Source organism: Cynocephalus volans, chromosome 16 (assembly GCF_027409185.1).
Source record: "Cynocephalus volans isolate mCynVol1 chromosome 16, mCynVol1.pri, whole genome shotgun sequence".
Classification (NCBI taxonomy): domain Eukaryota; kingdom Metazoa; phylum Chordata; class Mammalia; order Dermoptera; family Cynocephalidae; genus Cynocephalus; species Cynocephalus volans.
The window spans coordinates 47,284,257-47,428,435 of NC_084475.1; the positions used below are offsets into that span (position 1 = coordinate 47,284,257).

Sequence of the window (144,179 nt, forward strand, 5' to 3'; positions counted from 1 at the left end):
ATGAATAATTAATAAGTTAATTGACCTGTAAACTTATATTAATTTCACAGATTATATATTTTCTGTTTTAGTCCATTTTGTGTTGCTATAACAGAATTACCTGAGACTGGGTAATCTATAAAGAAGAGAGGTTTATTTGGCTCACGATTCTGGAACAGCTGTATCTGGCATGGGCCTCAGACTTCTACTCATGGCAGAAAGTGGCAGGCTGCTGGCAGGTATAAGCAGATCACATGGCAAGAGGAAGCAAGAGAGAGGAAGAAGGTGCCAGGATCTTTTTAAGCAACAAGCTCTCACGGAAACTGATAGAGTGAGAACTCACTCATTAATCTCCCCTCCCCCAGGGAGAGCATTAATCCATTCATGCGGGATCCGCCCCCATGACTCAATCAGTTTCCAACACTGTCACACTGAAGATCAAATTTCCACATGAGTTTTGGAGGGGACAACACATCCCAACTCCATCATTCCACCCCTGGCTCCCCAAAACTCATGTCCCTCTCACATACAAAATACAATCATTCAATCCCAACAGTCCCAAAAGTCTTAGCTTGCTCCAGCATCAACTTAAAAGTGCAAAGTCCAAAGTCTCATCTGAGACAGAAAGCAAAAGTCCTTCCAGCTGTGAACCTGAAAAACAAAACCAAATTTATCTACTGCCAAGATACAATGGTGGAACAGACATTGGGTACACGTTCCCAATGTCTATTAGACCCATGTTCTGGTCTCTTCCAAAAGAGAGGAATAGACCAGAAGAAAGGAGAAACAGGCCCCAGACAAGTCCAAAACCCAGCAAGGCAGATGTTATGTCTTAAAGCTCCAAAATAATCTTCTTTGTCTCCAAGTCCTACATCCTGGGCACAATTGGGCATCTGGACCCCCAAAGCATCAGGAAGCCTCACTCCCACAGCTCTGCCAGGCACAGCCCATTGGGCTTTGCTGGTGCCTGCAACTTTTCCAGGCCTGCGTTGCACATTGTCAGTGGCCCTGAGGTTCTGGGGTCCTGGCAGCAGCTCCGCTGCCTTGACTCTACTAGACATTTCCCTGGTGGGGGCTTTCTGTGGGGGCACCAAACCCATTTTTCTGCTCAGCATTGCTCTAGTAGATGGCCTCTGCAGTGGCTCCGCTTCTGTGGCAGGTCTCTGCCTGGGCCCCCAGGCTTTTCCATACATCCTCTGGAATCTGGGTGGAGGCTGCCATGCCTCCACTGCTCTCATGTCCTGCTGGCCTGCAGACATAACACAACTTGGACGCCATTGAGGTTTCGGGCCTCTACTCTCCAGGGCTGCTGCAGGAACCACACTTAGGGCCTCTCTAGCTGGAGCAGCTGGGGCACAGGGAGCAGGTTCCTGAGGGCAGCTGCACCCCAGGTCTGTCCTCCAAGATAACTCAGTCCTTCAATGCCTCAGGGTCTGTGATGGGTGGGGCACCCTTCCAGACTTCTGAAACACCTGCAGGGCTTTCCTCTCATTTTCTCTGCTATTAGCATCTGGCTACCCCACCACCAAGATAATGTCTTTAGCAACCAGTTTATCTGCTTCACCCTTGCATTGTTCACCGGCTCTCCGTTTCTTTACAGCATAGCCAGGCTGCAAATTTTCCAAATCTGTATGCTCTGCTTCCCTTTTAAATTCTGGCTCTATGTCATGCCTTTGCTGCCATAACTCAGAGTAGGCTGTTAGAAGTAGCCATGCAGTGTCCTTAATGCTTTGCTGCTTAGAAATTTCTTCTGCCGAATGTTCTGGATCACAACTCTTAAGTCCCACCTTCCACAAAGTCCAAGGGCATGGACACAATGCAGCCAAATTCCTTGCTATCATGTAGGAAGGGTGATCTTTTGTCCAATTCGCAATAAGTTCCTCATTCCTATCTGAGACCTCATCATCCACCTGGCCTTTCCTGTCCACATTTCTATCAGCATTCTGCTCACCACCGCATAAGTCTCTAAGACATTCCAAACTTTCCCTCATCTTTTTCTCTTCTTCTAAGTCCTCCAAAATCCTCCACCTTTTGCCCATTACCCAGTACTAAAGCTGCATCCACTTTTTCAGGTATCTGTTTAGCAACACCCCACTCCTCGGTACCAATTTTCTGTTTTAGTCCGTTTTGTGTTGCTATAACAGAATTACCTGAGACTGGGTAATCTATAAAGAACAGAGGTTTATTTGGCTTATGATTCTGGGACAGCTGCATCTGGCACGGGCCTCAGACTCCTACTCATGGTGCAAAGTGGCAGGCAGCCGGTGGGTACAAGCAGATCACATGGCAAGCGGAAGCAAGAAAGAGAAAGCAAGAGAGAGGGAGAAGGTGCCAGGGTCTTTTTAAGCAACGAGATCTCGCAGGAACTAATAGGGTGAGAACTCACTCATTAATCCCCCCTCCCCCAGGGAGAGTATTAATCAATTCATGAGGGATCCGCCCCCATGACTCAATCAGTTTCCAACACTGCCACATTGGGGATCAAATTTCCACATGAGTTTTGGAGGAGACAACACATCCAAACTCCATCAATGTTATTCTTTCAGTTACAGATTAATAATTTGATACCTCTGTATGGTTTCAAAGGTAACACTTTTCCAGTGTCTTCAACTGCATTAAAAGCTCAGCCTCCCATAATACAGAGTCACATGAGAGACTCTTTGTGCTATTAGTCAGGACAGGCTACGTTATTCACCATATGTCAGTAGCTTGAAATCAGCCAGGTTTATTTTTCACTCAGGCTGCATGTCCATGGTAGACTGGTTGCTGCATCACAGCAGTTCTCACTCCAGGCTGATGGAGCAGCTACTAACTGGAAAAATGCTGGTTAGCATGGCCAAGGGAAAGAGGACCATCAGCCCGCATGGTCACACCTAAAACCATCAGGTAGACAGTGAGATGCATATGCCTAATTATAATGGGCAAGTAAAAAAGATTTATATAATAAATAGCACACAATTTGAAAAAACTTAGATGTGAATAAAACTTTTGAAATGCATCATTGGGCTTGGAAACAATTTGTTCTTTGTTCTCTTAAATAGTTTCAACATTACTGCATTTAGAGGAAAGTAGGCTATAGAGCCTAACTCAAAAGTTATGGCTAGGAAAAGGCACACTTCTGAGATGGAAACTAATGGGGTAAGTTTTCTAATACAGAGCTGTGCAACAGGTATGGATTTTAGGTGTGTGGAGATATTAAAAGCTTTATCCTTGGGGTTCTGGGCAGAGTCTTCAGGTGGTCAAATTCCTGAGCCTATTGTCTTTGGTCATGAGCAGCCTTGCTATGCTACCCCAGGTGGCTTACAAATGTTATTACTTTATATGTGTGGTTTGGAAGCACTAACCAGTGCAATGGTTTCTATATTCTGTGGACTAAAGCTAGTCTATAAGCAAGTCTTTCCCAGTATAAAGAAGAACAGGAACATTTAGTGAGGTTTGCATAAATCCAACTATATTCAATTCAAAAGATTGCACTTTATTTTGAAATTATGGCCTTATTATTTTTGAGAAAAAAATTTGGTCGACTAAAAATAAAATACACAGAAATACTGCTTATCACCTGTCAGATTGGCAAAAATATGAAAGTTTAACACTATACTTTTTTGGTGAGACTGTGGTGAAACAGGCGCTTTTCATACGTTGCTGGTGAGAATGCAAAATGATATGACCCATATTGTGATAGTTAATTTTATACCAACTGGATTGGGTTAATAATGGATGCCCAGGTAACAGATACAACATTATTTCTGGGTTTGTCTGTGAGAGTATTGCCAGAAGAGATTACATTTAATTAGTAGACTGAGTAAAGAAAATTGCACTCACCATGTGGGCAGGCAATCCATTGAAGGCCCAAATAGAGCAAAAAGGTGAATTCGATCTCTCCCTCCTGGAGCTGAGATGTCCGTATTCTCCTGCTTTTGGAGATCAGAGCCCCTGGGTCTTAGGCCTTCAGACGAGCTGAATGACACCACTGGCTTTCCTGGTTCTCCAGCTTGTAGACAGCTTGTGGTGAGACTTTTTGGCCTCCATAATTTCATGAGCCAATTATGATAAGTCTCTTCTTTTATATACCTATATATATCCTATTGGTTCTATTTCTCTTGAAGACTCTAATAATCATATGAAAGGAAGTTTGGCAATATCTAGCAAAATTACATTTACACTTTGATCCAGCAATCCCACTTCTAGAACTATGTCCTGAAGTTTATACTGGCAAAAATAGGAAAATGTAAATGAGCTAAGCAATTAATTGCTGCAGTGTTGTAATAGCAAAACACTGGAAATGTCTATTTTGTAGTGGGCTGTTGAATAAGATATGGTCCATCCAAACAAAGGAAGCTGTGAAGAGAAAGTGATTTCTAGGATACACTTGTCAGTGAAAAAGCATCTTGAAAATAATTGTGTGTGGTCTGATACTGCTTGTCTATGAAAGCTGAAGGGAAAGAGAATAAAATTTAGATTTATACTTATATTTTAAAAGAAAGTTTAAATCAAAAACTTAAAAAAAATAAATCAGTCCTCTGTAGGGGTAGGGAAGGACAGTATAGAAAGGATGGAGATAGTAGCTAGATTTCTCTGTATATGCTATGTTTTATAAATATGATTTGTTTTGTAAATTTTATATAATTGTGAAACAAAGTTAAAATTTTAAAAATAAATCCCTAAAAATTGGAAGCAAAATTAAAAAAATAAATCTAATTCTTCATTGAGTAGATGACACAGCCACACAGAGAGGACTATTTCAAGTGCTTTTAAAACATTAATTTCATGATATATCACTTGTGGACTATACCCTAAAGACTAAAAAATTGCAAACTATTTTCTGTAATCACATTGTTGGTGGCAGGGTCAGTATTGTTATGCTGAGACTACTTTTTGTGTTTTTAATGGGATAAAACAAATGATTAATTATGTGGTGGTCTTTGGGAACCTGGATTTTTGGTATAGGAGAAAAGATATACAAATGTAAGAACAGTGAGGTTAATCTCAGTATCTTGAATCCTGAATTTGAATTTGAAATACCACTATGAACTCATAGTATATTTTATCTTTAAAAAATAAAGAGAAAGTACTTTCCACCTCCCTCTACTGAAAAAGCTTTGAAATGAGGTCAAAGTAGCAAAGAATGCCCAGATTGTGGTCTCTAATTACCACTTCCCACTAAAAAAAAAAAAAAAAATCAGAACTTCTTGGAAAAATGGCTGATTTCAGATTAGAGGCCGAAAATACACAACTTGAACCTGGAACATCATGCCATCCAAAAAAGCAAGAAAGTTAGCAGGGAATACTGGAGTTATGTAAAAAGGCTTAGCAACCAAGTTGGGGAATGTCCTTCTAGAGAGAGGGGATAATTTGAACATTACTAAAAATACTAACTGCAATGGATTAAAACATGTCAAATATGTTTATATTCATAGGCTCATAAAGACTCATACATCCCCAAATCCCCAAACAACACCTTTTCAGAACTCTTTATTTTGAAAACTGGTAGATAAAGGAAAATGAACAGAGGTCTTGCCTTTGCTCAATGAACTGTACCTTCGATAACCAAATAGTCAATGACAGGTAGTTTCTTTTTATAGAAATATTTCAGCTAATGAAGAAGGAGCAATTGAATTAGAATATTACTGCTTTGCTACCTCTAATAATTAGTGGAGCTAGCAATGATCATCAATGGCTGGTAACACACAAAAGGAGACATCCAGACATTATGACAGAGGCACCCCACCTATGAAGTATGCCTTCTGCCAAAAAAAAAAAAAAAAAAGAATGAAACTTGAATCTTATGAATCCTCTAGATCAGTGGCTTTCAACTGGGAGCAATTTTACCCCAGGAGCCATTTGGCAATGTCTGGAGACACTTTGATAGTCACAATTGGAGGGGGGGTGCTACTAGCCTCTAGTGGTAGAGGTCAGGGTTGCTGCTAAAATCTTACACTGCCTGGGATAATTCCCCACAATGAAGAATTATGCCCCCAAATATCAATAGTGCTGACTTTGAGAAATCCTGCTTTAGATCGAATAATCAATTTATATACAATTATATATACAGCAAACAGAGGAACATGTCAAATGACATTATAGGGGTGTAATCAACAAATTCCAGATCATGGAAAACTCTACAAGACAATCAAACTAGTTAGTGAAGAAATTGCAAGAGGAGGGAGAGAGAGAGAGAGAGGAAACTTTAAATTAAAAGAGACATATGAGAGCTGGCTAGTTACTCAGCTGGTTGTGCTGATAACATGGTCCAGGGTTTGACCCTGTACTGGCCAGCCACCAATTATTAACTCATGACCAATCTCATTTCATCTATACGCACATCCATCCACCCATATCCATCTTAAATTATTTTTAAGGAAATCCAGACATCAAATAAAAAGAGAGAGACATATGAAACAGATCAAGCAATTGATCCTGATTCAAACAAACTGTAAAAAAAAAAAAAATTAAAAACCTTTGAATGCTGACTGGATATTCAACAATAAGAAGGAATTGTTATCTTTTTAGGTATGATAATTGTATTGTGATTACGTTTAAAAGGGATCCTCAGTTTTTAGAGAGAGATGTATATATCAATATGTATGCTGAAATGTTTACAGGTGATATTATTTGATGTCTAGATTTCCTTAAAAATAATTTAAGATGGATATGGGTGGATGGATGTGCGTATAGATGAAATGAGATTGGTCATGAGTTAATAATTGTTGAATTGGGTAGATAGGTACCTGAGGGTTTTCACTCTGCACCTTGGTATATGTTAAAATAGTACAAAAAAGATTAAAGATTTTAATTTATTTTATACAATGATAACAGATGGTAGTTTTAAAAAATAACCTTTAAAGTTAAAAAATAGCACCTTTTGTCATTTGTGTATTAATTATCTACTGCTGTGAAACAAATTACTCCAAAACTTAGCAGAGTCAAACAACAAAAATTTACTATCTCACACAGTTTCTGTGTGTCAGGAATCTGAGAGCTGCTTAGCTGGGTGGTGCTGGCTCAGTATGCCTTATAAGGTTGCAGTCAAAATTTTGGCTGGAGCTACAGCCACCTGAAGGCTTGAGTGAGCCTGGATGATCCTCTTTTAAAATGGCTCACTCACTTGGATGTTGGCTGGAGGCCTCAGTTCCTTGTCACATTGGCCTCTCCATGGTGCTACTGGAGTGTTTTCATGGCATAACACCTAGCTTATTTTACAGTGAGCAATCCAAGAGAAAGAACAAGCAGGAAGCTGCAATGCCTTTTGTGACCTAGTCTTAGAAGTCATGCCGTCACTTCTGCCATATCCTATACATTACAAGTGAGTCAATAAGTCCAACCCATAATCAACAGAAGGAAAATTAGTACCCAACGATTGAAGGGAATATCTAAGAATTTGTGGCCATATTCTAAACTACTGCAAATGGTCTCCTTTAAAATTTTTTTAAAAAATTTTACTTATTTGTGACATCCTGAAATGATAGAAACTCTAATCTCAGAAATCGTAGTATAAAAAGACTGCAGAGGCAGTTCACAATATATTTAGGGACTGTATCTACATCTTATTTTGAAAGGTTCAAAAGATATATTGAAACAATTTGAAAGAAACATAGAAGAATAAATATTTTCAGTTAAAATGGTACTGAAGGGTAAGACAAATTCTGAAGGGTAAACTCATTTGTATCACCAAAAATTCTCAATAGGATTAAAGGAGAACAAATGTATAGGATCATGGCAAGCAAACGAACAAAGGCCAACTCTTAGTTTCTCATCTCTCAAATATCCCCAGGCTCATGATAATCAGAAACATTCACAATTCTGGACATAATGCTGTAGTTTCCTTTCTAGGAAACCGTATGTGTGTAAAATACATGATATAAGCTAAACAAGGACAGAACTTTCTCTGCACCCCCCAGGCATTCACACTGGTCTTGTTGAAGCACCTCTCAGATGCTCTGTACCTTCCTTTTTGCATGCCCTCTACCATATCAGAGAATCTGAAGAGTAGCTCCTGGACCCCCTGCGACACAAACACCTGCAGAGCTTATTTAAAGACACACATTTCTAGAGCCAACCCCATACCCACCAAATCAGAACATCTTAGGTTGTGGTCCAGGACTATATACCTTTAATAAGATCCCCCAGGTGAATTTTTTGTATCATAAAGCTCAAGAACCATTGAATTAGGCTGTGCACCTCTTGAAGACAAGGTTTGAGTCTTGCTCAACTCTGCTTTCTCAGTCTCTCGCTCTGTATCTTTGTACCTTTCCTAGCACAGCAAACCATTGCACTTTAATAGGTGTTAGATAAATGTTTACAGATTTGAATTGTATTGGGAAAATGTCCACATATTATGAAGTTTTAACTACACAAAGTCAGGAAGAGGTTCTGCATGATGAGACTCTGTTTGGCCTTGCGTGGGTTTGGTGAAGTGGTCATTTGCTGGTTTTGCTTGTCTAGCATCTGTACTCTCTTCTAGTGATAACAGCACCTTAATCTTCCTTAGGAATGCCATCCCTCCCTCATGCTCCATTTTTGTAGTTTGAGAGGCATTAATACTACTTTCTCCACACAGGAGGTGAGTATGTGATCCAGGATTGGCTAATCAGAGCACCACATTCCCCCAGACTACAGTGATTGGTTCAGTAACTGGCGTGTGACCCATTCAGGGCCAATGAGAGTTTCACTCCAGATTTGCTGGTGCTGCTGGGAAAAAGGTGGCTTCTTCCTGCAGGTTTTGCTAAGCTACTAGTACATGAGTCTGGACCTTCTAATGACCATCTTTACCTCCACCTAATCTATTTTCTGTTTCTAGAGATTTTTCTATTTTGGACACTTTGTGTAGGTGGAATCATACAATACTTGTATTTGGGGACTTTTTGTGGATAGCTTCCTTCACTTAGCATAATGCTTTCAAGGTTTATCCGTGATGTAGCAGGTATCAATGCTCCATTTCTTTTTATCACCAAATAATATTCCACTGTGTGGATATACCATTTTGCTTATATATTCATTAGTTAATGAACATTTGTATACCTCTTGACTTTTAATGGATCAATAAACTCCTTTTTACATGTAAGTATTTTTAAAATGATGAAACAATTGCAATACAATATGGTTTGAGTCAAATATTAGAACATATGATTTGATAAGTGCAGATGTGCTAATGGTGACAGTGAATAAAATATGAGAATTTAAGACAGTCCTAAAAAATCAGGAATGCATTGTTTATGCAACTATTGATAACATTTCTACATTTGTGCATTAGACTTTTGTTCACTTTTGAGGTTTCATAATTACACTTCATACTGTTTTATAATTTTGATATAAGGACTTCAAGATTGGTAACTGGTGTCTTAAAAATTCTGCTGAATTTTTCATCATCTGCTGGTCATCCCCTTTTCTTTCACTTTTGCAGCCAATGAAGATAGTTTGTTTGTGGGGCAAGACTAAGGTCCCTCACCCTGCTCCTCTCCTGAAGGCGCTGAAACAAGCACAAAATTTTCTTTTCAAATTTTATCAGTATTTTTATTGTTAACAATTCTAGGAAAACAGAGATTAAATATCATAATTAATGAATCCCTCAGAATTGTAAGAAATCTTTAAAAATATTAGTTATGTTTGTCTTTGATTGCCATCTAAATATAAATGGGACTCAGGTTGCAGTCACCTGTGCCATTGTCTAGTCCCTGCTCAATATCCCAACCTTCTTAGACATTCTATTGGGAGAGGGGGATCTGTTTGTCATAGAGGAACTGGACTATATGGCCTGTGAGTTTCTTCAAACTCTGACAATCTGTAATTTCCATCAGCTCCTCAGTTAAGACATTTAACTATGAGTTCAACTAATCAGACGTAGGAAAAGGAGCACAGGGTTTGGAAGCCAGGCAGACCTGGGTTTGAAACCCATGTATTCTGTAGCTGTGTAACAAATTAACAAAAACTTAGTGGCTTAAACACATACTAATTATGTCAGTTTCTGGGGGTCGGGAGTTCAGATATAACTTAGTTGGTTCTGTGTTTCAGCATCTCACAACGTTGTAATCAAGGTGTCAGCCAGGACTGAGTTATCATCTGGAGACTCAACTAGGAAGGGTCCATGTCCCCACTCATGTGGTTGTTGGCAGCATTCAGTTCCTTGTAGTTATAGGATTCATGATGACTTGCTTCTTCAAAGCCAGCAACAAAAAGTAGACTCTAGAGTGAGATTGATAGCAATATGGAATCTTATATAACATTAATAGTCAGGGTAGCAACATCCTGTCACTCTTGCCATATTTTATTGGTTAGAAGCAAGTCACAGGTCTGATCCACACTCAAGGGGAGGGGATTTTACAAGGGCATGAACATCAGGAGGTAGGGATCATATGTTTGCTGTACCTAAATTGTATGACATTTGACAGTTATACAGCCTCCCTGAACATCAGTGTCTCATCTGAAAAATAATACCAATTATTAATAATAGTTATAGTTTTTTTGTAAAATTAAGTGAGTAATATCTGTGTATCACATGGCACAGGTTCTGAGAAACTGCAGCAATGTAATGAATGTCTGTTCTCTATATAACAGCCAGAGTGGTTTTCGGCAAGACGGCAGACTAGAGGTGCCCAGTGCATGATCCTCCTGCAGAAGGAGTCTGAAGCAAGGAAGGGAAAGCTAGGATTGATGCAGGAGGGATTCTCCCTTGTAGTGAAAGGAATATATTTGGCTGTGAAGACTTCCCAGTGGTAACCCTCCTGTCGATCATGCCCCGACCTGCCCTTACCACCACCATGAATGCCTGTGACCTTGTCTAGTCCCAGGGCCGAGCTCCTCTCACCCCAAAAGGTTCATCCCACTCCCCACAACAACCACCAGCACACTTTGCTGCATAGCATATGCAGCCGCTGGAGCCCCAAACCATGTGTACGTAACCCCAGCCACTACATGGCCCCAGCTACAGCTGCCAAAGCCCTGTGCCATGTGATGCCAGCTGCTGGAGCCCTGCACTGCATGGCCATGGCCTCTAGAGCCTTGTGTGTGGCTGCCAGAGCCCCACACCACACAGCCCCAGCTGCTGGGCCCCATGCCACCTGGTCCCGGCCTCCAGAATCTTACACCATAGGGCCAGCCATGAGAGCCCCATGCCACGGCCCCAGCTGCCCGAAGCCACAGTCACACCCACTGGTGACCCTTGCTACATGGCCCTAAGGGCCCTCAGCCACAGCCACAGCTGCCAGCACCCCTTCAAACTACTGAGTCAACCCAGAAAAACTGAGTTTACCCAGAACTACTGACTATAGAGTCTACCCAGAACCCAAGCTAAAATACCCCACCTAACAGGCTATATAAAACAAATCTACAGGTGGGAGTCTCTTTCATCAAAAGCCACACTAAAAGAGTAGTGACTGCTCCACCAGATGACTAGACATCAATGTAGGGATACTAGAAATATGAAAAAACAAGAAAATATGACACCGCCAAAAGAATACAATAATTCTCAAATACCAGATCCCAAACAACAGGAAACCATTGAAATGTCTGAAAAAGAATTCTGAGCAACAATCTTAAGAAAACTCAGTACAAGAAGATTCAGCTAGACAACACAATGAAATGAGAAAAACAACCCAGGACATGAAGGAAGAAATTTACAAAGAGATCAAAACAATAAAAAGGAATGCAGAAGAACTCCTGGAACTGAAGAGTTCATTCAATGAAATAAAAACTACAACTAAGCAGCAGGCTAAAGCAAGCAGAAAAAAGAATTTCTGATCTCTAAGACAGTATACTTGAAATAACCCAAGCAGACAATAAAAAAGAAAAGAGAATATTTAAAAAATGAAGAAAATCCTGGGAAGCTATCATATAACCTTAAGCATACAAACATCTGCATCATGGGTGTTCTGGAAGGGGAGGAGAAAGGAAAAGGCATTGAAAACCTATTCAATGAAATAATAGTTGAAAACTTCCCAAGTATTGGTGGAGCATGGACTTCCAGATCTAAGAGGCTCAAAGATCCCCAAACATATTGAATCCAAGAGGGTACTGTTTGAGACACATTGTAGTTAAACTGTCAAAAGTCAAGACAAAGAGAATCCTAAAAACAGTGAGAGAAAAGTGTCAAATCACCTATACAGGGATTCCCATCAGAATAACAGCAGACTTCTCAGAAGAAACCCTACATGCCAGAAGAGAATGGGACAATATATGCAAAGTACTAAAACAAGCAAACAAACAAACAATCAATCAAAAAACCTGCCAGCCAAGAACACTATACACAGCAAGGCTATTCTTCAGAAACGAAGGAGAAATAGTGTATTTCCCAGACAAACAAACACTGCAGGAGTTCTTCACCACACGACCAATGCTACAGGAAATCTTTGAGGGAGTCCGCACCTGGAATTCAAAAAATGATAATCACCATCATGAATACACAAGAAAGAGCAAATCCCACTGGTAGAGCTGATATGCAAATAAGAAAGAAAAAGAAACTATATCATACCACCTCAAAAAAACAATGAATACCAAAGACAAATAAAAGAGAAAGGAAGGAGCAAAAGTTATTAAAACAACAATACAAAAGCAACTAAACAGCAGGAGTTAGACAATACCCTTCACTAACAACCCTAAATATAAATGGATTGAACTCTTCACTCCAAGGATATAGACTGGACAAATGGATTAAAAAACTAGACCCAACTATATGCTGTTTACAAGAAACCCACCTCACTTGTAAAGACTCACACAGACTAATTGTGAAAGGATAGAAAAAGATATACCCTAAAATGGAAACTAAAAATGAGCAGTTGTAGCTATTCTTATGTTGAATAAAATAGACTTCAAACCAAAAACTATAAAAAGAGACAAAGAAGGGCATTATATAATGATAAAGGGATCTTTCCACAAAGAAGACATAACAATCATAAATATATATGCACTCAACATTGGAGAAGCCAGATATATAAAGCAAATACTATTAGACCTAAAGAGAGAGATAGATACCAATACAATGATAGTTGTGAACCTGAACACCCCTTTCTCAGCATTGGACAGATCATCTAGGCAACAAATCAAGAGAAACACAGGATTTAAACTACACTTTAGACCGGTTGGACTTGGCAGACATCTACAGAACATTTCATCCAACAGCTACAGAATATACATTCTTCTCATCAGCATATGGAACATTCACCAAGATAGACTACATGTTAGGTCACAAATCAAGTCCCAATAACTTTTTAAAAATTGAAGTAATTTCAAATATCTTTACAGACCACAATGGATTAAAACTAGAAATCAATAACAAGCAAAACTTTGGAAACCATACAAACACATGGAAAAAAAACCCAACATGCTCCTGAATGACCTATGGATCAAAGAAAAAATTAAACAGGAAATCAAAAAATTTCTTTGTAAAACTAATACCAAAACATCATACCAAAACCTATGGAACACTGCAAAAGCAGTAGCAAGAGGGAAGTTTATTGCAATAAATGCTTACATCAAAAGAATAGAAAGACTTCATACAACCTAACATTACTCTTCAAAGAACTGGGAGAACAAGAACAATCCAATCCCAAAATTAGCAGATGGAAAGAAATAATTAAAATCAGAGCAGAACTAAATAAAATAGAGACCAAAATACAACAGAAAAGATCAATGAAACAAAAACTTGTTTTTTTGAGAAGATAAACAAAGTAGACAAACTGTTAGCCAGACTAACTAAAAAAAGAAACAAGAAGACCCAAATAATAGAAATCAGAAATGAAAAAGGAGACATCACAACCAATACTACAGAAATACAAAGAATTATTAGAGACTATTATGATTGACTATCCACCAACAAATTTGAAAACCTGGAGAAACAGATAAATTTCTGGACACATACAAACTACCAAGGCTTATCCAAGAAGAAACAGAAAATCTGAACAGACCAATAACAAGCAATAGAGTTGAAGCAGTAATCAGAAATCTTCCAAAAAAGAAAATCCCAGAAATGGATGGTTTCACTGAATTCTAGAAAACCTTTAAGGATAAATAAATACAAATTTTTTTCAAACTATTCAAGAAAATTAAAACAGAGACCATTCTCCCAAACTCATTCTATGAGGCCAGTATCGCCTTGATACCAAGGTCAAACAAAGACACAACAAAAAAAGAAAAAAGCTACAGGCCAATATCCTTGATGAACATAGATGCAAAAACCCTGAACAAAATATTAGCATACAGAATACAACAGCACATCAAAAAGATTATATATCATGGTCAAGTGGGATTCATCCCAGGGATGCAAGGATGGTTCAATATACCCAAATCAGTAAATGCGATATACTATGTCAAAAAAATCAAGGACAAATACAATATGATCATCTCAATAGATGCCAAAAAAGCATTTGACAAAATTCAACATCCCTTCATGATAAAGACTCTCAACAAATTAGGTATAGAAGGAAAATATCTCAACACAATAAAAGCCACATATAACGCACCCACCATCAACATCACCCTGAATGAGGAAAAACTTTCAGCTTTTCCTTTAAGAATGGAAACAAGACAAGGATACCCACTTTCACCACTCCTGTTTAACATAGTGTTTGAAGTACTTGCCAGAGCAATCAAACGAGAGAAAGAAATAAAGGGAATCCACATAAGAAAAGATGAAATCAAATTGTCCTTGTTTGCAGATGACATGATCTTATATATAGAAAACTCTAAAGACCCTACCAAAAAACTATTAAGAGCTGATAAACAAATTCAGTAATGTTTCAGGATACAAAATCAATATACAAAAACTAGTAATGTTTTTATACTCCAACAATGAACTAGCAGAAAAAGAAATCAAGAAAGCAAGCCCATTTGAAATAAATACCCCCCCCCCAAAAAAAAACTCTAGGAATAAATTTAACCAAGGAGGTAAAAGATCTCTACAATGAGAACTACAAATCTCTACTGAAAGAAATTAAAGAGGACCCCAAAATATGCAAAGATATACCATGGTTATAGATTGAAAGCATCAGCATAGTGAAAATGTCCATACTACCCAAAGTCATCTACAGATTCAATGCAATGCCCATTATAATACCAATGACTTTCTTCACAGAAATTGAAAAAACAATCCTAACATTCATATGGAACAACAGAAGACTCTGAATAGACAAAGCAATCCTGAGCAAAATAAATAAATAAATAAAGCCAGAGACAATATACTTCCTGACTTCAAATTATACTACAAAGCTATAGCAACCAAAACAGCATGGACCTGGCATAAAAATAGACACATGGAAAAATGGAACAGAAGAGAGAACCTAGAATTCAACCCACATACTTACAGCTAACTGATCTTTGACAAGGGCACCAAGAACATACACTGGGGAAAGGACAGCCTCTTCAATAAGTTGTGCTGGAAAAAAAAGAAAGAAAGAGAGAAAGAAAAAAAGAGAGAAAGAAAGGAAGGAAAGCAGGAAGGAAGGAAGAGGAAGAAGGAAGGAAGGAAAGAAAGAAAGAACAATCATATTAATATGTTGAACTATCAGAAGGGGAGAACAGAATTGTGGTTACTGGAAGTGGAAAGAGGGGAGAGGGAAATTGATTGGACAAAAAGAATGATCATGTATTAACTATGCTGATTTGACCATCACTCATTGTGCATAAGTATTGATAGTCAACTTCATACCCCACAAATATGTATAATCAATTATGTTTCAATAAAAAAAAAACGGAGTGATTAATTTAACATTTTAGTCAGACCATGAGACTCTTCCTCATTGCACTAAAAATAAAATGTGACCTCCTTCCCATCTCCTTCAAGGCTGTACATGACCTAATCCCCTGCCTACCCCTCCAACTTTATTTCTTACACTTGCCTACTGTGTTCTAGCCACACTAGCCTTTTTACTATTCTTTGATTATATCAGGCTTATGCCTGCTTAAGATTTTTTTTCACTAGCTATTCTCTCTGTTGAAATGCTCATATTCTAGAGCTTATTATGGCTGGAGTTCAACTGTTATCTTTCTAATGTTGCACTCTCTGACCAATCTTCCCACCATCTACCACTCTCTTAGAACTTACCTGTATTGAAACAAGAAACTTTTTTCTTCTTTATACTCACAACACTTCTGACAGCAGATGTGTGTGGGGTTTCCTCACACCAAGCAGTTCTCCAGTTCTCTGTGGACACCAACAGGTGTCCTACCACTTAATTCAATTCTGACACTACCCATGCTAACTACCAGAGTACTTGTTGAATCCTTCGAACAGACATTTAGTTTATCACGAGCTCAGAGAAGCGGTAGTCCTACTACATCTAGTCTCCCTAGGCAGCACAAAGCAGAAAGCTAGCAATAAAATATGTTCAGGATATTATCAGTACAATAATGAACATTGTTACTCTCTGTGATGTTTGTACACTCTAACTTTGTCCATACGGCTTTCTTTAAATAGAGTAATATACTTCAAGACCAGAATGTGCTCAGAAGGTCTTGTAATGTGAAACAAGAAAAAGATACACCTTCAAATCACCATGAGTATATATGAAGCTAACAAGGAGAAATTTTATTTTCAAGGCTGCCATTTGCACAGGGAAACTACTCCAGACAATTCAAACAGCTAACGCCTCTCTCCCTTCTTGGGAATAGACCAGAATGGCTTACCCTAAAGTATATCTAGTGTTTTGTCCTCCTTTCTTCTTAAAACATTATTATTATCATAATAAAATATGTAATGATTTCACACAAAGAGAAGACAAATCGGGGATTTCTGTGGTAGTATCAAATGTAGCAACTTTTACATATAGGAAGCTCCCCCATGGTGAGCTTTACGGTTTTACTTACTCATTCGACATGTATGTATGTAGCACTTATTATATTTCCAGTATTAGATTATATATTGTTTTCCTGTTTTATTTTTATTTTTTAACCTTTGTTTTTCACTTTTTTTATTGACATGAAATTCAGAATTTTAAATATTCCAAAGTATACAGTTCAGTGGGTTTTTAAAAGCACATTAATGGTGTTATGCAACAATCATGACTTTCTTAATTCAAGAATATTTCTATTACTTCCAAAATGAAACTTTATAGCTCCCAATTCCCTCCACTCCCATCCTCTGGGAAGCACTGCTATACTTTCTGTCTGTATGAATTCTGTACATTTCATATAAATGAAATGATACAATAAAGTTTTCAAAGTTCATCTGTGTTGTAGCAGTGTCAATACTTCATCCCTTTTTATGAGAGAATTCACTGTATAGTTATATCATATTTATATCCATATTTATATTTGTTTATCCCTTTATTAGTTGACAGGCATTTGGGTTGTTTCCACTTTTGGGCTATTATGAATAATGCTGCTGTGGATATTTGTGTACAACTTTTTGTGGGAATATATGTTTTTAAGCCTCTTGGATATATACCTTAGGAGTAGAATTGCTGGGTCATGTGGAAATTCTATGTTTAACTTTTTGAAGAACTGCCACGCTGATTCCACAGTGTCTACACCAGTTTACATTCCCTTTAGCAGTGTATGAAGGCTCCAATTTCTCCACATACTCATCAATGCTTGCACTTGTTTCTTAAGGTGGAATATTAGGTTATTGACTTCAGATCTTTTTTAATGTAGGCATTTACCACTATAAATTTCCCTGTGACCATTGTTTTTTCTACATCTCATAAGTTTTATGTTGTGTTTTAATTCACATTTGTCTCAATGTATTTCCTAATTTACCTTGTACTTTCTTCTTTGAAAGTGTGTTATTTCTGAGTTTTCCAGATTTTCTTCTGTTATTGATTTCTAATTTTATTCCATTATTATCAGAGAAAGAGAAGATGCTTTGTATAATTTCAATTTCTTTTTCTTTCTTTTTTGTTTTTTTTTGGTGGCTGGCTGGCACAGAGATCTGAACCCTTGACCTTGACATCAACTTCAATCCTTTAAAATTTATTAAGACTTGTTTTTTGTCCTAACACAAGTCTATCCTGAATAACATTCTATGTGCATTTGGGAAGAATGTATATTCTTCTCTTGTTGGGTAGAGTATTCTATATACATCTGTTGGGTCTATTTGTTTATAGCATTGGTGAAGTCTTCTATTTCCTTTTTGGTCTTCTGTCTGGTTGTTCTATTCATTATTGACAGTGGAGTGTTGAAGTCCCCAGCTATTATTATTGTGCAGCTGTCTACATCTTTCTTCAGTTCTGTCATTTTTTGTTTCATGTTTTCTGGGGCTCTGTTAGTAGGTGTGCATATATATTAAAATTGTTATATCTTCTTGATGGATTAGTTCTTTTATTTTTATATAATGTTCTTTTTTTGTCTTGTAACAATTTTTGTCTTAAAATCTATTTTGTCTTATATCAATATAACCCCCTTTTTTCTTTCTTTCTCTCTTTCTTCCTTTGTAGTTCTATCCACAGTTTTTTGAATTGCATTCAGATTAATTAAATGTTGTAATGGTTAAGGAGAGAATAAATTTCTGAAAGATATCTTGGATGTCAAAATATACTAATGTTATTGGACTGTTTAAATTATTAGAAGTTAATAATATGAAGTGCCTGTCAAGGTTTCAACAATAAAAATATTCTTGTAAAGACCATCATATTTGGTGATAAATTAGACTTATACAATTGATGATTTTAAAATAAATAAAACCTAAGTTTTAAATGCCTCCTACCCTTACTACACCCCCAGCACACATACTTTATATACCATTTTCATTTAGATCAGTGCATCTCAAACTTCGATGTCATACATATTCTGCGGGATCTCATTAAAATGCAGTTTCTGATTCAGTAAATATGTTGTGGGGCCTGAAACTCTACACTTCTAACAAGCTACAGATGAAGTTTCTGGTCCCTGAACCATCCTTTGAGCAGCAAGGTGATCCAATATATAATGGACGATTTCTGGCATAACGATTGTGGAGTTTTATAGATCCATAATATTTTGGAGCCAAACTTAATAAATAACCAAAAATGATCACAAAAAATAAATCTTGGAAGAAAAGAATGTTTTAGTTAAGTGAAAGTTTAAAGTATTCCAAGTTGGCAGTGTTTCTGCTTCTCTGACAGTGACCCCTTAGATACGTTACAGTATAAATCAGGACACCAAGTTCTGGTAACTTTAAAAAATGAAGTTACTATAGCTTGAGGCTCTCTTCCAGTTAATTCAAGTCCAGAAAATTCAAGCCAGTACACTGCAAAACCACTATTAAAAATCTTTAATGGTAAACTGTCCATTTAAATTGCTTGTAAACTCGCTTTAAGCTATCCCATCTCCTCCTCCTCTTTCAACAAACAAATGCTGCTTTTTATTGTCTTGTAGCTAAACAGCATGTAATACCCAGTGCCCCTCCCTTCAAAAACCAAACTAAATTGTCTCTGCAAAAAAGTTGGTTTCTTTAGCACACTCGTAGTTATATGCATCTATTTCCACAGGATTACCCTTACATGTGATTAGCTAGCTTGAGTTCTTGTTCCTTCAGAAAAGATAAATAAGGATGAGAGCCTATCAATAGTACTCTTGCAGAGAGCTTACACATTTTCTTCAACCCAGAGATGCTTTGAAGAATGCATTTCATGTCCAATGTAAAGGAAAGCACATGGTGCTCAGGAAAACTGGTGTAATCAGATAAAAGATTTGAGTCTATAGAATAAGACTGAGTACACATCACATGACAGACTTTATGATATTCAGGATAAAACTTTTTGGGAATCTGTTTGGAAATTAAGCTTGGATCAATTACTCTTCTGTGAAATACACAAATCACAGGGATATTATTGTTGTAAGGACACAGTTCTGTGTCAGCTGCAGCAAGCCCAGAACCTACAATTAACACTCAATCCACTTTGCCTTGCTACTTTCCTTTGCTTATAGTCGCTCCAAATTCAGGCATTGAATGAAACACAAAAGGAAAATCTTTCTCTTCAGTTTCCAGATGTGCAAGAGAATCCAATGTTCCAGTTGCCAGAGCTACATTCTCAGCAAAGAGACAGAAGGGAACACGAGAACCATTCACTGACGGTTATTCACTGATAACCCAGTGACTGCTATTCACTGATCACCCATGATTTCCCAGTTTCTCTTGATAAAGTTTGACTTCTTTATCTGTAAATGCATTATAGAAATATCTCTGTCTTGCTATCATCATCATCTTGATCTCTGTAGGGTCTTGATACAGAGGTTATGTAATTATTCTCTCTGAAATTCTTCTGAAGACCCGTGACTTTTACATAACATTTATAGTAGCAAGCTATTTCCTCTGGCATAACTCCACTCCTTTTTAGGTTGCTTCATTTGCTAGACACCCAATCCTTAAATTTAAGTCCAGGTAGCTCCATCCAATTTCCAAAGCTGATTATCAACATGGACACTTCCATATTCCAAACTCAGCATCTGGATGAAAAAATGTGTCAAAAAGCACTGCAACTGGATTGGATGATCAGCCTTCAGGGCCCTTAGAAAAGTATTCTAAGTCCTGATTAACCATGGAAAGATTTCTTGCTTCTTCTAATTTACTATGTGTTGTAGATTGGATGCCTCCCCAACCTCATTGAGGTTTAATCCCTGCTGTAACTGTTGAGGGTGGGAAATCCTATTATGGTAATTGAAAGGTGGGGCCTTGAAGAGGTGATGAGATTCTAGGACCATGCTGTAGTGAATGGATTAATAATGGTGGTCAGGGGTGTGGTTCTGAGGGCTTTTAAAGGAGAGTGAACGAGGAGGTTACTCTTGCTCTCTCTCTGCTCCACCATTTTTGCAGTGTGATACTCTGCCATCACTGTCACCACTACCAAGGCATTCCCTGGACTTTGGGCTTCCCAGCCTCAGAAAGTGCAATCAATAAATTTTCTTTTCTTTGTAAATTACCCAATTCCATGTATTTTGTTATAAGCAACAGAAACAGACTAATACACTATGTAAGATTGTATTTGGGTGTATTTCTTCTGATGATAAATATGGTCCATAGCCTGATAACATATAAGAAAGTCTTATCCCTGAGGGTCTATTTCCTATTATCTCCAAAGAAAGACAAAGTCACCTCAAGTAAAAGTGTTTCTTCAACTAATGGCTTTGCTTTAACTTTTTGTCCCAAATTATCAACAAAGTATTTCACTAAGGAATTTAAAATCTCTCCTTCAGTTTCAATGTCACTAAAGTTTCTGAAATGACCAGCCAGGGAGCAGCAACAACACCACATGGGCATGGAGCACTGTGTGAGGGGTGCCCAAGCACAGCCAGCACAGCCTCTGCCACCTCCCCTAGCGGGGCTGCCTGCTTGGGACACCTGTTCACCAAGGGTCATGGGGTCTGCCAGAGAACGTGCCCTGTGCCTCACTGTTGCCATGTCTGTCTGGGCTCTGTGGAGCCTCAGGATAGCAGCTTCTGCTCTTCACCCACCAGGAGGCCAGTTCCAGTGGCAGATGATCTCGGGGTACTGTGATGGGGGTGGAGCAAGACCTCTTTTTGTTTGTTTGCATAAAATATCTTTTTAATTTCAACCTATTTGTGTCTTTAAATATAAAATAAGTCTCTCGTAAACAACACATAGGTAGATCATGTGTTTTATCCATTCTGCTAATCTCTGCCGTTTAGCTGGAGAGTAATCCATTTATATTTAATGTAATTACCAGTGAGGAAGGACTTACTTCTGCCATTTTGCTATTTGTTGTCTAAACTGTATATCTTATGTCTTTTTCCTCTTAATTCCTCCATTAATGCCTTTTGCTCCTTCCCTCTGCTTATGCTCTTATCATCACAAACCACATCTTTATATATTGTGTGCCCATCTACGTAGATTCATAACTATGTTGTATGCAGTTGTCTTTTAAATAAGAGTAAAAAAGAGAAGTCACAAGCAAAACACTAATAATGTCATTTATATGTACCTATGCAGTTACTTTTACTTGTGTTCTTTATTACTTTATTTTTATTACTGTGGTTTTGAGTTTCTGACTAGTGTCCTTTTATTTTAACCTGAAAGACTCTCTTCAGCATTTTTTTGTAGGGTAGTTCTACTAGTGACAAATTTTCTCAGTTTTTGTTCAGTGGGAATGTCTTTCTCCTTCATTTTTGAAAGATAGTTTTGTTGAATATAGCATTCTTGAGTGATAGTTTTTTTATTCTCAAATATTAAAAGTCAGGATTTATTTTAAGATTGCCCAGAAGAAGACCCTGAGGCAAAAATATGAGTGCAAGTAGTTTATTTGGGAGTTAATCCCAGGACATATCAGAAGGGAGTTGGGAAGTGATACAGGGAAGGGAAAGAAGCAGGTAAAAGGTACTTAATCAAGCAAGTTACCAGGCAGGCAATTGGAGCTTAACACTGCTGCGGAACCCTGGGGGAAACATTGTAGAATCCACATCTCAGAGCTGTCTCACCCAAGGGATAAGAGAATTGGTGCATTTGTATATCAACTCAGTCAGTCATTGCTCCTCTCCTTGCTTTGGCATTGTCCATAACAGCATTCAGGGGAGGCCCTCAGGAGTCCTGGAGATTTTTATACACTCCCCAAATGACCATTGTCAGCTCCCTAAAAAACAATCTCAAGGAATGGCATGAATATAATTACCCACCTCCCTCAATGGACTTCAGGGCTGATTCTATCAAGTTCTGCTTACATCTCTTATAACCTGTCACCTTATAGGAGTTCAGACTTTCCCAGTGGTTCCTCATAACCAGCTGTTATCCTCATAAGGCTAGATACATCCTTTAATCTTATTCTAGCTCCCGCCCCTTTCAGACACTACCCACGACCCTCCACTGTGTGTCCTGGAACTCATGGTTTGCTGACATTGTCCAAGAATGGCTGCAAATTCACGTTATGATATCGAACTCCTAAGTTTGTAGTCATTTGATAGTTAAGTGCGCATCTTTGAAGGTTTCTGAGTAGAAGAGTGGAAATAATCGACTATCCGGGAAGATTTGGGAGTGCAAGATTGGAGGAGGACAGGAAAGAGAGAAAAGCAGTGTGTGTGTGTGTGTGTGTGTGTGTGTGTGTGTGTGTGTGTGTGTGTGTGTGTGTGTGTGTGTGTGTGTGTGAAATTATACAACTATCCATCCTGAGGCATGAGAGGTAGGAGGGCCTGACTTGGTGTGAAGCGCAGTGAATATAAACGAAGGGACAGAGGAGACAGAGGTGAAGTGAGATGTCTCATAATGAGATAATCAATAGTCTAGTATCGGAAGATTCGGGTCCCAGTACAGGCTGCTACTGCCGGTTTTGCAATATTCCTCGAGTCCTTTCCCGTTTATAGCGCGGGAACGGCACTACTTCGCCAGGTTCCAGCAGGGAGCGAGGGGACGGGTCGGCAGCGCGCTCAGCACAGTGCCTGCAACAGGGTAAGCCCACGGATGCTTTCTCACCTACTAAGAAAAAGGCGGGGAAGTTCTTGCCATCCTCATCCCTGAGGTGACGCTAAGTACCCCGCACGTAGTAGGCGTCCAACCCCAGTCTGCCTCCTCCCTTTGCCACCAGGCCCGGAGGGATCCTGAGGAGACTGCCCCAACAAGCGACTGCCTGGCCTCGGTTCCCTGGCAGCCCTCCCGCGCTCCCTCCCGCCGCGCGCTGTTGCCGGGGCCCGGGCACCGCCCAGCTCCACTACGGGCCAATGGCAGCACGGCCTGGACACCGCCCAGCTCCAGCGCGGGCCAATGGTGGCGTGGCGCGGGCACCTCCCTGATCCTGCGAGAGCCAATAGCGGCGCGGCCCGGCGCAGGGACCGCCCCCAGCCGGGCGGGGAGGCGGGGAGGTGGCCACTGGCTCCGCCCGGCTCCCCTCTGACCCGGTGTCTTGTCTCTCTGTCTTCCTGTTCCAAACCACGTGGACACTCCGGGGTCTGCGGGGCTGCAGGAGGCAGCTAGGGCCGCCACCGCCGCTGTCGCCGCCGCCGTCAGGGTCGCGACCCCCGTGCCTGTCCGAAGTCGCCGCGCCCGGGCCGCCCGCGCCTGTGCGGAGGGCGTGCACATGGCGACCCAGACGCACTCGCTCAGCTACGCGGGGTGCAACTTCTTGCGCCAGCGTCTGGTCTTGTCCACCCTGAGCGGGCGCCCGGTTAAAATCCGAAAGATTCGGGCCAGAGACGACAACCCGGGCCTCCGAGGTAACTTGGGGCGGGCGGCGCGCGGCGTGGGCGCGGGGGCCTAGGGGAGACGGAGCTGATGCCCTGAGGGCTGACGCGCAGGGGGCCTCAGGGTTCCGCGGGCGCGAGGGGCGCGTCGCCCCCGCAGCTGAGAGCGGGGAGCGGAAGGGGAGGCGGGGTCGCGCCCGGAGGGGAGCGCTCAGCTGCGCTCCGAGCTCCGCGCCTCCGGGACGCTGGTAGTAAACAGCTACACGTTTCCCAGCTTTACGTGTTGCTACACGTACCACGCATCGCCCCCTCTCTTCCCTTCAGTTGCTCTTGGTCTCTCCATAAACCTCTCAAAATAGGAAAACAGTTTGTTGGACCGAAATGTGGTGAATGAGCCGATGGAAAGACATTTGTATAGCAAAGTACCACTGGTTGGTGCCCTGCCCTGTCCCAACGCTGGTCTCAGAAGCAGTTGCCCGGCAGTCCCTGTCGCCATGATTTCTCGGCTGCCTTCACACTTCTCCTTGGGTGTAGATGAAAGAATTTTTTAAAATTCTGTTTGTTTTCACCCTTAGCTGTGATTGATGCGTGCAGGACAAGAGCTTTGAGATAAATTTTTGAGTCATGAGCCTAATTGCCTTGAGTTTAGAAAAGCGTTGGTGACAAGCGCTGAACTACAGGCTTCCAAGCTCACTTTTGCCCTACAAAGGTAGATAGGTTAAAAATAGGCCCCATTTAAACCCTTGTCCGTTAAATGGCGCCGGTTTTCAGCTGGTCCCCTGGAATAAGACACATGCGTTTAAAAGCTTCTGTCTGGTTATCCCAAATTGGGAGAATCAGTTAAAGAAAAGAGAAAAAACTATGTAAATTGAAAGAGAGGGTTTGTGGTTGGTCCTGGAAGCTTCCTGGGTCGTGTTTAATTTTGCACGGCCATCCCATTTTGTCGTCTGTCTGAAACGCATTTTCTAGACAGTTACATCTCTGCCTCTCTTGAATGGTGAGTGGTTGCACATAAGGGGCAGGAGATGACATGTCACTGATGGATGTAGAAGGTTAGGAAGGAAAGAACCAGAAGACCCTTGTACAGTGGTGGTGAGAAACCTAGTGATAGTAGAAAAAGCTTGCACGCACAGTTCCTGCCCTGTGTCTACTGCCCAGAAACAGAGGGAGTTAAAGAGAGATCTCTAAATGGTTTATGCCAATGCTCTTCTGCTCAACATCTGTTCCCCTCATTTTGAGTCTGGCCCTTGGACAAAGTGATTGCTTGATTGGTCTGTTCTGTGGCTTTCTCGGCCACATCTCCCCTTCACCCCCAGATTAATCTGGAGGACTTGTCACTAGATGGATATGGTAAGAAGAAGGGCATCTACTTTCTAAGAACACTTTTCTTTTTTTAAGAGGAATGGAAGTACCATAGCCTGGTGACCTGAGCTTTCTAACAAAAATATAGTGACTATAAGATTCAGTTCAGAGTTTGTCTCTTGACTGGTGGACTTCAATCTAACGTCCCAAAGGATGCTTCTCTCTCTCCCCTCCTCCACTGTTTGGAGCATCTCTTCAATGCCACACACATACAAGCTCCCATTTCTTCCAAGAACAGGACTTGGCCACTTGGCAGTTTCATGAAGAGGTGTCAGATTCTGGTGCTCGGGGAGGTGGTACTGGTTGACAGATGTAATGGTATTTTATGGGGAGCACTACTGTAGGGCCTTATTGTCTTACCTTATTAGTATACCAGGGCAAAAAAGAGACCCCTAATTTAGACCTCCTTGTGCTTGCTTCAGGGCCTCAGAAACCTTGTAGATGTTTGTCTGCTTAATTTCTTATAGAAGGAACTGACATACATACAAGGAACCTGTACAGACATGCATTTATAGACAGGCACTTGTATGTGTATATACATGTGTAGGTGTATATACATGTGTAGGTGTATATACTTACACACACATAAATACATGGAGCCTCTGACACATGATTTGTGTTAATAGTCAAGCAAGTCCTTGGTAGCTAGATTGAAGATGTAACCAATGGGCTGTATTACCAGTCATCTATCCCTTTCTGCCTCTTCCTGACTCAGATTCTGAGAGTTGAAAGAAAAACTTAGAGCATATCCAATAAAATCTTCAGTGCAAATACAGGAATCACATCTGAAGGTCCTAGTCTAAACATCCTTCATGGTTTGGGCTTTGGAGGGTGAGGATGGTATGGGAGGCCTCCTGCCTCAGGAATGTTCAATCAGAAAAAGTTAATTAGCCATAGTGTATGCAAAACTTGGTGGGGGATATAAATGTGAGAAGTCGGTAGCTCCTGCTTTCAAAAAGCTTGCCATCTAAGTAGAAAGAGAGAAGTAGCTTGAGTAACTTGAAGTAGAAGAGCTGAGTGTTACACAGCGGCTCAGCGAGTTCAGAGCAGACTTCCCTGGAAGTTATGAAGGGAGGCTTTCTGGATCTTCTGATTTGTGCAGACAGAATTGAGATGGTGGCTGCGAGAATCACTGTAGGTGGAAGAAACAGTTCTTAATTCCAAAAGTTTTTTATTTTTTAAATTTCATTGAGATAAAATCCTTAATCTGTCATGGTCATAGTAGCAGGGTGGTTAAGGGATTGGGCTCAGTGTTAGACCTTGGTTTGACCCCTGATTCTGCCTTTTACTATTAGTCCTTTGACCTTTGGCAAATTTTTTAACATTTTTAAGCCTTATTTTTTTCATCTGTTAAGTGGGGCCAGTGTTATTGACCTCATAAGGTTATAGTGAGGACTAAATGAAATAATACTTAGAAGTGTATTAAACAGTGCCTGGCACATATGAAGAATAAATGTTAGCTGGTTTTATTATTATGTAGCTTCTATCCATTGGTTATAGTTCTGCTCCCTGGTATCCCAAATCTGTTCCTGCTTCTCCATAGAAACTTTTCAAATATTTAAAGAGAATTTTGCCTTCTGTTTATCTTCTCTTTTCAGTCTAAAGCTTTCCTTTTAGGTGACTATCTTCAAATACTTGTGTGTTTTATATATATAGTGCAGTGATTCTTAACCAGGGACAGTTTTGCTCCCTATAGGACATTTAGCAGTGTTAGGAGTTATTTTTTGGTTGTTACAACTTCAAGGGGATGTGCTACTGGCATCTAGTGGGTAGAGCCTAAGGATGCTGCTAAATTTTCTGCAGTGCATAGACAGCCCCCCATAACAAAGAAGTATTCTGTTCAAAATGTCAGTAGTGTTGATATTGAAAACCCCTGGCCTACTGGACTTTAAATAATTAAGTCCCCCCCCCCCCCATATCTCTCCTGATTAGAAATAGCAGCATGTGGTGCCAAGAAAACTGCACAAGGACTCAGAAGTGGATGTGACTTCAGGCAAATCAGTTAATCTCGCATAAAACTGTTCCCTTCCAATGCAGAGGGGTTGTAAATGAGAAGAATTTGAACCCCAAAGAAGGATGATCTGAAATGGTTTTTACACAGCCACATGTGTAATTTATGCTTCATTCTGGAAGAACATGAATGATAATATTGTCTCATTGTACTCTTCAGTGAGGAGGAAGTAAGTATTTTTTGTTGGTGGTGCTGTTTTACTGAAGGTAAAAAAGCCAAAACATAGTTAAGTGAAATAGCTGGTGAAGTTGAAGGTCCACTGACTGACAGCTGGGAAGAGAATATACCCAGCTCCAGCCTGGAGGGCGCGTGCGTGCGTGCGTGCGTGCGTGCGTGCGTGCGTGCGTGCGTGTGTGTGTGTGTGTGTGTGTGTGATCTGTCCGTCCATTCCCCCGCCCCCTGTTTAACTGCATGATAAACTTGGGTGTTTTTCATTAGTACTATAAAACAGTTGTTCAAAAGTACCTCTATCTCTGGATTTCACGAGGTCTGTGTCTTGCAGGATTCAGTTAATTTAACAATTTCTGTGTAATGTGAGGTCTAAATGGAAAAAAATTTCATGAGAATGGTAATTGTTTAAAGTGAGAGTAGCAGAATATGACGTACTTGAGCAAGAGCACTGGTTGATATAGGAGTTAGGAGACAGGACTGCCACTACCTGGGTTCCTGAGCAAGTCACATAACTGAGCCTGACTGTCTTCCCCTGTAAAATTAAAGAGAGGAGTTATTTGGTCCCATGGGAGTACTGCACATGGCTTAAGCAGATGAGATTCTGAAAAAGAAGAGCTAAGTGGAGTTTTTATCAAAAGAATCCTTTAAAATGTGCTGAGGAAACATGCTCTATAGAGGTTCTTTGAAGGTGTAATATCTTTTGGTAAACTGATGCATTGTTTGGGGGATAAATCTGGCTGTTCATAAATTGATCTTCTGAAAGGAGAATGTAGCTATATTTTATTTCTGTATGGTTTGTGACTCAGAATTGTTGAGAGACAGCTGGATTTAGGGAGTGCTAGATTACTATGCTAATGATAAGTGCTGATTAAATATTGTCTTGTTGATTAGGGACCTACACTTTGGTGCCTCTATTGACTGATAAAGTATGCTTCTAAGTGATTTTTGGCTGCCCAAAACAAGAATTTTCTTTTAAGGACAAATGCCAAGAATGGCTTATTTTCAGATCTAGTATTGTTTGGAAGCTGTAAAATGCTATTCCAGATGGAACTATCTACTGTTTTTTTTCTAAATGAAACTTTTCATTTTATGATAATTGTAAATTCACGTGTAGTTGTAATAAATAATGCAGAGACATTTTGTCTGCACTTTATCCAGTTTCCCCCAATGGTACTATCTGGGAAAACTGTAGTATAATATCACTACTAGGATGTTAACATTGATACAGAAGTGAAGGTACAGAACATTTTCATCACTACAAGCATTCCTCAATTGCCCTTTATAGCCAACACGACTTTCCTCCTTCCCCCACCCCTCTTTAGGACTTAGCAGCCACAAATCTGTTCTCTGTTCTCTGGAGATTATCCAAGTTGTTTTTTAAATCAAGTTTGTTCCTTTTCATTGCTGGGTAGCATTCAATGGTATGAAACTACCACTGTGTTTTAACCATTCACCTGTTGAAAAACACATGGGTTATTTTCAGTTTGGGGCTATTCTGAATAAGTCTTCTATAAAAATTTGTGTACAGATTTTTATGTCTTCCCTTCTCTGGGATAAATGCCCAGGAGTGCAATAGTTGGGTTGCGTGGTAGTTGCATGTTTCATTTTTTTAAAAATTGCCAAACTGTTTTCCAGTGTGCTGTACCATTTTATAGTAATACCAGCAATGTATGAGTGATTCAGTTTCTGTACATCATCAGCATTTAGTATTGTTACTACTTTTAATTTTAGTCATTCTGATAGGTGTGTAATGATGTCTCATTGTGGTTTTAATTTGTATATTCCAAATGACTAATGATATCTTTAGTGAAATGTCTTTTCATGTCTTTTGTCCACTTTCTAATAGAATTGTTTGTGTTTCTGTTGAGTTTTGAGAGTTCTTCACAAATTCTAGTCCTTTTGCAGATGTGTGCTTGTTAATATTCTCTCCTACTCTGTAACTTGTGTTTTTATTCTCTTATTATGGTTGCTTGAAAGGAAAAGATTAATTTTAATGATTTACAACTTATCAATTTTTCCTTTTATGGCTGCATTTTTGGTGTCAAGTCTAAGAAATGTTTGCCTAGCCCTAGAGACATAGTAGAAGATTTTCTACTATTTTTTTCCTAAGGTTGTAATAGTTTTACATTTAAGTTAATTTTTGTATAAGGTGTAAGACTTACATAGAGGGTCTTTTTTTTTTTTTTTTTTTTTTGCTTATGGGGTCCAATTGCTCCAGCACCATTTGTTGAAATAGCTGTAGTTCTTCCATTTAATTGCATTTGCACCTTTGTAAAAAATCAGTTGGGCATATTTGTGTGAGTCTCTTTCTGGGTTCTTCATTCTCTTCCATTGATTTGTGTGTCTGTCCCTCTACCAATATCACACAGCCTGATTACTGTAGCTATATAGTAAGTCTTAAAATTGGATAGACTGATTTCCACAATTTTATTTTTCAAAATCACTTTAAGTATTCTAGTTCCTTTGCCTTTCAGTATAAATTTTCGAATAATCTTGTATTAGACAAAAAAAGCTTGGACAAGGACTGTGTTAAACCTATACATCAATTTGAGGAGAATTGGCACCTTTATTATGTTGAAACTTCTAATTCATGAACATGGTCTGTCTCTCCACTTACCTAAATCTTTTTTTTATTTCTTTTATCACTGTAATATAGTTTTCAGCACATAAATCCTATATACATTTTGTTAGATTTACATCTAAATATGTCATTTTTTTGGAGCAGTTGTAAATGGTATCGTAGTTTAAATTTTGGTTTCCATGTGTTCATTGTCAGTAGGTAGAAAGACAATTGATTTTTATTTTGTATGTTTACCTTGTATCCTGCAACTTTGCTGAATTTACTTATTCTAGGAGTTTTCTTTGTTTTATTTTGTTTTTTGTGGATTCTTTGGGATTTTCTATGTTGACAGTCATATCATCTGCAAATAGGAATGGTTTTATTTCTTCATTTCTGATATGTATACCTTTTATTTTCTTCTTCTGCCTTACTGCCTTGTCTAGAATTTCTAGCACTATGTTAAGTAAGAGTGCTGAGAGAAAAAAATCTTGCCTTGTTTTCAATTTTCAGCAGAAAGCATCTCCCTAAGTGTGTTAACTTTATATTTTATGTAGATGCTTTTCATTAAGTTGAGGAAGTTCCCTCTAAATTTTTTTTAAAATCATGAATGAATATTATATTTTATCAAATCCTTTTCTGCACCAGTTGATGTGATCACGTGATTTTTCTTCTTTAGCCTGTTAATGTAGTGTATTGCGCTAGTTGGTTTTGAATATTGAACCAGCCTTGCATTCCTGGAATAGATTCTGCTTGGTCAAGGTTTACAGTTCTTTTTATATGTTTTATTTGCTAATTTTTAAAGAATTTTTGCATGTGTGTTCATGAGCAATATTGGTCTGTAGTTTTTTTGTTTGTTTGTTTTTTGGTATTGGTTTGGTCTAGTTTTGGTATCAGGGTAATACCAGTTTAAAATGAGATGGAAAGTATTTCCTTCTCTGTTTTTCTGGAAGTGATTGTGTAGATTTGTTTTCAATTCTTCTTTAAATGTTTGGTAGAATTCTTCAGTGAAACCACACGGGCCTAGATGTTTCCTTTTTGTGAATATTAAAATTATGCATTCAGTTTCCTGAATATTTGTAGGCTATTCATACTATATTTCATATTGTATGAGTTATGGTAGTTTGTGTTTTTTGAAGAAGTGATCCATTTCATCTAACTTGTTGAGTTTTTGTGTATAGAGTTCATAGTATCCCTTATATTCCTTTCAATGTCTGCAGGATCTGCAGTGATATCCCCAGTTTCATTCCTGATATTGATAATTGTATCTCCTTTCTTTCTCTCTTCTCCTCACTCACATCAGTCTTGCTTGAGATTTGTCAATCTCTTTAAAGAACCAGTTGTTTCTTTCATTGATTGTTCTATTTTGCTTTTCTGTTTCCAATTTCATTTATTTCTGTTCCTATCTTTATTTTCTTCCTTCATTTGCTTTGGGTTTATTTTCCTTTTCTTTTTCTAAATTCTTGAGGTGGAGCTTATTGGAAACTTTCTTTCTTTGCTAATGTATACATTTAATACAATAAACTTCCCTCTTGACACTGCTTTAGCTGTGTTGCATAAATTTTGCTATGTCATATTTTTATTTTCTTTTCATTTCAATGTATTTTTTAATTTCCTTTGAGACTTTCTCCTTGACCCATGGATTATTTATAGGTGTGTTGTTTAGTTTCCAAGTGTTTGGATATTTCCTGTTATCTTTCTGTTACTGATTTTAATTTGATTCTGCTATGTCAGAGAACATTCTATGTATGATTTCACTTCTTTTAAATTTGTTGAGGTTTCTCTTATGGCCCAAGTTGTGGTCTTTCTTGGTATAGGTTGCATGGACATTTAGAATGAATGTATGTTCTGATGCTGTTGGGTGGAGTGCTCTATAAATGTTGATTAGGTCCTGTTGGTTGATGGTGTTGTTGAATTCTTCTGTGTCCTTGCTAATTTCCTGTCTGGTTGTTCTATTGATTATTGAGACAGGGTGTTGAGATCTCCATCATTAATTGTGGATTTGTCTTTCACCTTTCAGTTCTTTGAATTTTTCCTTTCTATATTTTGCTGCTTTGTTGTTTGGTGCATTTAGGATTGCTACATTTTCTTAGTGGATTGACTCTGTTATTATATGATGTCCCCTCTGTCTCTAGTAGTTTTCTGAGGTGGAGAAAATGTTCTAGTGAAATAGGGTTAGAGAGAGATTACCTCCTCCCAATACATTCATGAAGGAGTAGGACTGAAGACTTTGGATATTAATAGGAAACTGGAAAGGTAATAAAAGCAGCATAAATCAGAGAATTAAGTTGTCCTTTTTTATTTTTATTTTTTACAGATTTTTATAGAAGCAAGGCAACATATATAGGAAATTTTGAAGGTATGGGAAAAAAGTTTTTGGTTTCATTATCATAGTATAAAAGTAGTACATGTTTGTTTGGGGAAACAACTCTTATGATTCAAAATTTAAAGGAATTCAGGCAGGTTGCATCCCTTATTGCTCTTGACCATAGAATTCTCCCTGTTTCCCTTACCAGTCATAATCCCAAGATTCCAGATCTTTTTCTGTATGTACACATCTTTTAATTCCGCATCTTGCTTTTTTAGTTTAACAAATCTTTGTGGACATTTTTCCATGGCAGTACATGAGTTTTCTAACATGTTTTTTAGTGACTACAGAGTATACCATAATATGGATATATCAATTTATTTGACGATTCCCTTAACTTAAGATACTTAGGTAATCTTTAATGTTGTTATTATAAATAAAGCAGCAGTAAAGTTTTTGTACATTTATCCTAGCATACTTCTATTTCCATAGGATATAGTCCTAGATGTGAAATATCTGGGTCCAAGACTATACTTAAAAAAAAAATGGGAGTGTGGGATCAAATCAAAATATATAAAATCTTCTTGCTTAATTGCTAAGGCAGCCTTTTCCTTAATTCATATTTCTTCCTTGTGTTGACATATTCTCTTGCTTTTTTTTCTTTCTTTCTTGAGACATCTTTAATGGCATTTGCAGTATTGTGATGTTGAAGAGGTTATTTGGATTTCTTTGCTCTTTTCCTGTTTTTGAAGGCATTTTTTTCTTTGAACTTTGCTTTTCATTTTTTAAAATAAACTTTTACTAAAGTATACCATACATTAAGAAAAGTACATAAGCCATAATGTACAGCTTCATGAATTATTACTAAATGGACATACCCATTTAGCCATTATCCATATGAAGAAAGAGAACATGACCAGCAACCCTCTCATGCTTGCTCCCAGATGGTGCACCATTCCCTCCCACCCCAGAGTAAGCATTAAACTGACTTTTAACACCATTGGTTCTATTTCTGAAATATTACCTATAATTTATATAAGTGGAATCATATAGTATGTATTTTTGTGTGTGTATCTGCTTTTTTTTTTTTTTTTTAGCTCTGTACTGTATTGTGAGATTCATCTGTATTGTACCAGCAGTCTTTTGTCAATTTTCTTTGCTACCTCATGGTGTTCTGTTTAATTAATATACCACATTTTATCTAGTCTACTTTTGATACACATCTGGATTGTTTCCAGTTTCTAGCTACTGCAAACAATGATACAAAGAATATTCTTGTACAGTCTTTTGGAGCACATATGTTTGCATTTCTATTGCATGTATACTGGATCATAGGGTGTGGGTATATTCAGTTTTCCAAAGTGGTTGTACAATTTGCACTCCCACCAATATTATATAGAGTCCCATTTACTCCATATCCTTTACAGTGCTTGGTATTGTCAGTCTGTTTAGAATTTTTTTTTTTTTTTTCCTGCTGACCAGTATGGGATTCCAAACCCTTGACTTTGGTGTTATAACATTGTGCTTTAACCACCTGAGCTAACCAGCCAGTCTTAGCCAACTTTGTAGGGCTGTAACAGTGCTTCACTTTAGTTTAATTTGCATTTTCCTATACTAATGAGATTGAGCACCTTTTCTTTGATGTACTAGTCAATTGGATATCCTCTTTTGCTGAGATCTTTTGCTTATTTTTGTCTGAGTTTGGCTGTCTTTTTGTTGCTGATTTGTTGAGTTGTTGATATATTCTGGTATAAGTATGGCAAATATCTTGTTCCACTCTGTAACTTTTTACAGTCTTAATATAGTTTCTGGCAATAAACAATAGTTCCTACTTTCAGTGTCCAATTTACAAATCTTTCTGTATCCTTTTGAAGAAATCTTTGCTTTTGCCGAGGCCATGAAGATATTCTCCACAAAGGTGTCTGTTTTTAAATATAAACTTTATGTCACTTAATAAACTCATTTGTTGTACCTTTTAAAACAAAATTTTATTGAAAATATCAAATTTTATCACATGCTTTTTCAATAGTAGTTAAGCTAGTTACTTGATATTTCCTCCTGTTTATATATTTAGTATTGTATTTAATTGTGTTGTAGCTTTCCTTATGCTTTAACTGCAGCCCATTCTTGGGGTGCACCCTTCTTAATCATAGTGGATAGTCTAAAAAAATGTGTCATGGTCTCTTTTCTAAGATGTTATTTAGGATTTTCATCTGTCCTTATTAAATGAAATTAGCTTGTAATTAAAATTTTTTTTTAGTGGTGTTCTTAACTGTTCTGCAATAGCCATTTTATACATTCTTTTTTGTACTTTGGAATGTGAAACATAAGAGTTAGTTTTTTCTTTGAATGTTTGAAAAATAATTTTCCAGCAACCTCATTAATGCTTTTTTCTGTTTATTGCTTGATAAATTTTCTCCTTTCCTTTGTTTTAGGTCTACCTTTTTGTGTCTTTTTGTTTGTTTTATCTGTTTTATTTTGTCTCTTTTTTTTTTCTTTGAAAAGGTGACAAGCAAGGGGATCTTGACCCTTGACTTGGTGGTGTCAGTACCATGCTCTCCCAAGTGAGCTAACCAGCCATCCCTATATAGGGATCTGAACCCATGGCCTTGGTGTTATCAGCACCACACTCTTCCAAGTGAGCCACGGGTCGGCCCTTATTTTGTCATTTTTTTACATAGCTGTCTATCTTAATGCCAAATCAGTAAATAATGGAGAATAGTTTTGTAGAATCTCTTAATTTTGATAAATTATATTATTTTTTGATTTCTTATTTTATTAATTCATTTTATTTCCCTTTACAAATAAATGAAGTAAACCAGGCCAATGATTCGTATTGCGTTTTCTCAATGAATTAACTTTTTTTAAAAAAATTTTTCTGTCTTTTACTGGTAGGCTCAACCAGTTATGGTTTTTTTGTTGTTCATCTCTTCTTTTGGGATTATCATTTTCCTTTACTTTCTGGCTTTTAATTTTGTTCCATTTCTAAACTCAGTTCATTTTCTCTTGCTTTTTTTTTTTTCTTCCTTGATTACTAAGATAGAGTGGCAATTTTGGGGGGGTAGACTCCCATATATTTTGATGAAGTTTATATTTTCATGTGACATTTTATTATGTTCTGCAATTTTTTTCTTAACCTGTTAATAGGAAAGATGTTTATGTTTCTTCAAATTAAAATATACTTTCTTAATCACGTATATTATTTTTTATATATATATATAAATAAATAAAAACATTCATTGTTTCCAAGTGAGTGGACATCTTTTAACTTATTCTGAGAATTGGGAATGTGTTTGTAATTTCTACCTTTTTGGATTTAATGAGGAAAATAATAACTCCTAATTTTGCTTGTTAGCAATTTATTGTCTTCCAGTTATTCTCTAAAGAAGTTGAAATCACATTGTATATATTACTTTTTAACTTTTCTCTTAATTTAGTGTAAACATTTCCTCATGTAATTAAATAAATCCACCTTTTTAATGGCTGCATAATATTGTAAAGATCTATCACAGGCTGTTTAATGAAAGCAATTTTGTTGGCTATTTAAATTGTGTTGCAGTACCCTTATTTGTGTTTTTTTAATTTAAATTTTACATACTTTAAAAAATACATGCACATGGCAAGAAATTCAAAGGGAAGAAAAGGGTTCATAAAGTCTGTCTGTCTCCCTGTCTCTCTCCCAATTCCTCCTCCCTGTGGAAGCAACCAGTGTTACTTGGGTTTCTTTCAGGACTGTTTTGTTTCATAAACAAGCAAATATATATGTTTTCTTCTTTCACAAATGGTCATCTACATCTTACTTTTCTTCACTCATTATATCTTGGAGATGACTCATAAGTATATAAAAAATCTCATTAATTATATGGCTGTAGAATATTCTGATATACAAGGGTACTTCAAAAAGCTCATGGAAAGATTCATATTGTCTTGTAATTCTATTCTTCCATGAACTTTTTGAAGTACTCTCATGTGGATATGCCATAATTTATCTAACCAGCCCAGTATTTGTAGACATTTAAGTTGAGTTAGAGTACTATAAACTGAAATTTATTCAATTAAATACAGTACTGTTTATTAAAATTTGTTCCATATTTTTAAAGTACAGATCTTTAGAAATTGTATTCCTTCACCCACTCCACTTCCCTGAGACGTGCTTTTACCTTTTTTAGTGAGGACTGGGTCAGGCTGATGACTGCCACTGTCTTATAGGACACACATAGACACTTCGGAGAAATGATGAGCTTACTTATTTGGGAAATTATTCCAGGGTCAGAGAGTGAGAGGGGACTAGGTATGGGAGGTGGTATTTAAGGAATCCCGAGATCGATGGTCTCAACGGTTAAAATTTTGCTTAAAATGTGACATATAAGAACATAAGAAATGCATGACATAAAAGTAGTGGTGAAGGGAATGTAAAATGAACATCTGTGTGACCCTCATCCAGGTCAAGAAATAGAACCTTGCCAACATTTGCGCACCTCTTACCATTCTCAGCAACCTACCATGAGTCACTACTCTGACCATTATGGCGTTTACTTTGTTTCTCTTTATAGTTTTGTAACCTAATTATGTATTCCTAAACAAGGTAGTAAAATTGTGCTTTTGGGGGGAACTGTTCCCCTAAAGGTTTTAGGTATCTGCACTTTTGTACCCCCAGGAGCAGTCTCAAAGAGGAGGAGTCAGAAAGGATATGTGGGAGGTGAATGGGCAAGGGATTCTACACATCTTGGCTTAATGAAATTTGGGGACTTCAGTCTTAGGTGAACTTGAGATCTTTATTTTACCAGGTGATGGAGCTGTATCTTCATTGTTGCCAGGACTCTGGAACTAGCTCGGAGTCTGGTTCTCTGAACTACTGCTTCTGAAGTGCATGTTTGCTGTGACCAGGGATGGTAATCCCTGAAGATCTCTTTATGCCCATTCTCCTTCTACTCATGTTCCTGCTGGCCTGTTTCTAACTGTATTCATGCTTATGAGCCCCTGTGTATTGCAAAAAAAAAAATATATATATATATATCTATATATATATATATTTTTTTTTTTCCTAAGGCATGCTTTCTTCTTTTTTTCATTCCTAATCTGTTAAAGCTATGAGATTTAATCTTAGGCTTTATTTGTAAATACTTGTTACTCTCTCCCATTAGGCACCTGGAAAGCTTGAGCAAATCAAGGTCTTTCTTTTTTTTTGCAGAGTACCTCGCATTTTCTATGAACCTAACTAGAGAGTGGGATTGTGATAGAGATTGTACCTGATTTTTAAAAACAGAATGTTTTATAGAAAAAGAGCATATAAATAATTTCTAGTTCAACTTTCAAACTTTTATGATGCTACTTACACCACAGCCTAGTACACGTGCAATAGATATGTAGAACTGAAACTAAAGTTTTGTGAGCAGCACCCTTACTGTGTACAGTTTCTCTGATTTAGTTGGTTCTGTTTTAATTTTGTTTAAACATGTTGGTTAGGGATGAATTAAAGTAACTGCAGTATCCTTCATGAGGTCACTGCCTGCACTTGAAAAGGTGAATGATTTTCTAGAGGAAGAGGTTGGCTCCAAGGGATTAAACTGAGAAGAGGCAAACTAATGTCATGGTGTGGTTAAAATCAGTCTTTGGAGAAGGACAGACTTGAGCTCAAATTCTGACTCTGCCACTTGCTGGTCATTGGACCAGGGCAGGCTAGTTGGCATTCTTGGGTCTCAGCCTTCTATAAAATAGAAGTGACACTCCATGCTTCAGGGTTACAAGGATTATATGAAAGAATGCATGGAGTAAAGTAAGCATTCAATACACAGCATTTGTTATTAGCCATTATTATTTGCTTCAGGATTTAATGGAGTTTCTTTGACTTCTATCCCAGTGTTCTTTGTACAGATTGTAGGCCCTACTATGATAGGAGTTATGGAACAGCAGCGTTAAGTAACAGACCAGGTGGATGGGAATTGCTTATTTGATCTGCTCACGCTTTGGGATTCGTTTAGGTAACTGCTGGGGTCTGTGCCTGCAAACTCTGCTGGTTTGTTACAGGAGTGGGAACTGTCTAAAATTGTCTGGTAGTCACAATGCATTCAATGGCAGAAGAGTTGGTCTTCCTGTTGTTCGTGGGAAGGAGGGTAGAGCTAAAGTGTGTGTGAATATGTGTGTGTGTGTGCGTGTAAATGTAAAATTAGCTCAGGGAAGGCCAGAGGACATATTCTCCTGTGAGTCTTCACTCCTCCTCTCAAAGTTTCACTTTTAAAATCTATCCTCTCTTCCTCCCCCACTCCTTCCTTCCCTTCCTTTCTTTCTTTCTCTCCTTAAAGAATGACCAGCTTTTATATTTTTAGATAAGTCTGTTCATAAAAGGAATTGAAGCAAATTTGAACATAAAATATAAACGTTTAATAAAAAATTAAATTCATGTGAAATTCTATCATCAAGAGAAACCCATTTACTGACATTTGGTCTTTTTTTCTTTCAGTCTTTTTCATGCATTTGAAAAAAGGTGGCAATAATATTGCACATTCAACTACCTTTTTAATGAAATAAAAAGCTGAACTGGTTCGATAGTTGTAGAACAGTAAGATGGGAGAAGAGAGAAGGGACACTTTGTTGGAAGGGAGAGACAGTGATCTCTTATGGTCTCTGAGACCAAACGGTGGCCTTCAATTTAATCTCTCTTCTCAAGCATTCTGGAACAAGAAAGAATTTGGCTTTAAAACCCTTCTCTACTTTCTGCTGTTTCTCCCTTGTCTGGTATGCCCTCCTGAGGTCAGAAGAACAGGTCTTTTATGGGTTTTATGCTGCTGAAACTAATATCTCATTAGATTGCTGGTAAAGTTGCCATTTTTTCATGGAATGTGAAAGCTGAATTGTTTCTAATAGTTCTACTAAATATATATACAGTCATGCATTGCCTAATGGTGGGATATGTATATGACAGTTCTGAGAAATGCGTCATTAGGCGATTTCATTGTTGTGCAAAATTGTGTTATGAAAGGGAATAACAACGAATTTTCCTATTTACACTCACCGCTAGTTGCATGAGCATGGCTCTCTAATTATGTTACTAGTCATTCCATGCCTCACTTTCCTCATCTGTTAAACGGGGATTAGAATAATACCACTCCCACAATGTTATGAAAACTAAACTACAGGTGGGGATTGTGCCTGGCACTCAGTAAGCACTCAGTGAGTGTTAGTTAACTGTTATTAACTATTGTTTTGCCATGGGGATTAATTAATTAAGGTAGAAATTACAAACACCCAATTCTCAGAAGATGTCTACTCACTTGGAAACAATGAATGTTTTTATTTGCCATGGGGATGGGTGGGAATCACTTAAAAATGCAACACTTCTAAAGTAGACGACACCCCTTTTACTTGGGTTCAGATATAATGTGTCAGATGCTTGACTTTCTATGTTAAGGTCTTAGCCACCTTTGGGACGGTCACCCGGTCACCCGTAGATAAGCTAGGTACTCCTCCTCAACATATTTTGTTGTAGGTTTATTTATACCAGCATTAGCTCCATTATAATCTTATGGGACCACTGTTGTTGACTGAAAATTCGTTATGTGGTGCATGACTGTGTACTAGTCTGTGCTTTTCATCTGCTTCAGGTTCCTCAATCTGTGATCCCACCCAGTTGCAGAGGAAAACCCAAGTTTGATGCAAAAAGTAACCTACCCTCTATTGCAGTACCTGGACCAGAGGTGCTTGCTAGAAGTGGTGACCTAACATAAAGCCAATCTGTTTTCTCTTTTCCGCACAGATTTTGAAGCCAGCTTCATAAGGCTATTGGACAAAATAACTAATGGTTCTCGAATTGAAATAAACCAAACAGGTAAGCTCTTTTTCTCTACATTCCTGAAAGCACCTGCATGTACCAACTAAGCATTCCTCTGTTTCTCACTCTTTTCAATGGTATAAATACTGTGTTCAAAACTTTATGAATTATTGTGTGTAATATAAGCCATCATTAAAATAGAATGTTTGTGGGGGTACCCTTTGGAGTTATATAAGGAAACTATGGAAATTATAATTAAAGCTTATCATTCTGAATCATTAAAAAAATATTGTGTTTAGATAGACCCAGTTTCCTGTATGTGATACAATTTTTCAGAGATGTACATGAAATCTCCCAAGTTAAGGGGCATACACTTGATTTAAGGAAATTAGGAGAATATTTCAGATCAAGCAAACACCTCTTTTTTTTTTAAACAGTAAACATATTTTATACCCAACATTTACATAAATCTTTTCAAAGTCTTATTATGTCACTGCATTAGATTCTTAAAATAAATTCTATATGTGCTGAATTCTATTTTATTTTTTATTTTTCTCTCTTAAAATAAGTTTATCCATGTATACAAAAAAGTGAAAATCCCTTTACCTGTTTTCTCTTTCACTCCCTTCTCCAGGAGTAGCCACTGTCACAGCATTTGCTTCTGTGCACTTACGTAATTCGTACCATCAACAGGGTCATGCTCTTGATGTTGTTGTGCAGCCAGCATTTTTACACAAGCACAAATGTCTCAGATAGCTTTCCCTGTCGGCACTTGCAGGTCTACCTCAGTATTTCTTTGGGTTGTAGTATAGTGTTCCATTGCGTAGATTCTCCCTACTGATAAATATTTAGGTTGTTCCTAGCTTTTTTGTTTTTGTTTTGCTATTAGAATTTTTATCTACCTGTCAAAAAGACGATGGCCAACATCCTTTGGCTGATCCATGAACTCTGTACCTTTGCTCACATATTTTACAAAGGAATTTCTGACCTTTCCCATACATTGGCTCTCTTAAGAAAGAAGACAAGCTTAGGTTCATACGTGGTCCTGCGCCATGTGAGATCTATAGCTGCATTCAGCCCTACCTAACGGAGAACAGGTTTCATTCAGGCTTGAAATGTTCAGATGTCGTTTGCCAGCTATGATTCCCTTAGTTTTCCTTGGCTTGTTTACTTTGAAATTGCTGGAGATGGTTTCAGCAACTTTTATTGGTTATTCAGGGGACAGATAATTTTTTCTCGTCATATTTGTATTGAGGAGTAAGACATTTGCATGATCCTGCTCCCCAACCCCTTGTCATCCTGTTTTTCTCCCATCAGAGTAGAAGCCTTCATTCTGATGATCTGGTCAATTTCTCATTTGGTTGATTTATAGGTATAAACAGATAAAATTGAAGGATTTAATGGTTATATAGGTTTTTTTTTTTTTAAGCTTTTTATCTAAAGGATGGTTTGTGACTCTTAATACTATTTAGAGTAACTGACCCAGAAGCCTTTCCTTTGAAAACTGTTGAGTCATTTTGATCAGAATATGATCCTGATTGTGATTGTTTAGATTTTGGTTTTTAATATAGTAAAACCTAAATTTATTTTATGAAACTTCCAGAGCTATTTTCCATTTGAGTGACTAACATATCTCCTTCCTCTAATGTAAAATTTATTTTTGGTAAATTGTATCAGAAGACATTGCAAAAGATTTTGAGCAGCAGAAATAACCTTGTTCACACATTTGTACCCCTCTAAATCGTTTAGGATATTTTACTTTGTTTTTCCTCTGATATGTAAACCCAGTAAGAAATTTTTTGGGTGATATAAATATGTAAAAAAGTGGATAAAGATAATGAGTTTCTACTAAAGCAATAAAATAATTTTAGATATTTCCATTTATTAATATTAAATTAAAATAGCTACTGTTAATGGCATTTGAGTGCCATAAAGTATTTGCCTTTTCTAGGCATCTTGTTTGGTGAGTGAGGTCTATGAGAAATCTCATTTCAAGGGGCCCAGGGGGTGCTGGTTGCTGGTGTGATGCCTTAAGAACATCATTTGTAACTCTCCCCCCCACCCCAATCAGCACAGTCTGTGTGTGTGCTGTTGGGAGACTAGGGTGCCTGTTAGGATCTCTCCTCTATGCCCTGCCATGACTTTGGCAGCTCAGATGGCTCAGAGAGGGATCTAATTTATTACTGTTTATTAAGTTACACTCACAGTTTATTATTGTTACAGGGGCCTGACAGTAGTGAGTCAGCTTTTGGAGTGAAGTGTGGGCTCTGAGGAATGGCATTTTGAACTCCCTTGGATGCCCTTGTCAGATTTCCCCTTGGGACTCACTGCCTTCATTGACTTGTGACACTTAGTTTTTTTTCCTGCTTAATGTGGGTCTTTTTCCTCTGGTTTAAGGAACGACCTTATATTATCAGCCTGGCCTTTTGTATGGTGGATCTGTGGAACATGACTGTAGTGTCCTTCGTGGCATTGGCTATTACTTGGAGAGTCTTCTTTGCCTGGCTCCTTTTATGAAGCACCCATTAAAAATAGTTCTGCGAGGAGTGACCAATGACCAGGTTGACCCTTCGGTGAGTATTGAGAACAAACTGTGGTGATATTTTTGTTATGTCTATTGTCACAACCCAGCTTTTGAGAAAAAAGTTCATTTAAAAGTACAGTTTTATTTTCAAGTGTAATTCTTTTGCTTTTTAACTTCAGGTTTAGAGGATAATCACTCCATGAGGCAGATGAACCAAGACTGTAATCATCAAATTCAGGATGATTGTTAACAGTCATCAAGGTGCCTTTCATTGTTAGGTCTAAGCACTTTCGAAACAGATGCTTGCAGTCTCAGCATAGTTGACATGAAATATGGCTCTGTTGGCTGAAGTGTGTGAGAGTGGAGTTTTCATAAGGTCATTTGATAGCTGGGGCTGGAGGAGAACAGACCAAAGTTTTAGGCAGGAAGTAATATCTCCTTGACAATGCCATAATCTTGACTTATCCAGGCTTCAACCGTAAACTCAAGGACTTTCTTCTGAGAAGAGTTTGCAGATTTAGAGAAAGGGCATAGGGGCAGGGAAAGAGTGTGTGAGCTTTGACAGTTTATGGGTACCAGCAAGCTTCTTATTAAACATGCTAATTTTCCTGTGTCTTGGGGAGAATGGTCTGATATCCAGCTAAAATTGTCATTGTGATCACTACATTTGTCTTAGTGCCAATCTAGGATGGTTTTGGGGTGTGTGTATGTATTTAGAGAAGTCCTGTCCAGGCCTGCCTTAGACATCTCACAGGGAGAGAAGAATTCCCCACTTTGAATACTCTCCTATTTGGAGAAAGTGCCTTAAAGCTGATGACCATGAAGTCCTGACTGAGGAGCCATGCTTTTCTTTACCACTATGGACATAGGCTACAACCAATGAATGGGCAGCTTTTGAGGCCAAATGTGGTGTTTAGCTTTCCTAACCATAGAGGACCAATTAGGTGGTGCAGTGAGCCCCAAAGTGAAGACAGCTGGTATTCACCGAGACACCTACTAGGGTATAAACATGGTGCTGTGGATTGATTGAATTGTGTCCCCCAAAGTCCATATATTAGAAGCTTAATTCCCACTGTAATTGTTGAGGGTGGAAAGTCCTATTATGGTAATTGAAAGGTGGGGCCTTGAAGAGGTGAGTAGGTTAACGATTTAATGGTGGTTTTGGGCATGGTTCTGAGGGCTTTAAAAGGAAGGCAGATGAGCAGCTGTCTCTCTCTCTCTGCTCTGCCACTTTCTTCCATGTGAGACCCATGTGTTGCTGTAAAGCCACCACCAAGAAGACCTTCACTAGGTGTGTTCCCTGGACTTTGGACTTCTCAGCCTCTGAAACTGTAAGCAATAAATTTCATTTTCTTACAAATTACCTAGTTCAAGGCATTTTGTTATAAGCAACAGAAACAGACTAATACACATGGTTAGTATGTTCTTGGGTAGTAACAGACTTATTCCTCAGTTGGAAATCCACCTGCATAAGTTCTTTTCCTAGGATGCTAAGTATAGCGCATGATCTGAAATTCTTAGTTGCAAAGGAATGTTGTGTAAGCTATTTAGAATTTTTAACTGATTTAAGTGATTGTTTTTTTCCTACATTTTCTGGAAGGTTCTAGGAAATGGGCCTATATTAGTCTGCTTCTGTTGCTTGTAACTGAATACCCAGAACTTGGTGATTTGTAAAGGACTGAAATTTATTTCTTAAAATTTTGGAGGCTGGGAAGTCCAAAGTTTAGAAAACACATCTGATGAGGGCCTTCTTTTGTGTAGGAACTCTCTACAGCAATGCAAGGTTTCACATGGCAACAGTGGGCTAAGCAAGAGAGTTAACCTCACTTTTAAGGCCATCAGACTCTTCACCCACTGCTCTATGAATGGGTCAGTCCATTCACCAGGGCACAGTCCTCACAATCTAATAACTTCTTAAAGGCCCCCTGTTTCAAATGCCTTAATTGGATTTCCCACCCTTTTAACACGGTTACAACGGAGATCAAGTGTCCAATACATGAACTTTTGGGGGACACATTTAACCCATAACATTCTGCCCCTGGCCCCCAAAGTTCATGTCCTTTTCACATGTAAATACGTTCATTCTGTCCCCAAAGTCTAACTTGTTTTGGCTCAAAGGTCCAAAGTCTCATCTATGAAATCAAACAAGTTATCTACTTCCAAGATACAATGCAGGGACAGGCATAAGACAGAAATTCTCATTCCAAAATGGGCAAATGAGCCAAGAGGAAGGAGTAACAGGTCCCAAACAAGTCTAAAACCTAGCAGGGCAGGCATCAAATCTCAAAGCTGTTGAATAATCTCCCTTGACTCTATGTTTGGTATCCTCTGCACACTGGCACAAGTTTTGGGCCTCTAAGTCCTCAGGCAGCCCCACTCCTGTGGCTTACCTGAGCTCAGCCCATCCTTCAACTCTCCTAGGCTGGTGTTCCACTCTGGTAGCTCTACAATTCTGAGATCTCCATGGCAGACCCACTCCCACAGGTCTAGTAGGCATGACCCTATGGGGGTTCTCTGCTGCAACTTCGACCCCACATTTCCACTCAGCATTGCTCTAGTGAAGGCTCTCTGTGGTGACTTGCCCCTGTGACAAATCTCTTCCTGGACTCCCAGGCTTTTCCATACATCCTTTGAAGTTGAGTTTCCACAGCTCTTCCATTCTGCAAGCCTCCTGACTTAACACCATGTGGACACCACCAGGTTTTCTGGCCTGTATCTTCCAAAGCTGTGGGTTCAGCAGCACCTGGGGCCAATTTAGCCATGGCTGGGGCAGATGGGACAGCCAGGGTACAGAGAGCAGCATCCTGAGGTGGCCCTGGGCAGTGAGGCCATGGATGGCACCCTGGGCCTATTCCCCAAAACCATTCTGTCTCCCTAGGCCTCTGGGTCTGTGATGAGAGGGTACACCTCAAAGATCTCTGAAATGCCTTCAGGGTCTTTCTTCTATTCTCTTGATAATCCGTTCCTTCTGTCTTGATCTCCTTAGTAAACAGTAGCTAGGCCATCCCTGTTGTTTTCTCTTCCAAACCACATTTTTTCACTCTTTAGGTGGCCAGGCTGAGAATTTTCCAATTTTTTACCCTCTGCCTCCTTTTAATTATAAATTCTGATTTTAAGTCATGCCTTCACTGCCATAACTCAGTGCAGGCTGTTACAAGTGGCCATGTTCTAAGCTGCCTAAATGCTTTGCTGCTTAGAAATTTCTTCCACCCAGTGCTCTGGTTCATTACCTTTAAGTCCCATATTCCATAGAGCCTTGGGGCATGAACAGAATGTAGCCAAGTTCTTTGCAACTCTATACCCAGGGTGACTCTTCTCCAGTTTCTAATCAGCTCTTCCTCATTTCCATCTGAGACCTCTTCAGAATGGCCATTACTGCCCATATTTCTATCAGCATTCTGATCAACACTATTTAAGCAGTCTCTAGGAAGTCCCAAACTTTCCCCAATCTTCTAAGCCCTCACCATCATCTAGGCTTTTTCTAGCCTGTTTCTCCAAGTTCTTCTAGCCTCTACCTATTACCCAGTTCCAAAGCCACGTCCACATTTTCAGGTGTTTGTTATGAACAACACCCTACTCTCGGTACCAATTTTCTTTACTAGTCTGTCTCTGTTGCTTATAACAGAGTACCTGAAACTGGGTAATGTATAAAGAAAAGAGGTTTATTTCTTACAGTTTTGGAAGCTGGGAAGTCCACAGTCGAGTGGGTGCATCTGGTAAGGGCCTTCTTCTTGGTGAGGGCTCTGTACAGAGTCTCACAGTGACTAGGGTGTTACCTGGGGAGAAATGGGCTGAGCAAGAGAGTTAGCCTCACTTTTAAAGGCATTAGAACCCTGCCCATTACTCCATGAATGGATCAATCCATTCACCAGGGCACAGTCCTTACAATCTAATAACCTCTTAAAGGCCCCATCTTCAAATACTGTAGTTGGATTTCCGACCCTCTTAATACTGTTACAATGAAAATCAAGTTTCTAGTACATGAATTTTTGAGGGACCTGTTTGACTCATAGCAGAGCCCTTTGGTTAAAAGTGTGAGAGGAGGCATTTATCCTTTTAGATTGCATGGGGGTAAGGTGCCTGAAATAATGGGAAAGGGTCTTGAAGTGTACTGGAGACTTTAGCACTCTGTGTCCCGGTTTTGTATTCTTTTTTTATAATTACTGATGATCTTAAAAGCTGTTCTCGCTAGCAGTATTAAAAAAAAGTTTTGTATATTAACAGTGACAAAGACATATCTTTTATTAGATGCTGTAAAACTATCTGCTTTTGTCAGCTGCATGTATAAAATGACCTTGGTTGGTTCTTGGTTCCAGCCCAGCATAAAATAAATACGCCTAATTTTTTCGGTCTGTGGCTTCTTCATTCAAAGCTTTCTCTTTTCTTTGTGGTTTCCTCATCAATTCACATCTCCATCTACTCTCTGTATATAAGGGTGAATACCACAAATGATTCTCATGGTACTCCCTTAAAGAACTCCCAGTCCCATGGAGTGGACAGCTGTGAGCCCAGTCAGGGAGACTGCAAGGCTGATAGAGGTAGTGCTTAAGTGCTGAGCATCAGGGAGAGTTTCCAGAGGAGGAAAAACCACAGAATCAGTCTGAGTTTTAGGAAGGTAATTATGGAGGTCAAGGGAAGGAAGAATGGGAGTAGTGATGGACTAGTTCGGACTTTATAGAGATAGAAGTGTAAAGGAAGGACAGAGACTTTACAACTTAAAAACTAATTGGATGTGGGATGGGAGGATGGGGCCATAAATGACTCCATGATTTTTTTCCTGGTTGACTTGGAAGGTAATGATCAAAAAGAGTTTGACACAGGGAAGAGAAAAATTGTGGGAAGATAATGGGTGAGGTGTTTGATTTTGGTACTGTTCTCTGGGATGCTGGCAACATAGCCCGATGTGGATGTCCAGTTGGCAGCTGGAAATTATTGTCTGTAGCCTCAGGAATAAGGTCATCAGGATTTTACCTTTGATAGTTAAATCCCCAGGAATATGAGATTGATCAGTGCTGAGGGTGAACACTAGTGGCTTTTTGGCTGAATGTGTCCTACAAGTGTTTTCCTTTGGGCTCTACAATGTGGTGGTGGTGGTGGTGGTGATGGTGATATGTGGGGTGTGGGGGTGTGTGTATCTGAATTTGTTGTTCATGTTTAAAACCTCAGATTTTACATTGTAGGAGGGCAGTGTGGCAGCAGTAGATGGCTGTTCCTCCACAACAGCCATCAGTTGGAGCTGAGGAGCAGCTGCCCTCTTTGGATAAGGCATGAGCTCTCTAGCTGAGCTCAGCCAATCTCATTATTCATTTAAATTCTCTTTCTGGCCTCTGTGTGTATTAGAGTTTTACCCAAGGGACTGAGATTGGAAGAAGAGGAAATGAGCATTTAAGGTGAGAGTTGGGGAAGAGGAGCTAAAGACGAGTGACTGTAGAGATAGAAGTATTTGGAGAAGCCAAGCAGGGGTTGAATCCTAAGAAGCTGGGGATGATCCACAGAGTAGCTCTTTGCGGGAGCTGAGTTAGTACTGGGCAGTAAGATTTGGCAGTGAGAAGTTGTATTGACCTTTGAGAGGGCAGAGTCATTGGAATATAAGGACAGGCACAGACTGAGGAATAGGTAGGAAATAGAGTTATGGAAAATTAGGAGATTCTTCCAGAAGATTAGGTAGGATGACTCCTTAAGAGCTGAGGCTGGGAATTTTTTTTAGGTAAGGGGAAACTTGAGCTTGCTTATAGGCTGAAAAGAAGCTGTAATGGAAAAAGGAAAGAATTAAAAGTGCTGATAGCTCAGTTGGTTAGATCGTGGTGTTATAACACCAAGGTCAAGTGTTCAGATCCCCATACCGGCTGTCAAATAAATAAATGAAAGGGCTGAGGGTATTTAATAAGGCTAATCAGCCAATTGTCAAATAAATAAATAGATAGATAAAAGGGCTGAGGGTATTTAATAAGGCTAACTCCTGCAGAAGTCCATAGAAGATAAGGATTGAAAGCAGAAGTGATGGGATGTACCTTATAAAGGGTTAGGGAGATTTTTTTCCTTAGAGGTAAGAGGATAGGAAATGGGGAGAAATTTTGAGAAGAAAAGTTCCAGGACGTCTCTGAATCTCAATGATGTGGCACCAGAACCCCCAGTAAATATTTATTGGTGCCAACAAGCCGGTCACACAGAGGGTGAGGTTTCCATTCTCTCCCATTTCCCTTCTGGAAAGAGAAAAGAAGTACAATAATGTCTGCTGTGTGCTGGGCATTGTTCTATTTGTACATATGTATGTATGTGGGTATCTGTTTTTATGTAATTCTTCTACCAACCCCTTGAGGTAGTGTTCTTATCACTGTCTCAGACAAGGTAACTGGAGAGCAGGTTTCTTCCCCTTTCCTATCTGGCAGGAATCTGATCACATTTCTACCTGGTGATTGACTGCACTGAGGTGCCTTTCTCCCTGAGGTGCCACTTGGGCCAGATCTTTGCCCCCGTCTCTCTGACCACAGGGTGACAGCTTGGTTTCTCTTAAGCAGAACTTGCAGGCTACCCTCACTTTGCTAAAAGTAGAGTGTGCAGAGCTGGAGGAGACTTTAGAAAGCCCACCCTGCCCCTCATTTTCTATAGGAGCAAACTGTGGCCCTGGGAGATAGGGAAGTATCCAGGGTCTTACAGTCTAGTGAGGGGCAGAGTGGGACTCCAGCCCTCATCTGCTTTTCCAGTCCTTGTCCCACTACACCAAGTTGCCTGCCCTCAGTGTCACATGGAGAGTGATTAGGTGACTGGACCACACCTGGATTATGCTCGGGCTTCTGGCCAACATTCAAAGAAAATTTGACTTCATTCTCTGTGACTTAGGGAATAGTTAGGACGAGCCAGAGGGCTGCTGTTTTCTCATCTATCTTCTCCCCAGGAGAGCTGGTGGCTGCCCAGTTCTGGAGTAACCTGCATCCTTGCGTCCCTCACTTTTTCAGAATCTGGCTTGGCCCCAGCTGCTCTTGATTCTAGCCTAGACTGAATTCTTCTTGGTTCTGATGATCCCAAATGTATATATTAAGTTTTTGGAAGTGTTTAGCTTTAATATTTAATTAAAATGAGCTCATCTTTAATGGGTTTTCCTAGCCACTTCCCCTGGCCCCCTGATTCATTCTGAACACATTCTTAGGCCTCACAGGTCATTTCTACCGCTGGTAATTTCCTGATATCAGAATATTTAATTGGGGCCTCTTAGCCTATTGGAGTTGGTGGCAACTTGGAGACAGCCAGGCTTGAGCCCCTTACCTTAGAGACAAGGAAATTCAGATAGCTGTGGTTTTCTTGTCTGAGGCCACACAGCTAAATGAGACAGAGCCAGGACCAGGATAGGGCTTTTCCCTACACCCTCCACTCATGCTGCCTGCCCACTGCCCCCTGGCAGGGTCACCTCCCTCGCAACCCCCCAGACCGAAAGGGGAACGTCTCTTGTTCTGGGAGCAAGCAAGGAAGTAGTTTTCTTTCCTGTGTTACGGTTGAGGCACCATTCACTGACTTGTCAGATACACATGATTTGAATGTCCTTCTTATACTCTGTGAAGAGTCCACAAATGAATAAGAAAGACCCCAGGCTTCCTGGGAGCTCTGAGTGGGAAGGAGGTAACAGCAGCACTCTACAAAGTCTGGCCATTCATTGTGGGTGTTGTTGTAATTGCAGTTCTGGGTTGTGTAGCTTCATGTAGTTTGAAGCTGTCACTCCCCCAGCTTCCCCTGACCTTCACACAGAATTACCACCTGCGTCAGGATTCTTCAGTTAGCCATTGAATAGTTCATTTGGTTTGCTTTGACTCGGAATGCTACCAGCTCTAAAAATTAAACAACCATATCGGAAAAAGATTATTAGAAAAGGCTGATATTTTCTTTCATAGTGTTTACACCCATAAGAATGAGCAGAGGTCCCCGTTTGTTTTCTGTGTGAGTACAGAAGTTTTTTCATGATTTTTGCATAATGCATGTGATACTCATGATGACTGTAAGGTAGGTGTAGGTCTCCATGTTGGAAGAGAGGGAAGTGGGGCTCAGAAGCCCAGTGGCTTATAAAATCACAGACTTACTCACGGGCATAACCAGCCCATGCCCTCAGCTGTAAGCCAAAATCCTTTCTCTTTACCAGACTGTATCTGCTACCTGGTTGCTAAGCCTTACCTGCTTCTTGGTTTCTCTTCTTTCTGTCTGCTCAGGATTTGATTAAACTTTTGTTTTTTCTGAAATAATTTCATAGGTTGATGTTCTTAAGGCAACAGCACTCCCTCTATTGAAACAGTTTGGGATTGATGGTGAATCATTCGAGCTAAAGGTAAGAAGAATGTATGAACTGTTGGCTGTATGTATCTGTGAAAACATTTTTTTATCAACTCATTGGAAGAGCTTTGTAACTCTGTGTGTGTGTGTCACATTTGAAGTCACCATTTTATAGAAGACCCACAAGGCTCCTGAACAAAACACTACAGACTTTGAACCAAAAGGAACCTTTTAGTAATGACAGTAGTAGCCAGTTATGATGCACTTGTTTTAAGGTAGGCACTGTTGTAAGAATTTTACATATACTCATATTAACTCCTTTTTTCCTCATAACAACTCCAGCCATGTCACTCAGCTAATGAGTAGTGGAGGTAGAATTCTGACCAAATTGCCTCTCTGATCTAAATGATCTAAATGTAATTTATGTCCAGGGGCTCCTAACTTGGATGCCACTGAGAATTTTCATTATTTCCAAAGCCTAGTAGAAGTAATTTAAGCATCTGTTTGCTCTTTCAAGGAATTATATCAATCCATTGTGGTAACACTGGATATCTTAAGCTGTTTAGCATCTCTGCTTTTCAAATTAATGTTTTTAAACAGGAGAAATGTCTTCATTTTTATTTAATAATGTAGAGTTTTGATAGATTGGTTATTTGCATAGGAGGATAAAAAGGGGTTCCTGATGTTTAAGAAATGGGATGAGCTGATGAAATAGGTCAGCTCCTCATATTAAGGGTGAAGAAACAGCTTGTGGTGATGCAACCTGCTCAGTGCTGCCTAGATGAGAGGCATAGCCACTCTGGTCATTCACTTTGACTTTGATGGGCTCCTGAGTGTATGCCTCGTTGGTGTGAACATAGGTGCTGTTGAAGGAATCGACGAATTGAATATGAAAAAGTTAATCTGCCTTGTGAGGAGGTGTGAACCTCTCTGGGTTGGGGGGCAGGGTAATCACTGCTTTGCTGCGTCCTCGCCTCGTCCTTCTTGCCCTGTGTGCAGGTTGTGCGTCGAGGGATGCCTCCTGGAGGAGGCGGCGAAGTGATTTTCTCATGTCCTATAAGGAAGGTCCTGATGCCCATTCAGCTCACAGATCCAGGAAAAATCAAACGCATCCGAGGAATGGCGTATCCTTTGCATTTGATTTAGATTTCTTGTCTTTTTCTTGCCTCACTAAGATAAAAATGACTAAGAGCTTTACTTCTTCCCAGGGTTATTTACATTTTAGGCAGCAATTTTAGAAAAGTCTTAACAGTGAAATTGTAATTGTAGGCTGAGATATGATGTTTTGTCATCTGCCTCACGGTGACTAGATTGATTGATTTGTTCTTTTTTCTTTTTTTCAGTTAGTACTTAAGCAAATGGCTCTGAATGTCATACTCTCCTGAGGGCTTTGGTTTTGGGGCCATGTGTGCACTGCAGTCCCTTCCTCAGAGAGTTCGTCATCTGATGAAGGAAACAAATATGCAAACACATAGTTCTGGTACAACATGTAAAATGATACAGAAGTATGTGCAGTGGGCTGGGGGAGCTAAAAGTAGAGAGTGGCCAGTTTTATATAGAAGCTGTAAGAGGGCTGTAATAATAATGGTCAGTATCTACTGTTAACTTCTTACTCTGCGTGTACTTCAAGAATCACTTTCTAAACCTTATTTTTAAGCCTCAGAATGATTCTCTGAGTTCACTTACATCCTGTTTTGCAGATGGGGAAACTGAGGCTTCAAAAGCTTAAGGAATTTGCCATAATACCACACTACTAATAACAGCAGAGCTGGGATTTGATCCCCATTTTTCTGACTGTGGAGCCCAGGCATTTAACCTCTGCTTTTTTGTATAAAAAAGAGAGGGCATTTGAACTGAGCCTTGAAGATCAGAGGCTGTCGAGTGGTGCAAGAAAGGAGGAGTGCTTCAGGCAGAAAAGTGGGCCCGTGCAGAGGTAGCAGTGCAGTGTTTCTGGGGAGTGGCACGCAGTGCCGTGCGGCCAGAATCCAGGTCGGTCAGTGGCATTTGATGGTAGAAGATGGGACATGAAGATGGGCAGGAGCCAGCAAAAAGCTGAAGGTAGCTGGAGTCACCTACTGTGTAGAATGCAAAGAGTGAAGGGTGGAACCCTGAGAGGCCACCAGAACTTGAAAGTAAGAGCAAAGTAAAGAGGAAAGTCAGAGTTGGGAGGAGACTCAAGAAATCACAGCTTCCTGGAAGCTCAGGTCAGCACCTTACAGGGCCCTAAGGAGTCAGCATTAGGGTGGAGAAAGCTGAGGGACTCAGCAGCAGACCACCACTGAGGCCCGTGGGAAGAACTCCTTCCAGAGAGTGGTGAGGACAGAGCCCAGGTGACCAATTCAGGGTTGTGGAGTGAGGGGAAGGGAAATGCTGATGAGTTGGGGCCATTCTTTCCAGAATCCTGGCAGGAAAGGGAAGGAGGAGGAAAGATGAGGTGGTAACTTGAAGAAAGAGTGGAGAAGACTCTCTCCATTTTAAAAAACAGTTGGTAATGTTTGAGTGTTTTTGTAGGTTTGGGTAAAAAGATTTAAGTAGTGAAGAGGGAGACTCATGGGTGATTAAAGGCCCTGGTGCCCAGCAACCCTACATCTGGGTATTTATCCAAAGGAAAGGAAAACAATATGTCTAGATACGTGCACTCCTATGTTCATTGCAGCTTTATTCACAATAGCCAGGATATGGAATCAACCCAAGTACCCATCAATAGATGAATGGATAAAGAAAATGTGGTATAGCTACACAATGGAATACTATTCATTCATAAAAAAGAATGAAATCCTGTCATTTGCAGCAACATGGATAAGCTTGGAGGATATTATATTAAGTGAAATAAGCCAGGAACAGAAAGAAAAATACTGCATGTTCTCATTCATATGCCAAAGCTAAGAAAGTCAATCGTGTAGAAGTAGAGAGTAGAATGATGGTTACCAGAGACTGGAAGGTGGGGGGATAGTGAGAGGTTGGTTAAGCGATACAAAATTACAGCTAGATAGAAGGAATAAGATCTAGTATTCTATAGCATTGTAGGGTGACTATAATTAATAATTTATTGTATACTTTCAGTTAGGTAGAAGAGAGGATTTTGAATGTTCCCAACGCAAAGAAATGATAGTGTTTGAGGTGAAAAAAAATGCAAACTAAACTATAGTGACAGAAAGCAAAGCAGTGGCTGTGGGGGTGGGGTGGGGAGGGAGGGATTACAAAGTGACACAATGATGAAGAAACTTTGGGAGTATTGAATGTGTTCATTATCTTGATTGTGGTGGTGGTTTCATGTGTATACACAGATGTCGAAACTTATCAAATTGTACCCTTTAAATATATGCAATTTATTGTGTATCAATTATATCTTAATAAAGCTGTCTAGAAGGAAAAAATTAAAAGAGTCTGTTGTAGACAGAAAAAAGAAAGCCCAGGGACTGGAGTCAACAGATGCGGTGCTGACGCTGGCTCTGCTGCTCACTGCAGGTAACATTTTGGCCCCAAGCCATGATTAACTCATGAGTCATGCATAGGGCCTGTTACATATACTGCATGGGGCTGTAATGCAGGTTAAATGAGGCAGTAGATGCACAGTACGAGGCCCTATGCTGGTGTTAAGTAAGCATTTGGTAAAAGTAGCTGCTGTTATTTTTTTTTTTTTCTTAATCAAGAGGGTATAGATTCAAGTCTGTAGGCATATGAGAAGGATGGCTCAAGACAGAGCTGTTTGGAGATGAGTGGAAGAGGGTTGGGATGAGTTTTCAGTGTTGACTGAGTTAGGATGGAGGATAAGGGGATGGGGAGGGGCAGGATAAAGGGAATGTGATGAGGATGTGCTTTCCTAGTGGGCCGTAGTAACTGGAGATGAGAAGAGGCTGTAGGACAGCTGTAAGGGCTTGGTTGAAGTTGAAATTTTATCATGGTGCCTGCTGCATGGCTGTGTGGTTGTGTCTAGCAAGCAGCAGTTGGCAACCTAGAGGAAGGAGGAGGGAAGCCGGGGGCCGGTTTCATCCAGGGATGGAAGTGGGTTGACAGGTGGGTGAGTAGCACAGGAGGACGGGTTGGAGAGAGTTGGAGTATTGGTGAGTGTGTTGTTGAAGTGATTGCCATGCTTTCCTTACTGAGTTACACAGTCGGGGCTCACTGACCGGAGAAAGCAGGAGGCCAAGGGGTTGGAAACCTTCTCAGGTTGAAATATCAGGTCTACTGCAAGTATAGGTATGTGTGCTATGTAGAAAAAGAAATTGTGTTTAGGGAATTCTGTTTTGGGGATTCAGATATTAAAAGTGGCTAATTCTAGGTGCTTAAAGGATCTGGGTGGTGACAGGAGTTGGAGGCCAGGGAAGCGGATGGGTTCGGCATGACCGTCCTGGTAGGAGAATGATCGGAGGTTGACCAGGATGCCTGCTGCTCGGGGCAGGGTGGCTACTTAAAGTCAAGTTCTGTATTTCTCAGGAGGTTGGGGATGGTCTTACTTGGAGGAAAAGACATGTGGGGTGGACTGACTTTTCAGAGGGCTTGCTTGGTTTTTACAGTAAGTGGTAAAGGACATGCAATCGGGCAGGCTGCACAGCCACTGGGTGGAGAGGCAGTTGTTGAGATAAAAGATCAAACTTGAGGTGCTGTCTAAAGTTCTTTGTAGGGATCATCAAGAGCAGAGGAATGTATAACAAAGCTTCCTTGGGTTGTGGTCTGTTCTCTGCCTGGCTGTCCTGGAGCCCACCTAAGGGCCAAACCTTGTATGTATGAGGAGAGATTGGGCATGTTAAGGAGAAATGGTTCCTGTCCTGGGAGCCCCCAGCTTAATGCATAGTTACATAAACCGGGTGACTTCCTGAGGTGATGTTCTACTCTTGTATGTTGTGATTCTGAGGAGCTGGAACAAGGTTATAAAGAAATGGAAATGCAGTACTGCTAGAGAGAGAGAGAGAGAGAGAGAGAGAGAGAGAGAGAGAGAGAGAGTGTGTGTGTGTGTGTGTGTGTGTGTGTGTTTGTATGTGTTTTGAATTGAAATATGCCTTCTCTATTTGATCCTTGTCAGTTCCTTACAGGTCGATCTTATTCTTAACAGGCACATTGTATTTCACCATATAAACAACCCGGAATCAAACCTGTTGATGGCTATTGAGTTTTCCGTTTTTCACTGTTGCCAAAAGTGCTGTAGTTAATGACCTTGTACATGAAATCCTGTACACTTTCAGGACTATTTTAGGTTTGTTTAGTTTTTTTTTTTTTTTCCTCCTCATTTTAAGTGTGTTTCCTTGATGGTGTATTGTGGCAACAAACTGTGCTTGGAGTCCAGTCCGCCGAAAATGAGATTTCTGGCAGTGTGCTCTGTTTGTTTTGACAGTCTTGTCATAGCAGCATGGGTTTCTTAGAGGCTATCAGAATGGGGTCCTCCCTGTACTCTCTGTACCGAGTGTGCAAAAATCTCATGAGTAGTCCTTTGATGATGATGCTGGGAAATGGGAAAGGCTGCAGGATTTTACAGAGGAGAACATAAAAGTTAGAAGAGCTGTGGTGCCTGAGCACCTTGGGTGTAACTTTGTTCCTCCCTGGCTTCTCCTTCTGGTGTTCTTTGAACCTTCCCTGTATGTAATCTGAGCCAGGAAGACACTTGTGAGGTCCCAAGTCCCCCTCCTTCCTTGGGGCAAGGGATAAGATGCCTAAATCATCTCTAGTATATCTTTCATTTGTACAGGCTTCCTCTCACCTCCCCAGGAAAGTCCCCAGAGCATCCTTGCTCAGATCCCTGTGTGTAAACCAAAATTCCAGCCACTGGTCTGTAGAGTTGCCCACTTAACAAACACCTCCAAGGAATGTGGGTTGGAACTGAGATCACCTTCTTTGCCAGGTTTGGAGCTTGGGAAAAAACTGTCTTTGGAAAAACTTTAGTTGGTTTTATGGTTATTTACTTGCAAGGCTGGTTGACTGTTGGACTGAGCTTGGAGGTTGTTTTCCTTACAGGAGGGCTCAAGTTGGGAGAACTAGCCCCCCTCACTTGTGTGCATTTGTGGTTTTAACCGAGTTACCCCCAAAGTTCATCTTTTCCCTCTTGCATTCTTCATAATGATGACCCGCCAGCCAGGACCTGGGAGGGAGACGTTGGTGGTTCCTGCCAGCAGCTGGGACTAGACAGTAGTTACCTTTTATTTAATGCCACCCACTCTGATTCTCCCCCCCTGCCTGATGTGGGATGGCAAAAAACTGTTTTAGTTATGTGGTGTTGCCCCAGTAGCTCATGATTTGGTACATAGAGTTCAATGAAGAAACTGGCACAGAGGCAGAAGAGAGGGTGAGCTGGAATTTGTAGGACAATCTGGTTTCCTTTCCTTAATTGTAGGGAAGGTAGTTTGAGAACGTCTGTCTGTATGTCTCTCTTATTCATTGCCCCCCAGCCCCCCACACCCCCCCGGCCCACAACATGCATACCTCTTAGCTTTCTCTGACCTGGAACACCAGGGAGAGCAAAAGGTGGAAGTCTGACATGGACTGTAGTTATGAACTTGTCTTTCTTGGATATTGGCTCTTAATATGGGATTAATAAATGGGCTTCAGGAGGTTCACAAACCATGACAGTTTCACAAAATTGTATATGTGCATGTGTTTCTTGGTAGAGGGTCCATAGCTTTTATCACATTCTTAGAGTGTCTGATTCCTGAAAGGAAAGAACCTCTGCTTTGGGATTCAAATCTTGGACTAATAGTAAGAAGAGCAGTGGCTGACATTTGCTGGGCTGTCACCACACACCAGGCACTAAGTACTTTACGTGGATTTACTTCATTCGTACCTTCAACCCCTGTGAGGAGAGTGTTATGATTGTCCTTTTACTGATGAGGAAGGCGTGGCACAGAGAAGTTAGCACACTTGACCCAGAATGATGCAGTTTACTGGAGCTGGGACTTGAACAAGTAGTCTGATTCTAGAATTAAGGCTCTTAGCCATTCCTTAGTGGGGCCTCCCTGCCAGGCCACCTGGCTCCAAGTAACTGTGGATGTAGCTAGTTTGAAACCTCTTTTGCCTTCTTTATTTCACACCCTGAATCCTAGAATAGGCTTCCATTGGCCTGAATTTGTACTGTTAACCTCTTTATTTCCATATGTCTAGAGGGGAGAGAGGAGGAAGGTGTCTTCTGGAAGTGAAGTCGGTTTAATTTTGAGCAAGTGTCTTAGTTCTGTGTCTTAGTTGTCCTTAGTGTAAGCCTTAGAACTAGGAATTGTGACTCTTATCGCAGGGTTGTCGTGAGCATAAGGTGGTAATGTACGTGAAACAACTTTGGGAGCTGTGAATGCTCCGGGTTATGTGTTAAGATAGTGACATCTCCTTTGCTCTTCTGGGGGTGGTGGGTAGCCTCAGACCTCAGAGGGACAGCACGCACTTGGTCCAAAGGCTATGAGCCAGGATTGTTTGTCTAAGCTGTCTGTGGTCAAAAGTACGTTCTGGACAGAGGAGGTGGATGATGTAACTGTGTGTGTATTGAAAAATCCCTCTTTGCTCTTTGCTCTTTCCTCACTTCAGCCTTGTCCTTTCAGTCAAGTCAAATATTTATTAAGCATTTCTGAGTACAAAAATAGTGTATTAGAGAGTTGCAAAGGACACAGAAGTAAAGCTCCTGCCTGTATGGAGTGTGCGGTCTTGTTGAAGAGCAAGAACAAAATAAGTGTGTGTGAAGGGAGATGTCTGGTAAGTTCAAGTGGAGACCACAGCTGGGTGCTGGCTGGAGGGTTTCAGGAGAGAGAGCGGGAACTCTGGGCTGGAAGAATGAAAGAAGGCAGTCCAGGTTGAAGAATTTGGACAATGTGGATGGGTGAGGGAGGTTGATGGTGCTGGTTGGAGAGGAACACACTGAGCAGGTTGGAGGGTCTGACAGCAGGATCTGGGGGAGTCAGGAGTCACTGGGAGACTCTCACTAAGTAAGGAAGATTGATCTTTTAGTGGCATGTTCAGGATGGGTCAAAAAGGAGATCTAGGTGCCAGGTCAACTTCCTTACACACACTCTGAGCATTTTGTTTTTGCGGCTCAAATGAAAATGAAATTTGTTATTGACAGTAATTCTTGAACAGTTGGGCTGGAATGAGCAGATCACACACCTTGTTTTACTGTTAGACTAACCACATGGGGTTTGTCTCAGGGTAGTGGGAGGATAACGTGTTCTCTGTTTCTGTAGTCTGACATACATCGTCAACTCTTGACCGTACATTGCACATTGAAAGTTCTTAGTTCATACTCATTTTTTTCTTTGATATGTGGGGTTGGGGAGAGCCAGTCTGTTATAAAGTCTAATTTTAGGTAATTGTTTCCACTTCTGCAAGGACGAGCCTTTTCACTTCAATCTTCCTTCTTTCTTTTCTGGGGTTCCTTGTTGTTGAAGTGCTAATTGTCAGTATTTTGACCATAAGGCAGCAGATGTGAGGAGAGGAGCCTGTTATCATCCACAAATGGAGTAATTAATTCTTAAATAATAGAAAATAGGCTCTGTAAGTTAGAAAAACCTGTTTTCATCTTTATAAACAGCAGCCACCATGCTCTTTCACTAAACTTTCTGCTTCCCTTGTCAAGTACCAGGAGGCAGATTGGGATTGGTCCAAGTCAGCCCCAGTGGTTTTGTTCTGGTCATAGGTCTTAAGAGAGAGCCCCATTGGTGATGGCAGTGGGAGTGGACAGAGAATAGAAAGTGCTGCGGGCGGTGTACTTCAAAGGGAGCCGGGATCATGACCAGCAGAGAGGCAGGTATCTTCACTCCTTCCAAAATCGAGCTGAACCATTTCTAGGGGAGGGGTGTGGGTAGGAAGGGAGGGGTGAGGTTGAGGAGCTCTTACTTTATGCTTTCCACTCTCAGTATTGTTTCAATTTTTTCACCATGACCATTTAAACTTTTTATAATAATAAAAAAATTGAGTTAAGATACTATAAAATTAAGTAATTAAATACAGTTGGAAAACAGAATGGAATTAAAAGTCCTGTTTGTTATTACAGTTTCACAGATATTTGCCAGCTTTATAATTGACTTTCCTCTGTCCTGGAATCCAAGCAGAATGACACCCTTAACTCTAGGTTGCAGATACTCCGTACGTGTCTCACCTCAGATGGCGAACCGGGTTGTGGATTCTGCAAGGAGCATCCTCAACAAGTTCATACCTGATGTCTATATTTACACAGACCACATGAAAGGAGCTAATTCTGGGAAGTAGGTGTCTACATGTTTGGGGTATACTTCTGCAGTTCCCCTTGCCTTTTTCTTATGCCTGTTCTGGTTGAAGTTAAAACTGTCAGCCCTGAGGTTGGGCAGCCAGGGGAAGAACGGGATGTCAGAATTAATTTCCTTTTGACTTATTGCCAGTGTCACCAACAGGCATTCTTCAGTGCTCATCTCATGGAAAGCCTCGCAGTGGCTAGTGCTGAGAGCTGGGGTTCAGTCCCTAGCCTTGGGGAATTAAAACCTGTCTATTAACAAACTGTGCTTTAAGCTTTAAATCCCATCTGCACTCTGTCCCAACAAAAAATTAAAGTGAACAAGTTCTTCTACCCCGAGTAAATAACAGTATAGGGAAAAAAATCCTTTGTAATATAAGTGCAAATTGTCTTCTCTCTCCATCAATGGGAACAACACATCTATATCCTGAGAAAGTTGTTATTGTGGATTTGAATTTGGTTTAGTTAAAGCCTTTGCTAAAAAATTAAAAAACTAAATAAGAACTAAAATTTTTTTTAAATTAGAAAATAAAAATTTAAATAAGGGAAATAAAAGAAATGAAAATAGAAAAAAAATTATGATCTACTTAATAAAAATGCTCGTTTTAGGTTTTGCATGTACATTTAGAAACCAGGAAGTTCGGGAAACAAAACCACTTTCTTTAGTTATGAAAATGTTAAACATACAGAAAAGTTGAAAAAATAGTACAGTGAACACCTGTATATATTCTTCCTGCTTGCAGTTAACAATATTTTGCCAAATTTGCTTCCTGTTTGTGGGTTTTCTTTGTTTTTTGCTGAGCCATTTCAGTGTTAATGATGGCATCATCATGCTTGGAATCTGAAGATTTCAGCTTTTGTTTCCTAAAAATATCAGAATCTGGGGTTAACTGTTCTGGCTTATGAAATCAACTTTTTCCTATATGGTACCACAGCAGATCCTTTTCTGCAGCTGTTGCATGTGAGGTTTCTTTTAACTTCAACAAAAAGAAGAAATGAGAATAAGGGGAGTCGGTGGGGTGGGGGGTGGTGATGAGTGTTTTACAGGAGTTTTGACCTTCATGAGGCCCAATGCAAGGATGAAGGGGATTTCAGAAATACAGTGGTGGCTCACCTTCCAAAGCAACAAAGGTGGTAGTATCAGAGATTAGAGTTGGGAAAGGACTTGTGTGCAAAGGTGGCCCTTTCTTCTTGGGTTAGAAAGATCAGTGATGGTCCCAAACCTTTGATTTATTACTCAAGTATCAACAGTATTTTCCTCATTTATGTATTAAGGGTGACAATGCTTACATCCTGGAGTTATTATAAAGATTAACAGATCACATAGATAAGCCATTAATTCAATGCCTGGCACATAGTAGGTGTTACAGAAATCGTAGTTACTAATGCTGTTCTTTCCCTTCCCTTCTTGGCTACAGAATTATGTGTCAGCTATTTTCTGGAGAGAGGGGATTGCAGAGGGATGGGGAGGATAGGGAGCAGCAGAAGCTATGGCCAGCCCTAGTAATCACTCTTTTAAAAAGTCCAGTCCTTTACCAATTGGAAAGCTTTGGAGCCTGTCCTTTGCAAACTGTACCAATGAAGGTCTTCAGTGAGGTCACCTGATGACCAGTTGCTTTGTCAGCATAACTTGAAATAGGCCTGATAACACACACACTCTAAATTGGGGGAAAAAGTTGGAGTGATGTACATAGAGCTTAATATATATTCTGTGTTTTCTCTAAAGTTATCTAAAACACTAATATTAAATGGAACAATCCTGATTTAATATAAACTTTATTGTAATGACAAATACACACACTTGAGAAAATTCACATGGATAGAGAAACTCAGAAGTTCTTGGGAAATGCAGGTGAGTTGGGTAAGCAGCAGTGGTAGCTCGTCTTCTAATTCTCCCTCCCGTCCATTTTCTACTCTTCAATTTTGCATGCCACTGCCTCCACTGCTAAGCTGGATGCCCTCTCTCTCCTCCTGGTCAAGCAACTCAAAGGCAACTTTGGATTGCACTAAAACTTTTAGATGTCCCATGATGATGGGTGGGTGGTACAGTGTTAGATTGTTAAACATGACTCATAGTGCTCCTGAACCTTTGATAAAATGGGTAACTCACTACACCCCCTTCCCTTGGTAGGTTTTATTAATCCTTGACTGCACAGTCAAAAATTTTTTTAAAGAAATTAGAGACTGACCAATATAGTTCTTCCATATAACGATCTCATGTAGTGCATTTGAACATCATTCATTTTACACATAGTTTTTCTGAAACAAATACTTTGGCTAATCTCTTGCTGGACACGTAGAAAGTATTTCACGAGCACATGCTGAATTGTGGTAAAGGAGGCAGGTTTGTGTTGTGACTGCATGTGGATAGTGCTGCTGGGCAGGCTGCCACGCCTCTTCTGATGACATAGTTCCTTAAAAGGCATTGAGCAAACTAGATTTGAGGTGTTGAATCTTGAAATTTTGTGGAGTGGTGCTTGTTGTTAGGGTAGGAGCTCTTGTGTTTACCCTGGTCCCTCCAGTTCCTGGCCCATGGATCCTTTTCCCTAGATGTTTGTTGGACGAGTAAATGAGTCAACTATGGTCCTAGACAAGAAGGGTGTCAGATTCTGGCTGTTGGGTGGTAGAAACATAACGGGAAAGAACATGGTACCTGCTCACTGACTACAGTAATTGAATTCTGAGTTCAGAGCAGTCCCTTGGGGACAAAAATGTGAAGTGTTCCTTACCTAGGCCCTTTCTGGCTTGCGTGGTATTTTTCATTATGAGAAAAAAGCCTCATATTTGTCAAGAAGAGTTTTAATCAGGTGGTCTGGCGGCCACTTATACCCTCCTCGTTTGGTTGTGACTGATGGTCGAGTAAATGCTGTGGTGGAGAACTTGTGTAGGCTTTGGGGTCTGGAAGACCTGTGTTTGAAACTCATCTCAGTTCCTTTCTAGCTGTGTGGACTTGGTGCAGGTTGCTTAATTTCTCCATTTCCTCATTTTTAAAATGAAGACAGTAATATCTACTCTGCAGAGTTGTAGTATCACAGATACTATTTGCAAAGCCCCTAGCTCAGTAATTGGCAGGAAGTAGGTGCTCAATATGTGGTAGCCCTTGCTAATGTTATCATATACTGTTGATTGTTACAGACTCTCACAGTAAAAGCCTTTACAGTGTAGGAGGGGAGGGAGAAGGAGCGGGGAGAGAGAGCTAACAGGAAAAGCGATGTGAACTCGCATCTCTCTTGGTTCTGCCCTGTGTGCCCCTCAGCAAGTCATCAGTATTTCCAGTGAAAGCCAGTAAGAACTTAATAAGACTTAATGTAACCAGAGGAAGCCTTAAGACATGGTGCTGTCAAAAAGATGTCTGTCTTCTCTTTCTACTTGCTGGTGAGTATGAACCCCACTTTATTAGCCCTACTCAATGTCTGTGCCTTTGAATCCCCAGGTCTCCAGGATTTGGATTGTCACTGGTTGCTGAGACAACCAACGGCACCTTCCTCAGTGCTGAACTGGCCTCCAACCCTCAGGGCCAGGGAGCAGCAGTGCTTCCAGAAGACCTCGGCAGGAACTGTGCCAGGCTGCTACTTGAAGAAATCTATAGAGTATGTCCTCAGCCTGCAAGTTCTGGGGGAGGAGTGACCAGGAAGCAGTTTGCTGTCTCACATTCTTATTCCTTGGCAACTTGCTTTTTCTTCCAAGGGCTTTAAGCCAAGGAGTTAACCTATTTTGACACATTCAGCAGTTTAGCATTAACTTATTTAATAGATTAGTTAAACTAGTCAGTGAGCAGAGATCCAGCCCCACTGGGTTAGGACAGTAAATTTTAACAGTGGACAGAGGAAAGAATTAGAGCTGAATCATAAAGGAGAAAGAAGATAAAAAAGAAAAAAAACAGGTAAGGTAAGTGGCAACTGGTACACACCCTGACCAAAGAGGGTACTGTCTCTCAGCTCCCCCAGTTGTTGCCATGCGGGGATGGGGACTCATTGTTAGCAACTTTTCAATAGAAGCCAAAAATCTGGATTTGTATGCGACAGTTGATTCAGATATAAAATAATGTCAGCAGGCTAGATGTTGCAATGTTTTTTGGAGCACAGAAGAATGTCTAGGAAAGGCCAGCCTGTGTCACAGCATGGTGGGGGCTTTAGAAAGTGTGAGAACATGGGGCAGAGGAAAGGTGATACAGTGTTGAAGACAGACTTCAACTGGTTACCATTTTGTTTCTGCAGCCCTGTTGTGGGGCTCAACCCTCTGATGGGGTTCAGCTCAGACCAACGTACCCTCTCAGTTGCCACAATCTTTCTCTGTTGATCCACACATGCAGCATGCACATATGCATACACATGCTTTTACTCTTTTTCCCCAGAACATTTGAGATGACCAAAAGTAGGGAAGAAATTGGGAGGGAAGGGAAGATGATGGCAGAAGGAGTAAGATGCATTTGCCTGAAATAAATTCTCTAAGATCCCATTGTAAGGTTAGACAAGGGTCACAATCTGGTTCTGAGATTTCTGTTAGTCTGTGCTGTCTTTTGCTCTGGTCCTGCGTAAAGAAAGTGAGAACTTTTCAGTGACATGCAGAGGCCAGGACAGGTTCCAAAGGATGGTCATTTCTCTGCTGTGTGTGGTAGGCCCTACATTGTTGAACTGAGCTGGCAAGTACTATACTCTGGGTGATTTGTTATTGATTGGATGGGTGTAATGTTTGCAAGATGTCTCTCCTCTCTAGCTAAGGAGCTGAAGAGACTTCCATCTTTGTATTTATTTGTGCATTTCTTGTCAGTTCTTAGTTGTCTCTGTGGTCTTCAAGGAAGATTTGTCCTGTTTAAAGTAGCAAAAATCACATCTGAGCCCCATGAAATATGAGGGTGCTACAAAAATTTGTGGAAAAATAGAATTAAAAGATAATCGAATCTTTCCATGAACTTTTTGAAGTACCCTCATAAAATCAGTAAAACGGGTACAGTGGCGATTTTGCTTTTCTTTTCATTCTTTCCTTTTGCCACTGGTTCAGTTTATCAATCACTGGAGTAGGAGGAAGTCTGGATCATGGGTATTGATCCCCAGACAGGCCTCACATAGAAGATACGTTATAGTCGTAGTCTACTCCCCTGATCCTAGTCAGTGTTCTTGAAAATGTCTCATTGGTCACAAGGTAGAACAACTTGAGGATGAACTGCTTCAGAATTAAATAAAATTTCCAGGACCTAAATGGCTCTATTTAATGTCCATTTAATTAAAAATGGATGGCAAAAGACCTGTGGTTGTATCTCCAGGAGAGTGGCTCCTTGCCACTACTCACCGTTCAGCTGAGAAAGAGTGGAAGAAGGAGACGAGACTCTCCTGTAGGAGGAGGTATCCTTCCACATGTCTTGTGCAATCAGCATCTGGCCTCAGATTTTGGGGCTAAATCAGTTCACTTTTTGATGCTAAATTTAGTGATTTTTTTGGAAGATGGTAGTAGATAAAACTTTGGGAGTAAGTGATCAAGAGGTTGCCCTGCCAGTTACTTAATTCATGAAGTTTATTATCTACACATTTCTGAGGGGTAGAAAAGGTGGTGTGATATGTTTCTCTAAGCCCCTTGTTGACTTGTAAAGGTTTCCTCTGGCTGTGTGGACACCTCCGTCCCTTTCTGGTAGATCTTGGGAGACTTGGAAGCATCACATTGCAGAACAGTCCAGAGAGAGCACCTGGGCACAGCTGGAGTGTGAGGTTTATATCCTGTAATTAGCAGATTATAAACCTCAGGGTGAAAGCACAGCCCACCAGTCCACAAGAGGAGAATCATGCAGCCTAGATTAGGTTACTTTATTTTTTTCCTTTACTCTAGTTGAGATCCACTTTGAACTATTTCATTGTGCCTGGACCAAGTTTGTTTTTTGTTTGAGTCATTAAGAAAAGTTCCTTTGTGTGTCTGTGATCTTTAATAATTAAAAAGATAAAAATACTTTATGTTTTTCTGAATAATCCTCCACAGATCTGTGATGTGACATGAATTGAGTGAATAATAAAAATCCATCCCTTTTGAAGGTGTTTATTTTTACCAGAGTTTTAAACCTCTTGTTTCACTAATGTCTCACCGGTTACCAAGCCCTCTCGATTCTGTCCCAGACTTTCTGGAACTGCCCTTTCCTTTCCATCCTTCTCACCGCTCCGTCTACTGCCTGCCTTCCCGCCCTGCCCCGCCTCATGCCTGGATTGGGTGTATTGGCTCTCCCCACCTCCAAAGGGAAAGCCTTTGCAAATCCTCTCTAACATCCTTTTCAGTGTAAGCTTCCCCTTAAAACATCGATCTGATCTCTTCACTCCTGTACGCAGAGACCCTCACTAGCATCTCACTTTCCTGAGATAAAGTCAGAACTCTTGGCCCAGATGGGAAAGCCCTACCTCAGGCTGGCTACTCCACCTTCTCCCTAAGGTTGTGCAAGCTTCTGCACAGGCAGCACCAGCGCCTTCCAGGCTGGTCTCCTGGCTGTTCCTCTCTGGCCCTGGGTCATTATTTCCCTCATTGTCTACTCCTTCCTCTCCAAGCCCTGCTCATTTCTCCAGGGCTAGCCCAAGTCCCCACTCCTCAAAGCTTCCCTCTGGTGTTGGCAGGTGGCACCTCCTTCCCTCTCGCCCACCAGGGCAGTTTGGTAGCCCCCATCACTGAATCCTAACATTATTACATTAAAGTGTTGGTCCAGTACATCATAAGACTCAGTTGAGAATGGTGAATAATAACAGTGGTAGGGAGCAGAGACTAAAGAGAATGGTTTAATTTTAGGCAGTCTTATGAAAGGGAGCAAAATCTGTAAAACAATTAGTTTTGTTGGTCCTCATATTCTCCATGGGTCAGGTTTTCCTTTTTGGATGGAAAAGGAACTCTCCTTGTGCTAAGATTTGCTAAGTGGTATAAATATTGTTTCCTGTCCTTTATTAACTTAGGTGGTTTAGGGAGAGTAATAGATTTTCATAAAGGCTAGCAGTAAGATTAAATCCCCTTATTTCCTACAGCATTGTCAGGGCTACTAAATGAAGTCTGACAGCCAGAGAATGAGTGTCTACATGTGAGAATTGACTTATTCCCTACCCCTCATGCATTAAAAATGTGAGGGATGAACCCACATGAATAGCGGTCGGCCACCTATTCTGTTCCAAGTCTGGTCTTGGACAGTTATGTGCTGTGGTCAGAAACTGGATCTCTTATTGTGACCTGCGCAAAATATATAGAAATTCTGCTTTCACTATGTACAGTGTAAGTTTAAATTGTTTTAAATAAAGTTATCCCACAAAGAATGATCAGAAATAGACATTTGTTAAGGCACAAATTTACGTATGCATCTAGTAGAAGCAAAACAGCTGAAATGGTTGAGAAAATCAAGAATGAAAGAAAAAAGACAACCAAAGCAGATGTGCCTCAGAAGAATGTTTTTGAAGAGAATTCTGTTCTGCTTATTAATTTGAAAGAAAAGGAAGGAAAAATGGGGGGAAATAATACATAAGTAATAAGAATGGAATGATCTGACCTTAGCAATTCTCCAGTTTCAAGGCACACAGGAAGAGTAAAGAAGAGAAGTTAATACGAGGGTGCTTCAAACATTCTTGGATCCCTGTTATCTTTTAATTCTATTTTTCCATGAATTTTTTGGAGTACCCTTTTGTAGCATGGCAAGCAGTTTCTGAATGTATTTGAATAAGTGTAATAGGAAGACCCTTTAAAGGTAAAGAGCTTTTTATGTCAGATTGACTGTGTTGTTTTACAACAGATAAATAAATATAAGAATCATTTGCTTAACCCTAGGAATTAACTGTACATCTCCTAGAGCTGATTATGCTTTTTCTTTTTTTCTTTTTTTACTTATACTCAATAAAATGATATACTGCTTCTACTTTAATACTAGAGGGAAAGTTTCATTTTTCACTAGATTCACTTCAGGAAATTTAAATGTCCATTTATTCTAATAGTCTCAGCTATTACAATTGCTTTAACTGTTAGTTTAACTCCCTAAAGTTAGTTGATACAAGGATTACTCTTATAAGACTTGTATTCTGTTTTATTATTTCTCAAACTTTGCAGTCTGCTATTCTGTGGGTTTTGCTATTCTGAGTGTGTGTTTCTGTTTTTTTCCTCCTTTCTTTTGTTGGTTTTCCATGTTCTGGTTTGTACAATTATTAATCATTAAAGTGTTTGTGTTTACAGGGTGGATGTGTGGACTCGACCAACCAAACCCTGGCTCTACTGCTCATGACTCTTGGACAGCAGGATGTTTCGAAAGTCCTGTTAGGACCACTCTCTCCCTACACGTAAGTTGTTTTCTTTCAATCTCATTATTCTGTCCAGTTTAATTTTCTAATTGCACAAAATAACCCAGGGTGGTATGCCTCAATAGTCTGTCACTATGAGCACCTGCTTGTATTGATCCTTAAATGAGCCAGCAGTTGTCACTCTTAACCTGGTGTTTATTTTTACCGACGAGGATTTTTGTCTTCCTTTCTTCTCTCATGCCCATTTATCATTCCTAAGTAATTAAAGTTGAGTGATGTATATTGGACAGTTCCTCTTTTGTCTGTGCTTTACATTTTCTTCCCATTTTGGAGGTTAACTGGTTCTATATAGCTTGGATTTTGTTAATAGTTTTTTTAATCCTTCTTTTCCCTAGCAATCTCACTTGCTGTGGTAAAATTTGGTGTCTTTTTGTCCAAGGGTATGAGCTGGCTGCAAAAGATAAAGGAAGGCAAAGTTCATGATAATGCTACTGGACTAGTAGGGAAATTGTAGAGATGAATTTGGGCCATTGGACATTAGTAGAGAAGTTGACTGCTAGAGTATAAAAGCAAGCACTCCAAAAAGAACAGCTCGCCAGAATGCTTGAGTTATAGATAGCACAGTGAAAGAAGCATTTCGTGTTGATAGTAAATGCAGCTGATGAAAACAGCCTGTTTGAGTACTGAGTGTGTGTGTCTTCCTGCACACATGCGCTTGTATACTCAGAGATCATTATGTGGTCATCTGTGGGTGACAAGCTGGGTGGGAGGAGATATTCAGATAGGTATGAGACTGAACTGTCCTTTTTCGGTTATCATGGTACCGATGCTGTATGTCTGAAAGGTACAGTACTGTGATAACTGAAGAATGGTGGTGCCATCACATTGAGAAGGGTGCAAGGACTATGCTGGGGCAATGCATCGTTGAGCCATGGCCTGTGGGCATGGAGACCAGGAGCTTGAAAGAGATTCTGTCGGAGCCCCAACCCCCCCCATTTTTTTTTTTTGAATTGGTGGTGGGAAGGTTTTTTGGAACAGGGAAATGGAAGAGAATACATTCTGTTAGCAGTAAGGGAAGACTGATAAGCAGGAAAACGGTGAGGACCACATTATCTCCTGATAACTTGTGCAAAGCATTTCACAGGACAGGAAACCTAGAATTGAGTAATCCTAAGTGGCATGCTGACATCAGTAGTCAGCATCGCAAAGTGAACCAGGTAGTTGAGCATTTGGAGGGGAGTGGGGCTGGGAGCACAGCACTCTAGGTGCAGAGATTCCCTTCCCATGGAGAGTTTGCTGGAAGTGGCTGATGGCTGTGTGGCCCTCCCTGTTAGCTTTTCAGCTAGTCTCATTGCTGCTGCCTCTCTGTCCTCTGCTTCAGGGCTGCAGAAGGCCTGACTGCTCACACAGCATGAAGCGGTGTCTTGAAATGTGTGTGGTCCTGGGGCATGGGGTTTGGCAGAACACTATGTGAAAAAGGGAATATGTATTTTTATTTTTCTTCAACACTTTTTTTTTTTTTTTTTGCTTTTGGAAATTTTTTTCACTTTGGCTTCATGGTCTCATATAAACTCTTCAAGTCAGCAGCTTCGTTGGAGATGGTCAAGACGTGACTGGACATTCTTAAAAGTTCCTGTGTCCTCCTGAACACACCCACTCACCAAACATTAATTGCAGTGTCTTTTCTTTCCAGAAACCTTGTCTAAAATTACTGCATCTCCTGGGAAAGCAAAGTGGTCTGTTCTGAATGGAGCTTTAAAGGAGTAGGACACATTTGCAGGGTTATGTGTTTTGAGACTTGGGGAAGGAGATGTTCTCCTTCCTCTGGATCACCTGCCTCCCAGGCTTTGTACAAAGGGGCTGGCCATGGGTGGGAGAGGGCAGCTTCCCTTCTGTCTGGTAAGCCAGCACAAGGAAGGGTGAGGGAATTTATTTTCAAAGAAATTATCTGTTTAGGACCCTTTTTGCCCTTAATCATTGTGGAAGGCTCCGGTGGCCCAAAGTGCTGAAGGCTGAAGGTGAGAGCCAATAGGCAAAGTTAACATTACATTTGTGAGTACAGCTGAGGGTAAGGAGGGGCGCGGAATCCTTAGGACCATCGTGGTGGGGGGAACCAGTTTATTCTAGTTGGACTCGAGCTTTGGAGGCCAAGCTATCACGTTTATTTTTATGTGCAGTTAAAGTCATAGAAATCTGTCTTGTGAAACCTCAAATTTTAGAGAAAACTGGAAGTAAGACCCTCCTTGGTTTAAAAAAATGCATTTCTTCTGGCAGTTTGTACATGTTTTGATTTGTATAAATAACTTTAAAATGTCTATTTAGAGAGTGCTGGGATTAAGAAGGATGTTTTTTCTTTCAGTGTTGCTTTCAAACCCTTTCTGTAAAGTTAGAGTCTCTATGTTCCTCCCTTATTTTCCTCTTCCCACTGTTTTTCTTCGGGACATTGCTAGTGGTTTTTGAAGCTACCTGAGAAAGTAAGTCAGTATGTGTGAAATTCTCCAGGAAGGCCAAAGAGATTTTCTTCAGCAGGATCAAACAGTATTGGATAAGATTCTGGTATGCAGAGATCTATTTCTGTTAAATTTGTTGAGTTTTAGGTGGCGTACAATTGGTGACAGTTGGTTCCACGCTCCCCTCAAGAAGCTTAATTTCACAGTTTAGGGAGGATTTATATTTTATTTAAAAGTTGGATCAACAGCAAGAAAAGTATATATCAATGAGCATATTAATTGGCACTTTCAGAAATTGTTAGTGAAAGGAGACTGCAGTTAACCAGGGCTCTCTGCTGGTGCACAGACCTCAGAGTCAGCCTGTCTGGACCTAAGTTCTGGCTCTACCATGGAGCCACCGGGAAACTGTGGACATAGTATTTAGTTAGCATCTCTGAGCCTAGGTCACAACTGTAGGTAAGGTAAATGGCCCTGAAGTCAGGAGCTTGTGGAAAGGAACGAAACTTAAATGAGGTCAGGTACTTAGTGCTCCTGCAACATGCCTGAGGAGCTTAGTTGGTGCTGGGTGCTGTGGTTCGTGCCTGGATACCCCCTCGCCCTGCTCCAGTCCATTCTCTTGGTTAGGTCACTTTGAACACCAGGAGGCCTAGGAAACTCGCTTTGGGTGATCTCAGGCCTGAAGTCAGCTGTAAATTGTCTGCTCAGCTTTATATAAATCTATATCCATTAATTTTTAAATTTATGACTTTCTCCAGTCACATCACTAAACAAACTATATACATCTTATTTACTTTTCCCAGGAATTCTTTAAGGTAGATGTTTATTTAACAAACATACTGTTAACTTTGTGTCAGATGTTTTATGTGCTTTACAAATATTAACTCATTCAGTTTTCACCATGGCCCTAAGGAGGTTAAAAAGGCAAGTACTATTATATGCTCATCTTGCAGGTGATGGGATTGAGGCACAGAGAGGTCTGTGTGCCCAGGGTCACACAGACAGTAAGCGAGGTTCAGACCTGGACAGTTTCATCCAGAGTTTCTGCTTCCCTTAACCACTGTGCGCTTATGTAAGAGCTGGGATTCCATCTGTATTATTGGACTCCAAGCACCTTGCCTGAGGCAGGATGCCATGCCACATCTTCTCAGGAGACTCTTCATTTTAAATTCTGCTGTAAACTCATCTCCTTCAATCTTTAGATGAAGTCTAAAATAAACTGCGCCACTGTTTTTTTCTAACGTTAATAAATGACCTCTTTCCCTTACTTGTGGAAGTGCTGGGGAGCTAGAGACCACTGTGCTTGTTAAATGCTGACTGATCAGGGCTTCTTGGCTCGCCCTGTCTGAAGTACAGCCATGTGAAGATCACATGAGAAAACGTATGGGAAAGTGAGAACTTTTGGCCAAGCGTGCTGCTGTTTGGCTTCAGTGGCTTCAGTGTTCTCCGTGAGCTCACACAGTACCACTCTACCTTATATTCACGAAGTGGTTTGAATGCTGCAAAGCCCTGTCACCTTTGTTATGTTTGAGCCCCTGACCATATTTGGCATATGGTAAAAGCAAGTGGTATCCTTACTTTTCAGATGAAAAAGGTCAGTGATCCACTCATGTGAGTTCCTGTCGGAACTTGGCCTGGGACCTCCATCTGCTGACAGTGAAGCCAATGTTTCCTGCTGCCTCAATAACCAAATTTAATAACTTCGTTCTTGGAGCAGAGATCAGCTGGGCTTTGAAAAAGCCACTATTTAGCAGAAAAAGCGTCACCAATATATTTAAAAGCTGCCATGTAATGACTACAGGGGGCCCCATCAAGCAGATTCTTTTCCTGTCCCCAGATCTTTCCCCTCAACTTCCAGAGCAACTCCTTACACCTAAGATGTAGGTGACACCAACTCTGTCTCATATCCAAGTGGCATGGAAACTGGTGGCTTGATGGAGCAGACAGCAGGACTCTCATGATTTACGTCAGTGGGAGCTGCCAGAGAGCTCACCCTGTGACTGCTCTCATCCCATTGTCTAACATGCTTCTGAAGGGGACATGGCCAGAGGGGCTGGGTTTAAGGGGTGGGGTCTACCCGGCAGCCTGCCAAGTCCTGGGCTGTTGGGATTCAATGGGCAGATGACCAGGAACCTGATGGCCTTTACTTGTTAACCCACAGTGGTGGTGGGAACAACCCACCTTATGAAAATACACAGGAAAAATGAGCTCTGTGCTCCAGAATTCTCTGACGCCTGCTTGTCAGATAGACTGAAGGCTTTCATGGAAGAGTCAGTTGATTTTTGTTTTCTGAAAGTAAATCACCTTGTCCTGAAAGAAAAAAAAAAAAAGAAGACTCACTACAGATATAGTTTTGTAAATCAGGAGTTAAAATCCTTCACCCAGGACTTGCATAGAGCCCCAGGTGCCTAAAATGTTTCATCTGAAAAGCTGCTGATTGTACTATGTGGTTGTCATCTGTTGGGGTGGAGTTGCTCTCAGTGTGCCCTGGGTTTCTCTTTGGCTTGGCTGTGTGGTTGTGCCTAGGAAGTGTGAGTCTACAGTAGAGTGCTGTGGAAGAGAAGGAAAGGGAGGTGTTGTGAGCTCTGGAAATGATGCCTCAGTGGTCCTGCTGCCGAGCAAGTGATGGAGCTTTGGAGAAGGGTGTGGACCAGCACTGGGGGAGACTTTGTTCAACTGCATATAGGTCAGGGTGAGTTTATTCTTCATTTGGTTTTCATTTTCTTAAGGAGGCTGTTTGTTGGGATATAATATCATTTGTGGCTATTTCTCAGCTTCTGAGCACTTTTGCTTTTTAATATCCCAGCTACCGGAGACATAGGGAGAACGGGGCTGAGGGTGGGGGAAGATTCTGAAACGTACCTCAATCCAGTCTCTCATACAGTCTTCCTCAGACAGGCCAAGGGGTTGGCAGAACATTATGTAAAAAATGGAACTGACTTTGCTTTTTCTAACTGTTCCAAAGGCTACAAATACCCCAAAGCTGCAAATATTTAGGCCTGCACACTCAAGCCTGTGTTTCTCCCATCCTTCTCCAAGAGATCAGAAGCAAGCTGGGGCCCCTTAGGAATTCTGCCAGCTGGGGAAGGCGTCTGGTTTTTCAAGCACAGTTGAATGATTCAGAGTGAAGTAGACTGGGCGAGGCCCCAGGCCTGTATTAGTTCGAGGCAGCAACGAAAGAAGGAAGCTGTTTTTTCCTTAGAATGCAGATGAGTGGGTGAGGTGGCTGGCTTTTCCTGCATTGCTGCCAGCTGGAAGCTGTGCCCACAGATGTGGACTGTTTATCTGTGGGTTTGATGTGTTTGTTTTCTTTTTTCCTTAAGACACAGTGGGGGAGGTGGTGAGATGGATGGGGAGAAAAAAAATTCAGTTGCTTAGTAAGACAGGAAAACCAGCAGGGGGTGAACTGACTTCCCTTAATTGCCAGGAATGTTTAAGTCATTTCTCAAGATTACCCCTAACTCCTAAATTCTGTTCCATGCCTCTTTATCAAGGCCTTATATAGTGCCTATCAGATATAATGGGTTTCAATGCTCGAAAATGTCATTGCCCTTGAGGTGCTTATATAATTTAACAAGAGGGGAGGGGACAGTTATGGAGACAATTATGTATAAGCATTTCAGTAGACACCATGAGCAGAAAATGCTTGGAAACCCAGAGGGGAGGGGAGGATCACGTGGGGTGGGGGTTACTGGCTAGGAAAGGATTCATAGTGTAGAAGAGCTGACAAATGGGATGTTATTTTGAAGACAGAGATAAGGTTGTATGTTCCTGGGCAGAAGAGAAAACAAAGTAGTAGGAGATTTTCCTTTGAGTGTGCAGCACTCTGCAGAACTCCTGCTCTCTGGGGTAGTCACCGCACCTGCCGTGCCGGTCATTTCAGCCAGCGGCATGAGGAATTCTTCAGGCCCCCTTTTCTCCTTGTTAGCTTTTCCTCCCTTTGACTAGATAGATCAATGCTTTTAGGACAGAGGGCTGAGAGGGGTGGAATATTTGTTGTAGTAGGTTTTATGCTTATTTTGGTATAACTGAGTAAGGGTGGGAACCAGGATCGATTTTGTTTTTTTTAACTTCATAAATATGTATTTATTTACTTATTTAAACAGCTTTATTGTGATATAATTCACATACCACACAGTCTACCTATTGAAAGTGTACAATTTAATGGTTTTTAGCATATTCACAGAGTTGTTTAACCACAGCCACAATCTAATTTTAGAACATTTTCATCGCCCCGGAAAGCAACCCTGTGCCCATTTGCGGTCACTTCCCATGCCTCCTACTCTTCTCAGCCCCGGGCAGCACGACTCTGTTTTCTGCCTTTGTGATAGATCTGCCTATTCTGGACATTTCCTATAAATAGAATAATATCTGGTCCTTTGTGACTGGGTCTTCACTTAGCATAATGGTTTCAAGCTTCATCCATGCTGTGGTAGGTATCAGTCCTTCCTGTTTATGGCTGAATAATATTCCATTGAATGGATGCACCACCTTTTGTATCTCTTTGCCAGTTGGTGGACATTTGGGTTGTTTCTACTTTTTGACTGTTATGAAATGCTATTATGAGCATTTGTGTACAAGTTTTATTGTGGGTGTATGTTTTCATTTCTCTTGCATGTGTACCTAAGGGTAGAATTACTGTCATATGGTAACTCTTGTTTAACATTTTGAGGAAGTCCAGATTGTTTTCCACAGCAACTGTACCATTTTACCTTCCCACCAGCAGTATATGAAGGCTCCAATTTTTCTGCATCCTCACGCATACTTTTATTACTGTCTGCCTTTCTTCATGGTTTTGGTTTTCATTTTCCTTGTGATTGATGATATGCTGAACATCTTTTCATGTGCTTTCATTGGCTGTTTGTATGTCTTCTTTGAGGAAATGTCTCTTCAGATTTCTTGCCCATTTTTTAATTGGATTATTTGTCTTATTATTCTTTGTTTTTTTTAGCAGCTGGCCAATAACAGGGATCAAACCCTGGACCCTGGTGTTATCAACACCACATCCTAACTGTACTAGTCTGTTTCTGTTGCTTATAACAAAATACCTGCAACTGGGTGATTTATGAAGAGAAGCAAAATTTATTGCTTACAGTTTCTGAGGCTGGGAAGTCCAGTCCCTCTGGTGGTGGCAGCAGTGACCCAGGGGTCTCACATTGCAAGATGGTGGAAGCAGAGAGAGAGAAAGCAAGACAGACTCTCCTCTTCTCTTAAAGCTCTCAGAACCATGCCCCTGACAATTTTTAATCCAATCACTACTGCACGGTCCTACAGTCCAATCACCTCTTCAAGGCTCCACCTTTCGATTACCACGATAGGATTTCCCACCCTCTTAACAGTCACAGTGGGGGCCAAGTTTCTAATACATAATATACAACTCAAGCTTCGGGGAGTTTTGGGGGGACATAATTCAATCCACTACACTAACCAACTGAGCTAACTGGCCAGCCTTGTTTTTTTATTCTTAAGTTGTCAAAGTTTTTTATGTATTCTGGATACCAGACCCTTATCAGATATATGACTTGCAAATATTTTCTCCCATCTTGTCTTTTCACTTTCTTGATAGTATCCTTTGATGCACAAAAGATTTTAATTTTGACGAAGTCCAGTTTATCTATTTTTTTTCTTATTGCTGTGCTTTTGGTGTTATATTTAAGAAACTGTTAAGAAACTGTTAAGAAACTATTGTCTAGCCCAATGTAATAGAGATTTATTCCTGTTTTCTTCTGTGAGTTTTATAGTTTTAGCTTTTACAGTTGGATCTGGGTTAACTCAATTTACTTTGAATTAGTTTTTGTGTATGATGTAAGAACGGGGTCCAACTTCATTCTTTCGCATGTGGATATCTAGTTGTTCTAGCACCATTTGTTGAAAAGATTATTCTTTCCCCATCACATTATCAATTGACTATAAATGTGTGGGTTTATTTCTTGACTGTCAATTCTATTTCATTAATCTGGATGTCTAGAATCAGTATTTTTAAAACTCCTCAGGTGATTCCATGTGTGGTGTAGGTTGAGAACCATCTGGCTGGGGTAGGGAGTTTGGCTGGTTTGATTGGAAAGTAGCACAACACAAGGTTTCTGTAATACTTCATTATAGATGTGTAGACCACCGTTCTTCACTAAACCAGTGTTTTCCTAAAGTTGTCATATAAGAATTGCCAGGATGCTTGTTTTGTTTTTTTTTTTTAAAGATGACCGGTAAGGGGATCCTAACCCTTGACTCGGTGCTGTGAGCACCACGCTCAGCCAGTGAGCGAACCGGCCATCCGTATATGGGATCCGAACCCGGGGCCTTGGTGTTCTCAGCACCACACTCTCCCGAGTGAGCCACGGGCCGGCCCCCCCAGGATGCTTGTTAACAACAGATTTCTGGCACCTAGGCACTGGGGTGCACAGGGCCTCATAGGAGGTGGGGAGGGGATGTCTTTGTGTATGGCCTCTGATTACGGAGTCTTCCACATGGACACTTCCTCCCTACCAGTTGCAAGTTGATGCAAATCTGTGTGTTTAATGAACTTTCCAAGTGAGTCTTATGGTCAGGCCACTGAGGCAATGCTGGGTCTGCTGAGGCAGACCATTAGAATACATGCCTGTATTCCTGCACGGTGGTCTGTCTGCAGAATTGCTGTTCCTAAGGTACTCTTGGGGTGATGCCATTGCTCTGTGTTAAGGGAGATTATAAGAAACAGCTCAGCTGGTTAGAGAATGGTTTTGCAACACCAAGGTCATAAGGTTCAGATCCCTGTACTGGCTAGCCACCAAAAAAAAAAAAAAAAACCAGCCCCATGAAACTTCCTGCCGTGTTTACTGTGTACTCTTCTCTGGCCACTTTACTTAACATTGCCTCTTGTACAATTACTGTTATATCCACAGTTCTCCCCAATCTGTTTGCTTTATTTAAATTTTCATAGTACTTTTCAAGAATATTTAATTTAATTATCTTGTCTACACCACTAGCTTGAAATCTTCATGAGGGAATCATTTTTATTTTTGTCTTTTCATTTGGCTGCAACATCCCCAGGACCAAGAACAGTGCCTGGCATATAGTAGGCATTCAGTAAATATTTGTTGAGTAAATAGGGTATTGTTGAGGAATGAGAGAGAGACTCATCTGTTTCAGCAGCAGAAGTAGTCATTGTGCTTGTTTTCTACTTCATGGTGCTATGAGTCATGGAAGTACATGTTTCTGTCTTGGCCTGGGCCACTCAAAATTATTGCCATTTTTATGTTCACTCTCTAAAGTGTGTAGGACTAAATCACTTATGTGTCATGTAATGACCTCTAACCTTTTCTTTTTCCAACCTAATTTATCTTGCTGTATTGTGTATGTCTCTGCAAGCTGTCTAAATCTACTCTTTGGAAACTGGAAGGCTGCAAATAAGTACTATTTGATCAGGTTTGATGAGAAGTTCTTAATTTCAGTCCTTCCTCTTGGTCTGGGAAATCAAAAGTTTGGGTTCTAGATGGGGGGAGTAGAATTTTTTTAAAAAACAAATTCCATTTTATTCTTTTTTTTTTTTTTTTTTTTTTAGGATAGAATTTTTGCGGCATTTGAAGAGCTTTTTCCAGATTATGTTTAAAATTGAAACCAAGCCATGTGGTGAAGAACTCAAGGGCGGGGATAAAGTGCTGATGACCTGTGTTGGCATTGGCTTCTCCAACCTTAGCAAGACCCTCAAGTGATATTTTGTCACAGGATGAGGCCCCAGTGCCTACAGACAAAGCAGAAGCTGCCAAGGGCACCAAAAGGACCAAGTCCACATCTGTTCATCAAGGACAGGATAGCAACTTATATTAAAGACTTTCTTAATTTTCCTTAAAAAAAGAAACAATAAAACTCTCAAATAAATGACACCTGTATTTTATGTGGTTTCCAGCCATTTCTCTAGTGGCATTGACATTCCCCAGGAGGCCCATTCACACAGGAACTCCTTTGGCTTACCTGGAGGAAGAGTGTGCCCTCAGGACACAGTGATGCTGCTAGAGCAATATCACAGCTGATTTCAGCTATGGTTTTTCAGCCCACATCCCTGGGCTTTTGTTGTATGACCATTTTCCAGACCTGTGGAAGAAACAGTCTGTTACTGTTACTTCTGCAAAGACTTACCTTTTTGAGACTCAGTTTCCGTTATAGGAATTAAATGAGATAATATGTGAGGAAGTTCTTTATGAGTCATGTTGTACTGTGCAAATGTCAGAAATTGGTGTATTAGACTACTTTATCACTTGTCTTCTGAATGGATTGCTATCATGGACTGTTACTCATCTGGTTCATTGTATATATATGGGAAGGATGGGTGGCTGGGGAGGATAGGGATCTAACTGAAGTTATTGCATATTTTCTGTATCCCGGGCATATTATACATTTTTAAATTTTATTCTCACAATGGCTGTATGACGTAAATTTTATTATTTTCAAGAAAATTTATTGTCTGTGAGAAAATTCAAAAAGAGTATTTTGTTCCTTTGAAATTTATAATATAAATACATTGTATCTCTTGATTTAAACATCTTAAGTGTAATTGAGTCAGAGTCTGGGATTTTACCCTATTTGTAAGCTAATAAATTAGATTATTACTGTTTCATGGTTGCTAGTAGAAGACATGAGAGTCCTGGCTCAGAGACAAAGGACTTTATTACTCAGAACATAGCAAGCAACATGAGCTTCACGTGTATATTGGTTTCCCTTGTCCCCTGAGGCCCACAGTGGATGTGGAGGGACCCAGTGCCATGCATGCAGTGGGTTTGCATCACAGCCAAGGAACATGTGTGCTTGGGGCTCTCCTTCTTTGTTCCACATGGAGACATTACTTCATCCCTCAAGGTTGCTTGCTGCAAACACAGTTCTGAGAAATGACCCAGGTAAAGGCCCACCCAGGAAGAATGTGCAGGAATACCCAGATACCATGTGATTGCCCTTGCCAGCTAATAGAGTCTACATTTGGTGTGTGTGCAGGGTTGGAGGTAATAGAAGGGGAAGGATCTAGTTCTTTCTACCAGGATTCCAAATGGTATCCTCCACCTGGGATGAGCTTTGAAGTAAGGAAAGATTTTTGCCTCGCCAATCCCTCTTGGAACCCTTTTACAGTGAAAGGGGGCCAGAGAAAGCCTGTGCTCCAATCACTGGGGCTGTGGGAAGATGTGAAGTTAGAGATCTATCACTGAGTAAGGCCAGACTATTCTGATCCCTGGCACTGTGCTGAGAGCTTTTTGTATTGTATTGGTGTTCTGCTGGTGCATAACAAATAACCACAAACTGAGCAGCTTAAAACAATACCCATTTATCATTTCACAGTTCTCTAGGTCAGAAGTCCAGGCAGGCTTAGTTGGGTTCTCTGCTTCAGGAATCACAAGGCTGATGTCCAGGTGTCACCTGGGCTGGCCTGTCATCTGAAGGCTCTGGGAAAGAATGTGTTTCCATCTCATTCAGGTTGTTGGCAGAATTCAGGGTGTAGGACTGCAGTCCTCATTTCCTTGCTGGCATCAGCTGTGGACCATTCTCACTCAGCTTCTAGATGCCACCTGCATTCCTGTTCGCTTGGTTCTCACCATCTTCAAGCCAGCAGTGGTACATTGGCTCTTTCTCATGTTCACATCTGACTTCCTCTTGTCATACCAGCTGGAGGAAACATTGCTTTTAAAGGACTCATCACGGTAGTCCCACCTGATAAGGTCACAACTGATTATAGCAGTTCTGTCTGACATACCTACTGCATTCTTATTTAGTGCTGCTGCTGTTTGAACCCAGATCTGCCTGTATAGAACTGAGAGGCCACATTGTTTTGGACATGTCAAATACTATCCAACAGGGGCCTTCTGTCTTGTGGTACGAGCTCTGGAAATGGTACTGTTGGTCAGGTTAGAGTGGCGTGAAGAGGCCAAGCAGATTATTGCAAGCAGTACAGGGAATGTATGTTCCTGTCTGCTGCAAACACGGTCGTTTCTGGTAGGGTTCCAGCCCTCTGTCTGGCACAGCTTCTTTTGGAGGTGGAAACCTGGCAGTAGTGCTGATATCACCAAAAGGAGGACGAATTTAATCTGTATTTAAACAGCCTGCTCTTAGCCCCTTCTCAGATTCCTGAGAGAAGCAATATCATTCCTTGGACAGAAGGTGTGTTTTGCTGGTTGCTAGTACCTTCTGGAGACCGTTCAACTCCTGCAGTCTTTGCCTTGTTCCTAGCCGAGCTCTTGGTGGGTCCAGCTCCTTGCTGGGGTAGTTTGATCAGAGAGATACCCAGCATGTTGGGGCTTGGTTTTCTGTCGTGGCCTGTGTGCTGCTCTGTGCTGACAGAGACTGACCACTCTGAGTCACAGCAGCAGTTGTTCAATGGGACTAGTGAGTCTTTTAGGCAGATACATCTGTGGCCTTTTGGGGGGTCAAGAGAGAATCATTGTCATTGCCTTTCTGTCACCCACTAGGCCCTGCTCTGTCTTTCAACACTGTTCAATTACATTCTGCCCAAACACCAGCCAGCCTCCCTCCATCGTGATTGTTTTACTATACTGGCCAAAACAGTTGGTAAAGGGTGGGAGGAAGCTGGGGTATTGCAATGTGGTGAGCTGATGGGGAGAGAGCAGCAGGAGGACCTGCTGAAACCCAAATTGCCCTCAGGACAGCTATACCGCTGGGTTTTGTTTTTTACTTTTTCAAATCTTTTTATGATAAAAAGTGGTGAAGGATGTCTAATCACAGACCCAGCCTAAAACAAAAACTTAACTTGCCTCATGGTGCCTGTCCTCACTGTCACTCCTGCAACAAAAGACCATGCGAGGTGGCCATTTCCTACTAGGTCTTCATGTTGGTAGGCCTCTAGGTGAGGCCGGTGGTGGCAGTCAGTTTTACCGTCACCAACTAGAAGATTGGGGGTGCTAAAGGGAGGGAAGGGAAGTGGGCAGGATAGGATAGAGGAGGCTTGAAGCAACTGATAAAAATCAAAGGTAGATGGAGAAACTGAAGACCCGGGAAAACAGAATTTCCAAAGTTGTAGCAGTGCCCAAGGTGAGTGGGCTCAGGGTGGATCAAAGAAATGGATTTACTGGGGGCTGTAGTCAAGGGTGTGAGCATTAGAATGTGGGGTTCCATTGGCCCGACGTGTTGGTAGTGTGCTGGGGAGCTGCGGCTGTACGAGGCGGCTCCAGCCACTTTGGGTGAGTGGGAATGCGGCACCTCAGGCCATGTGCCCCACCTGGACCTCAGGGCTCCTCACCTGGCCCCAGAGCGGATGAGAAGTACCTCGTGCTTAGTCAGAGTTTCCATGTTCCAATGACCCCGGCCTGTGCTTCCGAAGCGACTAAGAGTTAATGGGAATGTCAGTAGGCAAACGGGGCCTTTTTGTACTTTTGTTGGCCACATCTAAGACATTTGAGTAGAAAGAACACTTTATCACTGTTTGGCATCTAACGGAGGCCAAGCCACATAACTCCTTCACTCAAGCAAATAAAAGTTGTCATTTCGTGGGCGGTCACCTGGGTGTTGGGCTGCTCTAATTCCTTATCACATTTGGCTCATACCTGTCAGATGGTCTGAACCCCAACCCTGAGCACAGGCCTTGGGTCAGCACCCGCTTTAAAACATCCTAGATGTGTCTGATACTTGAGTTTCTCTGAGGGCTCAGGACGTTCTTTATTCGTCTGTTTCCTCACCCATTCCCAACCCTCTAAAGAGCCTTGCATCCAAAAGTATTCAGATTAATTAGTTTGTTAATCATTTCTCTCTGGTCCAATTTGGAAAATGGTCTATTTAAAGTGATGAAGGTAGGTTAGTTTTCATAAGAAGCCTAGAAAGTAAAACCGTCTGAGCCCTCCCCTCCTCTCACAAAGCTACGTCCTCAATCTTGAAGCCTCAGCAGTTCCCGAGGAAGCCCCTGTAGCCCCCACAGTCCACCCCCTGCTACATGTTCTCATAGACCCCTGTGTCTCCCTGCTATGGTTTGAATGTGTCCCCCAAGTTTCATGTGTTGGAAACTTAATCCCCAATTCATATGTTGATTTGAGGTGGGGCCTTTGAGAGGTAATTAGGATTAGATAAGGTCATCAGTCCTCATAATGGGACTGTGTAAGAAGAGGAAGAGAGACCAAGCTGGCCTGCTCTTGACCTTGCCATGTGAGGACACAGCAGGAGGCCCTTACAAGATGCTGGCACCTTGATATTGGACTTCCCAGTCTCCAGAACTGTAAGAAATAAATTTACTTGATAAATTACCCAGTCTGGTTTTCTGCAGAAAAACACGCCCTATCTCAGCACTCACGACCCTCTGTTAGTTGTTGCTTAATTCTCCCTGCTAACTTATGGTGGTAGGGACTGGATCCCTCTTTTAGGGTTTGATGTGACTATGATCTTGAAGTTTTTCTTTTGAGCCTTTATTTTTTGAAAAACAATCCAACCATTTATGAGGAAAGCTTTTGGTTTCTTGAATTTAAGTAGAGCATTGTGAAAATAACATTGGCTTAGGAATTCGATCTACATTTGAATCCTGTGTCAGTAGAATTGGGCTGGTCTGAAAATGGAAAATATCTACCTCACACCCACCCTTGTAATGAGAGATTTATCAAACATAATGGTTATGGTTAGGATTCTTTTTAGTTGTTCAGTCCTTAGCAAAGATTCAAAGTAACCTTCCACCTAACAGGTTAATGACAGCATGAGTCACAGGATGTATCTTTACATCTAGCACTTGGTTGTACTCAGCTAGAAGAAGAGAGACAGTTATGGCACCTGCACGTATATTATGCTCAAACTGCCCCATGACAAATGGTACAGAGTTAGAGGGCCTACCGCCTCTAAGTAAAGTTCACCGTGTTCCAATATGGAGTGCCGGGATCCATCCAGTCTGGGCAGAGTGCAAAGCCTGGCTGACATCAGGGCTGTCAGATCCCACAGCTACTATGTACACCAAACCAAAGAAAAGGAGTCATAATCTCTAGTTGCCAATTCTGAAATGTTGTATGTCTATCCACTTTTCCTTAGCTAGGCTGATGCTACATGGAACATCATATAATAGAAAAAGTCAGACAAGCCTAAGGTTCTGGTGTTATGTCTTCTGCCTCAGGCCTGCCTTTGAGCAAGTTACTCAGCTTTTTAAGCCTTAATTTCCTCATTAGGATATAAACAAAACCTCCTGCAAAAGGCTATGAAGATTAAGCATGCATACTGCATAAGCCCTGGTACATACTAGGTGTCAAAAAACTATGAGTTGCCTTCCTGATTGACGGTAGCATGAAAGACTAGGTTTCTTGAGCCCAGAGATAGTACGGCAGGGATATGGAAGTCAGTTTAACTTGGGTGAGTCCTAAGCCTTTGAATTGGGTAGAACACCGTTGTAATTGAGGAAACAAATGGACTCAAAATAATTGATAAGCTCTTATAACTAAGGATTCAGTAGTAAGTTTGGCTTCAGGTATAGCTGGATCCAGGGGTTCAGACGATGTCATCGGAATCCAGCTGTCTCCCATCTCTCAGCTCTAATTTTCTGTGTTGTCTCCTTTCTCCAGCAGGCATTGTCTTTTTTTTTTTTTTTTTTTTTTTTTTTTAGGCATTGTCTTTAGTATTCTATTCTCTTGGTAACCCTAGTGGACAGAAAGATTCTTTCTACCCAATACTTTAAAAACCTTTTTAAAAAAATCCCCCAGCTGAATCGAAAGTGCTCTGGTTGACCAGATCTGGGTCCTAGTCTCATCCCTGGAGTGGTAATAATGTCAGCCTCACCCAAATTGTGTGGACTAAGAGAAAAGGAAGAAGCCATTCCCAAAGGAAAGTCTGAATGCCTTTACAAAAAAGAGAAACAACAGTTGTCCACTATAGACTGGATTCTCCAATTCCCAGAACATTCTCAAAAAGATATCCCATGAAACTGTCTGCCCACCACCCTCTTTCACCATCCAGAATTTGCCAGCATTATGGTATAGAATTGGGTGGACAGGGATGAATTTAGTTTAATAAATGAAGCCCAACAAAGGCAATATCATTGTATCCAGAAGGCCAGAGTTAACATGGATGTGTTCAGTTTAGCTGTGGTATTCTTGGGCTAGAAGCAGGAGCAATAACCTGGATGATAACCCAGAGGGAGGAAAAGTGGCAATGACGAATTCCAGGTGTGGGAGCAGATGCGGAGAGGGGGCCGGAGGGGAGGGGCAGGGACCCCGCCTACAGGAAAGAGCGAGTCCCCACACAGATGTCCATTGTTGCTGTGCATTGTGCATCTGCCTTTCCCAACCTCTGGGGAAAAAATCCCACCCTGTCCACATACCTGACCCCTCTATTTCCAGATTCAGGAGTGGGGGAGGAAGACCAGGAATTTTTTTTTTCCATTGCCAGGAATATAAGAATTAAAATGACAGTAGTGTAAAGAACTACCAGTGGAAGAGTAATGAAGACATTATTAAAATGATGATGGGATTTGGGGTGGGAAAATGAGAGGTGTTTCCCTTATTTCCAAGCCATTGCACTATTTTGTTTTTATGGTTATATATACAACACATATATGTGTTTGTGGGTATATATGTTAGTTTTTACTAAGAATCTCAGGTGCAACTCCTGTGATTATCCATTATTTCTAAGGCAGATAAAGATTGGGAATCCCCTTGGTCCCACTCTTCTGCCCCGTCTCAAAACCAAACAAACAAAAAACTACACACGCAATCTACTTGTGATGCGGCAGGGGCCTCAGAAGGAGGTGCCACAGATGGAGGGAGGCCTACCGTGACACTGGACAAGTGGCTTCAGCTCCTACGTATCACCTCTCTTCCAGGGCTGGTGGCAGGATTCTGGGTCAGAGCTCTGTGCTCCACCTCCAAGTTAGAGTCTCTTTAGGTTCAGTGTCATGCTTCCCAGAGGGCGTTCCATGGGACAATAACATCACTGTGTGCTTTTCCTGAAAAGGGCTTAATGGAGGTTTGAAAACACTGAATAAAACAAAATATAGAGGTTTTTTCCCCACAACCCTGAAAAAAAAAAAGCATATGTAGTGCTTTTATTCTCAGCTTATACTTTGGGGTTCCTGATCTGGTAGGATTTTTTAGGAAAATAGAAAATACAAGCTCTTGCATTCTTGGTTGGGGTATTTGTGAGCAGCTGAGCAGTTGTAGGGAACGTAGGTGGAGAATCCAGGCCCTTGTCTTGCCTCAGCCCTGCAGCATCGACCAGCCCCACACATGAACTTCAAATCAAGGGCCTCCAGCTCCACCTGGCCCCATACCATCTTCCCTCCCTGTCTGGACTTCTTGGAATTACAGGGATCAGCTACATGGATAGGGTGGGATTCCCCCCCCCATTATGTGATTATTAGAATGTCCCCAGTTTCTTGAGAGTCACACTGACTGTTCTTGGCTCAGAGGCTCAGCATTGGCGGTAGAGCTCACTGGGCTGTCAGCAAGAAGAGGTGTGAAGGGGTCAGGAAGAAACCCTTGGGGAGGAGGAACTGTGGAGAAATGGAAGGTTCCTTTAAGTCCTGTGGTTGACAATACTCTTAGGCCAAGTGTGAGCCTCAAAACGCCTAGATTTTTAGATGACTCTGACCCAGACACCACCTGCCAGCAGCTATCACTGAGATGCAAAGACGTGGTCTTCAAGGCAGTGGACTTGGTGTCCGGGAACAGGGAGAAGGTTGGGCTTTTTGAATGGGCTTTTGAAAAGATGCTCTTGTACTTAAAGCAAGCCCCCGTGTTGAATCACTGTCAGCCCTGCTCCACTGTTGATGGGCTCTGCAGAAGACAGCCTGGCTGGATACTCTTGAGTGTCTTCTTTAAAATGCAGAGTTTACGTGGGTGCTTTTAAAAGCCATTGGTCCTGTATGCCAAGGATAAACTCACAGCTCTTGACAACCTGAGTGTGTACGATTTGCCGTCCTGAGTTTTGTCTTTTGGGAGCACAAAAGGTTCAATGAGAGCACCAAACACAAAGGTTCAATCAGAGCACCAAATGCCACCCGGTTAGCAAATAGCGAAGAGAACTTGAACTCCCTGTTCACCTACCTGAGAGGAAAGAGTGTGAGAAAGGAAGTGGAAAACCACCTAAGATTGAAGGTGCATCATGTGGCAAGTACCTTTGTTAACAATAGCAAGAAAACAGCTTTGGCAAAATACTGGGGACTACAGGGAGAACAGGAGTGGGTCAGCTGCTTCAGTCCCACAGGGACTGTCCTACTTGCATGATCTGTTTGCCAGGAATCCGTGTCCCCCAAGAGGTCTGTCTGAATGCTGAACACATAATAACCTTGGATATCTTGTGGGACTCTCTTCCCAAATGTAAGAAATATTGCTACTGAAGAATGAAATTAGACCCTTATCTCTCACCACATAGAAAAATCAACTCAAAATGAATTAAAAACTCAAATGTAATACATGCAATTATGAAACCACTAAAAGGAAACATAGGGGAAAAGCTCCATGACACTGGTCCAGGCAATGATTTTTTGGATATGGACTCAAAAACACAGGAAACAAAAGCAAAAAGTAGACAAAGTGGATTACATGAAACTGAAAAGCTTCTGCACAGCAAAGGAAGCAATCAACAGAATAAGGAGATAACCTACAGAGTGGAAGAAAATATTTGCCAACTATAATCTGATAAGGAGTTAATATCCAAAATATATAAGGAACTCAACTCAATAAGAAGAAAACAAATAATCTGATTAAAAAATCTTAATAAACATGCAAATGTCCAACAGGCATGTGAAAAAATGCTCAACATCACCAATCATCAGGGAAATGCAAATCAAAACCACAGTGAGATGTCACCTCACTCCTGTTAGACCAGCTGTTATCAAAAAGACAAAAGATTACACGATGGAATACTACTCAGCTATAAAAACGAATGAAATACTGCCATTTGCAACAACATGGATGGACCTTGAGAGAATTATATTAAGTGAAACAAGTCAGGCACAGAAAGAGAAATACCACATGTTCTCACTTATTGGAGGGAGCTAAAAATTAATATATAAATTCACACACACACACACACACACACACAAACCGGGGGGGGGGGAAGAAGATATAACAACCACAATTATTTGAAGTTGATATGACAAGCAAACAGAAAGGACATTGTTGGGGGGGAGGCGGGGAGGGAAAAGGGAGGGAGGTTTTGGTGATGGGGAGCAATAATCAGCTACAATGTATATCGGCAAAATAAAATTAAAAAAAAAAAAAAGACAAAAGATAAGTGTTGGTGAGGATGTGGAGAAAAGGGAACCCTTACACACTGTTGGTGGGAATGTGAATTAGTACAGCCAATGTGGAAAACAGTATGGGGGTTCTTCAAAATATTAAAAATAGTACTACCATATGATCCAACAATCCCACTACTGGGTATACAAGGGTACTTCAAAAAGTTTATGGAAAGATTTGTATTATCTTTTAATTTTATTTTCCCAAAAACTTTTTGAAATACCCTCATATATTCAAAGGGAATAAAATCAGTATCTTGAAGAGATATATGCACTCCTATGTTTATTGTAGCACTAATCACAATAGCCAAGAAATGGAATCAACCTAAGTGTTCATCAGTGGATGAATGAATAAAGAAAATGTGGCATATATACACAATGAACTACTGTTCAACCATAAAAAAGAATGAAATTCTGTCATTTGCAACAACGTGGATAAGCCTGGAGGACATTATATTAAGTGAAATAAACCAGATGCAGAAAGACAAATACCGCATAATCTCACTCATGTGGGGAATCTAAAAAAGTTGATCTCACAGAAGTAGGGAGTAGGATGATGGTTACCAGAGGTTGGAATAGTTCAGAGGGATAGGGAAATGGGGCGATGTTGGTCAAAAGATATATAGTTATAGTTAGTATAAATAAGTTTAAGAGATCTTTTGTACATTGTGGTGACTATCTTGTTAGTAGCGATATATTGTATTCTTGAAAAATGCAAAGGTAGTGGATGTTAAGTGTTCTCACCATAAAAATAATGATGTGAGGTAATGCATTTGTTAATTAGCTAAATTTAACTATTCCACTTCAAAATACAGTGTTGTACATGATACATTAATACAATTTTATCTGTCAATTTAAAAAATAAAAAAAATTTTAAAAATGTAAAACATAGAAAGTTAAAAAAAGGTGCTATTGTGAATAGTATACAAATCCATTTTGAAGCATTACTGAATGCATACGTATTTCATTAAGTACTTGATCAACGGATTCTCTCATTATATAGAAACAAGTATGTGAAAATTTTAGATGTTTAAAAGAGGTCCTCATGCTTTCTTGAAAAGGTTGGAATGACTGTTATACTGTATAATTATTTTCTCTCCAGCAGTGGTCTCTGGTTGCTTACCTGTCTTGGTCTTGTGATTATTCTGGAAGGTTCTGGAAAGTTTGAACTTCTTGGTACAAACCTTGACTGTCTGCCTGTGTTGGAGGAGGGACGGGTTAGGAAAGAGAAGAAGGGGTGAGACTGGAGGTCAGCTCAGTTATTGAGCCACTCTCAATTATCAGTCAAAGAGGTGAAGTTCCATTTGGCATCACCGACCTGCTGATGCTAAAATGTTGTCCTAGCTGAGCCTGCCTGCTTCGAGATAAATGCTGCTTCCTTCCTCAGGATGTTTTCTCCACAAAGCCACTGACTTCCAAGGTGGCAAGTGTTCTTATTTGCCTTGACACGATTGTCACTGCTCTGTGGATTTCAAAACACTTCCATGAACCTTATCTCACTTCATCCTCACAGACACTTTAGAATTTAGGCTTAGAGAAGCCATGAGACTTACTTGAGGTCACATAATTGGTGAAGAAACTGGAGCATAAACACAAAATCGGGGGTTTCAGTAGCTCTGAACCATGACATCCGAGTGTTTCTAGCAGGTCATACCTCGGTGCCCTTTCAAGTGGGTGTTTTTTAAATGTTTATCCAGTATTTATTTCGAGATGAGAGGATAAACAGCCTGTGGGGGAAGGGTAGAACAGGGGTGTGCTGGAGGCAGCACCCCAATTTTTCACATTTTCTCAGGAAAACTAAAGCCCTGCTGTTAACCAAGGGAAAATTAGTTATCTTTTGTTACCCAAGCACCCAAGCAGTCCCCTCAGAAGTTGTATTAAGAATTTTTTCTTTCTTTCTTTCTTTTTTGGTGTAAGTGGCTGAAAACAACTCAAACAGGCTTAAGCAAAAATGGGAATGTATTGACTCATATGGAAAGTCCAGGGACACATCTCACTTCAGGCATAGCTGGATCCATGGGTTTAAATGATGCTATCACGACTGATCACTTTTGTTCCATCTGTCAGCTCTTGTATCTCCTTCTCCATTGTCTAGCAGGGTCTCCCCACTGGCAGTGGCAAGAAGCCATCAGAAGTTCTCGGCTTACTTTTATTCTCTTAGAAGCCCCAACCGACAGAGTCCAAGTCTTTCCAACAGTTTCCAAAATGGTTGAATAACATAGGATTGACTTGGGTCATTTGCCCAACTTGAAATCAATCACCATAACCAGAGGGATTGGTTGCTCTGATTGGCTACATCAGGGTCACATGCCAAGTCCTAGACCTGGTACAGTCAGACCTCCCAAACTGAGAACGAGAGAGGTGGTTCCCCAAGGAAAATATGGTTTCCAGTGCCAAAAAACAAGAAAATGGATGCTGGATGGGCCAAAGCAAAAATATGTACTATAGAAATGTTCCGTTGGCCCTCTAAAACCAAGCAGCCTGTCAAAATATTCCTTTAAGCTACATTCAGGACACTCCATCAGTAGAGTTTCAGTCAATACAATTTTCTCTATTCCATTACACTGTAGATTGGTTCCCTGGGCATCTTCTCAACTGGCTCCCCCTTATTCCAACTCTGTCTTTACCAGGTGAGGAAGTTGGAGAGCAGACAGACTTGGCCCAGATCATGCAGCCAGGATAGGGAAGAGTTTAGACTCGATCCTGGTCCCAGACCATTGGCTACTGGAACCATGGAGCACTGCTGATGCGGCCACCTGGGTCAGCCCAGCAGCTCAGCCTTGCTTGTCCCATGACCCACCCAGGTTCTGCTAGGACCTGAGGTTGAGGTGGGTGTAGCTACACCAAGTGACTCTGGAGTTGGTCCAGTTTGGCCAGAGCTGTGGTCTGAATGTTTATGTCTCCTCCAGATTCATATGTAGAAATCCTAACCCCAAAGGTGGTGGTAATAGGAGGTGGGGGCCTTGGGGAGGTGATTAGGTCACGAGGGAGGAGCCTTTATGGATGGGATTAGTGCCCTTACAAAAGAGAACCCGGAGAGACCCCAGAGATGCTTCTTCCGTCATGTGAGGACACAGCAAAAAGGCTCCATCTATGAACCAGGAAATGGGCCCCCACTAGACACTGAATCTGCCAGTGCCTTGATCTTGGACTTCCCAGCCTCCAGAAATGTGAGAAATAAATTTCTGTTGTTTTTAAGCCGCTTAGTATATGGTATTTTGTTACAGCAGCCTGAACAGACTAAAACAGCCTGAGGATCACCACCTACTTAAGGTTCTATAGATAGTAAGTGTCAGCATGGCCACTACTGTGTACTGTGAATAGCCTTCAAAATATGTGCATTGATTTAGGTAAAAGAATGTTCTTAAGAGTCCCCCAAGAGTGACCATCTGGAAGGAAACATGCTAAGCTGTCAATAGGAGTAGCATAGGCCTGTGAGACTGGGAAGGGGACTGACACTTTTTGCTTTATCTATTCTCTATTGGAATTATGTATTTAGAGGGAGGCTCTGAGCCACAATGGGGTATCTAAGGGACTCACTCTTAGCCCTGAACACAAGGTTTGAGGAAGACTGGCAAAGTACCTCTAATGGGGAGATGGGGGAGCGGGGAAGACTCAGGACCCAAGCATGAGTTTGCCACAGACCCAGAAAAGTTAAGATCTTTAAAGGATGAGAACTTTTTCTCTCAGTGGCATTGACCCTACTTGGCAATGTACACTGGACTACACTGTCAAGATCCTGTTGACTGGTGGGTTTGATGATCGCTGCCCACCAGCCTGGCTACCTCCCTTCTGGGTAATTTTACAAACCATAAGACAAAAACAATCACTAAACCAGCCACACCTAGATTTTAGCCTAAAAGGGAATTGCCCAGCTTATTGGCTAGGCTTCACTCCAAATGACTTTAGAATTCCAGTCATCAAATCTGCCCTGGATGAGAAAGATTTGCTGAGGACATCTAGAAGAATAAAGTGTACATCTCAAATTCAACAGAGGGTTTTAAAAATATTTATAATAAAGGGTGCCTCTGTTAAAATAAGGAACACACCTTCCTGGGTGATTACTTTGAGGAAGGTGCTATGCCTTTGTATGAGCAGCAATGCTCTTCACACCAGTGACCTGAGAATATCTTGTGGCCCCAGCTGTGCCTGGGACTCCCCTTCTTGCTCCTCTTTCCCTCTGCTGATTGCTTCCCAGAAGAGGCCTGGATCTGTTTCCACCTTTGCTTTACCCCTTCTTTTGCACTAAGTGAAACCTCCAGTGGCTGGACTGGCAGTGGCTATGGATGTCTCCTTTTAATCACCGGTAAATCTAAGGATCCTGATAGTATTGGGCCACCGAGTTTTTTTCCTGTAGGGTCTACAAGAAAGAAAGAGATGGCAAAGGGGGATAATAAAATGGAGTCATTTTTTTCTTTCCTGTTTCCCCTTATTCACACAAACAAAACCCTTTAGAAAACTGCAAAAGAGATGTACCTAGAGTAAGATGAAATTCTAGACCTTCAAGGGATGGCCACTAGAAGGAGATGCCCAGCAGGGCAGGGGTGGGACACAAGAGTGTGGAAGTAAGCTGGGGACAGAGCAGCCTGCCAAGGATTTACTGTGTCTCCCCCCTGGGGTCTTCGATCAAATGTCCACTTTCCTTCTTACACCCTCTTAAGTCTCTGTCCCAGCCTGGTTTCAAGATGAAGGACTGAGAACAAAATGATTTTTTTCTGTCCTGCACTAAATTGATAGAAATGACAGAAAATGTATTTTGTGTATCAATTAATGGATTGAAAACACAACAGGGAACTATCTTGCTGGACCAGAAATGGCAAAGCATCCCTAGGAGAAGGATGCAGACACGAAGCCCAAAGTAAATCAAACTTGTATACATAAGGCAGGCTGCTCCTGCATCAGGAAGTTGTACAAACCCAATACTTACCTGTAAGAGCACCGATCAAGAGTCATCCAGCCTTTGAGATGATAATATCATGAAAAAATGACAAACAACTGAGAAAATGGAAGTCCTTCCTAGAGAGACAGCGTGGATGGGGAGGAGAGGGCAGTGGCACATCCTCCCCTGAGACTGAGCATGATTCCACATGGAAAGTCTTTCCAGACTTCCTCTGGAAGCCATGATGCCCCCTTTCCAGGAGACTGGCTCTTCCCAATGAGGTAACCAGTGGTGGCTGCGCTGAGAAGATGCTTCTGTGGTGAGGCAGGGCTGGTAGGGTTGTGAGCACACAGTGATGGCTGTGGGTAGTTTGCACTTCTTGCTAGTATGAGCTGGGGTGCATTGTGTCCAGGATACTACTGGGAGAAAGGCCAGTCTTTGCAGCCCAAACTGTGAAGTTGAACTCCCAGCTACACTTGCCAATTCCTTCATTACCTACTAAGCAATGGATAGGCAATGGAAGGTTGGATATCCACTCTCTCTCATTATAGAGAGGGGGTACAGGAGAGTATGCCTACCTAAGAAGGAATATCAGAACCATTTATTCTCCCTTCCCTCTAACCCCAGCAGCTATAAATTCCATCCTGCCCTATCCTGAGTTCTGCTATACTTTCTCTAGGGAGGATGTGATGTCCACCACCACTGAAGAGACATGTCTTAATCCTCAGCTGGGCTGAAGTAGATATAATTTTGGAGATGATACTCCTTAGTTTCCCAGCAACAGCTCCATTAAATTGGCATTTATTGATTTAATGTTCAAGTGAGATCAGTGCCAAAGAGTGAATCAAACTGTGCTTGTCCTTTAGGCCACCATTTTTAGGTAAATGTGATTCTTTACAACTTGTATAAATTACTTCTCTGTGTATAAAATATCTTCCTTATTCTGATGACCCAGATGCATCTCTTTCACCTGAGCTCTTTAACTGCTGCAGACTTATAGAACCAGTTTCCTCCCCTTGGGGACCCCAGAGCAATGGAAAGCCTAAATGATCAAAACAGAGCTCATTATATTGTTTCCAAAGCTGCTCTTTGGTGGATGGTAGCTCGATTCATAAGTCTTGGACTATTTATATTATTTATTTATACAAAAGATGCAAGATGAGACTCAGGGGTCTTTTGCTCCCCCGTCTTTTATTTCCCATACTCCACACCTTCTCAGTCGGTCTCCAGTCATTTTACTCTGCCTCCTTGGTAGCTTCAGCATTATCCCTTTTCTCTGCATCCATGGACATCTCTTTAATCATTTCATTAATTTAGGCATTTGGTCTTCTAACTGATTTCTCAGACTCCCTCTGGCTCCCTCCAATTCATCCCCTACTCTGCTGTGCAGATCACAGCATTTGTCTCACTGTGTTTACTTCTTCCTGGTTCTTCCCCACTGGATTATAAGCTCCTAAAAGGGGCCATGATATTTTGGCCTCTTTACCCCCAAGGCCTGCAGCAGAACCAGCACATGGAATAGTGTGAGAGTGGGATGTCCTTAAGGATGATTCCAGGTTGAAGATTTGATACACTAGAGTGTGTTGGTGGTATAGTGGTGAGCATAGCTGTCTTCCAAGATTTGACACACTTTTTGGTATATACAAAATTGAAAGCAATGCCAAAAAAATCCTGGACCCAGAATTTCATCTCCCCTCCATAGCAACATCCATGAAAGAACCATCTTTGACGGCCTTGGAGATACCAACCGTTTTCAAGCTGGTGGAGAACTTGGTGTGGTGTGATCCTATCCCAGAGCTTTCTCATCTTCCCTACACCTGGATTTCTAAAAGCTGAAGGCTCAGGCCAGGCAGTGAGGTGGGTGAAGAGGCAAGTGGCGTGTGCGGTAGGGTGAGGACAGGAGGAACGAGGTTGCTGGTCACCAACAGTGCCTGGGGAGGTTCACATCAGGCAGACAAGCCTGACCTGGGTCCATTCAGTGCCTGTGGGATCTTGGTCACCAAAACCTGTCTGACACAAGCACAGTTTGATTCACTCTTTGGCACTGACCTCACTTGAACATTAAATCAATAAATGCCAATTTAATGGAGCTGTTGCTGGGAAACTAAAGAGTATCAAGTATCTAACTTCTCCACGGGGGGAGATTATTTTGTTTCGTTTCATTTTCTGAAGTTACAGCTCGCTCCTTGGTGCTCCTTTGATTATTCCTTTCAGTAGGAAAGTGGCTCCCACACTCTCCTCTCCACGCAGTGAAGTGCACCCGGCCACTGCTGCCACAGTTAGCTGGAGCGCTGTCCAGGTCGGCAGGTGCTCCCAACAGGTACAGTGAGGAGTTAGCGAATGAGGGAGGAGATAACGGTCTTCTCAGAAGAAAAGCTCTAGAGGAAAAATACTTGAATAACAATTACCAGCTCATCTTCCGGATATCTCATGCAGCTCCTTGAGACTCTGTTTCCAGCTGAAACTCTATTTCCAGCTGAATTATCTCATGCAGCTTGTTGACACTCTATTTCCAGTCCATGTAGCCCTCAGCATGGCTGCCTTTTATCCAGTACTGGTGCCATGCCAAATCCTCTGCCTCTTCCATCGGCATGCTGGGGACAGGCAGCCGGGCTGGGGTTTTCTCTCTTGTGCGTCTCTCCTCAGGACGGAGGTGCCAGGTTTCGTGCTTGCTTCACTTCTTGTCCAGCCTTCTTGTGCCCTGGCTGCCATCCCAGAGGTTATGTTGGGAATAGAGAAGGACAGTTCCCATGTTCTCCCTCCCAGCTGCCACATACTGCCCTGTCACAGGCTGGGAATGGGGCCTCGGGTGCCCACCACTGGGTGCCTTCCTTGCTGCCAGCTCTGACAAAGCGTGTGGTTCTCGCTGTCTCCTTTCTCCTGGCTCCCAGCCAGTCCTGAATGCCATCTTCCTGGGAAACTGGGCTCTGAGCTCCTTTCCCGGGGCCAACCAGGGCTGTGCTCTCAGAATCTCCATCGAGGCCTCCAGTGTCCTTAGAGCAAGAGGAAAAACAACATGTGAAATGGAAGAAGTGGGGTGGGAAGGTGGTCAACTGTTCCCACCTAAATAAAATGACCCTGATGGAGGCATGAGGGCAGCACCTGCTGAACCTGGAAACATCCCCCAAACCCTGCTGCATGGCTTGGGACTGTAGTAGTTTGCTAGGACTGCCATAGCAAGTACTACAAACTGTTTGGCTTAAAACAACAGGAATTTATTGTCTTACGGTTCTTGAGGCTAGAAGTCCAAAATCAAGGTGTTGGTAGGAATCAATATTCCTTCTGAGCTCCGAGGGAGAATCTGTTCCATGCCTTTCTCTTAGCTTCTGGTAACCCCAGGCTTTCCTTGGCTTGTAGATGCTTGTAGGTGTTCCTTGGATTGTAGATGCATGTAGTTTTTCATGTAGTGTTCTTCTTGGGTCTGTCTTCATATGGCTGTCTTCTTATACAGACACGAACCATATTGGATTAGAGTCCCATCCTACTGCAGTATGACCTCATCTTATCTATTACATCATATCCTGAGGCACTGGGGTTAGGACTTCAACATATCTGTTTTTAGGGGACATGCAGTTCAACTCATAATGGAAACCAAAGGCTGAAGGACCTGCAGCGAATGGATCTGGAAGGAGTTATGTGGGTAACTTGGAAGCCCCTGCCAAAATGGTGGTCTTGTTAATTCTACAGGGAAACTTGTCTAAACATCAAGACTTCATAAAATCTTGTATTTGTATATATCGTATCAGTTAAGATTTTGGTAGTAAGTAATAGGAATTAACATATATTAGTCAGGGAGGTTTGGGTTGCAAGTGATGGAAACCCAATTCCAGCTGGCTTGAACAAAGCAATAATAAGAGAAATTCGTTGGCTTACATAATCAGAAAAATCTAGGAAAGCACCTGGCTGTGGGCAGGGAAGCGTCTAAGGCTCAGATGTCTTCAGAGGTCTCTCTCTCTTGTAGCACTTGCTCCTGACATTTTCCCTGCCTGGAACGCTCCTTCCACCTCTCACATCCAACCTTGGCTTAGTTCATTCCTACCCGTCTTTCAAAGCTCAGCTCAACTATGTCTTGCTCAAGGAAACTCTCCTGACCTCCCAAACTAGGTCAGTTTCTATCCTGTTTTGTTTTTGTAATGCTTCTGTTTCTTCCCTTCTTTTGTTCATTAAATTATTAAGTATAAAAATTTGCGTATTTTTTTTTGGTGTGTGCCTCTTCCTGGGTTACAAGAGCTACTGGGGCAAAGACGGTAATATCCCCCGTGTCTCCACGTTCAGCATGATTCCTTGCACATGGTAGGTGCTTGGTGAATATTTGTCAAGAAAAACAAAAGGAAAGAAATGTAAAAGAACAACAAGAGAAAGAGAGACTTTACCCTCACCCTTTCTCTAGGAGGAAAATTTGTCTTCTTATTCTTGTGAATGCTAAGAGATTAGGAAAAAAGCTTCTGAGATGAAAGTTATTTCAGAAATAATTTTTAGGAGAGGGCTTCCAGAATTTTAGTCTCAGGAATGATGATGATGGCCAACATTTTGGAGCAGCTACCATCTGCCAGGCTTGGGGCTAAGTGCACTGTCCCTTTTAATCCTCGCACTAACTTTTTGGAGTCGGTACCGTAGGTGCTGAGTCTGGCTGTTCAGAACAATAAACGTTCTGTCAAATGACTTCCCTTGAAGACAGTACTGGGTCTCATTCTTCCTTGCACCAGTCAGAGACCAGCCAGAGGCTCAGGCATGCTCAGTAACTGGGGGTCATGGGTAAAAGGCTCTTACAGGAAGGAAGAACCTAACTCAGTTCTTGTTCCAAGGCAGGGGTGTGTAGGATTTGCAGGGAGGCACTGATGGGTGTTTCCACAGGAGACTGTACTGCTTGAGCAGCTTTAAAAGGGCTAAGGGAATTTTCAGGGATGCTCTAAGATAAGAGCTGGCTTTGCTTTGGACCAAAGAACCATGGGTAGTAGACAGACCTGTTTCTATTTCTTTGTAAATGAACAATCTTTGAAATGCACAACCACACAAAAAGCACAATTTATTCAAATTTGCTGAATATGTTCTTTCTCAGTCGGTACTCCGGTCATAATGCTTGCCACCAGAAACTCATTATTTTTGTCCAAATCCATTGATATCTGTCTTAGTCCATTATATGGCCATAACAAAATATCATAAATTGGTGGCTTATAAACATTGAAAATGTGTTTCTCACAGTTCTGGAGGCTGGAAGTCAGAGATCAGGGTGCCAGCATGGCAGGGTTCTGATGAGGGCCTAGCTAGATCTCTGGCCTCTTGATAAGGGCACTAATCCCACTCATGAGTGCACCATCCTCATGACTTAATTACCTGCAAAGGCTCCTCCTCCAAATATTATCACAATGAGATCAGGGTTTTAATATATGAATTTTTGGGGAAACAAATGTTCAGTCAATAACAGAACCCAACTTAATCTGAGGCATGGATGTGAGAAGAGTAGTATGAGATGAGATCAGAAAGCCAGGTAGAGACCAGATCACAGGGGCCTTGCTGGCTAAGTTTTTCAGGGGTCTGCAATTTAAAGCCAAGTATGAGAGGCCGTATAAGGGGAGAGATGTGATCTGGCGCCTTTCTTATGGTGCCTTTCGTTTTCTTCACCACTCCCTGGTCCAAATAGCTGTGACTAAGGCAGCACGTTTGGCTCATGGTGATAGCATAAGCTATAGGAATTTAGGCAGAAAAGAGTGAGTTTGGTTGACATTTTTCAAAAGTGTGTGTTTTTGCATCAGACACCTAGGCTTCGTGTACTCTCACATCTTGTTCAGTAATAATTCCAGGAACTTAACCCAGTTAACTCAATAATCCCAATAACTTAGTAGACGCTTAATTTATCATCATTTCCCTGCATTCTGATGCAGGTGGACCACATTTTGAGAAACACAGCTCTAATGCAGAGAAATGAAGCTCAGAAAGGTTAAGTAAATTGTCCAAAGCCATGTAGCCACATAGCCAAGAAGGCTTTGATGGCAGAAGGTGGGTTCAAGAGTCCATATTCCTCCCACTTGCAGAGTAGACCTAAGAAGGAGGGCCTTGATAACTTGATGGCTTGTTTCAGTTATCAACTGCTGCATATGCAAAATGACAACAGCAATTATTTCTTATGATTCTGTGGCTCGCTGGTTCCTCTGTTGGTCTCACCTGGGCTCTCTCATGTGGCTGCGTTCAGCAGGTAGGCCCATGGATGCTGGGCTCAGCTGGGATGGCTGGGACAGCCGGGCCTCTCTTTCCATGATCTTTCATCCTCAACAATTGTTTACTGTTTGCTAGATGGTATTATACAAGGAACTAGAGCCGTGTTTCTCAAATGTGGTTCACCACAGCAATGTGGAACGCTTAGGGGGATGGTGAGAAATGGCCAGTTGTTAGATGGGCCTGAGACAATGCTCCTGATTCCATATCCTATTGGGGGATCCAGAAGTCACTGCCTGCTCCAGTGGGGAATAGCAGACATGGTCAGTGCCCTAACTGTATGGTCTTGCTCTTATCACTCCAGAGCAAGACAGAATATCTAACTGCCAGCACTTGAATGTTCTGCATGGGGCTTTTTCTGGCCACTCCCTCTATAGAGAAAGCAGTCCTCAAACAAAGACTAACAGGAGTTAGTGTAGAGTATTAAAACCAAACCAGTTATTCACTATAAACTTAGAGGCAAAGAGTGCCCATTATCCCACTAATCAAAATACCAGGAGTTCTGCTGAAAAATACAAAAGACTACTTGCTCATTAAGGACCAAGTCCTGCCTTGCATTTCTGCAGCTGCTTGACAGGCTCCTAGCTCCAATCTTGTTTCTCTCCAACCCACTTTCTGCACTTCTGAGCGACCTTTGAAATGCAAATATGATCAGTACATTATGTGAGAACAGAGATGTTTCTTATTCTCTCCATTGTATCTTCAGTACCTAGTAGGCACTCAGTAAATACTATTAGACTGGACATCCTTTTTTTTTTTTTTTTGGCAGCTGGCCTGAATGGGGATCTGAACCCTTGACCTTGGTGTTATCAGCACCACCCTCTCCTGTATGAATTAACAGGCCAGCACTGTTGACTACATGTTATGGGAAACTCCCAGCTCATGAGCAGGTTATATCTCCAAATTTCCTGTGTATGGAGGTCCTTTGGAATTTGAAATACATCTGGCCATTACAACCATAGCTGGTTTTAAACTTGTTGGGCTTAAATTACCCATGATGTAACCTAGTCTTAGTCCCAGCTTTCCTGGTGGCCTCGAGCAGGAGGCTATAAGTTGAAGAAGGAAGCAAGCAGAAGAGGTAGGAAGAAGGAAGGGCCTTAGGAGCCACTGGGAAGTGAATAATTTGTTGTTAACATCTTTTTTTTTTCCAGTTCCATTTTTGCACTTCTCTGTTACTGAATGAATGCCTTCTGCACCTGTTCCCCACCATGCCCGCCTCCCACTGGGAGAACCCCTAACCTCACCCCAGGTGCTCTTACCTTCCCCATTCTGCCAATCACAACTCCTATTTCCTGAGTACAGATCATTTCAAGAATTAAGAGGAAAGTGACCTGACTGAGCAAATTCATGCTCCAGTTGGGTGATTAATAGCTCTTTATCGTTTCTATAGATATTTCTAATTTTCTAAATCAATTTAGAGTAAATGAATCTCTAATTAGTGGAATTCACTGTAACAAGATAAAATGAAAAAAAACATGGTGAAAGATATTTTGGGGTAGATACTCTCACCAACTCTTCAGGCTTTTTTCAGATTCTTCCCCTATGACTAGTCATCTCAATTATTCTGCATTTTTATAACTTTCAGTTCTTTAAAGACTTCTTCTCTCTTCTTTTTCCCCATGTAGGGGCCAAGGGAAGACATCCCCTTCAACCCCCTTAAGGTTCTCTGAAAAATCATCTGATAAACACAGATGAATATAAAGAAAAGGCCTAACAAATTTTATTATATCATAGTTTTATGTGACATGAGAGCCTTCAGGATGAAGACCCAAAGATATAGGGGAAATTGTCCATATTTATGCTTAGGTTCTACAAAGCAGGCACAACCACGAAGAAATATGATTGGACAAGAAAAGTATGATCTAATGCTAATAGACTGAGTGGGGAAACCCAGCAAGGCCTGTCTGTTCAGATTCTTCTTGGCTTCTCTGTGTAGCATTCATTCCTGCAGGATATGGGGCAGGACCCTTTCTGGAACAGGGGTCTCAGGACTTAAAATCAGACAAGGTAGTTCAGAGGATTTCTTTATGGCCAGCTCCAAGAGAGAGAGGCAGGGGGAGATGAGAGTATGTTTATGACTTGCCTTGGGAAAGAGGGATTCTAGTTTCTATGGCTTGCCTTGTGGAAGAATGAGTCTAAGAGACATGAGGATAGGAGAAGGTCAGAGGAAAACTTTGCTTTTGAGGCTGTTTCTGAGGCCTTCACTTTGGGGTGTTGCTTTCCGGGCCCCAACACCCATAGGCCTGGTTGTGGGTGGGACATTTGAGTGAGCTCAGCCATAGGTGGGAAGCCTACAGAGTGGACCCTTCATCATGGACTTTGCTGATTTGCCCATCCCTGGTGGCTTTGCCCCAGCAAGTGTGCACCTTTAACCTCACTCTGCCTTTAGGGACACTTGAACCAAGCTCAGCACCAAAATGTGGTCAGACCTCAAAGAGCAAGAACCAGGAAAATTGGAAGGAATTTCCAACTGGAAAGCCTGGGGATTTCCATTCTAACATTTTTATTTTATTTAATTCTGTGTTATTCAAATGCATTTGTATTCAGCTACCATAAAGAACTCTGACCAGGAGATTTCTGCTTTTGCAGCTGTAGGAAAGAAATTGGAGTAGAAAAGATTAAAGTGACACTTACCCAAGGTCATATAGCTAGTTAGAAGACAGCACATCTCCTGGCTTTTAATCCTATGTTCTTTTTTTTTTTTTCATGGCTGGCCAGAACCCTTGACCTTGGTGTTACAACACTACACTTTAACCAACTGAGCTAACCTGCCAGACTTTTGTTTGGTTTGTTTTTGTTTGTTTGTTTGCCTATGTTCTTTTGATAAAAAGTAGATGATTTTTATTACTTAAAACATAAGGTTTGCCCTAATAAGCTTGAAGATTAACTCTTTCCTCTTGAGCCAGAAAAAAATGATAAATTTATATTCGCAGCATTTTTCCATTGGCCTGAGTTAGCATATCTGAAAATATTCCATTGAACACTAATTATTTAAAAAGTTTTAAACACAAAAATCTACTCTGTGCCATCTTGGAAACAATGTAAGGTCACATCAACATATTAAAGGTTCTGGGAAATCTTGCAATAATACAATCATAAAGTTTGTTGAACTCAACAATCCCCAAACTTATTTGGTCAAGAGTTATTTTTCTTCTTCCCTCCCTTCCTTCCTTCCTTTTCATGAAACATCATTACAAACTAATATAATTTGGGAAATATTGAGTTAAGGTAAACAGAATTGAAAATCAGTCTACAGTAAGTAGACCAGCAATTTTCTTCTGAGATCAAGAACTTTCTTGTTTTGACTATTTTCTCTACTGTGAACAGCATTACCAAATGTTGACATTAAGATATATTTTAAAAATAATAATAATAACATTAAGATATATTTAGTCAATTTGTCTCTTTGGAGAGGCTTTGATTTAACTTAGGTCACCCTAAATTGATATTCTCTCACTGCATAAAAGGTGCTTTGTTGTGTGGGGACCAGGTATATAGATCTGAGTTGCACACAAGGGAAATAAATCAGCAGGTGGGATATGTTTCTGTTGCTTTATAGTAAATTCTTAGTACTTGAAGTCCTCCAACTTTTTTTTTCCTTCAAGATTATCTTGGCTATTCTAGGATCTTAAAATTTATACAAATTTCTGCAAAAATAATCCTGCTGAGATTTTGATGGTGATTACATTTAATCTATTGAATAATTTGGGAAGGACTGATGCCTTAACAATATCGAGTTTTCCATGAGCATGGTATATCCCTCCATGGATTTAATCTTTTAAAATTCCTCTCAGTTTGGTAATTCTAGGTGTAGAAATCTTACATATGTTCATTAATTTTACCCCTATTATTCGATATTTAATACTGAAACATCCTCCTCTCCCCCTTTCCTGGAATTCCCATTCCCCTTACCCTGCTCACTTTTTCTTTTTTCACAGTGTTTATCCCTCCTTATATATTATATAATTTTGTAGTTTATTGTTTATGTATAGTTAAAATATATTTATTATTATGTTTAATGCTCATGAGGATGGTGCCCTCATGAGTGGGATTAGTGCCCTTATCAAGAGGCCAGAGATCTAGTTAGGCCTTCATCAGAATTCTGCCATGCTCACACCCTGATCTCTGACTTCCAGCCTCCAGAACTGTGAGAAACACATTTTCATTATTTATAAGCCACCCAGTTTATGGTATTTTGTTATAGCCATATAATGGACTAAGACAGATATCAATGGATTTGGACAAAAATAATGAGTTTCTGGTGGCAAGCATTATGACCAGAGTACCTACTGAGGAAGAACAGATTCAGAATTTAAGCTCCATGAGAGCAGAGATATTTGTTTTGTTTGTGAATGTACCCCAAACTCTTGAAACAGTGTCTGGCACATAGTACATGCTCCACAAATATAAATTCAGTGAATTAATGGACATAGCACAGCAAAGGAAGGTCAAAGAAGTTGTGAGGGTTAAATGGTCCAATCTGCAGTAAGTGCCACAGTGAAGCCCAACATTGTTCCTATTCCCTCCTCTCAGTTCCAAGCCCCAGAGGAATTCAGTGCCTCTATTTCCTCCTCCCTTGCTCACTACTCAATCTATACCCATCAGACTTTCACTCCCATCATGCTACTGCAACAGTTCTCACCAAGGTCACCAATGATGTCCCCTTTACTAAACCCATTGTTTATCTTTTAGTCCTTATCAAGTTTAACCTCACAGCAGCATTTGACACTGTTGGCTATGCCTTCCTGGAAACTCTTTCTTCCTCTGGCACCTGAAATATTCTACTGATTATCTTCCTATGCTAATGACACATTTTTTCATGTCTCTTTCACTGGCTTCTTTTCCACTTCTTGACCTCAAATGCTGGAATTTTTGTGGCCTGTATTTATGCCTCTGTTATGGTTTGAATTATGTCCCCCTCCCCCAAAATTCGTATGTTGAAGCCCTAACCCCCAGTGCTTCAGAATGTGACTGTATCTGGAGATAGGGTCTTTAAAAAGCTAATTAAATTAAAATGAGGTGCTATGGATTGAATCGTGTGCCCCCAAAGTTTATTGTATTAAAAACTTAATCCCCACAGTGACAGTGTTAAGAGGATGGGAAACCTTATTATGGCAATTAAAGGTGGGGACCTTTGAAGAGGTGATTAGATTGTGAGGACCATTCCCTAGTGAATGGATTAATCCATTGATGATTTAAAGGTGGTCATGGGTATGGTTCTGATAGCTTTAAAAGGAGAACAGGTGAGAAGCTCTCTCTTTCTTTCTTCTGCCATTTTCACTATATGATACCTGCATCTCTGTAGAGTCACCACTAAAAACAAGACCCTCACCAGATATGTTCCCTGGACTTTGGACTTCCCAGACTCTGAAACTGTAAGCAATAAATATTGTTTCTTACAGATTACATAGTTTCAGGTATTTCTGTTATAAGCAACAGACATGGACTACTACATGAGATAATTAGGGTTGGGCCCTAACCTAATATTACTGATGTCCTTATAAGATGAGGAAATTTGGACACAGATGGTACAGAGGGAAGATCATGTGAGGACACAGTGAAAAGAGGGCCATCTAACAGTCAAAGAGAGAGTCCTCAGAAGAAACCAACTCTGTTGACACCTTGATCTTGGACTTTTAGCTTCTAGAATTGTGAGAAAATAAATTTCTGTTGTTTAAAACTCAGTCAAGTCTGTGGTACTTTGTTACAGCAGCCCTAGCAAACTAATATACTCTCCTCTCCTTTCACTTTTTTCTTGAATGATTTATTTACTCTAATGCCCTCATCTACCATCCATATGCTGATTTCTTGCAATCTTTTATCTCTAGTCCACATCTTTCTCCGAGCTCCAAATTCATGTATCAAACTAACTACCTACTTGACATCTTTGCTTGGGGCAGACTCCAGGCAGTCCAGCTGAGACCAGAAGTACTCAACAAAGACTTTAGTTGCCATCCACTGCAAGAGAGGCATAGTTTAGACACGAGTTCAGCCAAGTTAATTGCCTAATAAAATAAACAAACAAACAGAAAAATCAATGCTCTTCAGAGGAATATAAAAGAATCAAGAGCTGCTACAATGTATTATTCACAATGTCCACATAGAATCCAAAATTTCTAGGCATATGAAGAAACTGGAAAATGTGATTCCATACTCAAGAAAATAGGGAATCAATGGAGACAAATCTTAAGCTGACTCAGATGTTGACTTTAGCTGATAAAGATTTTAAAGAAAAAGATTTTAGTAGATTTTATAAGCAGTTTCACAACTTATTCAGGTAAAGAAAAGTGTGCTCATCACAAAAGAACAAATAGAAAATGTCAGAACAGAAATAGAAATGATAAAATAGAACAAAATGGACATTTTAGAACTAAAAAATGCAATATCTTAAATAAAATTTTACTGAAGAGAAATGGTAGAAGAGTCAGTGAACTTGAAGAAAAAGCAATCAAAATTATCCAACTTGAAGAAAAGAGAGAAAAAATATTTTAAAAATGAGCACAGTCATAGGAACCTGTGCAGTGTTATATCAAAAAGTCAAACACACATGTAATTGGAGTTCCAGAAGGAGAGTAAAGAGAAAATGGGGCATAAAATTTACTTAAAGAAACAAATGGCCAAATTTTTTTCAAATTTGCTAAAAGATATATATTTATAGATTTAAGAAGAACCCAAATCTTGGTAAATACAAAGAAAACCATATCTAGGCACATCATAGTCAAACTTCTGAAAACCAAAGATAAAGTAAAATATTGAAAGCATCCAGAGGAAAACAAATTACCTAAAAGCAAAAAAAAATGGTTCAAATGAGTATGAAAATATCATCAGAAACTGTGGATATCTTAATCAGTGGTATCTTTAAAGTGTTGAAAGAAAAAATCAATTATCAACCTAGATGAAGATTTAATACATATGACAATGATAATGTTAAGGATAGGGAGAAGGTGAGTGGGCATATCAAATTATAAGGATTATACATCTTACATAAAGTAGTACAATATTAACTCTAAGTAGAGTTGAGCGAAGTTCAGGATATAGTGTATTTAATTCCTGGGATGATCACTAAGGAAATGGTGCAAAGAGGTGTGAAGAAAGAAGCCACTAGATGAATTATAATGGAATTCTAAAAACTATTCAATTAACATAAAAGAGGGCAGGAATGGAGGAAAAGAGGTACAACAATCAAAGGGGGAAAACAGAAAATAAATAGCACTATTTCTACAATGGAAAGCTACTCAGCAGCAAAAAGGAATGGGTTACTGATTCACGCATCAACATGAATGACTTTCAAGAACATTATGTGAAGTGAAGGAAGCCAGACACAAGAAGAGCAAATACTGTGATTCCAGTTTTTATGAAATTTTAGAACAGGCAAAACCAATCTGTAGTAAAAAATCATCACAATAACAGTTGCCTCTTGGATGCTGGGAAGTGAATTTGTTGGGAAGAGGCTGGCATAAAGGAACTTCTGAGAGTGACGGTGATATTTTACATCACGATAGGGGTTTAGGTTACACCAGTGTTTGTGTACTTAAGATATGTGCATTTTATTATATGTAAATTTTACCTCAAAAAAGAGCCATAAACAAATATTTAACTCCAAGTGATAATGTACATGCTGAAATGTTTAGGGGTGACATGTGCTAATTTCTGTAACTTATTTTGAAATGCATTGATAAAATGGATTTGATATGTGATGTGAAAAAGAAAATACAATAAAACATTAATTATAGGATCTAGGTGTTGGGGTGTAAACTGTACCATTGTTTGAACTTTTCTGTATGCCTGATCATTTTTCATAATAGAATGTTGGAAAAAATTAGCAGTCCCCAAACTGAACTCATTATCACTTCCTCTTGCCTTTAAGCCTCCTATTATGCTACCGTTGGATTAAATGGTATCATCTTTCACCCTGTTGTACAAGTCGCACACCTAATGCTTGTTTTTTACTACTCTCGTTTCATTATTCACATCTGAATTATCACCAAATATTGTAGATTACATTTCCTACACATTTTTCTTGTCAGTGTACTTCTTCCTCCATCATAGATAGCTACCAATCTAGTCCAAACCATCATCATCTGTCACACTGACAACTACATGAGCCTCCTACTGTGGCTTCCAGCACCCACTGTAGCTGTTTCCATCCCTGGTCGGAATAATCTTTTAAAAACACAAATATGTCTCCTCACCCCTGCTTAAAATTCTTCGAGGATATCCCATTGCCATTAGTTTAAATCTCCAAATCCTTCATGTGGCTTAGGAGGCATCTGCCTATCTCTTAGCTTCATTTCATCTTATTCTCCACTTCATTATGTCAGCTCCAGCTCAATTGGACTAATTTCAATACCTCTATGTCTGACCAACATGCCGTTTCCTTTGCTTGGAACACCCTTCCCCCTCAATTTCTTCCTTCTGACAGATGCTTTCATCATCCCTATGGGTTGTTTTTTTCTTCAATTTTTTTATGTTTCCTTATGTTTTAATTTTTTAATTAATTAATTAATTAATTGTGGTTGGCTGGTACAGGGTTATGTTTCAATTTAAATGGATCTTCTTAGGGAGATCTCCTGTCTCTCGTAATAGATCAGATCCCCTTCCTATGGTATGCAACACTTTTTCATAGCACTTATTACATTACCACTATATCGCTGCATTCCCAGATCTTAGCATAGAAGGCTGGCACGTGATAATATGCTCAAAAGGTATTTGTCATATGGCTGGTTAAATGGGAGAGGGTGTGTGTTGTTATTACAGTGTTAACTTGACTCACATGATTAGTTTAGGAAAAGAAGCCTACATTTTCATACATTTGAGGTTGTATGAATCAGCATTTCGTTTGTTTGTTTATTTGTTTTATTTTTTGGCAGCTGGCCAGTATGGGGATCTGAGTCCTTGACCTTGGTTTTATAACATCTCACTCTAACCAGCTGAGCTAACTGACCAGTCCTGCATCAACATGTTTTGAATTGCAGATATGAAACACCTGAATCAAACTGAAAAATGATGAGGTTCATATGGGTAGATGTCTAGTAGTAGGATAGACTTCAGGCACAGTGTCCTCAGGGCTTCAATCTATTTCTCTTCAAAAGCCTTGGCTCTTCTTTTCTCGTATGTTCTACTTGTCCTCAGGCTGGTTTCTCTCATGGTTTTAAGACAGATGCCAGCGGCAACTGAATCTTCTTTTCACATACCTCAGGTAAGAGAAATTGGCTTCTCAATGGTCTCTCTTAAGGCCAAGAAAGAACTTTCCTAGACGTCTTCAGCAACCATCTCCATATGTATTATTGGCTGGAATTAAATAATATGCTCATTCTTGAGCCAATCACTGGTTGGTTTATACTAATCAGTCCACCTCTGGGATCAGCTTCCTTTAATTGCAAATGTTGCATGAGGAAGGGGTAGATACCTGAAAAACATTGAGGTTGTATTAGGAAGTATGAAGGGGAGAATGGACTTTGGGAAGACAACCAACAATACCCAACTCTGTGCATTATTCTCCAACAAGAGCTGCTGAGAAATTGCCTTTCTTTTTACAGATACTTTGTGTTTTGTAAATGAGACTATGTTTGACTCTGCACTGAGAGTTGAAAGCTCAAAGATAAATTTGTGGCCCGATCACAGAAAACGCACAGAACACTGGTAAGTACTTTTAGTTTAGATTCAGTCCTGCCTCCTATTTATGCTCTTACTCTTATTTTTCTTTTGCTTCATTTTTCTTGCCTGTTTCTATTTATTCTCTATTTTACATATTTATGTTCAAGTGTATTAATTAAAAAACTAATGTAGATATAAGCAAATAAAATCCAAATGTTTTGCTCATGGTATGCTTCCTCTGTTTCCCTTTATGTTGCTTTGTCCTTAAATATCTAGAAGTATGGATTATTTACAGGTCCTTCCTGCCAGCAATAGACAGGAGTTAGTTGGTACGACCAGTGCGTCATTATTTTTCTCATTTTATTTCTAAAGAATATCCCTTTGGAATATTCATCTTTTCCTAATATTTTGAGAAGATCAAATAATTTTTTTTTGTTATTTTTGATGATAGAAACCAAGATGAACCAAGAAAATCCAGTAATTTCATAGCCTTTTGAGAAAAAGTACCCCATTTAGAAATCATTTTTTAAAAGATAAAATTGAACTGATCTTGTTATAAAAGAATTGCCCCATCCTTACTCTTGCTGGGCATTGTGTATTATGTGATTTTGTTTAAATTATTATGGCCTGTAACTATTTGGAGAAAAACAGAGTTAGATCCCTTCTGTATTCTAAGACCCAAATAAATTTCAAGTAGATAAGAGATTGAAATGTAAAACATAAGGCCAGGAGAGGTAATATGAGTGAATATATAATCTAGGGAGAGGAAGAACTTTCATGGCATGATACCAGAGCTAGAAATCATACAAGCCAACACTGATTACAGCAGTAGCTAACGTCTGTTGACGGGTTACCATGCACTGGGCCATGTACTGAGAACTTGTGTGATCTCACTGTATCCCTCCAGCAATCCTGTGGAGTAAGTACTATTATTATTATTATCATTGCTTCTTGAATGAGAAAAATGAAGCACAGGGAAGTTAACAACGTTACTTAAGGTCATACAGGCAGGAAGTGACTGAGTTAAGATTTGAATCCCAATTGATTCCCAAACCTGAAAATTTAGTGGGACATGCATGACACAAAATAGCATTTACTGTATACACTTGCCATTTCTTTATCTTAAGGATGGTGAGAAAGCCAGATGAGATATTGTATGTCCAAGTGCTTGGTAAACTGTAAAGCACTACCTAGTGTTAGTGAGTGGGGGTTCACCCCGCTGCTTGCCGGGGCGGAACAAGGGAGAGCAGCCGAAGGCCAGTTCACACCTACCCAGCAGCCTCCTCACCTTCTCCGCCTGTTTTCTTTCAGTCCCAGCCCACATGGAACCACATCAGCTAATCCAGGTGCCTCCCCAGTCCAGCCCAATAACCTGGCAAAGAGCCTGCTTCTTATTCTCTGGGGACAAAAGGGCATAGATTTCTCACCTGAAAGATGAAAGAGAATTGAATCCAAACACAAACAGGAGCTCTCAAACACTTGGTAATCAGCCATTCCTTCTTCCTTTCTCACTCTTTTTCTAGCAGATAGACAAATATGGTTAACCTTCACATCTTGCATGGAGTTCAGTGTAGAGACAGATGTTCGTAAAATTGCTAATTTAAGCCAGCTTTTAGTTTAAAATTTACAGGAAGGAAGTATTTGTAAAAACAGTATCGCAATTGTGCTGCGCTGGCAGTGCGGCGACGCTCCCGCCGTGGGTTCGGATCCTATATAAGACTGACCGGTGCACTCACTAGCTGAGTGCCGGTCACGAAAAAACGACAAAAAAAAAAAAAAAAAAAAAAAACAGTATCGCAATTGCCAAAGAGTTTGTGGAGCATCACATTTAGTGATGAAATACTGGACACCTTCATTCCTCTATAATCTTCCATCCCTAGTAATTCTCCAAATTGTTTTATTATTACTACTAAAAATGAGAAAGAAAAGGAAACCCCACCCATTTCTAAAAGCTTTGGTAAATGCAAACTACTGTCATTGACAAGAGTTGGAATGGTAAAGACCTAGAATTTCCAAATCTGCTACATTCCAGTGGATAGATGAATAATCAGGAGTTCTGAGCAGCTCCCCAAGGGAAGAATATTGTTGGGATTACTGACCACAGAAAGAAAAATTTCAAAATTTCCAGTATTTGTTACGTTAGATTACTTTTCATCTCTGGGAAATCCATTCTTACCAGCACTAAAGGCAGTTTTCAAGGAAAAAAGGAGAAAAAAAAGAAGATGCCACTCTGGATGGTATTATTATTTCATCATTCAAATAGCCACATGGGGAACTTGCAGCAATTTCCTTACTCACAGACGTTCAAAGCATCCTGTTTCCCTACACCCAGGCTGGAACGCTCCTGGGAGCTAGACTGAAAACTCCACCACCGAACAGTAGTTGGCTCATGTGAGCCCTGAAGAAAAGTTGCTGAACTCATGAATCAGCAAATCTCATGGGTGTTTCTGACTGAGTTCCAAACCCTGAAGCAAAGTAAGTAAGTCCTGGAGTCACAGAGTTATTCATATTTTTATTATTTACACATTTCTTCATAGATGATTTCATAGTATGGGGGGACTACTTAGTTAATGACTATACAGTACATCTCTTGGAAAAAAAGGTCTATTAATACATAGGACACTATTATTGGTGTAGGAATTAAGACTTATTACTTAATGAAACTGAGTAAATTTAGAAAAAGTGTGCCATTCACAGCATTAGTTAACAGCATAGGCATAATATAAAGCTCATTTTAAAAAATCTTTAATGTGGAGGTTTCAAGATGGTGGTGGCTGCGGCAGTTGGCGCGGAGTAGCTGAGGTGGAAAAGGCAGCCACTGGGCCTTAGGCAGCCAGGAAACTTGTGGACCTTCCTCTTGCCATCTCTTAAGGGAGGACCGCTGCTGGTGGCCGGTCGTGGGGGCTCAACGCCACTTTGCCCTCGGCAGGAGAGGCTGCCTCATTTACAGGCAACAGCTTTGAAGTATGGAGCAGGAAAAGAACTGTTTCTTAGCTGCAAAAGCGAGTTTCCAAACAGGGAACACGTCACCAGGGCTGCTGTGGATGCAGACAGGATCCCAGGGCTGGGGCTGCGCTGAAGGCGGCCAGCTGCCCTATTCCTGATTCGTGGTTTCAGGCCGGCATAAAAGAAGATTCCTGGGAGCGCCCAAGCTGCGCCGCAGGAGCAAGCGAGCAGCCCGAGGCGGAGGGAACCGAGAACGGGGAAGGCGACAAACCAGAGGCAGAGAGTGAGCACCCGACCCGGCACAGCCCTGTGAGTGACCCCCGACCCGGACCTGCTTGGGGGGCTGACGCCCGCCCGGCTTCCACCTGCACCACTGGGCCACTCACCGCTCCGGGGCTGCCTCCATTTTCTCAGGTGTGGCAGCTCCGGCCTGGCTCAGCCAAGCCTGTCCTCCTCACCCGGCTGGGCTCCTCACTGAGCCTTCCCACTTGCTTGCTCCGGCACGGGGCTTCCCGGGGCCTGCGGGCTGGCCTCCCCTCCCACTCCCTCCACGGTTCTCTGGTGGGGCTGGTGGCGTGGGAAGTCCCTGGACAGCATCAGGAGGGCAAGGAAGTATGGGCGGGGCCGACTGTCACGACACCACACCCTGGACTCCAGCCCCCGGTAAACTTCCTGTTACTGGGAGGCAGATACCATCTCTGCGGCCACCAGTTCGGAAAAACGCCTAACCAATTTCTGGTTAGGAATAGTGTGGTAGGAGAGTTCCCAAGTCCGCTTGAACCTGCTGGAGAGCTGACTGCAGGCGGGCACCGGACTCGGTCCATGCCAGGGGGATACAAAGGTGAACTGTGTGCTGTGGGCTACTCCCCCGAGGAGCTCACACTCTGGTGTGGGAGATAAGACAAGTACACAAATAACCATGATACCAGGAGGAAGGGGATGAGTCCTGAGAAATATCTACACAGTGCTACAAAGGCACCCAGAGCGACCGGTCGTCTGTGCCTAGCAGAAACCTGGTAGACTTCCTGGGCGAGGCGGTGCCGAGCAGGGTCTTGAAGGCCCAGCTGATAGACGAGAGTTGCAGAAGACACATCCCAGCCCAGCCCAGTGCACACAGAGCAGGGAGACGTCCGGCCAGGGAGGCAGAGACTCAACAGAAACCAAACACCTTGTGGGGTCACCACTGCACGATCCAACAGCCCGGGCCAGAGCACACGGAACAGGGAGAAGTCCTGGACGGGAAGTGAAAGCTCAACAGAGATCACACACCCTGTGGTACGTGATCCAGCAGCCCAGCAGAGTCCAAGCTGACCAGAGAGGTGACTCCCTGGAGAGGCCCAAGACCCGAGGCAACCATACACACAAGGCATTAGAGGCCAACTGAGCAGTCACGGAGGTAGCCATACCAAATTGGCAACCACAGCAACATCTTAGTTAGTCAATAGTCTCAAACCGGTGGACTTTGAAAACCCCTGCCACAATGAATAAACATAAAAAAAAAGATACCAGAAATACAAAAAATCAAGAAAGTACACCACCAAAAGTTAATAAATCTCAAACTCTAGACCCTATAGAACAAGAAGCCCTTGAAATGACTGACAAGGAATTTCGAGTGATAATTCTAAGGAAACGGAATGAGATACAAGAAAACTCAGCTAGACATCATGATGAAATGAGGAAAACTATACAGGACCTGAAAGAGGAAATGTACAAGGAAATCAATGTCCTGAAAAAAAATGTAGCAGAACTTGCTGAACTGAAGAAATTATTCAGCGAAATAAAAAACACAACGGAGAGTTTAACCAGCAGGCTTGTGGAAGTTGAAGAGAGAACCTCTGAACTTGAAGATGGGCTATTTGAAATAACACGAGCAGACAAAAGAAAGAAAAAAGAATCAAAGACATTGAAGAAAATCTGAGAGAGATATCAGACAATCTTCAGTGCTCAAATATCCGAGTCATGGGTATTACAGAAGGGGAGGAAAACGGAGATTGCATTGAAAACATATTCAACAAAATAGTGACAGAAAACTTCCCAGGTATAGGAAAAATCACAGATCTTCAGATCCAGGAAGCTCAACGATCTCCAAACATATTCAACCCAAAAAGGCCTTCTCCAAGACATGTTATAGTCAAATTGGCAAAACTCAGAGACAAAGAGAGAATCTTAAAAGCTGCAAGAGAGAAGCGTCAAATCACCTATAAGGGAGCACCAATCAGGCTAACATCAGACTTTTCATCACAAACCCTAAAAGCTAGAAAGGAATGAGATGATATATTCAAAATACTTAAAGACAAAGATTGCCAGCCAAGAATACTCTACCCTGCAAGGCTATCCTTCCGAAATGAAGGGCAAATAGTATATTTCTCAGACAAACAAAAACTGCGGGAGTTCACTACCACACGACCACCCTTACAAGAAATCCTCAAGGGAGTACTGGGTTTGGTTCCTGAAAAATAGCTACCACTGCCATAAAATCCCAAGAAAAATCAAAACCACTATTATAATAAAAATGGCATTCATGAAGAGAAAACAAACAAACAAAAACGCTATCTACAACCTAAGGAACCAACAAACACAGAAACCAAACAGTAAATCAGAAAGCAAGGAACAAAAGACACCTAAGACAACCAAACAACCAATAAAATGCTAGGAATAAATCAACACCTTTCAATAACAACTCTTAATGTAAAAGGCTTAAATTCCCCAATCAAAAGACACAGACTGGCTGACTGGATCAAAAAGGAGGACCCAACTATATGCTGCCTATAAGAGACCCACCTCACCCATAAAGATTCACATAGACTAAGAGTGAAAGGATGGAAAAAGATTTACCATGCAAACAGAGAAGAAAAACGAGCTGGAGTAGCTATTCTTATATCTGACAAAATAGACTTTAAACTAAAAACCATAAAAAGAGACAATGAGGGACACTACTTAATGATAAAAGGACTGATCCATCAAGAAGGCATAACAATCATAAATATGTATGCACCCAATGTTGGAGCAGCCAGATTTATAAAACAAACTCTATTAGACCTAAAGAAGGAAATAGACACTAATACCATCATAGCAGGCGACCTGAACAACCCACTGTCAATATTAGATCATCTAGGCAAAGAATCAGTAGAGAAACACAAGATCTAAACAATACTCTAGACCAATTGGACTTGGCAGATATCTACAGAACATTCCACCCAACAACCTCAGAATATTCATTCTTCTCATCAGCACATGGATCATTCTCCAGGATAGATCACATATTAGGTCACAAATCAAGTCTCAATAAATTCAAAAAAATTGGAATTATCCCATGTATTTTCTCAGACCACAATGGATTAAAACTAGAAATTAATAACAAATGAAACTCTGGAAACTATACAAACACATGGAAATTAAACAGCATTCTACTTAATGACATATGGGTCCAAGAAGAAATCAAGCAGGAAATCAAAAAATTTATTGAAACTAATGAAAATAATGATACATCATACCAAAACCTGTGGGATACTGCAAAAGCAGTATTAAGGGGGAAATTTATTGCATTAAATGCTCACTTCAGAAGAATAGAAAGATGGCAAGTGAACAAACTAACACTTCACCTTAAAGAACTAGAAAAACAAGAACAATCTAAACCTAAAGTTAGCAGACGGAAAGAAATCATTAAGATCAGAGCAGAACTGAATGAAATTGAAACCAAAAAAACAATTCAAAAGATCAATGAATCAAAAAGTTGGTTTTTTGAAAAGATAAATAAAATTGACAAACCATTAGCATGGCTAACAAAAAAAAGAAGAGAGAAGACTCTAATAACAAAAATTAGAAATGAAAAAGGTGATATTACAACTGATTCATCTGAAATACAAGGAATCATTCGCGACTAGTATAAACAACTATACGCCAATAAATTTGAAAATCTGGAGGAAATGGATAAATTTCTGGACACACACAAGCTCCCAAAACTGAACCATGAAGACGTAGAAAATTTGAACAGACCAGTAACAATAAAGGAGATTGAAGCTGTTATCAGAAGGCTCCCAACAAAGAAAAGCCCAGGACCAGATGGATTCACAGCAGAATTTTACCAAACATTCAGAGAGGAATTGACACCGATTCTTTACAAACTATTCCAAAAGATTGAAACGGACGCAAATCTCCCAAACTCATTCTATGAAGCAAACATCATCCTGATACCAAAACCAGGTAAAGATATAACCAAAAAAGAAAACTACAGGCCGATATCCTTGATGAATATAGATGCAAAAATCCTCACTAAAATACTAGCAAACAGAATACAGCAACACATACATAAAATTATTCACCACGATCAAGTGGGATTCATCCCAGGGATGCAAGGTTGGTTCAGCATACGCAAATCAATAAATGTGATACACCATATTAATAAACTCAAACACAAGGACCATATGATCTCTCTATAGATGCTGAAAAAGCATTTGATAAAGTTCAGCACTCATTCATGACAAAGACCCTCTATAAGTTAGGTATAGAGGGAAAGTATCTCAACATAATTAAAGCCATATGTGCCAAACCCACTGCCAATATCATCCTGAATGGGGAAAAGCTGAAAGCTTTTCCTTTAAGAACAGGAACTAGACAAGGATGCCCACTCTCACCACTCCTATTCAACATAGTGTTGGAAGTACTAGCCAGAGCAATCAGAGAAGAGAAGGAAATAAAGGGCATCCAGATTGGAAAAGATGAAGTCAAACTGTCCCTGTTTGCAGATGACATGATCCTATATATCGAACAGCCTAAAACCTCTACAAAAAAACTGTTGGAATTGATAAATGATTTCAGCACAGTAGCAGGATACAAAATCAACACACAAAAATCAGTAGCATTTCTTTTCTCCAATAGTGAACATGCAGAACAAGAAAGCAAGAAAGCCTGCCCATTTACAATAGCCACCAAAAAAATAAAATACTTAGGAATTGAGTTAACCAAGGAGGTGAAAAATCTCTATAGTGAGAACTACAAACCACTGCTGAGAGAAATTAGAGAGGATACAAGAAGATGGAAAGATATCCCAGGCTCTTGGATTGGAAGAATCAACATAGTGAAAATGTCCATACTACCCAAAGTGATATACAAATTCAATGCAATCCCCATCAAAATTCCAAAGACATTTTTCTCAGAAATGGAAAAAGTATCCAGACATTTATATGGAATAATAAAAGACCACGCATAGCCAAAGCAATGCTGAGCAAAAAAAAAAAATAAAGCTGGAGGCATAACACTACCTGACTTTAAGCTATACTACAAAGCTATAATAACAAAACAGTATGGTACTGGCATAAAAACAGACACACTGACCAATGGAATAGAATAGAGAATCCAGAAATCAACCTACACACTTACTGCCATCTGATCTTTGACAAAGGCACCAAGCCTATTCACTGGGGAAGAGACTGCCTCTTCAGCAAATGGTGCTGGGATAACTGGATATCCATATGCGGGAGAACGAAACTAGATCCATACCTCTCACCATATACTAAAATCAACTCAAAATGGATTAAGGATTTAAATATACACCCTGAAACAATAAAACTTCTTAAAGAAAACATAGGAGAAACACTTCAGGAAATAGGACTGGACACAGACTTCATGAATACGATCCCAAAAGCACGGGCAACCAAAGGAAAAATAAACAAATGGGATTATATCAAACTAAAAAGCTTCTGCACAGCAAAAGAAACAATTAACAGAGTTAAAAGACAACCAACAGAGTGGGAGAAAATATTTGCAAAATATACATCTGACAAAGGATTAATATCCAGAATATACAAGGAACTCAAACAAGTTTGCAAGAAAAAAACAAGCAACCCAATTAAAAAATCGGCAAAAGAACTAAGTAGGCATTTCTCTAAGGAAGATATACAAATGGCCAACAGACATATGAAAAAATGCTCAACATCACTCAGCATCCGGGAAATGCAAATCAAAACTACACTGAGATACCATCTCACCCCAGTTAGGATGGCTAAAATCCAAAAGACTCTGAACGGTAAATGCTGGTGAGCTTGCGGAGAAAAAGGAACTCTCATACATTGTTGGTGGGACTGCAAAATGGTGCAGCCTCTATGGAAAACGGTATGGAGGTTCCTCAAACAATTGCAGATAGATCTACCATACGACCCAGCTATCCCACTGTTGGGAGTATACCCAGAGGAATGGAAATCATCAAATCGAAGGTATACCTGTTCCCCAATGTTCATCGCAGCACTCTTTACAATTGCCAAGAGTTGGAACCAGCCCAAATGTCCATCATCAGATGAGTGGATACGGAAAATGTGGTACATCTACACAATGGAATACTACTCAGCTATAAAAACGAATGAAATACTGCCATTTGCAACAACATGGATGGACCTTGAGAGAATTATATTAAGTGAAACAAGTCAGGCACAGAAAGAGAAATACCACATGTTCTCACTTATTGGTGGGAGCTAAAAATTAATATATAATTCACACACACACACACACACACACACACACACACAAAAAAAAAACTGGGGGGGGGGAAGAAGATATAACCACCACAATTACTTGAAGTTGATACGACAAGCAAACAGAAAGGACATTGTTGGGGGGGAGTGGGGAGGGAGGGAGGTTTTGGTGATGGGGAAACAATAATCAATCACAATGTTATCGACAAAATAAAATAAAATAAATAAATAAATAAATAAATACTCTCAGTCATACGACTGATTAACATTTAAAAAAAATCTTTAATGTGAATAATTGCTTAGAAAGGCTAGTAGCTTAAGACTGGATTCATTTTACTATTGTAACCTGGGGAATTGAGAGAAAACGTCAGTTTTCATGCTCTTAAGAATCACATGGCATCTCTGAATGATTTCATATTTTAAATAGCTTGACTCTAGTGAAGTGTCATTGTAGATTATTAAAGATCATTAGCCAGTATCAAATTTCCCTGACTATGTCTAATTTACAGACTTTTGAAGGGGAAGATGTTGGGTTTATTTATTAAAAAATGATATTTATTCTATTTCCTAATTAAAGGGAACACATGTTCATTGAAGAATATTAGGTAGAAACAGTGAAAAACATAGGGGAAAAATAAGTACCACCTATAGGAGATAACTCATATTAACGTTTTTTTTTTTGGTGGCTGGCCAGTGTGGGGATCTGAACACTTGACCTTGGTGCTATCAACACCACCCTCTAACCAAGTGAGCTAACCACCAGCCCAACGTTTTACTGTTAACATTTATTTCCCAGTCAACTTTTTCCTATCTTTTTTTATTGTTTTTAAAATTACAAAAGAAATCTATGCTTATCATAAAAAATCGAGACAATATAGGACAAAATGTGGAAGCCACCCAGTTATGGGCTAGATTGTATCCACCTAAAATTCATACGTTGAAGCCCTAACCCCCAGTACCTCAGAATGTGACTATTTGAAGACAAGGCTTTTAAAGAGGTGATTAAGTTAGAACGAGGGCCTTTCAATGGGCCCAGTCTAATCTAACTGGTGTCTTTATAAGATATAAATACATATAAAAAATAAAATTAGGATTGCAATGTTTTTTGGGTTTTTTAAAAAAAATATTCTTTAGTATTTCAGTCATAAACATGAACTTTTCCCCTTGAAGAGGAATTTTTTTTTTTTTTTTTTGGGTGGCTGGCCAGTATGGGGATCCAAACCTGTGACCTTGGTATTATAAGGCTGTACTCTAACTAAGTGAGCTAACCGGCCAACCTTCCTTGAAGAGAAAATTTAGTCCTCATTTTCAGCTTTTTAAAATAAAATCATTCTTTTTGGGAAGTCTTTGCCTATATCAACCACTGTTATTGCCAACTCTGAAACTTGTGAATTTGAGTTAACCTAAACATGTCTCCTGGATGAAGACAAAAATCAGAATGCTCTTTCTCTGGAAATCAGTGAACACATGCTTTGATATAGTGTGCTAAGCTGTCCCCCTCCCCCTAAAAGTTAGCTCCCAGTTTTCTTTTAGAACTAGTTAAAATTATTAAAATTGTGTTCAAACCCAGTAGGTTCCCTAAATGCTTGTTGAATTGCTTTGTGTCTATAGTAAAGCCAGAATTATTAGTCTTAAAAAGATTTTTTTCTGAATGGATCTGAGAAAATTCGACCCTATGGGGGGTGGTCTTGTATGAAGCGAGAACAGATGACAGACTTGGTAGGGTTAATACCTCTTTTTTACCATCTCATTTGGAATACTGTTCTATAAAATTGCAAGAAAAGATGATCAGAAAATAAAACGAAGTGAGAGATCTGTTCCTCACTTACTAGTCCTTATGGTAAAGTTAATCTGAACTCATTCAATCTAACAGATCCTTGTTGATGTCTTACCACGTGTAAAGACACTGTCTAACACATCCGGAGCAATACAAAGAACACGACATGGTGGCTGCCTTCAAAGTGCTCATGCTTTAGTTCAGTGGTTACTGAGCCTGGCATGAGAATCAACGGAGAAGCATTTTTAAAATAGTCATATTTCAAACAACCATGCTGCAAACCTATTTGGCAGTATCTACTAAAGTTAAACATATGCCTATTTTTTCACCCAACAGAAATGCACACATATATGCACCAAAAGACATGTATAAGAATGTTCCGTACAGCGCTGTTTGTAACAGCCGCTAAATGGAAACGACATAAATGTTCATTAACAGGACAGCAATGAGAATGAACAAACCACAAACATAATCACACCATAAATTTCACAAACATGTTTTTTTAAAGTAATAGACTATTTTTATAGCAGTTTTAGGTTTACAGAAAAATTAAACAGTACAGACAGTTCATATATCCCCCCACCCCCACACCCCCCAGTTCCTACTGTTATTAACATCTTACATTAGTGTAGTACATTTATTACACCTATGAACCAATATCGATACATATCATTAACCGGAGTTTACATTGGGGTTCCCTCTTTGTGTTGTACAGTTCTACGGATTTTGACAAATGTCAAAATTCACCATTGTCACATATTCACCATTACAGAATCTTGCAGAATAGTTTCACTGACCTAAAAATCCTCTGTGTTCCAGCTGCTCATCTATTCCTGCATCCTTCCTTCCCTGAAACCCTGGCAACCACTGACCTTTTTTTTTTTTTTTTTTCCCCTTTACCTCAAACATTTATCATTTCTTTGTGCTGGGACCATTCAAAATCCTCTTAATTGAAAGTATACAATAAATTGTTGTTAATTATAGTCACCCTACAGTGGTATAACACTAGATCTTATTCCTTCTATCTAGTTCACAAACACAATGTCACACAAAGAGAACCAGACACAGAAAAAGTATATATTGTATGATTTCATTGATCTGAAGTTCAAAAAAAGGCGAACCAGTCTATGCTGTTAGAGAAGTCAAGATATTGGGTAACTCTGAGGGAAGAGGCAGAGTCTGGAAAAAGAACATGAAAGGAATTCTGGGGTGTAGTATGTTCTATTTCTTGATCTGATCAGTTTCCTGTGTATGGTCCCTTTGTGAAAACTCTTCAAGCTGTACACTTACAATTTTTACATTTTTCTTTATGTATGCTACCCATCATTAAAGTATACATATTTTTAAGCCCTATCTCAGACCTTCCAAATTAGAATATCTACCCATGTAACTATTTACATAAGGGGCTCAGGAATCTATATAAAAATGCCCTCAGGGATTCTGGTGCATTTGGACATGAGTTTTTGGGAACTGCCGCTTTTGTAAAGATAGCACTTTATCTCTCCTTCCCAAGACCTTATCTCTGCCTTCCTGCTGGACAGGGATCTTTGTAGAGATCATTAGTACATTAGGGGTTCATTCTGGTGCTATTCAGAGAAAGCCTTTGGCAACCTACCACAATGACTTCTACAGCCTCTGCACTTGGAATGTCTGGTCTAGTACCTGCTCCCAAAGAAAGAGATTTTTTTTCTCAGAGCAAGATAAAGAGATGGATGAGTCAAGAGGAGGATGTAGCAGTTTACTTAGGAGACTAGATTGCCATTATGTTCTTAAACAAAATTATCATATTGGAGCAAACAGGAGGAGCGCAGGTATGAAGCAAATAGGATCAAAGGAATATACCAAATTTTTCATGAGGATTTTACCTCGATACTAACAAATTATGACATACAGAGGTGATATGAGATTATGCATTGTCTTGGTTTCTTATCATTCATGGAATCATGTTGAGCAAAGATAGGAACAGAAATCACTTTCGTGAATATGTTAAAAGACAAAAAATACGATAACACTCATGACTTAAAGAGGAAAAACGTGTTTTGAGAAATTATGATGAGAAATGAGACTGCATTTGTAGAAAACATTCAGTTTCGGTCATTGAGACAAATTTAATAACAATAAAAGGACAGATTACCCATGTTTCCCCAACTTGAGCAGTTTTGGACAAAGACGAAAAAAAATTGTCTGGGTAGGAATTAAGGTAAGTCCAGGATGTGGGAGACTCCTTTTCATAGGTCAGTGATGGTCTGAGGTCAGCTGTGCCTGCCTTCTTTTCAAGCCCCAAATCACATCATCACTGCCCCTGGTAACAACACTGCCCTTCTTTATGTGTTCCCGGGCTTTGCCATCGGTGGTCTGAAGCTGGATTCTGCAGCAGGAGGATCCTCTGCCCCTCACTCTTCTCACAGAATGACAACATTGTAAGTGACCCTCTAGCAGCAGAAGTGGTCAAGCGTGGCAGAATCCAAACCCCACAATGAAGCCCACAGAGAGACAGGGAGCCTCAGAGGCCTGGTGTTCATATCCCAGCTCCACCTCCTACTAGTTTAGGGTCTTGGAACATTTCCTTAATCTCAGTCTTCCTCTCTGTAGAATGGGGATCATGATAGTACCTACGCAAAGCATAGTGTGACCCTGTGAGACAATGAGTGTAAATCACGTAGTACAATGCTTCGCACACAGAAACTGCTCGAAAATGTTACTTATCGTGCTCCTCCACCTTCCCAGGGCTTCATCCCTTTGGGAGATGAACTGTGCTCGACTTGCTATACTCAATCTCTAAGATCGCTCAGACAGATCATATCAGGTCTATTGCTGCTTGCTTTCTGACTCAGGGCATATAATATTTTGAAATAAAATATTCTAATCTATTTGAGAAAAGAAACACTATGTGTAAAAGGTTAATTCTTATAGACTTAATATGAATTTTCTCTTGTGTGGGTCACTTTAAATAGCCTTCTTATCATACCTCCTCCTTCCCCCTTGAACTGGGTAACTGACAGGTGAAAATATCAATTTACACGAAGAAGGCGTTTTACATTTCAGCATGCTTACCAGCATGTGGGCCCATTGTTTATGACCGCTCACCTGGTAGCGATATTCCCGGTGCTGGCTGGTGTAACAGAGCATCCTGGCTGGGCTGGAACTGGGACTATGGTGCCTCTGATGAGACAGTCAGGCACTGATTTGCCAGGGGGCCAAGGAGCCTCCTGGACCAGAAGATTTGGATCCTGGCCACTGCCGGTTTAGACAGCATGCCTCTCATTTTCAAGGTCATTTTGGGGTGAATAGATGTCCATCACTGACAGGATGATATGACTCCTGGGTGAACTGTCAGTGCCCAAAGTGCTTAATAAAATGTCAAATGAAGGAGTTGTGTGAAGTAAACATTTAACACTTTGAGGCTCAAGCCCTTTTCCCTCCCAAGTGTGTTCCGTAGCTCATGTCATGAATTTTTGGGGATGTCTGTAGGCACATTTGCAGACTCCAGGAAATAACTTTGAAGGAAAGATTCTGAAAGATTAGACTGCCTGTGGTCAAGCAAATGTGAGGCTTGGAGCTGGTGAAATTTGGGTATTAATGTTAATGTCCTTATCTTTGTTCTAAAGGTGAATGAAGGCTGAGCTATTTTAGATTGCATTTTTTTTTTAAGTCTCAACATCAGACGACTCATAACAAAGAATGCTGATTTATTTATAAGGAAAATTATAGGTTAAACCCTCCTCAAGGTCAAGCATTGGATATTGTACTTTTTTTGTAGTACCCATAAAACCTGGAATGATGCTGATATATAGTAAGTGATCAAAGAAACATTTAAAGTTTGTTGCTGATTCTATTTTCTTGTGGCCTATAGGCTTATAGTGCTTATTAGTGGACTCTAGTTTCTTCTTGCAGAGAATCAAATTCTTCTCTGCTGTGACTCATACTAACAGGAAGACTGATGAAATATCTTTTCAGCGGTAACTAGAATGTTTTCTTTTCTTTATTACTTAAAAGGGCAGTAGATTCACTAACACTGAAATCAGATATGGCCAAGGCTGAACAACAACAGAGGGACATGAAGCATTTTCTTAGAGGACTCAGGGGAAACTTGCCCTTTTTGAACTTCATTTTTAATTGGAGGAATGATTATAAGTGTAGTAATAATAATATAGTGAACTGGTATTTTGAAAAATGTGTCTACCTGCTTTGAAGACATTTTCCAACTGAGTTACAATTCCCTATCACTAGGAACAAATGGTCTACATAAGCGTTTATATTTTTTTATGCAGAACAGATATAAAATATTTGGAAAATACACTAATTGGATAAACCCCCTCCCCAACCCCCAATGAGTTTGGGGGAGTTTGCTGTTGTATTATTAGTCTGTTTCTGTGACTTATAACAAAATAACTGGAACTGGGTGATTTATAAGAAAATGAAATTTATTGCTTACAGTTTCAGAGGCTGGGAAGTCCACAATGCAGGGAACACATCTGGTGAGGGTCTTGGTAGTGATGACAGAGACCCAGTGGTCTCAAATTGCAGAAAATGGCAGATCAGAGAGAGTAGAAGGAACCTCCTCATTCACTCTCTTTTTAAAGGCCTCAAAACCATGCCCATGACCACCATTTTAAATCCATTCACTGCAGCATGGTCCTACAATCTAATCACCTCTTCAAGTCTCCACCTTTCTATTACCGTAATAAGATTTCCTGCCCTCAACAGTTACAATGGGGATTAAGTTTGTGGGGGACATTCAACCCAAGGCAGCAGCTGTGTTTACTTACTGTGTGAAAGACAAGAACTTCTATTATTTTCCGAGAATTTGAAAATATGTTGATATTGGAGTGGGCAAGAAGAGAAATGACATCACCAGATTTTTGCTTCTCTTGAGATGCCAGTGAGTATGTAGGTGTGTCAGTTTCACTGGAGTTTTGGTCTAAGGGTGTTTACCCTGAACATCTCCTTTGAGATTTTTATTCCAAATACAATAAGTTATTGCTTAGACAATTTCTCTGGAATAAATTATAAAATTAGGCACATGAGATAAAAATTATGTCAGTATCTTTGATTTTAATCTGGTACCTATCTTGGGGATTCAGACTTAAATTATATAAAAATAGAACTACCATATGATCCAGCAATCTCACTACTGGGTGTATATCTGAAGGAAGTGAATTCAGTATGCTGAAGAGATATCTGCAGTCCTGTGTGTATTGCAGCACTATTCACATACACAAAACATGGAATCAAACTAAGTGTTCAGCAATGTATAAGTGCATAAAGAAAATGTGGTATAGATACACAAAATAATACTATTCATTCATGAAAAAGAACAAAATCCTGTCATTTGGGGCAACATGGATGAACCTGTAGAACATTATGTTAAGTGAAATAAGCCAGACACAGAAAGAGAAATACCACATGATCTCACTCATATGTGGGATCTAAAAGAATTGATCTCAGAGAAGTAGAGAGTAAAATAGTGGTTACCAGAGGCTGGGGCAGGTAGGGTGGGAAGTGGAATGAGGAGAGGTTGGTCCGTGTGTACGAAGTTACAATTAGATACGTAGAATAAGCTCTGGTGTTCTATTGCACAGTAGGGTGATGATGGTTAATAGTAAGGTATTGTATATTACAAAATAGCTGGAAGAGAGGCTTTTGAATGTTCTCACCATAAAGAAATGATAAATGCAAGAGGTGATGGATATGCTAAATATCCTGGCTTGATCACACAACATAAATGTATTGAAACATCAAATTGTACCCCATAAAAATGTACAATTATTATGTGTCAATTAAAAATAAAATAAAACAGATTAAATTATAGTATTGCTTTGCCCACATGCCCCTACCCCACCCCTCCCTCATCTTACCTCTCCCTGCTGCTATAATTTTAGGCTAGAGGGGAGGAGAAAGGGAGAAGATGCTGGAGTGGGCCTTTCTGCTCCCTCCCTTGTTTTGCAAACATAGTTCTCTAGTGAGTGTTCCTTGCTGAGTGCCTACCTTGAACTAGGCATTGTACCAACTTCTCTTATTTAATCCGCACAACAAGCCTCTATGCGAGCTGCGATTATTGTCCTCGTTTTTCTGATGGGAACACTGAGGCACAGAGCTTATAAGTGTGGAGACTGACTTCACCCCAGTTCTATTTAATTCCCAAGCGTTGTCTTTCCAAACGTGGAATCCCATCAGTAAATGTTTAATTAGTTCTGACTCTTTCTTTCCCATACCACAGAGGACATGGCTGAGAGAGACACAAAACCCAGGGCCTTCTCAGCCTCCTCTGGCCGCTGGCCTAGGTTTAATGGAAGAGAAGGGAGGACTCTCTAGTTCGAGGAGAGAAGGAAGGGAGGAAAACAGAAGAGAGGAAAAGCCAAAAAGAAATGAAGCCAAGGAAAGAGAAGGGAGGATTTGGGAGAGTTTATGGAGGATGGGAAAGAAAAAATTAAATTCAAGTCCTGCAAAAAATCAGCCATGTCCTCCACACTTAAGCTATATTATGTGAAGGGTACTTCCTAGTCTTTTCACTGGAAATTCCCCAAATACTGATTACTCTGCTCTAGAATTTATACCACTTTGAAATTTAAGGCATTCAGATAATGAGAATCTACCTGTGGAAAGTGGTGAATAAGACTCATATTTCTTGTCTCCATCAGCCTTTTCTGACCCCCTGATTCTTCTTTTAAATTGATCCTCCTTTTCCTTCTCTCTGTCCCATACACTCTTACTGCATTCAAGTTGAGGGTCACTGTGTACCTACTGCACCCAAGACATTGTGGGGATAGAATACAAAGAAGTTACTCATCAGCTCGTAGAGGAAATAATATGCACACACAAATAATTTTGACACAAAGAATAATGGTGCAATTGAGTATCATTAGGGATCTCTCCCTATTGGAGGAGATAAGAATCTAAGAAGCTGTATCACGATTAGGTTCTGGGGATAAGTTAAAGTGTGGAAGGTGGAGAAAGAGGTATTGGTAGTGATAGTGAAGTAGGTAGAAGTCTTTATGCCTCCATTTCAAATATCAATTTTCATAAAACACATATTTCTGTATCATTTGTTCCTGTGACCAATACTGAGTTCTGAGAATTGATGTTATTTTGTATTCTGATTGGCTATTGATCATATAGGAAAACTATTTATTGATTTCTGCATTGTCTTTCTTGAATCTTGTCATGTCATTAAATTATTTGACCAGCACAGACTGGTTTTCAGTTCATTCTCTAAGATCTTTAAAGTTATGTGTTTGCAAATAATAACAGATTTTTCTTCCACTATATTTACCTCTTCTTTTCTTGTCTTATTATATCGACTATGTACACTGTTGAAAGAGAGTGGTGATAGACTACGTCCTTCTCTTGTTTGTCTAACAGAAATATTTCTAACGATTCACCATTAAGTAGGATGTTTGCTTTAGTTTTCTGATTGTCTTTACCAAATTAAGGAAGTGTTCTCTTTTTAGGTTACTAAGAACATTTAAAAAAATTATGTATGGGTGTTGAATTTTTAAAAATATACTGGAAACTATTGAAATTATCAAATGGTTTTATTCCCTTAATCTGTTAATGTAGTGAATTATAGTTAAATACATTAATAATTTGTTAGAATAAATTTTACTTGTTTATGTTGTATCATTACATACTATTCTTTTAAATTTTACTGAATTCAATTTGCTAATATCTTATTAAGGATTTTTACATCTATACTTATATTTATAAGTGACAGTTGTCTACAATTTTCTCCTTCCTTCCCCCACTTCCAGTGTTATTCTTCTCTAGCTTTGTGTATCAGTCCATTTTGTGTTGCTATAACAGTATATCTGAGACTGGATAATACATAAAGAACAGAGGTTTATTTGGCTTACAATTCTGGGACAGCTGCATCTGGCATGGGCCTCAGGCTGCTTCTACTCATGGCAGAAAGTGGCAGGCAGCTGGCGGGTACGAGCAGATCACATGGAGAGAGGAAGCAAGAGAGAGAGAGAAGAGGTGCCAGGGTCTTTTAAACAACCAGCTCTTGCAGGAACTAATAGAGAGAGATCTCACTCAGGTCCCCCTCCCCCAGGGAGAGCATTAATCAATTCATGAGGGATCCGCCCCTATGACTCAAACAGCTTCCAGCACTGCCACACTGGCAGTCAGATTTCCACATGAGTTTCGACGGGGACAACACATCCAAACTATCACTTTGGTAACAGAGCAATGCTAGTTTTGTTGAACAGCATGCTCTTTCTCTTTTTCTGGAGTAATTTAAGTAACTCAGGAATGACCTATTCTTTGTTAGTTTGATAGAATAGTCTAGAACTGGTAACTTTTAGGGGTGCTTCAGTAGATAACATTTTCAATTTAATTTATAGTTAGTGGCCCATTTAGATTTTCTAACTCTTTAGAAGTCCATTTTAATAAACCACATTTTTATTGTAGTAGACTTCAGTAATTTTGGCCTACCTATCACCCTCATGTCCTTTAGAAAACTGCCCCTCCATTCATGTGGTTCCAGAGTGGCTGTCAATCAAGTTGCTCTACCCGCTACTTAATTACTGGGATGAGCCCAAGATCCAAGTAGGGATAATCAGAATCTTTCCTTGGATTGATAGATATCAGAGGGGGAAATTTTCTTTTTCACTTTGTTTCTTCAACTAATAAGATGTGATTTTGTGGCTGTAGATGGCCATTTTCCCTGACACATAAAAAGAACCTGTCTGAGCTGAGGAGGCTGAGTTGAGAGATGTAGTGGAAGAGACAGAGACAGAGAGAGAGAGAGAGAGAGAGAGAGAGGGAGAGGAGAGATACAGAGAGAGAGAGGAAGAGAGAGACACTTCTTGTGACACTGGGCCCTTGGACCCAGCCAGAGAGGGAGCCAGCACAGCCCTATGGGCTTCTCAGGTATTTCAGTCAATATATTATCTTTTTTACTTCACCTAATTTGAATTGAGCTCCTGTAATTTGCGTTCAAATCCATTCTGACTAATAAACTTCCTGCATTTTCAAATTTATGGATAGAAATAACATAGAAAACTTATAATCTTAAAAATCTCTTCTGTAACTGCAGATAAATCTTCTTACTGCTAATTAGTGTTATGTGTGTTTTCTCTTATTTCTTGATCATGTTATTCATAGTTACTGGTTCTTTAAGAACATGCATTTATTGACAAGGCTCCAGTGATTTTATAAATTTTTTGTTTACTCAGCTTGGCTTTCTTTTATGTTTCACCTACATTTTTATATTACTTTTAAATCTCATATACCTTAAACATTTTTATTTTATGTATTACTTTATATATTAGTATTTTTCAAAATTCTGTGCTTAGTTTGTTTCAAAATTTATTGTTTTGTAAAAATACATTTAAGGCTATGAGTTTTATTTATTTATTTATTTATTTATTTATTTTATTTATTTTTTGTTTATTTATTTATTTATTTATTTATTTATTTTAATTTTATTTTGTTGATATACATTGTGGCTGATTGATTATTGCTCCCCATCACCAAAACCTCCCTCCCTTCTCCCTCCCCCCTCCCCCCCAACAATGTCCTTTCTGTTTGCTTGTTGTATCAACTTCAAGTAATTGTGGTTGTTATATCTTCTTCCCCCCCCCCGGTTTTGTGTGTGTGTGTGTGTGTGTGTGTGAATTTATATATTAATTTTTAGCTCCCACCAATAAGTGAGAACATATGGTATTTCTCTTTCTGTGCCTGACTTGTTTCACTTAATATAATTCTCTCGAGGTCCATCCATGTTGTTGCAAATGGCAGTATTTCATTCGTTTTAAGGCTATAAGTTTTAATGTTCCTCTGCAAACTGCTTTACCCATATTGCAGAACTTCTTTAGGATAATGATTTTATGTTATTTATTTCTAAATTATTTATAATTGCTCTTTCCATTTCTTTTTTTACCCAAAAGTTACTTGGAAAGATATTTAAAAATGCATAATTGTATAGATTTAAAACATTTAAATTTTTAAATAAATTTTATTTTTAGAACAGTTTTAGATTTACAGAAAAATTACAAAGATAGTAAAGAGATCCCATACACCCTGTACCTAGTTTTCCTTATGAACGTCTTACATTACTCTGGTACATTTGTTACAATGAATGAGCCAGTATTGACACAGTATTAACTAAAGTGCATATTTTATTCACATTTTTCTACTCTTTACCTAATGTCCTTTTTCTGTTTAGGACATCACATAGCATTTAGTCATCTTGTGTCCTTAAGCTCTTCTTGGCTGCGGCAGTTTCTCAGACTTTCCTTGTTTTTGATGAGCTTTGAAGAGTACTGATCAAATATTTTATAAATGTTCCTCTGCTAGGATTTGTCTGATGGTTTTCTCATAATTAGCCTGTAGTTAAGGGTTTGGGGGAGGAAGACTGCAGAGGTAAAGTGCTATTCTCATCACATCCTATCAAGGGTGCATGCTATTAACATGAATTTATTACTGTTGATATGAACTTTGGCCACCTGGCTGAGGTAGCATGTGTTAGGTTTTTTCACTGTAAAGTTACTCTTTTTCTTCCCTACTTTTCATACTGCACTCTTAGGAAGGAAGTCACTATGCAGAGCCCACATTTTTTTTTTTTTTTTTTTTTTTTTTGGTCTTTTTCGTGACCGGCACTCAGCCAGTGAGCGCACCGGCCATTCCTATATAGGATCCGAACCGGCGGCGGGAGCGTCGCTGCGCTCCCAGCGCCGCACTCTTCCGAGTGCACCACCGGCTCGGCCCTGCAGAGCCCACATTTAAGGAATGGATATTTATGCTCCATCTCCTTGAGGGCAGAATGTCTACGTAACTTATTTGTAATTCTTCTGGAAGGAGACTTGTTTCTTCTCATTCATTTATTTGTTCAGGGGCTGGCTGGTTAGCTCAATCAGTAGAGCATGGTGCTAATAACACTAAGGTCAGGGGTTCAGATCCCCATACAAGCCAGGTGCCAAAAAAAAAAAAAAAAAAATAGAGAAAGAAAGATATTTATTCAATGATTTATTTATATCAATATAGACTTGTGGATACTTATTTTGTACTTCAAATACTTTGGGTAATAACCCAATAATACTTTACTTTATTGCTTAATTTGTCCCAGGTTTGACCATCTGGAGCTCTTTCTCTGGGTTCCTGTGTCCCTTTGACATACCCCTATCATTATGAGCCTTTTCTGGGGGTAGGGGGAACTTCCTCACTTTTTGGCATGACAAGATGCTCCAGTCCTAGTCCTAGAATCAGTCATGTCTCTGAGGAGCCCTGCTTCCTTTCATTGGAGAATGGTATTAGAAACCAACATCTGGGCACAGGACATGCTTGTTACTACTGGAGTGATGGCATTGTTAGTCCTTCTGCAGTGGATTGAATGACCTCCCAAAGTTTATTAAAGCTTAATCCCCATTGTAACTGCTGAGAGTGGGAAATCCTATTATCATAATTGAAAGATGGGGACTTGAGGAGGTGATTAGATTGTAGGATCATGCCGTAGTGAATGGATTAATAATGGTGGTCAGGGGCATGTTTCTGAGACAGGGCTTTCAAAGGAGAGCACATGAGAGTCTCTCTCTCTCTCTCTCTCTCTGCTGTACCATTTCTGCCATGTGAGACCCCTGGGTCACTGTCTTCACCACTAAGACGCTTACCAGGTATATTCTCTGGACTTTGGTCTTCCGAGCCTCCAAAACTGTAAGCAGTAAATTTCATTCTCTTATAAGTTACCTAGTTCTAGGTATTTTGTTATAAGCAGCAGAAATGGACTAATACACCCTTTTAGCTGACAGAACAAGAAAATGTATGTGTGTAGATTATGTATGTATATACATATACCAGTAAATATTTCTATATGTACCCATCTGTATATTAAATAAACATGAGTTTACATTGATGTCTTCTACTCTGTTACCAGATGGATCATTCTAGTCTCCTCCCCTTGCTTATCCGTAAGTTCTTACTCCCATGGTGAGAAACCCGGTCTTGCCATCTGCCATCCATTTACTCAATTGTTCAGTTACAGTACACATGAATAGCAGTAGCAGAATTGTTAACCCACACCTCTGTGGGATACAATTTTATCAACTAAGTTCAGCGCTTATGTATAGATTTTTTCCCTTTTAGTTATACATACTCCACTCATTTCTAAAGCTACTTAGGTCAGCACTTTTTCCCCACACTCTCCTCAGTGAAGTTGTTTTACAAATTTGATTACAGTTAGATTGTCTTATCATATTCTGCATTCAGTTGGGATTCCCCTGACGTCCTAAATTATTTTTGTAATTTTTATACGTTGAGGTTCGTTCTTTGTGCTGTATAGTTAAATGGGTTTTGATAAATGCAAAATGGCACGTATCCACAATTATAGTATCATACAGAATAATTTCAAAGCTCCCTCCCAATTTCCTTTTCTTCGCCTATATAAACCTCCCCTCCCCTTAAACCCCTGTGAGCCATTGATCTTTTTTATTGTCTCTATAATTTTGCCTTTTCCAGAATGTCATGTAAGTGGAGTCATATATTATGTAGTCTTTGCACACTGGCTTCTTTCACTTAGAAATATGCATTAAAGATTCATCTTTTTTTTTTTTTATGGTCCGATAGCTCATTTCTTTTTACTGCTGGATAGTATTCCATTATATTGATATACTGCAGTTTGTTTATATATTAATTCAGTTCTTGAATGACATCTTGGCTGCTTCCAATTTTGGGCATTTATGAATAAAGCTGCTATAAATATTCACTTGCAGGTTTTTGTAGGGATATAAAATTTCAAATCAGTTGCATAAAGACCTAAGAACATGATTTCTGAATCATATGCTAAGACTATGTTTAGCTTTGTAAGAAAATGCCAGACTTTCTTCCAAAGTACCATTTTGCATTCCCTCCAGTGATGCATGAGTGTTCCTCATTTGTGATCAATAATTTAAAAAGTAGAAAATATGGAAAAGTGATAGAAGATAATAAGTTGAGTGAGTTCTCAAAGAGTGTTCCCTGGACTAGCAGCATCAGCATCATCTGGGAACTTTTAGAAATGCAAATGCTCAGGCCCTAGCTCAGATCTGCTGAATCAGAATCTTTAGGGGTGGAAGGGATCCAATCAAGATGGCGGAATAGATGGACCGCAGTGTCACTCTCTCCCACAAATCAACCAAATTTACAACTATAAAAATGTAACATCAGCCAAGCTGGGGCCACTGGAGCTCAGGGGAAGAGGAGGAGAGACCTACAGAGTTCATGAAGGTGGGAGAGACTACGATGAGAGAAAGAAAAAGCTGCTCTGAGCATTTCAGGCTGTGGCTGCTTTAAGGCTGGAGCTGCTGAGCACATGGAGCAGGAGCCGACAGAAGCTGCAGCTGTGCCCTTCAGATGGAGTTACTTGGAGGTGGCAGGGGGAAGAGGGCCTTGGTGACCCTCAGGACAGCAAGACCACTAATAGGGTTCTTGTGGACCCACACAGGAGCAAGGAGCCAGAACAACTGAAAAAGGGAAGCCATTCAGAGGCCGGTGAGTCATTGCAAGAGACCTGTGCAGGGCCCGTCCCATGGGAAGTATTTGGAGCATGGGCAGTGGGGGAGACAGGTCCACCAGGAGAACACTGGGACACAGCAAGGACAGCTGCCGCCACCTAATCAGCGCAGGACCACTCAGAAGAGACTGGTTGGGAATGCAGAATTGCAGGGGTGCAGTTTGATGAAAAAACTCAGGCCCAGATCAGAGTTTCTACACAACCCAGATCCACTGGGTCTCTAGAGAGCCAGAAGTACCTATAAAGTCAACCATTACACCCTGAGCTGCACAAAAAAGCCTTCCCTAGGCAAACAGCAACAAAGCAGCAATTTAGCTCAACCATACAGCTCAAGTACTGATTCCCACAGGAAGTTCCCCTGTTTTGGAAGTAAGCAAAGGACAAAAAATTAGTTCCGGCCCAGGCACACCACCAGCACCTTGGGGCCTGCCTGGGAACCAGAGGCTTGGATCTAGGGATCGGACCCCACTCCCACTTCCAGGCAAACTGCACCAGTGCCTCCGGGCCAGCCTGGGGACCTGAAGCATGGAGAAGGGGACTGGATCCCCCTCCCACAACCAGGCACACCACGCCAGCACCTTGGGGCCTGCCCAGACACCTGAGGCAGGGAGAAGTGGACCAGACCACCCTCCCACAACCAGGCACACGGAGGCAGCACCTTGGGGTTCACCCATGGACCTGGGGTATGGAGCTGGGGACCAGACCACCCTCCTACAAACAGGCACAACATGCCAGCACCTCGGAGCTCATCCAGGGACCCAGGGCATGGAGAAGGGGACCGGACTTCTCTTCCACAACCAGGCACAACATGCCAGCACCTCGGAGCCCACCCAGGGACCTGAGGCAAGGAGATGGGGAACGGACCTCTCTCCCACAACCAGGCACACTGAGCCAATGCTTCAGGGCCCACCTGGGGAACCCAGACATGGAGAAGGGGACTGGACCTCCCTCCCACAACCAGACACACCATGCCAGCACCTTGGGCCGCACCCAGGGACCCAGGGCATAGAGAAGGGGACCGGACCACCCTCCCACAACTAGGCACACTGAGCCAGCACCTTGGGGCCTACCCAGGGACCTGGGGTATGGAGAAGGGGACCAGACCACCCTCCCACAACCAGGCACACCAAGCCAGAACCTTAGGTCCCACCCAGTGACCTGAGGCATGGAGCCAGGAACAGGACCCTCCTCCCACAACAAAGTGCACCATGCCAGTACTTTGGGGCCCACCCAGGGACCTGAGGCAAGGAGAAGGGGACTGGCCCTCTCTCCCACAACCAGGCACACCAAGCCAGTGCCTCAGGTCCTGCCCAGTGACCTGAGGTATGGTGCCAGGGACTGGACCTTCCTCCCACACCAGGCACAAAACACCAGCACCTCAGGCCCACCTGGGTACCTGAGATATGGAGAAGGGGACTGGACCCTCCTCCCACAACCAGGCACATGGCGCCAGCGCCTTGGGGCCCGCCCAGAGACCTGGGGCATAGAGAAGGGGACCAGACTGCCTTCCCTCAACCAGGCACACTGCGCCAGCACCTCGGGGCCCACCCAGTGACCCGGGACATGGAGAAGGGGACTGGCCCCCTCTCCCACAACTAAGCACAAGGTGCCAGCGCCTTGGGGTGTGCCCATGAACCAGAGGCATGGAGAAGGGGACCACACATACCCCACAACCAGGCACACCGCCAGTGCCAAGGAGCATACCAAAAACAGCACCGCCATGTGGGTGGCCCAACACAGCCACCACAATAACCATGGCTGCTACAAAAGAAGCTAGATGCCACAACCACCATGCAGATGGTCCGCCAACCACTGGAGTGCATTGACACAAGGAAAGTCACCAGCAGAGACAAAGAAGAGGATGTCTCTTCCTACAAAACCCATTTCAGAGTGACAGAAGAAGCATCTGCTCTGTGATAATATTGGGGGTCCTGGTCACATCTCTCAGCATTGGACAGATTATCTAGGCAACAAATTAACAGAGTAACCATTATTCTTTCGAAGGAGAGAAGAAATCTAGGGCAATTAGAGGGGGGAGGGGGAGGGAATAAGGGAAGGGGAGAGATTGGACAAGGGGCATAAAGAATAATTATGATTTGTAACAATATATATGCTAGTAATATTGATTTAATAAACATATCTCAATGTTCAACCACCAAAATATGTATAATCGATTTTGATTCAATAAATAAAATACATTAAAAAAAAAAAAGAATCTTCAGGGGTGGGACCTAAGGACGTATGTTTTACCAGCCCTTCAGATTATTCTGATGAATGTTAAGGTTTCAGAACCCCTCTTAAAAATTTATAATGCCTGAGCCTTGCCCTTCTGAGATTCTGATTTAATTGATCCAGAGTGAGACTGGAGGAAAAGAAACCCCACTTTTTAAAGTAGCCCGGGTGATTCTAATGTACAGGTAGGGTTGAGAAACACTGGGCTACAGGGAACAAAGAATGAAGTGAGTTATTAGCAGGTCCAGATAAGAGAAGGCTTTGAGAACTGTGGTCAGGAGCTTATATTTTATTTTAAGTGTGATGGGAAACCTTTAAAAGGTTTAAGCAGGTAAATCCCATCATCTCATCTGTGTTGAAACAAAAAAATCTCTCCTAACCATGCAATTGTACGAAGGAATGAGGAAGTGTTTGATAATATGGAGTTATCTCTATGATATACTTTAAGTGAAAAAAGTAAGATGCAGAGAACTGTTTACATACTATCCTATCTTTGTGTAAAGGGGGCATGATATGCATACTTTATATTTTCAAAGAAGTGGAAGTATAATGAAAAACTAATAGAACTGTTTGCTGTGGAGGGGGAGCAAAGTTTGGGGCAGGAATGAAATAAGACTTTTGTGAAATTATTTGGTTATATGGTTTTGACTTTAGAACCATGTAAATGTTTTACATAAAAATTAAATTAAAAAAGAATAAAAGGAAATCCCTAAAAATGGAAAAGAAATGGGAAAAAATGACCATAACTGTATACCAAGTTGATGCCAAAACTACATAAAGAAAATCATTACACGGAGAGACTTTAAAGTGCAGTATTTTGCGTTTACATCCTTAGTGGGTTATATCCTAAGAGCAAAAACAAAGAAATATTAAATTGTATTCTGTAGTCTTATTATTTTAAGCAACATTGGCATTGCTACTTTGAAACTAGTATAGGTGTGTCACAGGAAATAAATAATTATGTTCATGTTAAAAACCAAGATTTTCAGCTTTGAATAAAAGAGAACACATATAGAGTTAGAGAATTTAAGTAAACACCCTGTAATCTTAACTTTGAAATGGAAATATCAGTATAATTTTATGTTTTTTCCTTCAAAAACCAATATGTACTTCTTAATTCTGTCCACTGCAAAGACCTAAAAGCAATAACAACACAGCAACAATGAGCAGCCTAGTATCCAAATTGTGGTTTCTATTTCCAACTAAAAGGGATCCTGGCTCCTTGGAAAAATGGGTGATTTCAGTTTCAGGGTAGGAAATGTATAAGATAAACCTGGGACATATTATTATACCAGAAAACAAACAATCAAAGACTAATGGGAAAAATATAGACATCAGAAAAAGCACAATAATTGCAATTTTTTGAATCACACAGCTATGTACAATTTCATAATAATGCAAACCATAACAAACAAACCTCACTGGTCACCACTGAAGGTTGCCAAGGCACCAACTTTTCTACAAATTGAATAATAAAAAGAAAGAATCAAGCATTTATCCTGACTTTGCTAGTCAAACTTTATTTTAGGGTAACCAAACAATTGACAAAACTTTTTTATGGAAGTAGTCCAACTAATATATGCAGAAGGAATGATAGAAATGAAAATGCACCAGTTTGCAACCCTAGTGGACTTAAGCAACATGTTTGCTAATGAATGTTAATGCCATGAAGTGAAAAGTGGTAGGTAAGCAGTACAGAATTTGTTTTGGGAGGTGATGAAATGATCTAAAATTGACTGTGGTGATGATTGCACAACCTTGTGAATATTTTATAAACCATTGAATTGTACACTTTAAGTAGGTGAATTGTATGGTTTATGAATTATATCTCAATAAAGCTTTTTATAAACCTTAAGATGTGAAAAACTAATGGGGGGATTGCTACTAATGTGGGACTGCTATAGAACAAAACAGGCTTAAGAGACAAAGTAATCACATGTGATATGAGGATCTTATTTAGATCTTGATTCAAACAAATCAACTGTAAAAATACACAGGAAAATCTGAATACGGACTAGTCATTAGATAGTAAGAGATTTTTGTTGATTGTGTTAGGTATGATAATGTTATGGTGGTTATGAAAAAAATGTTATCAATTAATACGAATACTAAAGTATTTATGGACGAGATGATATGATGTCTAGGATTTGCTTTAAAATACTCACAAAAAAGTGGGGATTAGATGAAATATTAATGTCTATTTAAACTGGGTGATAGGCAGAGAGAACTCATTATTCTATTTTCTCCACTTTTATGATTTTAATTTTCCATAAAAAACAACTTAAAAAGACTTATTTGTTCACTAAAAAGGTCACTTTGAGTGTATGATCATTTTTGCTTTTATTTTGCTAGTAGTTTTGCATTTTTAGATTTTAATTTCATATAGTAAGATGCATAAAACTTTGATAAATGTTTTAACCAATTGGTAGGTAAGTTTATCAATATGAAACATCCTCTTCTCATTTAAAGATTTTTGCCTTGAATTCTATCTGTTCCATCAATTTTGTTACTCTTGTTCTCTTATTACCATCTGCCTAGATATCTTTGTCCCTTTATTTTCAAACTTTGTGTCATTTTATTTTGTTTTAACTCTTATAAACAGATTATAGCTGGATTTAGTTTTTAATCAAAGTCAATCTGTCTTTTAAAAAGTTATTTATTGTAATTGATACATTGTAATTGTGCATACTTATGAGGTACAATCTGATGTTTTGATACATGTTTATGTCGTGTAATGAGCAGGTCAGGGCAGTTATGTAACCATCACCTCATGCATTTATCATTTCTTTGTGGAAAAAACATTCAAAAGCCTCTCCTCTAGCTATTATGTAATATTCAAAACTTAACCATTTACCATAGTCACCCTATGGTGTAAAAGAACAACAGAATTTATTCCTTCTATATAATTGTAATTTTGTACCTGTTGGCCAACCTCTCCCTGTTTTTCCTTCCCCCCTTACCTCCCCAGTCTCTGATAATCACCATTCTACTCTCCACCTCTATAATATCAACTTTTTTTTTGTAAGTCAATCTGTTTTTAAGAGGGTAATTTAACCCATTCACACTTATTCTGATTAGTGATATATTTGTTCCTTTTTCTGAGATCTTGTGTGTTTTTTATTTGTTTTGCTTTCTCATTAATTTTTTAAAAATTTCCTCCCCCCCTTCTTTTTTTCTAAGTTAGGTTGGTTGAATTTTCTTTGTTCCTTTTTGTTCTGTAGTGCAGTGTTTCTCAAACTATGTTCACAGTACCACCTGCATTAGGACTATCAGATGTTGGTTAAAACTGCAGATTCCTGCATTTCATTTCACCATGACATCAGAATTTCTGGAGATCAGCCTGAGGACCTATATTTAAAAATAAGCCACCCACATAATACTTATGCACATAAAAATTTGAGAAACACTGCTCCAGTTCTTTGACAGCTTACCTTTGCATTTCTAAAAACACAATTAAGCATAGTTTTAGATAGATATTGAGACTTAATCAGTAAATATCAGCTTCTCCCTCCTGGAAAAGATTAGGCCCTTGGAATGTTTTCACTTTTCCCTTTTTCTTGGCTCTCCCTTTGTCCCCTACCTCCTATATTTTGTTAAATTTATTTAGAACATGAGCTATGTGTTTTGTTTATTTTAAAATTAAGTTTCTATTTTCTTGAAATCATAATAATTTCTCCAGTATTTGTTGCAGGCCAGGAAGGAGTCTCTGAGACAGAGATGAGGTTTATTTGGGAGTGCTATTGGGCTCCATACCTGTGGAAGGGAAGGCAAAAAAAAGTGACAATGGAGAGGGCAACCTCAGCCTGCCCTGTGGGAAGTTCTGAAGGTGATGCCTTTTCAGAGCTGTGTGAATTGGGGAGAGAAGAGTGGGCTTTTATATTTTCAGGTAGATCAGTCTTGGATGAAGGCCACCCCAGTCAGGCATGCGACCCCAGGGCTCTTCGGCTGAGCCAGTCTCTGAGTACCTGACCACTGCGGGCTGCCCTGAAGGGACTCCCGGCAGGTAAACCGTAAGTCCTTTGTTCCTGAAGAGGCACCTGGGCAGCACATCACAGGCTTCACGAGCGTATCATCAACCATCCGTTAAAAGTAACAAGAGCTTTTTCTAATTCCTTTTTCCTCATGGCTTTTTCCTGTATTCATTGTTTTTTTGTTTGGCTACAGGTAATAATTTTGGTCAAAGTTCATAGGTTGTAAACTGAGTGCCTAACATGTCTAAACACACCTTTATTTTAGTCATATACTTGAGTGATTGTTTGGCTAAGTACGTAATTCTGGGCTTACAATTATTTCTCTCAGAATTTTGAAGAAAGTATGCCATTGTATTCCGGCATTCACTATGGCAGATGAGAATTCTGATGCCATTTTTGTTCTTGTTTCTTCATAGGTATCCTTTCCCTTTCTTGTCTCTGGTTGGAGGCTTTTAGATTTCTCTTTTTCCTAGAATTCAGACATATTTCCAAGGTGGGGCTAAATGTATTTTTTCCCCACAACTGGCACTTGCTATACCCTTCATTCAATGTGAAGTCTGCACTCAGAGAAATTTTCTTCCTGTAATTTCCTTGATTACTTCTTCCCTTTCTTTGATCCATCTTCTTTTTCTGGAACTCCTGTTATACCAACAATGGAACTTATGGATATATCTCCCGCATCTTGAAACTTTTCTATTATACTCTTTATAGCAGTGCTCATTCAAATTTCAGTCTACAGACTGGTGCTGGTCTGTGAAGTATTTGTTACTAGTTTAGAACAAGGTAAATACAGAAAATAAAAGTGGGCATTTAGAAACTTTTATTTTAAAAATGACATTTCTGGGGCATCAAGCACATGATCAGTGGACTCTTTTTTTTTAATACAGTAGAGACAACTGTCATAGCTGCTGAATTCACACAGCAAGTTACACGTGGCATGCTAGTCATGTGCAGTAGGGCTACCTAATCCCAATCCCCGACTGATTGGAAAAACAAAGCAATGAACAAATAAACAAAAGCTGAAGAACTGGACTGATGGGTGCAAAGTTACAGGTAGATAGGAAGAATAAGTTCTGGTGATCTAGGCTGACTGGAGCTGATAATATTGCATATTTCTAAATAGCTAGAAAAGAGGACCTTAGCCATAATCATCACAAAGAAAAGATAAATGTTTCGGTGATGGATATGCTATCTACCCTAAGTGAATCATTGTACAATGTGTTCATGTATTGAAACAACTGTAACCCACAAATGTGTACAATTAAAAATAAATTAAATTTTTAAAGAAAATCTGCCTTTTCATCACAGAGTTTGAGAAGCCTGATCTATACAATGGGACTATCCTCGGTTTTGGTAAATGAATCAGTTTATCCTATTCATATGTACCAACATGGCCATACTTTCTCATCTATGATGTAAACTGAAGATTTCTAATCTTTTTTCCATGTATTATTTTGACTGTATTTCTCCTAAAAATTTTCTCACCCAGTTATTCCGACCTCAATTGTGTGAAACACCTCATTGTAAAGATTGCTAGGGCCCCAGAGCTACCTTCAACAGTGGTCAGTGTTGAGCTGCCTCAGTTGTACTATTTTCCTTCAGGGAAACTGTTAATCCACCTCCCCCTTAGATTTCTGAGTCCTGACTACTTGACTAGGACTCCTAAGAACTAATTTGCTGTTTTCTTACCACCATCCTTGGTTTCTGCTTTCAGCTTCCAACCTGGTCTTTAGCTCATCAATTTCTGGAGTCATTTTTCCCAATCCTGCTTTACTATTTGCCTTCCAAAGTTACCTGGAACTAAACCAGGTTTTTCAGAAACCAATTTTTTCTCTTGGAGTCTTCAACTAATTCTTTTTTCTCTTCCGGCACTCTGCTTATTGCCTTTATCTGAATTGCAAATAGCGCTCCTTGTTTTCTCACCTAGTTCCCGACAGCTATAAAATAATATTTTTTAATGTCTATTGCAAACTTCCTATGTGCAAAGCTTTATGTAATTGCTTGTAATGTTATCTCACTCAAAGGTAGGTTTATCTTCACAGGGTTAGACAGGGTCATGCAGCTTGTAAGTTGCAGAGCCAGAATTGAACCTAGCTAGCTGAGCTCAAACCCAGATAGCCTTGGAGTGCAGCCATGAAGTTGCTTCAGTACAGGTTTTGGCAAATGTATCATGTTTTTGTGAAGGTTATATATTTCTGTTTTATTTTTAATACCTTTATAAAAACATCTAGTAATTATCTTTTCTTCTTTGAATTGGTCGTTTTTTTTTTTTTTTTTTAATTTATTGGCAGAATTTTTTTAAGAATCAAAGAGGCAGATCCTTTTTTTGTGAGGTTAGACTTGATTTCTTTGAGGACACCATCTTGAGAGCACTTTCTGTAGTTTATCCCTGTTCCATTAGCACTTTATCACGTGGAAGAGTTACACATAACTAATATATTGATGGTAAGTAATCAGTCTTGGTACCGATCACTAAGATATAGCCAGTATTAAGTTTCCCCTACTCTCTACAATAAAAACCCATTTAGCTTATTTATTTCATATTTAATATCAATTCTTTATTCTTGATATAACATGCTTGAGAATCCTAAGTGTTGTTTTTAAAAAAATAGCTTTTGGTATAGAATCTTATTAAAAGCTTCTGAAAATATAAATATTTGTTCTCTTTAATTTACATTCTTATGGATAAGATGACTTTTCTTGTGTTGCTTTGGAAGAAAATTAATAACAATCAGATTTCTTTCCCTGTTTAACATTTATTCCTCTGAATTGCCAGAGCCTTTATAATTTTAAAGTTCTTTCACCTGGGAGCAGGAGATATTAAATTTGGGATATTTCTTTGGATATTACCTCCTCTTACACAATAACACACAATCCTTTACATATCTATTAAATAGTTAAAAGAGAAATCTAGGGAAGCAAAATAGTGAGGAAAATAACAGAAGATATTCTTGGTTAATTATCCACTGAATCATCATTGGATTGTAATTGTTTCTCAGCCTTTTGGATTCGCTATTGCAAAGAGAAGAGTCAAAGTAATTTTGGATCCAGTTAGCCAAAGAAATTAGCTAGATTCTAGGCCCAGCCCAGGGACCTCTGATCTGTGGTGTTATGTTGTGCTGCCAGAGGCAAAGGGCATCAGTCAGATGTTTGTAAACTTTTTCATGAGACCAAGAAGTTTCAGTTTGTCCTTTATGGATTTTGTATTGTGTGCGTGTGTGTGCATGTACGTGTGCGCACATATGTGTGTGTGCTCTGGGCTGAATAGTTAGCTCTCCATGTCATCTCTTTCCTTTTCAGTAAACCAGTTTGACATCTATCGTCTATGTACTTCAGGCCAGATTCTGTGCATAACACTTAGGTCATAAAAATGAATAAGATATGGTTCCTACCCTCTAGGAGTTTAGAATTTGAGAAGGGCAAACAGACATAGAAAGACATCATCCAGATTTTACAATGTGATGAGTGTAATAAAAGATACAAAGGGTACCATGGGATTTTCGACGTAATGGCAAACTCAGACTGTAAATCAAGAATGGCTTTCGAGAGGAAGCAATGCCTGAAGTGATGCTTGAGGGAAGAATTCAAATTGGTGAGGCTGGAAGTGGGAAATGGATCCTCAGTATTCTTGTACATACAATGGGGATTATAGTGTCACAGAACTTTTGCAAGGATTAGTTATGGTGTATATGGAAAGCACTTAGCAGAGTCCTAAACTCAGAAAATTGCTGTGGTAGTGATGATGATCACGATGATCCGTAACAGTAGAGGCAACAGCATGAACAGAGACAGGAAAGTTCTTTCACACCTTGGATTTCACACTCAATCCCAGATGATCCCTTTGACCCAAAAGATAACGAACTAGAAGATGTTCACAGCCTCATGAGTAAAATCGTTGTCCATGACAATGACATTGTTAAAAGCCAAACCCTGCATCCCTCTCTAATACATACCTGCTATGGTTTGAATATTCCCTGCAAGACTCATGGTAAAACTTAATCCTCAAAGTGGCAGTGCTGAGAGGTGAGGCCTTTGGGAGGTGATTGGATTGTGATACTGTGCACTCATGAATGAATTAATCCATTCATGGAGTAATGGATTAATGGGCTATCATGGGAGTAGAACTGGTGGCTTTATAAGAAGATGAAGGGACACCTGACCTGACACATTAGCATGCTCTTGCCCTCTTGCCATGTAATGCCCTGTGCCACCTCAGGACTCTGCCCAGAGTCCCTACCATAAAGAAGGCTCTTACTAGATGTTTCCCCTCAACCTTGTACTTCCCAGCCTCCAAAACTTTAAGAAATGAATCTGTTTTCTTTATAAATTATGCAGTTTCAAGTATTCTATTATAAAAAGGACAAGGCAGCACCCCAAGGTAGAATTCAGTTTAGCCCCAAATACCAGAAAAACTGCTAACTTGTTCTAGAATTGTTCAATGCTTTATAGCCTTCAACACACATAAATTTGTTACATGAGCTAAATAAGCCTTTTTCTGATAACTGAGAAATAATAAGAAGCTAAGTGAAAAGTTTCCTCAAAGTAAGTTACTCTATACATTTGATTTGAGAAACTTGCCAGTTATTTTTGTATCTTTCTATAGAGAATAGGTATCAGCT

General features: G+C 40.3%; 1 protein-coding gene and 1 pseudogene across 1 annotated transcript; one reads left to right on the forward strand and one right to left on the reverse strand.

The window, feature by feature from the left end:
* Nucleotides 1-19,194: 19,194 nt before the first annotated feature.
* LOC134365252 (oxidative stress-induced growth inhibitor 2-like) lies at nucleotides 19,195-21,139 on the reverse strand (annotated as a pseudogene).
* A 2,595-nt stretch (nucleotides 21,140-23,734) lies between these two features.
* On the forward strand, nucleotides 23,735-79,238 carry RCL1 (RNA terminal phosphate cyclase like 1). The gene is made up of 9 exons (XM_063080913.1): nucleotides 23,735-24,036; nucleotides 40,166-40,237; nucleotides 42,578-42,753; nucleotides 50,941-51,015; nucleotides 51,960-52,084; nucleotides 60,005-60,130; nucleotides 63,569-63,725; nucleotides 68,308-68,411; nucleotides 78,357-79,238. Exons 1-9 carry the CDS (start codon nucleotides 23,901-23,903, stop codon nucleotides 78,505-78,507), a joined length of 1,122 nt encoding a protein of 373 aa, XP_062936983.1. The 5' UTR covers nucleotides 23,735-23,900; the 3' UTR covers nucleotides 78,508-79,238.
* The last annotated feature ends 64,941 nt before the right edge of the window (nucleotides 79,239-144,179 follow it).

Coding starts and splice junctions, on each gene's coding strand:
- RCL1 (XM_063080913.1), top strand. CDS start 23,901: ATGGCGACCCAGACGCACTCGCTCAGCTACGCGGGGTGCAACTTCTTG. Junction 24,037..40,165: donor CGACAACCCGGGCCTCCGAG/GTAACTTGGGGC, acceptor TTTTCCGCACAG/ATTTTGAAGCCAGCTTCATA. Junction 68,412..78,356: donor GGACCACTCTCTCCCTACAC/GTAAGTTGTTTT, acceptor TTTTTTTTTTAG/GATAGAATTTTTGCGGCATT.